Source organism: Electrophorus electricus, chromosome 2 (genome assembly GCF_041902795.1).
Source record: "Electrophorus electricus isolate QZ-2024a chromosome 2, ASM4190279v1, whole genome shotgun sequence".
Lineage (NCBI taxonomy): Eukaryota > Metazoa > Chordata > Actinopteri > Gymnotiformes > Gymnotidae > Electrophorus > Electrophorus electricus.
Window position 1 is genome coordinate 27,009,235 of NC_137498.1, and position 133,761 is coordinate 27,142,995.

The 133,761-nt window shown below is 39.8% G+C and overlaps 9 protein-coding genes and 1 long non-coding RNA gene across 29 annotated transcripts in view; 5 read left to right on the top strand and 5 right to left on the bottom strand.

Moving 5' to 3' along the window:
- The window catches only part of celf3a (cugbp, Elav-like family member 3a), a 19,573-nt gene extending 17,709 nt beyond the window's left edge, over positions 1-1,864 (bottom strand). For both annotated transcript variants that reach the window (XR_014117142.1, XM_035528799.2), the window contains exons 1-2: positions 1,719-1,864; positions 994-1,076 (exon numbers count right to left, since the gene is read on the bottom strand). Coding sequence is in view for 1 of the 2 variants with exons in the window: in XM_035528799.2 (XP_035384692.1) it covers positions 994-1,076; positions 1,719-1,863 (228 nt within the window). In the remaining variant the exon portion in view is untranslated. The remainder of the gene's footprint in view (positions 1-993; positions 1,077-1,718) is intronic.
- Positions 1,865-10,818: 8,954 nt separating this feature from the next.
- On the bottom strand, positions 10,819-41,337 carry rprd2a (regulation of nuclear pre-mRNA domain containing 2a). Of its 2 annotated transcripts, none has more exons than XM_081697267.1 (10): positions 40,943-41,337; positions 24,893-25,022; positions 24,506-24,636; positions 17,403-17,455; positions 17,111-17,237; positions 16,779-16,936; positions 16,321-16,645; positions 15,756-15,986; positions 15,361-15,570; positions 10,819-13,908 (listed from the first exon to the last, which is right to left on the bottom strand). In XM_081697267.1, the coding sequence occupies exons 1-10, from the start codon at positions 41,208-41,210 to the stop codon at positions 12,098-12,100; spliced, it is 3,444 nt and encodes a 1,147-aa protein (XP_081553393.1). In that variant the 5' UTR covers positions 41,211-41,337; the 3' UTR covers positions 10,819-12,097. The 2 variants fall into 2 exon arrangements, with proteins under 2 accessions (XP_081553393.1, XP_081553388.1); XM_081697262.1 differs by having other exon boundaries at positions 16,761-16,936; positions 40,943-41,334.
- Positions 41,338-42,272: 935 nt separating this feature from the next.
- Positions 42,273-49,377, bottom strand: ciarta (circadian associated repressor of transcription a). Of its 2 annotated transcripts, XM_027002253.3 has the most exons (7): positions 49,092-49,376; positions 47,796-48,139; positions 47,613-47,688; positions 47,407-47,485; positions 47,157-47,298; positions 44,663-44,960; positions 42,273-43,586 (listed from the first exon to the last, which is right to left on the bottom strand). In XM_027002253.3, exons 2-7 carry the CDS (start codon positions 48,135-48,137, stop codon positions 43,564-43,566), a joined length of 960 nt encoding a protein of 319 aa, XP_026858054.2. In that variant the 5' UTR covers positions 48,138-48,139; positions 49,092-49,376; the 3' UTR covers positions 42,273-43,563. The 2 variants fall into 2 exon arrangements, with proteins under 2 accessions (XP_026858054.2, XP_026858053.2); XM_027002252.3 differs by having other exon boundaries at positions 42,273-44,960; positions 49,092-49,377.
- Positions 49,378-50,652: 1,275 nt separating this feature from the next.
- On the bottom strand, positions 50,653-52,630 carry mrps21 (mitochondrial ribosomal protein S21). The gene is made up of 2 exons (XM_081697298.1): positions 52,493-52,630; positions 50,653-51,359 (listed from the first exon to the last, which is right to left on the bottom strand). Exons 1-2 carry the CDS (start codon positions 52,588-52,590, stop codon positions 51,179-51,181), a joined length of 279 nt encoding a protein of 92 aa, XP_081553424.1. The 5' UTR covers positions 52,591-52,630; the 3' UTR covers positions 50,653-51,178.
- Positions 52,631-55,127: 2,497 nt separating this feature from the next.
- On the top strand, positions 55,128-59,777 carry crabp2b (cellular retinoic acid binding protein 2, b). Its single transcript, XM_081706119.1, has 4 exons — positions 55,128-55,194; positions 57,701-57,879; positions 58,089-58,205; positions 59,727-59,777. Exons 1-4 carry the CDS (start codon positions 55,128-55,130, stop codon positions 59,775-59,777), a joined length of 414 nt encoding a protein of 137 aa, XP_081562245.1.
- A 4,271-nt stretch (positions 59,778-64,048) lies between these two features.
- scamp3 (secretory carrier membrane protein 3) lies at positions 64,049-70,667 on the top strand. 4 transcript variants are annotated; one of them, XM_081697308.1, is made up of 10 exons: positions 64,049-64,581; positions 64,722-64,805; positions 65,350-65,460; positions 65,817-65,940; positions 66,254-66,382; positions 67,168-67,212; positions 67,431-67,590; positions 67,859-67,960; positions 68,076-68,193; positions 68,968-70,667. In XM_081697308.1, exons 1-10 carry the CDS (start codon positions 64,528-64,530, stop codon positions 69,115-69,117), a joined length of 1,077 nt encoding a protein of 358 aa, XP_081553434.1. In that variant the 5' UTR covers positions 64,049-64,527; the 3' UTR covers positions 69,118-70,667. The 4 variants fall into 4 exon arrangements, with proteins under 4 accessions (XP_081553434.1, XP_026858126.2, XP_081553440.1 ...); XM_027002325.3 differs by lacking the exon at positions 67,168-67,212; XM_081697314.1 differs by lacking the exon at positions 66,254-66,382.
- A 316-nt stretch (positions 70,668-70,983) lies between these two features.
- Positions 70,984-75,995, top strand: rnf115b (ring finger protein 115b). 3 transcript variants are annotated; one of them, XR_014117153.1, is made up of 9 exons: positions 70,984-71,161; positions 71,902-71,960; positions 72,095-72,167; positions 72,585-72,799; positions 73,446-73,514; positions 73,633-73,718; positions 73,905-74,052; positions 74,400-74,515; positions 74,810-75,995. XR_014117153.1 is itself a non-coding variant. In XM_027002356.3 (9 exons), exons 1-9 carry the CDS (start codon positions 71,084-71,086, stop codon positions 74,930-74,932), a joined length of 900 nt encoding a protein of 299 aa, XP_026858157.2. In that variant the 5' UTR covers positions 70,997-71,083; the 3' UTR covers positions 74,933-75,995. The 3 variants fall into 3 exon arrangements, 2 of the variants coding, with proteins under 2 accessions (XP_026858157.2, XP_026858158.2); XM_027002356.3 differs by having other exon boundaries at positions 70,997-71,161; positions 73,646-73,718; positions 73,959-74,052; XM_027002357.3 differs by having other exon boundaries at positions 70,998-71,161; positions 72,585-72,712; positions 73,646-73,718; positions 73,959-74,052.
- A 1,945-nt stretch (positions 75,996-77,940) lies between these two features.
- Positions 77,941-111,006, top strand: ash1l (ash1 (absent, small, or homeotic)-like (Drosophila)). Of its 4 annotated transcripts, XM_027002335.3 has the most exons (27): positions 77,941-78,087; positions 79,138-79,233; positions 83,892-84,680; positions 85,556-89,891; positions 92,267-92,987; positions 93,230-93,403; positions 93,545-93,639; positions 94,180-94,253; positions 94,388-94,433; positions 94,675-94,783; positions 96,042-96,248; positions 96,952-97,098; positions 98,835-98,943; positions 99,173-99,325; positions 99,433-99,503; positions 99,620-99,786; positions 99,877-100,029; positions 101,312-101,366; positions 101,761-101,893; positions 102,334-102,627; positions 103,275-103,361; positions 103,657-103,747; positions 103,998-104,136; positions 104,332-104,504; positions 104,854-105,020; positions 107,544-108,030; positions 108,509-111,006. In XM_027002335.3, exons 3-27 carry the CDS (start codon positions 84,102-84,104, stop codon positions 108,598-108,600), a joined length of 8,859 nt encoding a protein of 2,952 aa, XP_026858136.2. In that variant the 5' UTR covers positions 77,941-78,087; positions 79,138-79,233; positions 83,892-84,101; the 3' UTR covers positions 108,601-111,006. The 4 variants fall into 4 exon arrangements, 3 of the variants coding, with proteins under 3 accessions (XP_026858136.2, XP_026858138.2, XP_081553483.1); XR_014117156.1 differs by lacking the exon at positions 108,509-111,006 and having other exon boundaries at positions 104,811-105,020; positions 107,544-107,683; XM_027002337.3 differs by lacking the exon at positions 79,138-79,233.
- Positions 111,007-111,590: 584 nt separating this feature from the next.
- On the top strand, positions 111,591-119,296 carry lrrc71 (leucine rich repeat containing 71). Of its 7 annotated transcripts, none has more exons than XM_081697367.1 (19): positions 111,592-111,643; positions 111,822-111,918; positions 112,116-112,154; positions 112,260-112,400; positions 112,722-112,841; positions 113,458-113,533; positions 113,643-113,717; positions 114,092-114,160; positions 114,332-114,491; positions 114,825-114,908; positions 116,024-116,101; positions 116,334-116,447; positions 116,754-116,841; positions 117,610-117,689; positions 117,875-117,898; positions 118,211-118,322; positions 118,399-118,511; positions 118,802-118,889; positions 119,130-119,281. In XM_081697367.1, exons 1-19 carry the CDS (start codon positions 111,596-111,598, stop codon positions 119,132-119,134), a joined length of 1,611 nt encoding a protein of 536 aa, XP_081553493.1. In that variant the 5' UTR covers positions 111,592-111,595; the 3' UTR covers positions 119,135-119,281. The 7 variants fall into 7 exon arrangements, 6 of the variants coding, with proteins under 6 accessions (XP_081553493.1, XP_026858134.3, XP_081553501.1 ...); XM_081697372.1 differs by having other exon boundaries at positions 111,594-111,643; positions 118,399-118,487; positions 119,130-119,280; XM_027002333.3 differs by having other exon boundaries at positions 118,802-119,282.
- A 4,425-nt stretch (positions 119,297-123,721) lies between these two features.
- LOC113572622 (uncharacterized) lies at positions 123,722-125,330 on the bottom strand. 3 transcript variants are annotated; one of them, XR_014126659.1, is made up of 4 exons: positions 124,689-125,330; positions 124,240-124,348; positions 124,047-124,103; positions 123,722-123,930 (listed from the first exon to the last, which is right to left on the bottom strand). It is a non-coding gene; the product is annotated as an uncharacterized LOC113572622 (long non-coding RNA). The 3 variants fall into 3 exon arrangements; XR_003410139.3 differs by having other exon boundaries at positions 124,240-125,330; XR_014126656.1 differs by having other exon boundaries at positions 124,235-125,330.
- Between the last annotated feature and the right edge of the window lie 8,431 nt (positions 125,331-133,761).

The window sequence follows — 133,761 nt, forward strand, 5'->3', positions numbered from 1 at the left end:
TGCACACACACGCACACACACACACACACACACACACACAAATTAAAAAAGCACCCAAGGCTGCATAAAACATAAACCAGTTTGTATGATCCAAGGAAGGTCGCCTAAATCTAGACCCCATCACCCAGTAGCTGTGCATTCCCTCTGTGCTCGGTGAACTGCTGGCTTTCCATAGTGTACTTGTCTGCAACTCTCCGACAGCCCCATGAGTCACGTCGGGCAAACATCATCAGGCCACGTGCCACACAAGGGTCTCCTGCTGAAGCCCAGACCATGCATCCTGCTTCCTCTGCAGTTCAATCGCAACATTCCAACAACTGCCATGCTTGGACAAACGGGCTTACTTGACTCCATCTGTAGGGGAAGTGCACGGCCTCCCACAGCCTCCTCCCTGTTTGCTGGAACCCAAGGCTGAGAGAGTGCAACCCAGGTAAGGCCTTGTTCCAAATCCAACACACCCTAGACCCTTTAACCCTAGGACCCTCAGCCTTGGCCAGAAAAGCACTGGAGGACATGAACCGAAAAGGTCCCGCTATATTCTTGAAGCCTATTCCGGCTTAGTTAAGTGTAATGATGAAAAGAATTAAACAAGAACATAAGGATGGGAAGTTTGAAGGTTTTCTTGTTTGCAGGTCACCCGTTATTTCCACACACAGAACAGATGGCCCAGCAAGTTAGCTAATCAACAACTTCAGAGAGTGTGCCACGATCAGGATGCCTTCTCAAGGATTACGACCCTCCTACATGCCTAATTAAGACCTGTTAGGTCGGCAAAGTCTTCCACAGCCCCCAGAAGCACAAAGCATATTTTGTTTAGTGTTTGTGAGCTGCGTGCATACAAATTAAGGCCAACCTACACCACTGAAGTTGGCATTCTGAATCTGAACTTTTAAAGTTTGACAGTTATAGTGACCGTTCCATTGTCCAGCCTGTTATGGCTTCATAATCTTCCAGTACTACGTAACATCACACTTACATCTAACACTGACTTACCCCTGGCAATGTTTTCTGCTCATGCAATGCATTTTGGGCCTTCAAGGCAGACTCTCTGGCACAGTACGTCAAGAATGCACATCCTGTTGGGGAGGGAGAAGAACGGTATGAATCGCAGATCAAAACCACTGACTAAAACAGCATGACAAAAAGACCAGAGAGAATACACTTAACAAAAGGAGATTAAGATCAACAAATGCATAGTCATACTGTACAATGTCTTCAGCCCTCTTCCACTGGGCCTTGAGACTGTGGTCAGGTAATTCTATGCGTCAGAAAAATGAAATGAAAGCCTATTCGGCCTACTGTATAGAAGTGCAAAAAGAGGAAACCATGTTTCCACCAAGAATGTTCTCCTCACCGCCTTATTTACATTTGACAATCCTGCATCACAAAAGAATTTTTGGATAAAAGGATCCTTAATGAAGCTGCCAAACTGAAAAACAATCCTTAATCTCATATAACAATAAAGTTACAATACACTCTTTCTAGAACATAGATTAAAGAACAATTCAGCCTCTATTGGGATTTTTTTTAAACAAACAAACAAAAAAACATAACAGCTAGCTAATCCAGAATATTTAAAAAAAGGAAAGATTTTATAACCAAAAAAAATATCTTACACTTCAGAGAATTCATACACTAATAATTCTAGTCTGCTTTTGTTTCTTGTCTCCTTTTGAGTCTGCCCGTTCAATAATGTTGTGTCAATCTTGTGGATTTACCTTTGTGCATCCCTGTGTACTTGTCCTTAATCACAGTCAGTTCATAGATCTTCCCAAATTGCTCGAAAATAGGCTTGAGGTCCTTTTCTTCCAGATTCCTTGGGATCTGGCCGATAAAGAGCTTTATGGCGTCGGGCTCCTTCATTGGGACGGTAGCCTACGGGACGGAGCGACAGTGGCGCCCGGGTTTCAGCACTGTGGAGTCGTTCAGCGGAGGTAAAGCAGTCGGTGTGGCGTAAACGATTTCCAACAGAGACGTCCAGGCAGGTCTGAAGAGCAAAGGATGATATACAACAATGAGGAAACGCGCGACGTGACACAAGCTACAGAACGAGATCGAGATGACGGAACTTTAGCTCGGATCAAGCGGGTGATGCCGATCGTTAAGGGTGATAACCACAGAAGGCTGCAAAAATATCAGTGGGACAAAAAACAAATGTGGGTAAAATATAATTTCCCAACGCTTCTATAAAATATGTACGGTGTGATATTAAATTCGACCTAATATCAATACATTTAAGTTATATAAAAATTTACAATGAAGGTTGACCTCCATGCTTCTTTGTTTAATCTTGTAGAGATGCATATAGGCGTACGTCAACGTTGTTCTTTGTCATGAATGGGAGAGGAGCGTGTGCACATAGCCTTCTTGACTGAACGCAACACGTTTAAAATTAAGTCATAAAATATGTTTCGATATTGTATGCTGTTAAAAGGGTGATAGCATCTTACATGATCCCTCCTTTTTTAGAAAAATCCGAAATTTGCTGTCTTCTCGTTCTTCTCGCGTTCTCTCTCCCTCTTGTTAATCCCGGGAGGATGTTTGTTTATTTAGTTTCTTGCAACCGTGCTGTGTCGTCTCCGCCGTTTTATCGATGTTGTCATAAAAGAGGTTTCTCAATATGTAAACAGATAGTATAGTACCAAATGGCATTTGAACTAAATCTGTGCATCGGTCACCTTTGGTCCGTCTGGGTTGTGTCTTTCACGAATTCAATCTTGAACGAAAATTGCTTTTGATAAGGTCATCCACCCGAACGGGGCGATTTTATTTTTTCAGCTTCTCAGATGATGCCCCTTGGAATTCTATGTTAAAAGCTAAGGAAAATGCATAGAGCTCACCGCAGATTATATCCACGGTCTTGACACACAGTTCGTATACGCCGTTGCTTTGACGTCGTAAACCGGTGTCTCCCCCTGTCCATCTCCAAACCTCCCTGGGGGTGTGGAAAACCGTGATGTCTACTGAAGGGAGCGTCATCATTTCCCCCTCCCCCCCCAAAAGATGACACGCAGGCAGACCAAACAGTGTTTGTGCATCTATTGCACTCCAAGTCTATTTTACAAATTTTACATTTCAAGACATACTTTGCTACTGGTAAACAAAAATAAAGATGTGAATACTAATCAGGCCTTAAAAATTGCTTTAATCACGTCCCAATTACAAATACGTGAAGTATAGACAGTATTTTAAAGAACCATCTGGTAATGAAAATATATCTTAAGTCAACATTTATTAACAAAGAGGTGAATGTATATGGTAAGGAACGGATATACTGGCGATATATTTTGGACGGCTTTATTTTCCCTTCGCACATTCGTTTTCGAGTCTGAAAGTACATTACAGAGAGTGCCTGACATCAAGGACGCTAATCCTCCTTTTGTTCTCGAAGGGCTCTGGCCGCGGTGCTGAAACTGTCCAGAGCGATCGTGTTGTCGGTCGCAAAGATGCCAAGCTAATCCATGCCGCTTTATTATGAAGTAACAGCTCTTAGTTTCTATCTTATACCGCCTACACGACAGAGCAGAAAATAACTAATATTGAGAACTAATACAAGCCATGTAACCTACTTCAAGTGAATGTAAACATCACATGCTTTGTGTATTACAGGAAATATGCGAATGTTAGAAATTAGTAAAAAGCAGGAGAGAGACGTAAATCGTTTTCTTACTGGAGTTTCAAATATGTGATCTTTAAGCCGTTTAGAGGGCATGATTTCGGTACCATCCGTTGCGTACCCCGAAGTCCTGTATCTTCGTATTTCCTCATATCCAAAAGTCCATACGAGGGGCTTATGGGTTGCTCACCTTCCGACTCGAATTTAAAGACACAAACGCTAAACAATGTACGCAATGAAAACTTGTTTTGCCTTTAAGATCGCTGGACAGAGCGGACTAACTGGCAGTTATTCAATGAATAGCAACTGACTAGTGTTATAATAGCCTAAATTGTGCTTCTATGATTTACAGATCTACCGTTCTCTCTTCACAAACCATAAAAACAGATGTAACACGGATAGAAATAAAAGGGGATAAAATGAAAAACCCCTCTTGAAAGCATTTGATACCTGTCTGTATCAGTAACGAGGAAGTGTGAATCAGTAAAGTGATTCATCTTCTACAGGTTTGACATTACATACAGGCGAATATATCATATATCTATCCTAAGTCATGCAATAGATAATGTGCCCAGATCTTCTATTTGTGAATGTGAACATAGACATTTGTAGTGCAGACTGGGGGTTTTACACTGACCAATGTATTGGTGTAGATAAACATAGCTTCGCCTACACTGTCCCCCAGTGCAAACCCACAAAATTTCTCATCCTATAGCAGGACCATTTAATCCCCACACGTGAAGCTAAAGTTACACCAAGGTGACAAGAAATACATTGAAACTGGAGAACTGAAGAACCAAGAAAACCTAAAGTTAATCAACCAATCTGTTCTGCCCATATGGACTTTAAAGCCTAAACAAAAACAAGCATCAGGTCATCAGATATTTTCTGATCTAGGCCACATTCAAACATCAACCAGCTAATTCAAAACAGATCAAATCTCAACATATTAAACCAACAGTGGGTGGGGTCAGGAGAGGGAGGGCAGATCTGATGTGAGCAGACACTGCAGCACTTGGACCCAGCTGTGACACCCAAAATCACCACAGCACCAGCCTCAACTTTAAAACATCACCTGAGTGCTCCAGCACTCAGAGAACAAACACTTTCTTACTGAGAATAATAATAACAGCCATAATATAATAATAATAATAATAATAATAATAATAATACAGAAAGGCTCAAGGAATTAACAAAACGGTTCCCCCTCCCCCTCTATTTCTGTATAGGTTACCTTGAATTTCAAGTAGGTGATTCACTGTCATTTGGTGTCCTCTAAACCACTCCTCTTTCAGGCAGACAGCATCCTTCTTGCCAACAAGGATCGTTCACTTGCACAACTGGGAGTAAAAGGGAAAAGGAAAGATGAATGTGGTAGAGGCGAGTGGGTAGAGGTGGCCAGCACAGACACAGTGCCAGACACAGAAAGAAAGATGTTTGAACAGGAGAGAGATAAAGGGGATAAGCCTGATGTCATTACAGAGAACAGAACTTGAGGCAAAACATGGAAAAAATCAAATGCATAAGGCAGTAAAATTGAATGTAATTTACCAACACGTTATTGATCCTAAGTCTAATTATCTCCTTAAACATATTAAGCCTATTAAACCTATACGATTATCAATAGTGCCTACAGTAGGAATAAATGGCACACGCATGCATGCATGCATGCACGCACGCACGCACGCACACACAGAGAGAGAGAGAGAGAGAGAGAGAGAGAGAGAGAGAGAGAGAGAGAGAGAGAGAGAGAGAGAGAGAGAGAGAGAGAGAATATAATCATTACACGAGTGAAGCAATACTGATTAGGATGGCTCACATATATTTTCTCATTTTTATTTATGTAAATACAAACGTAATAAAGCGCATAAGCATGACATAGCCTGCAATTCTAGTTCATGCGTCTGTACTAAAATGCAAACAACGACGGGCAACGAAGATAGATTTTATTCCTCTCTGATCGCCTTTGCTTTCTGCCATTTGCAAAACACGCATGTCCCTTGCGCGGTTTGCGTGAAGGCGCGGAGGCTTCCTCATTGGACATAGTGGACAAATCAGAATCAATGTCACGAAAATAAGTAAGAGGCGGGAGAATACGAGAATCACGCCGCAAAAAGATCAGAAATCACACAAACACAAAGTCAAAACGTCAGGACATGTAATTCGACGTGCCGCCTCGAAATACATTCTAGTTCAAAATGCTATTCAAATTCAAATAACGCAAAGACATTTTCCTATAGCATACACAAATGTAAATTTTTATTCATTTTATTACGCGTCCGGTACTTTCAAGTTGGCCTAAACAGATCACAAAATTATTCTAAGAATTATGACTGGTAGAAGCGGCGACCTGATACAGCAAAATCAGGTAAATATCTATAATTAAAAAAAAAAAATCAGATGATACTATGCCTACTCGGTTGGTAAGCTAAAATCCTGTTCTGCACTGTGACAAAGTGTTAAGTTGCACTTCACGTGTGATGATGAAGATGTCATGCTGCCATTTGCGTGAGGTTGCCAAATCTAAAGAGTTATTCTTCAACCTTTATGACGTTTATCTAAAATTTGTAAAAGCTTGTATTGTTGATAGATTTGATAGTTAATGTGCTCTTTAAATATTAGCTATGGCTTAAGTGCATATCAACTGCACAGCAAAAGCACTATACTTCAGTAGAGTGACGTGTCTCCTAAAATAAGGTCAACTAAAATCTGATTTTGAAGCCAAGAAAACCTAATTGCATTCAAGTGTTCAAGTCCAGTTTAAAGGCAGTCTTTTTCTCTAATTCTACAGTTTTACACAAAAGTATAATATTTAAGTGGTCAAATTTTCCTTATTTAGGAAAACTGAACCAATCACCTACTACTTGTATTAACACACAACATTATGTCTGAGCAAAGGGTAAAGCCATTTCAACAATAATCTCCTTAGTGTAGGGACTAACATCTCTGTATTGACAGTAAGCACAACCTTTCATCCCCTAAGAAAAGTACTGCAACACGAAACCCTCCGCATAACAATTTCCTCTCCCTCCACATGATCAGAGCTTCCGGTGCCTGCACTTTAATGCCCCGAGGAGAAGCCTGTGTAAGTATTCAACACTTAGTCTCAATGCACCTCCCATTCAGGGTCCACAGTGGCAACTGCCTGGCTCTCTATTTAAATGAATAATTAGTAACAATGGCAAAATGTCTTAATTTGACTTTTTCATTTATAACCATTTACAGATAATGTGTTACAAGTTACAAATGCTACACCTGAGTTTGGGCAAAAACGTCTGTATTTAAAAGAAAATATGTAACGCTAACTCACCATACAGAAGCAGTAGTTTAGTGACATTAAAGATTAATTTAATTAAAAATTGGCACTGAAGACTAGTAGACCAGTCTTAGGATGGGCAATTTCAGCCAGGGGACAAAGGGGACAATTTAACAATATGTTCTTCAATTTAATCAATTTTTAAAGATATCAATACAAATTAAGTTGTCTGCAGATTATAGATTCTATAGCAAATTAATGTAACTGTATTATAAATGTTAAGGCATATACATTCATAAGATGGTCTGTAAATGTCACAGACACCATTATTGTACAAAAATAGTGGCTATCAACTGGAGGAGAAATATAATGCCACAAAGATGTAGGTAGATACCTTCTGACCAATCAGTTAAAAGATTAGAGATGCAGCAGGAGATCTGATTTTATAGTAGTAAAACTTTGCACAGCTGTGTAACTCAAGTCAAAAGATGCTAATGCAACCTAATTAAAGCCACTGGTTTAAAATTAATGAAACTTATACATCTGGGATTTAGAGTCAATTCCTTCCATTCTATTAAGTCATAATTAAGCAATCAATGTTTTAGCCAAGCATGTTATCTCCCTGACTCACTGGCTGGGTAACCTTTCTCTTTTCCTACCCATCATCAAGCATTACTAAAATATGAATACTTGACACTTAAACCTGTCAAATAGATTTAATTCAAGGTTTCCGGGTAGTTCTAATTTGTATGACTTAACAGATGCATGTCTATTAGAAATAACATCAATAGATCCAAGTCAATGCTGTGGTAAAATCAAGTTAATTCAGTAACCACCTTAATAGCTATACAGCTTTTAGTCAGTAAAGAATAGCAGTTTCACTGATGATCTACAGTCAAATACACAATATTTCTATTGCCTTTGAATCATGTCATGCGAATGTATTTTTAGATTTCATAATACAAAGTACTGACCATTTCAAAAGCGACACATTATTGACCTTCGAAGCTTCAATAGGTCAACAAGGAATGTAAAAGCAATAAAATACATTACAGTCAAAATTTGGGTATAAACTGATATGTTATTTCAGTGTTTTCATTCCTTAGTTAACAAGACCTGACAGCTAGCCAAGTATCTTTTGGCTATTTTTACACAACTCTGACCTCGCTCACTAAAGTTTTGTTCTCATCAAAGAACAAAAACAGATTTAATATATATAAGTGGCTATAATGATAATTGGCCAAATCTGCATAGTCCGGGCATGACAGGTGGTGGATCCAGTTATGGTTAACTTTCACAATTTGTTGCTTATAGGAGCTGTTTTAAAAGCCATGCCAAATAATTTCATTTATTAAAATGACTGTATCAAGCTTATCCTGACCAGAACTATTCCACTAAATTGGAGGAAAAATCATCAACTTAATTTAGCCTGTATAATTTTGTTTGTGCAATGTTTTAACTATGTATCTTTTCTCCTAAATAACTTTTAAAAGCAATCAGGCTAACACCTATGAAAATAGCACCAGATCATACTTGCAGGAGAATGCCAATACTTCAACCCTGCTATATTATCACTCCGATACAAGAGTTAGCAAGAAAATTGCTTGTCTGGGTCACTGCTAAATTTTTACTAAGAATCTAAGAGTAACTGAAATCTTTCCCCATCCTCAATCACAACATGGTATGTGTTTTTAACATGCAAATACAAGATGAAACACCTCACTAGCTACCTCACGGGTCATTCCTTCAGAAATTAAATCGAACTCTACATCTCATATCATATCTGAACAGTTCAGTGGCTTTAGAGGTAGAACAAGAACACTTGGCATTTTCTTAGTTGTGACTTTATGACTCTTCTGTCACCGCAATGACACAGATATAGTTGCTAGAAAGTTTTTTAATCCACAAAATTTTTTTTTTTTTTTTTGCATAAATGGCTTCTCATATGATCTGATCATTTGCCATAATAAAGACTATATTTTACCTCATCATATCTTTAAAGAACAAATTATCACAGTAATTAATTTTAAAAATTCAAAGTCATAGGATAATGACCTCTTTAAAAAGTTCAACTGATATTTGGTGCATAAATTCACATGTTTTGACCTCTTGTGACGTAAACATGCAAGTTTCTTTTTATGACGTTTTTTTACATTTTTACGTGTTTACAACGTAAACATGCAACGGTTTCTTCCTTATAAAAAAAAAAAAAAAAGATTCCTTATAAATGTAATATTGTCCAATCAAGACATTTCAGAGGACCTTAGGCGAAAAGTTGATAATCATCCAATACCACATCAACTGTGAAGCATGGTGGAGGAAGAATAGTGGTCTAGCCATCTGGCAATCACCGAAGAGCCAATTAATTACAAATGTACCAATTAAGCTGTACTAGGAAATGTAAAAATGTTCAAGATTTTGTCTATTTCGTTCACAGATCGCATTACTTTAGGAATCATTAATACAAAAAACTCAGGTAATTCTAGAGGCTTCACTTTTATCACAACTATACAGGAATTGAGAAATGTATTTTTCATAAAAGCAGTTTATAGATTTGTTGCATATTCAAGACTGAATATGAATATTTATGAAAATGGCCTGATACAGGGAAGATTTCAGCTTCTGCTGTTTTTAACTGTGCAATGTACTCTTGTCCATTTAAACAAGAATGCCTTATTTACATTCCATTTCACACTTTCAACTGCATTTTGCTTTTCAGCAGTCCTGTTCTTTTTAACAATTTAAGTTATATATTACTCAACATTTTATTTTTCTTGACAATAGCACTGTTAATCAGAAACCTTGGAGAAATCTGAAGCTGGGAGACTACAAGAGAGAAACTGGCCATGGTCTCACTGGATGAGGTTTTCAGTTCCTCTCCTTGTCAATACAGATTAACATTAGCCAATGGAGTGCATGTTAGATCTAAAATACAAAAATTAACTTGTAGCAGTCTCATCTAAACACTTTTGCAACAACGAACCGAGCAATTATTATTTTTTTAATTAAAGACTGCCTGCAAGTCTGATGAAGCTCTCAATTAAAGCAGCATATATGGGAACCGGCTACAGCTAGTGAGAAAACTGAAAAAAGCAGGGGGATGAAAAACACTTTCATAAACTAATTTTATATACCAGAATCGTTTATCATTTGTGTAAGCAGACATTACTTAGATCTCTGTACACAGACAAATACACAGTGGAAACTGCCTACTACTGTTCTTCTTCTGTCTTCTCAATCACTTTCTCATTTGACTAATTGCCAAACTGTATCCACTGACTTTAAAAAGTGCTCTACACATATGCCTAAAAATTTTCAGCATCCAAACCACTTTCAGTTGTATTTGAACATTCTATGTCCATTGATGCAGGTGGAGTGTAATTAACAAATTATGACTGTGTCCTGTGGGAAGTGAGAGGAGTAGTCATTTTATCTAATTTCTAATATATAGTGTTTTAAGTTTATTTTTAATCATTAACTGGTTGAGTTTGATAAAGGTTAATGATTTGACTCCGAAACTAACATAACTGAATTTGAAATGTAGAAATTGTAGTTGTTTCTGAAAATCTTTACAAAATGTCTGATTACTACATCCTTTGACCTAAATATCGACACCTACAAAAAACTGGTATTAGAATTCTGAAGCCAGCTCAAGAAATTCAACTAAGTATCCCCAGCTCAAAAAATATCTACAAGTGTGAATGCCTACTTGTGTTAAGTCTAAAAGTAAACAAAAATACACACCTCACAGACTTTGCACCTTTTACTCCAATATTAAGATATAGGCGAGTTTTTTTTCCCCACAATATGCATTTAACACTTTATTAAATGCATCTTCTAATTTCCAGGCAAGCTAATGTAATTGACTGGGATTTTTCAGTAAGAAAAACAGCTTAACTTATTCAGGTGACTTCAAAAAGTTTTTGGACAAAAGAAGCAGTAAATATATAATGTAGGTCATGTTTATTTTTAGCTAGTTAAAGACATTCAGATGCATACTTTCCATACTTCAATTCAAGTGTTTTGAAAACCAAAAAAAAATAGTTCCTGATGCAGCTAAGATGAAAACACTCAGAGACACCATGGTTGAGAAACAGTGCACTCTCCCATGGAGTTTTTCCAAACACTTTATTTAAGTCAGTACAATAAAGAATCTCCAGGAACTAGTAAATAACGCTATGTTGATTCTGGCCCCATTACAAAATAACTTCTTTTCTTCAGCAGCTTCAGTCATTTCAGACAAATACCTGCTAGTGACCCTCTTTACACCTGTCCTGCCCACCCCACCTTCATGAAATGAGTCTCCTTTTGCCATATCGCATCTCCTGAATCTCCATGAAAGATGGTCACAGAGGTTGGCCAGCTGTTAGGAACACACTAAAACTGCATGGGCAATATATCCCTAAAATTCAGATGCCTTAGTCTCAACCCCCCCACCCCCAAGAAATTATGGATTAGGTATCAATCTCTTACCTAAGTAGACAGCAACAGTCTACTGAGTGCAGGTGTACATGCTGTTTCAGTCTATGTACAAAGTTTTGTACATGAAGACTAAAACAAATTTTAACAGAAACACATGACTAAGTACTTGGTCTATAGAAATGTACTGTTGTTAACTGAACCTATGAAAACATTCACCTTAATGCCAGAGGTAAGGTTCACGCAAAAAGATATACTTGTTCACTTGCAAACAGACAAGAAGACAGACACGCACGCGCACGCACACTCACACTCTAAAGGTATGGATGGATTAACAGAATAAAATCCTTCTGCATATTGCCTTATAACTGTAAATCAATGCCACAAAATACAATCAAATAAAAGGATAACCACCTCATTTTCTCTTTATCTTGCAGTTTCATGGCTCCTCCGCTTGCTTGATCCATCTCGTCACCAGCATTCCGAGCGATTCTCTCCAGTCCTCCTGCACTCATGTTCATTTCTTCTTGCTGATTCACCCCTCATTACATGATGACTCCTCCTCACAGCCCATATAGTTTGACACTCCTTCAAATCAAATCCCCATCTGAATTCAGAGCACAGATCAAGCTGTCCAAGACCAGTGCATGTATGTGTTTCTGTCATATGTAACAATCTGTCCACCCATGTGAATTAGTGCTGTTGTCTATTGTGGCCTAGTGAATGACTCCAACATAAGATTCACATCATAGGGTTGTTAGAATTCTAGCAGGTGGACATGTATATTTCAACAGTTCATCAGTAGCTCAGTAACGTGGTGGCAAGAAAGGTCTTTTAGGGGGGAAATATGGACCCCCAGGGCAAGGAGCTACTCCAAAAGGAGGGCCATGTCGCTTTCCTCTAAGATATGGTGGTTCACTGGGACATGGCATATGTGGTAGAAGAGGACGATGGAGAGGTCTCTGGGGCAGGTAGTGACCAGGGCATGGAGCACGATAGTGAGGTGGACGAGGGGGCCTGTGCTCAAGATGAAGAGGCAGTCCATGTTCTGTGTGGTGTGGTGGTAAACCTCGGTCTTCTGCATAATACATTTGTGAGGGAGTAGAGCGGGGGTGATCAACATCGTAAAGAGGGGGTGAAGGGCTCTGAGCAGTGGGGTCATAATGTGTGTCAAAGTATGGATCCTCAGATGGAGATCCTGAAGGACTAAGAGGCTCGTGGTACCCCCTTAGTGTAGAGGGAGGGCTCAGGCTGTGGTGAGACATATTAGGATAGTTTGAATGGTGAACAGGGATTCTGGGACGGTGGTTGTAGTCCACAGGGCCATTCGGCGGGACAAGAAGTGGCACAGAATCACGAAGCCGAGGTCCCAAGACTTTCTGAAGGGGATGGAAAAACTCCTTGGCCTGTGTCTGATGGGAAATGCGTTCATCAAAATCATCAAAACCAACAGGATTTACTGGAATACATGCTTGACCCTCACTGCTATCTTGTATGTTGTTAACGGAATCCGGCATCTTAGTACGATCTTTGGCTCCATCCACCACTTGAGGTAGAAAGTCTTGAGGAGGAGGTGGGAGCTGTGGGATTGGAGGGAGTGGGCTGCTGAAGAAATTAGGAGGACTGAAATCTTGTACAGATTCGTTAGAGCCATACTGTTCACCTCTATATGATTCAGAGTTGGACATCACATTCTGGTCTTGAACATCTCCATATGTTTTCCCATACCAACCATCATCTGCCAGGTTAGCATTGTCTACTGCATTACTAGTACTGGGATATGCGGTCACCCCTTCACTTATTGAAGTATTTCTCTCCATGGTTGCAGAGTTTTCAGTTGACAATGTATTATTGGCTGATGATGGTGGCAGACAGTTTTCCTGCTGATGTCCCATCTCTGATTCTACAAAAAGTGGGACAGAACTTTGGAAGTCTTGCTTTACTGCAAAATCCCTTTGGTAGAGCTTGCCTCCATTTTGTGATCCAGGAACAAAGTGTGAACCATGCATGGTGTTCTCTTGCCATGAATCATTCGCATAACTGGCCATACATAATCCACTCACTTCTGGGGGTGCAGAAGTGTCTGCTAAAGATGAAGTTGTTGATGCAGTTTGGCGAGGCCCTCCCTGATACAAAAGCAGTTGTGCTACAGGACTATCCATGACTTCATCTTGCGTGGGTGTAGCACCAGACTCATCCCTCACTGGAGTTCCTCCAAGGTTTTCTGTGCTTGCTGTGGGACTATCAATGGTCTTAGGCCACGAAAGAACAGATGGAAAACCCATATTCAGCCCTCTCATTCCTGGATTTCCCTGAAGGAAATTATCAATTTTGGAGTCCAGACTACTGGTGATAGAGGTGATGGGCTCTCCTACTTCTTTCTTTGTTTCCTTCTGAGTGCCCTTGGTCTGAACAATGTTGGGTGATTGAGTACAGCGGAGAGGGACAGAGCTCTGAGAGGAGGAGCCTCCCGCTTGTGAATGAACTGATGTCGGTGCAGCGGTCTTGGAAGTGGCATGTGTATGCGCTATGAGAACGGTGCCTGCGGGTGGGCCCATATCTGAGCCAGAAGCAGCGGAAGCCATTCCAGTCTGAGTGTTTAGTAAGGAAGACAGTCCTGAGAGAGAGAGAGAGAGAGAGAGAGAGAGAGAGAGAGAGAGAGAGAGAGAGAGACACGGACAAAGAAAAAGAAAATAGGCTATAAGCAGAGTTGGAGTCAGCAAGTTTGTAAAAAGGTTACTGGATGCATAAAAACCTTTTTCCTCCTTTTATCTCCTACCTCCTTTTTCCTGTCAATCCATCTTTTCTGAAATTACACCATTAGCCTATCGCCCCATTTTATCTTCAGTAGGTACTTTTTATATCTACTTTAAATTTTAACTGTTTCATTATTCAGTTATCTCCATGTATCCATAATCCATTAATCTCCAAAATCTGTGCTTTCAAGATAGAGCATCTACCAGTTAAAGAGTACTGCCAATTACCTGTCCTGCTTTACATGCTAATCTTACAAGCAGACAGTACAGAATAAACACATAACCTTGTGACTGGCTCATACTCTTTGAAAGCAGAGCATCTCACATCAGAGAATTCAAAGACTGCTATCCAGAATTTGGAACTGTTACAACATTTTGAGCCAACAAATTGCTAGTTTATTTCTTGGTAGTATGAACATGTCTTCTACTCACACAATAGCTCTAAAGTGAAAAGCCATTATATAGGGTTGCATGTGTGAAATGTGAATCAAATTTTTCATGTAAGGCCAAGTGAAATACTAAACAATTTCAGCCTGGAATCATTGCCATCAGGGAAAATCTTTGCACACTGCTAACGCCAAACACGAAACATCTGCACATTACCAATGCTGTCACCAAAAATGGACATATTCCAATAAAAAAGATAAATTTACAGAATATTTTTGATATAGTAAAGAAGCCCAATCTTAATAGACGTTTGGTAGTGTAATAAAAGTTTTATATTCTTTACTGAGTGTCCCATTTGATACAATAGAATTCACTTGGAACCAACAAATACCCATTTCAGACATCAATATCTATAAAATGAACGTACAACTGGATTCATCCTATATAAATTGAACTCATCTGTCTTCGGTGAGGTCATATACTGAAGGCAGAAAATCCATTTTTGCTCATGGCTGAATGGATCAACAAGATGTTCTAGGAACATTATAGGTAAGCTCGTTGCAGGAGCAGAGATGCAGACACACAATATTTACCATTTTGCAACACTCCGCCGCCAGTGAAAATCTTTTAGCATACATCAGCAATTAACAGTAAAAAAAAGGTATTGAATTCCTTGGAAACATGCATTTCCAAAGACTGAGGGACTTCAAACTCCCACTGAACACTGTGGTGTTGCAAAGAAGAAAAGTTGCACTTTGTTCTACTTAAAGCAAATTGCATTTTTGGCATTTATCCTAACACGAGTTTAATTTGAGCATGAAACAATCTCTAGTACCTGTCTATTTAAGAATAGTACACCTACTACACCTAATCTTAATCCACAATTTCTGTTTGGTACATTGAACACTTTCCTCTCCCTCTCTCACCCTGAAGGCCGATTCCTTGAGCCTGGGTTTTGGACAGCGCACTTATCAGGCTACTAGGGCTGATGTCCACTCTGGAGACGATGCTAGAAAGTGGGCTGGCTGCAGGCACAGCTGCAGAGCTGGAGGTGGTGCAGTCAGTTTTCAGAGAGGAATTTGATGGTGAGGGTGTGCTTGAGGTACTGGTAGATGAGCAGGTTGCTGAGCTTACTCCTATCATAAGGAGGGGGAAAAAGAGAAATGTCTGTTTGGCTACAAGTACACCTGAAAATTATAACTCAAATATTTCACCTCTGTCATGCTAAGGTGGCTTTATCAATGTTCAAATGTTTCCATTTCCCAAATCTGTGCTGTATAAACACATGTAGGAATTTTAGGATGCATCTCTATTGTCTTACCTGAGCTTTTCATTACATTTGTGAGTGTGCTAAGGATGGAACTGATTTTGCCTAGATCCACACTAGCGAGGTTAATAGGAAGTGACCCAGTTGTTGGGGTCTCTTTTGCTGCTGGGGTTGTGATTTGCTTGAGAGGTACAGCCTGACTGGCCTGAGAGGGTTCTGGGTCAGGCAAATCAGCGGTCTGATTGGACACATCCACAGAATCAGCCTGCTCCAATTGCTCCTCCACTATGGGATGAAAACAAAAGAGGGAAAAATTGTGTATAAAAAGGAAAGCCTAAGCAATATTTACACTTCACTAATTTTCCCACCTCTCACTTTTTACAGTTAAGTCTTTACTTCTGTGATAACTATCAAAGGGAATTTTTACAATTTCTAAGTAAATATTTTAATCCCGTCCCCTTGGCTGCTCCAGGCAGTTGCCTGTAGTGTCGTGCATGCCAGGTTTTGGGAAGAATTAGATGCATCATTTGTTTCAAAATAAAGCAGTTTTGAAGTGAGCTTCCGCTAAGCTTTGCCAAAGTTTCTGCTAATATCTTGAAGCTGACAAAGAAGTTGTTACCTATGATGGCTGGCCCCTCAGTCTCCTCTACATCTGAGAGTTCCATATCCTCTACATCACGGTTGTCTTTGTCCCCAGGGGAGGAGAGTGGACTAGGAGCATCACATAAGGCAATCAGATCCTCCTCCATGGCCTGGCCATCTAGCTCTGGATCAGGAGTACCAATTCTGTGCAGACCATGGAAGGGTGACTCAGAACCCGTGGGTGAAGGGGCATCTTCAGAAGGGGAGGGGACTGGCGAGTCATTGGGGTCTGGTAAAGAGGCCTTGAGTGCATCCAGCTTGCGCTTGAGATGCAATACTCGGTTGGCAAAAGTCTGATAGGCCTGTGGAAACACAGAGGTTCAGTCACCTATAATGCAATGCTTGTTTTTGATCCGTTATAATCAAATCTGAGCCGTCTATGATAGAGCGGGGAACACAAATTTTGCTATGACATACTTTGGTAACAATCTTGACCTCTTTATACTGCATTTCATAGAAGATGTCTGCATTCTCCAGAGCTTCCAACAGAGAAGGTCCTTTCTTGACCTGTCCATCCAGAAAGGTCACAAAGTCTTGCAGCTTTGTGCTACCATCCTCAAAATCTCTGGAAAACCGTTTGCCCCCGGCCTTATCTGAACAAGATGATGACAAAAAAAAGTTCAATACCTCATAAAGTAAAAAAAATGATAACACTGCCAACTACTGTGAATATATTGTAGACAATGTACTGTTAAAACCAAAAAGGTAGCAAGAAAAATATTTACAGTAAAACATTATTATAGTCAATGTGTTTGTGCAATAATGACCTTTGAGTTTCTTGAGAGCCTCTGTGCTGCATACATCCACTCTCATAGCAGCCAGCTGCTTCTCTCGCAACTCAATCTCATCCATGGAGTTCCTGTATTTATTTAGATGCTCGCTGAATGCTGAGGGCTGCCCAAAACAGATTCAGAGAGAGGTAATTAGACAGTGGGCTACAATAGCTGTCTGAGTCTAAAATAATCTTTTAGAACCTCATGGCCAGGTGTCATTAGAATTATTACTTAAAATCATATATATTTAGGTAGCCTGCTTAAAATATAAACCATAGCCACTCACCACAAACTCAGCAACTATTTTGGATCTTAGTGTCTCATTTTGGTTGGCAGAAACTGAAATTGCAGGAAATACATGTTAAATGAATCTCTCTATTTTATGAAATAATTTGACATTTCATCAGTTTTATCAATTCATCTTTTTTTACACCACTTTTTTACACCACCTACAATGTACTGATACAGTCTAGCACACAACCAGGTAGACAGCCTGGTACATTTAAGAACATTGGCTAAAAAATTTTTTCATTAAGGTATGAAAAGATAATCTTTCAACATCTAACAATTGTCTGTGCACTGGTCAACTTTAAAACTCAGATTTTTCATTCATGTTCAATTACATCACACACTAGTTAACTGAACATTTCTTTTGGTTATGAAGAGTATTCAAATGAGGGTCACAGACACAATTCTCAGCTTCAAACTTCAGGCATTTTACAAGCCACAAAGATAGTCATGTTTTGGCTACTGTTTCCCTTTGCATAAGCTAGCTAGCAAGCTATCCCAAATACTAACAGCAGCAGTAACACCAGTGTACACAGCCTAATGCAAGGTGATAATTACATTGTGGTGTGGTGTGGTGTGGTGTGTGTGTGTGTGTGTGTGTGTGTGTGTGTGTGTGTGTGTGTGTGTCTCACAGGCCTACAATTGGAGATGCTCATTGACACCTAAATGTTAAATATGATATGAATCATTTTAATTAGTATGCAGACTGAAAGAAAACCCATGCAAACAGTGTAGCTGACTGGAATCTTCTTGCTATACAATGTATATTAAATGTTTTTTTCTTTGTTTAAACATTAATGTATTTGCAGACATACACAGCTAGATATTATTTAGTGTTATGACGGTTTATCTATGGAAAGTGTTATTGATTGCTGTGTCTTGCTTGATAATTGCAGAGACTTGTCTGACTTGCTTAAACAAGGGCACATATTTGACTTGATTCCTTGACACATTACTTGACACTTGACTCTTGGCTTGAAGATAAATGAATTCAGACTCATTTATGAACTGCATATATATGATTTACCCCCACACCTGATAACACCTATTAATTGTTATTCACAGTTAAAACAAGCTGTTAATATCGGAACATGCTATGACATCATTATTGCATAAGATAAATGGGGCTTAGTTAATGAGTCTCTCAAATTCCAGGGGTTTTAGTATAGCATCAAATATGGTGTGTCATTAAATAAGCATAGCAAATGGAGGTCAACAGTTATGTGTAGACTAGCCACAAAACCACACTGCTTGCATTAGTTTATCTTGCATAATGGTATGGCAGAATTGGGACTACTTTGACAACTGTAGTTAAACCAAGATAAGGTTTAATAATAAAACTGACTGAATCTTGCGTTCTTGTGCCCTTAAATGGATTTCACAAATAGAAAATTCAATGAGTTTATAATAAAGGACTTTTACTGAATTATCACTCACTGTTAACTGAAATGTGAATTCATGAAACATCATCTCAGAGTAGCAGAGCGATCAAACTGCGCTCAACCAAAACCAAATGGCCCCGGTAACATCATGGAAGTACTCTGCAATGTACAGGCTAATGCAATTGCTAATGTTGACTACTCTATGACTTTTATGTTCAAATCACATGAAAAAGCAGAAAACAATGCAGTTTTCCGTTGCCCTGCTGTATTTTAAGACAGACTAAGAATTTTGAATAAGAAGCAGGAGAATAAACCAATTTCAACTAGCTCTGTGCATAGATACCTTTTCTGGCCAAAAGGAATAACATCTTGTAATTGTTATCAAATTAAATGTTTTAAGCAGAGGCCAAGTGAAGAGAGACTTAGTACAAGTCTCTTTCTGATCATTTAGTGTCTTGTATGTGGAGTGTGTAGCAGGTAGAACATCAATTTACCTCTGAATTTCACAAGAAGAATGATGAGGTTAAAATTATGATGTGGAATTCCAGTTGTATTCAGCAATGAGAAAATAATAAAGACAAAATGTAGTGCAAATCTCAGCAGTCAGTAAGCAAAGCAACTGTACTGAGCAGTGAGTGAGTGTGTGTGTGGGGGGTACAGTAGAGCTAAGAACCAAGCAGATGATGACCAAGCCATCCAATATGGCACTAAGAAAGATAATCTATGGCAGTGAAAGGAAAAATAAATTAAAAATGTTGTTTTTTGTTTACAATTTTATTTATATTTTTCTGTCATATCCATGCATTATATCTAAAATATCTGAAAAATATATCATGTATAATAATCTCACACAATCTAAATTTCACGCAAAGAACTGAACCACAGTAGTTTTTAATGAATAGATCAGATCAGTACCAATATCGGGTGACATTCAAATGCAAGTTATCAGTATCGGATCAGTACAGAAAAACTGGCATGGTACAATCTCTAGCATATACTTTATTCCTTCTGTTTTTGCAAGAATTTTTTTTTTTAACTTTCTTTTTTTCTAGCTTTCTTCTTCAGTGAGCTTGAGAGCATTTAATGGATTTTAGTCCCCATTTCTATTTTTAGTTCCTTTTTTCTTTGTCATGCTCTATACCAACTTAGTCTACATTATATTATTCTCATCACACAATGCTGAAATGAGTGTGTGAGAGCTTACCCACTATAGATAGATTATATATATATATATATATATATATATATATATATATATATATATATATAAAAACAAGCAAATGTTTTTAGCTGCGCTTATGTCAAAGCTAGGGCTGTTTATCTTTACTGCCTATAAAAAAAAAAATAATATGCCTTTACTGAGACTGTCAATTTATTTTGTGCTCTGCGTGCATCCTTACCAATCTTTAGCATTCAAGTACATCACACACATCCAGGTTTCGTCAATATGATTTAATAAATGGGCATCCCCATTGGATATGCTCTAAATTTGGGCAAAAATCCCAAAATGACCTACGTTTTTTTTCTCTTATCTATATTTACGCCTTTATTTTCATAATACATAATGATGTATAACCAAAATGTCATGGAATTGTGTCTACTTGCTGTCTAAACTTATATGGTCAATCATTAGAAGTTTCATCCCCACTTAATATCGTATGGATTTGCTGGCTGGTTCTACTTTTTTTTGTCAGTTGTTAAATGACAGCAACTGTCACATAATGGCGAAAATCCATCGCCAACGCATCTATTTCCTGGCTCCGATTTCTAGCACATCACGTTTCTCAGGAGTCTACAACAGCATACACTGTTAGGCGAGTTGTATTTTCAAGGATTCAATTGATTATTGAACAACTACAGTGCTCTCAGTAAATCCAAAATGTTAATAAACCTTAAACCTGAATATTTATGAAAGTAAAAGTGAAGTTTTGGCTTTCTTAGGAGAATATCTATGTAATTATTGGATAACTTTTGATGTGTGGAATTATTATGCAGAACAGAAATTTCACATCTCACTTGTTTATTTTCATCTATTAAAGTGATAACAATAAATATTTTCAAAATGTACAACTAATCATATCTGACATTTAAAAAAAATAAATAAATCCGTGACCAATATAGCCACCCTTTTTTTCAATAACAGTTATAATTCATTGAGTCTGTCAACTTTTTGTGCAGCAGCAACCACAGCCTCCCAGACACTGTTCAGAGAGCTGTACTATTTACCTTCAGGGTGTTGATCTCCTTAGGCCACACCCTCCCTCATTACAAAAATACACATCACTTGATATGCTAAAATCCAATAAGCATTCAAGTTTATACAGCTTGGAGTTGGAAAATATGCATAAAAATTATATGGTCAGAATACTCTCTTGCCTAATAATTGTGCACACAGTGTAGAACAGTATGACACTGCCTTAGTAACTGTTTGGCATTACAATGGAAAAGAGGCTTATTATTAGACGGTTTGTTAGGTTAGCCCCTATTTACGAAAGGCAGTAATGCCTTTAAAATTCTACTTTGTCTATATTGTGCAACTGTAACCAATACTGTAAGATATACTATATTTACAAGCTGTTACATAGAACACACTGCAAATTTTCCTGCAACGCAACACTTCAAAAGGACAAACACGACATAGCCTTCCATGAATGAGACATTAAGTCGTTGTGCCACTCAGAAGCCAATAGACTGTGTTTTAAATAAACTAAAGCTGATGATTTTCCTAACACCCAAAATGTACATTTTATGAAAACAGGTCAGGGTTTGAAAACGACAAACACTACTTTTGAACATTCGAAGCATCTCATTTTGCATGCATGCAATTCACTCACTAAGGATGTAAAAATGCACTGATTATTCCGGCGAGCAGCATCAGAATTTAAAATAACTGCAGCCATGGCTCTATATTAACAACATCCGAACACACCAGGGCCAATAAAAACGGTACAGAGGACAACACTTGCATGATCTGATCAATGTATTAACAGTTTTGACTAACAATATTCACTGAGATGTTGGCTGCATCTATTCTGCTTACTTACGTGGGCATATTTAATAAATTGCAAGAAAAATCCCACAAGTGCACTCAAGAAATAACAAAGGCCTACCTAAGCATTCACTCACTTGAGTAATTAGTGCAGGAACTAGCCCATTTCTAAAGAATGACTGAAGCTGCTTGCTAAGATGGTTATTGCAGTTTTTTCCATTCCTTTTAAAAAAAAAATTCTGGCTGGCATTTGATGCCCTCCAAATATGTTTAAATATAATGGGGGTTTTTTTAGTAGCTTTACTTTATCTTTGCTTTTGATTTGAAAGAATTGATCTGTTTCACTCTATATTTTATCCCTAATGTTTATAACAGAAGCAAGGTAAGATTAACATTGTAAATTAGCAACTAGAAAATGCTTCTTAGCAATCCCTTTCTTTAATTCTCTGCTAGCTATAATAACATTGTCATTTGCAGACATGGCTCTGAATGTACCTGACTTGGACAATCTAATATCATCTCCAGACAACATACATTATGCAACTGATAAGTTCTTAAGTTTTCCAACATGCGGTTTGTAAAAGTCCTTCAGTGAAATAGTCTAATGGATGATTGTAAACCTAATAACAAGAATATTTCTCTGTCATTCTTTTCCAGAGTTACAATGGTGCTTAGTTGTCTCCCTGGAAGAAAGCCTTATACTAGTATAGAAGGCCTACCAGGCTCAAAAACAGCTTTCCAAATATACTGAATTTGCAAAGCAGCAGTCCTGGGTCCAGGAAAAAAAAAACTAATGTGAAAACACCTTAAGGATGCCATTAACCTAGAGCCTTGTCACAAGAGAAAATATTTTTAATGTAGAGAAATAAAGGACTAAGAAATTCAAGTGCCTTAAAGTGGCTATGGATCAGTCAAGTGGTTCTGGAAGAGATGGATCTACATTTGAAGACAGCAACAAGGGACTCGCATGCACAGAAAGATAGTAGGAGTTCATCGCACCATCTAAAACTGAGAAGAAGCTTGTGACATGTCTTTCCCATCTCTTGAGGGGTGATGGTTTTAGTTGTGCTTTACTAGAGGCACTCAAGATATGGCAGAGGGTACAACGAGTGCTTCCAGGTAGGAGGCACGATTTTTGGTTTTGTAGACAAGTGTCAGGGATGTAAATCTGCTGTGGAAAGCCAATGGAGGGGACAACACTGGAGTGATGTTTGTGAACTTAAGAAGCTTGAACATGAGTCATGTAGCTGCATTCTGGCTCATCTGCAAGGTCTTAATGGCTTGTGTAAGAAGGCCTGCCAAGAAAACATTTGCTCAACAATTTTCTTTTGAAGAAGATATTGAATTAAACCTGTTTGGCCAAATTCTAAAATGCAAAAATGAACAAAAATGTCTACTGCGAGGAAAAAAATGTTATTAAAATTCCAATTCAAATCAAACAATTAATCTGCCATTATGCTCAGACCATGATGGAATTAATGACAATAACAGAACGAACTCAGCTCTCCCAAACCACTGCCATCATAAAGACATGAAACAAGCCAATATAAAGGTTGTCATGGTTTTCAGATATTGCAGCACACTGTGCACCTGATATTAGCAGTTGACCTATGAGCACAAAAAAGTGTCCAATGAGGTGCTAAATGGACACTAGATTGCACCAGTAACATTGCTGGGCAATCAAACTTTAATAATGTAGCTCACCACAGAAAGAATGGGTCTCCTGTAAAGTAAGTGGTGCTGAAGCACCGTATCAGTCAAATGCTGAGTTTCAAATATTAAGCTAAAGCTATACACTGGGGGTACCCTTCTATTACAATTACCAATTCTAAAGTAAAATTTTGTATAATTGTCTTAATACAAGTATTTCATGGGAAGCTAGGTTAAAAGTGGCAATGTGCAATATATAGTCTGATATGATGTGAGGAATACAAAGTTAAAGTTTGAGACTGATAACTATGACTATGTCTAATCATTTGTTTAATGATTATCTTTGCACTTTAGTTAGAATGTACCTGTGATAAAGTATTAGGGCTGTTTACCAAAGGATGCTAATTATGTAGAATTAAAGTGGAAAATAAATCCATATTAAATGTGAAAATTGCTTATGACACTGTATGTCCTTGTTAATTACCAGCTGGCCCTCATCCATACTTGAAGAATCTGTGTCTGCCATATATGGAGGCAAAAACCTCTGACTGGATTCAAATGACTTGGGTGGGGTTGTGTGTTTGGGATTATTTTCTTCCTTGTTTTACATATACCTCATGATGGGTTTTCACCAAACAGAAAAATTAGATCTGTGAGAGATCCGTACATTCTTATTGTTGCTATAGTTAGTTTTTTTAATGTCAATTTTGAGTTTCAGAAATGTTTTTTCAAATATGAAACTGTGAAACAATTTGGGGATCCATCATTAATTTAGCCTGCTGCACATCTGGGTTAAAAGTACTTACTGCAATTCAAATCTTACTGGTGTAAATCTGATCATATTGAATTTTTAATCATTACTCATGTATTATAAAGCATTGATGATTAAACAGTAATAACTGATCAAATTATTACATGAATGCATTATTTTTACAACAGATTCCAAGGACAAAGTATGCATTATGTGACATACAGTATCTAACTTTAAATACAAATTAGTCTAAATTTCAGATCAAATTTAGTACAGCTGATAAGACACATGTAACTGATCAGAGGTCAACACAGGAAAAAGACTCTAACCTGGTAGTTCATCTCTCTGGACCAGACCACTCCTAAGCAGGTTAATAAACTCCTCAGAATAAACATTCCTCTCCTCCCAAATGGTCAGGATCCGATCCACAGACTTGCGCACTTTAGAGTCTTTCACAGTACTGCAGAGATATAGGAAAAGGCAATTTATAACAATATCTACTAATTAAGCTTCTATACACATGGAGAGTAAAACACAGACAGAGCTAGAAAGAGAGAACCAGAGGAATACTTTAGAGGAAGTCTAATAAATGAGAAACCTAGACCTAAAATATTAGTCTGGACATCATGGAATGTAGGACCATTGTGGTATAGTATCAGATACATAACCAAACAATTTTTTTTACAATTTTTGACATGGGACAAAATGTCTCTTACTTGATAAGTTTAATAGCCTCTGGCAAAACTTCAGTGAAGGTAGTACGGTAGACAATTGCATTTTTCCTCTTGCAATTCTGAATGACATCATTAGCCAGGTAGAAGAGATTGAGTCTGTGAGATGCATCCGCTGAAAACAGAAAAATACTGTTAAGAAAACCTGCATAATTTACATATACATATGACATAAAAATCTTTGCTTGTACGTCAGCCCTGATCAAGTTGTAGGTCATTTTTTTTTAGCAGTACTGGCTAATGCTGCATGATTATTCCTGTTTTTATTATCACAATGAGTTTGTCATAAACACCTTATAAAAGGTATAACACACCACGATAACACACCAAAAGTTGTGAATAACCGTTACACTCAAATTGTATTACCTGCACACAGAAATAGAGTGACAATTTTAAGCAAATTATTGTTCTGTTATTTGCTATTACATTCTATTGCCATGTCATTTTTTAACCATTCCCTATATGCAAGCTGTCTAATCTATGGTTAGTTAAAAGGCAAAGAATGCTGGGTACATGCAAAGGAAACAAAGAAACTTCAGTACACGTGACCTACTCTCCACAAGGAGTGAAAAATATTTGTTTAGTAGAAGAGTGTCAGTGGCACCATTTTGAATTCATACCAAACATAAAAAACTTGTTTAGATATTAAATACTGTTACATAACATAACATAATTAAAAGACAAGTACAACACCAGTACCCTACCCACTAAATTGAAACTATAGGGGAACTATAAATTAATCAATATTAAAAATTTTTAACATAGTTGTTTTTTCAAAAAAATGGATTTGCTACACTTACAGCATTTAGCAGATGCTTTTATCCAAAGCAACTTACAATTATGCCTGAGCACAACTTGAGCAATTAAAGATTAAAGGACTTGTTCAGAAACCCAACAGTGGCAACTTGGCAGTGGCGGGGCTTGAACCAGCAACCTTCTGATTAGAACAAGTGAAGTACCTTAACCACTGAGCTACCACTGCCCTAGCTTTTTTTTGGTAGCCAAATCCCCCAACATTTCATATCGATATAATGACACTTCACAATATAGCACATTTCCTGTAAATTTAAAAAAAAAAAAGGTTTATATAAAATGACCTCATAGGAACACTTATTACATCATGATACGTTGGCACAGCCCTATGTTGAGTTAGTTTTGAGTGGGATTTAAACTGTTTATAATAGTGACAGTTTAACTTTTGTAAGGGGAGTACACAACTAGCTAAATGTAAACCTGAAGCATTTACTTGCAATTAGTTACCTACACTATGTTCACAGTTATTAGGCAAGAGAGTATTCTGACCACATCATTTTTATGCATATTTTCCAACTCCAAGCTGTACAAACTTGAATGCTTATTGAATTTTAGCATATCAAGTGATGTGTATTTTTGTAATGAGGGAGGGTGTGGCCTAAGGAGATCAACACCCTGAAGGTAAATAGTACAGCTCTCTGAACAGTGTCTGGGAGGCTGTGGTTGCTGCTGCACAAAAAGTTGACATACTCAATGAACAGAAGGCTTATGACGGTTATTTTTGTAATGATGGAGGGTGTGGCCTAAGGAGATCAACACCCTCTACCAAGGTGTGCATAATTATTAGGCAGCTTCTTTTCCTCAGGCAAAATGGGCCCAAAGAGATTTAACTGACTCTGGAAAGTCATAAATTGTAAAAAAAAAAAAAAAAAAAAGTCTTTCAAACGAATGCAGCACTCTTAAAATTGCTAAGATATTGGGGCATGATCACAGAATCATCAAATGTTTTGTTGCAAATAGTCAAGAGGGTCACAAGAAACATGTTGAACACAAATTAACTACAAGATTTGAGAAGAATCAAATGTGAAGTGACCTACAGAACCCATTATCCTGTCACATAGTGCTGTCATATTCCAGAACTGCAACCTACTTGGAGTGCCCATTTGTACATGGTGTTCAGTACTCAGCGATATGGCCATGGTAAGGAAGGCCAAAACCCGACCACCAGTGAACAACATAAGATGAAAAGTCAAGAGTGGGCCAAGAAATATCTGAAGACAGATTGTTCAAAGGCTTTATGGACTGATGAGACGAGTGATTCAAAATCAACTCCCAAACATAGAACCAGTTTTTAGAAGACAATTTCTTCAAGCAGTGGTACAGGAAAAAGTCTGCATCTTTCAAGAAGACCATGATTTTTATGCAGGACAAATGCTCCATCGCATGCATCGAACTACTCCACTGCATGGCTAGCCAGTAAAGGCTTTAAAGATTAAAAAAAAAATAATAACATGGTCCCCTTCCTCACCTGACCTAAACCCTATTGAGAAATTGTGGGCCCTTCTTATATGGGAGATTTTTGGTGAAGGAAAACCGTACAGCTCTCTGAAAAGTGTCAGGGAGGCTGTAGTTGCTGCTGCACAAAAAGTTGATCGTTAACAGAAAAGAAACAGACTCCATGAATTGAAGGCATATGGCTGTTATTGAAAAGAAGGGTGGCTATACTGGTCACTGATTTTTTGTTGTTGTTGTTGTTTTAAATGTCAGAAATGTTTATTTGTACACTGAGTTGTTTATTTTCACATTAACAGATGAAAATAAATACGTGATATAGGAAAATGTCCATTTTTCATTTAGTTGCATAATAATTCTGCATACCAATAGTTGTCCAATAATTATGCAGGCATAGATATTTTCCTAAGAAAGCCAAAACCTCACTTTTACTTTTGTAAATATTTAGGTTTGAGGTTTAAAATTTTATTGACTGAGCACTGTAGTTGTTCAATAATAAAATGAGTCCTCAAAAATACAATTTGCCTAATAATTGTGCACAAAGTATAGGTAGTTCGCCAACTGTCTAACTGCTAACATGCTTTCCACTAAAATTTAGCTCAGGTAAAACTGCATGTTAGTAGAACACATAGCAGTTACCTAGCTAGCTAGTTCATTAGCTAGCCAGTTCCCTCATTTTGTCTTAGATGATCAGACTCCTCCTCCTGTTAGAAATTACCCCGTTTGGGTCTCGCTCACTCTCCTCAATTGTAATGTTTGTCAACCAGCCAACCAATCATTCCCTCTCTGTACCCTCCGTAAACCAAGCCTAACATGCCTCTTCACCTGAATTCTAATCACCTGGTTCTTGTTATCTGCACATCAGCATGGCTACTTAAGCAGCATCCATTCACGAGCTCTTCACTTAACATTGCACCGTCCATGTGCTCTCACGCCACCGCTTTGTACCTCTGTAAACTTCCAAGTGTTGTTGTAGCCGCTTGTATTAACCTATGACTAGATAGTTAACTGTGTATTTGGTATTTATTACTGGTTTCATTGTTCCATTTTATTGTCATGTTGTCCTACTCGTGCTCTCCTTCCACTTATTAAACCTACTAAAGTGTAAACGACTCATTTGTCTTTCATTCAGCATAACATCAGTGTTTGTGTGGCCTTGTGTGGCCTTAATGCAAAGTGTCAACCAAATGATCAAAAATATTGCTGTATAAAAATACTGTGACAACAAAATAAGTGATATAAAGCACTGAAGGTTTCTGTTGTCACACAATATAGATTGCACAGCTTTAACAAGATGTCCAATATTAAGTGGGATCCTGACCAGCTAACTGACAGTCTGGTAATGGGAACTGCACTGTCTCAGACCGCACGTCCCTACAGCGGACTGAGAGAGCAGCTAAGAAAATTATCAGGGTCTCTACTCACCAACACCTCTTATCACAAGCTCTGCAGTCACAAGGCCACCAGCATTGTAGACAATGTATCCCACCCCTTTCATGGTCTTCTCACCATCCTGCCATCCAATCAAAGATCAGTATCCATACCACCACCACCAGACTCCAGGACAACTACTTCCCAGATGCACTCAGACCAATTAACACACTGCTGCTCCCCTATCCTTCACCAAAAAGACCAAAGGATCAAACCACATCCCAGCATACACTATTCTGGCACACAATTGCATATCTGCTTTTTAAACCAGAAGATCATCTTGTGAACTGTTAAGCCCCAAGAGGCAGACACTTAACCTCCATCCTCCTTTTGCTGTTGGGGATAACTTGAAAATGGACTGAACACAAGCAGTCACTCAGAAAACACAGATCTCCAGTCCGATAACGGATTTATGTTAATGTGTAGTTTGTACTTCTCTCAACGTTTTAGTACCGGTGAGCAATTTGGTAGTTCCCAATATGTTAAATTGCCCAGACATAATGTCAGTGTCAATCTCTTCATTATGCCTTAATGAGGCATTTCACTTGATCTTCCATAATTTACAGAAGGGGACACAACCAACAAATTCAGATGACTTGGAAACCCTGGTAGCTGTTCACAGAAAGTTGGTCATGCTTGAAATAAGGCTTTTCCAATAGCCAGTCGGAAAATAAGCAATGATAACTGTCTTTCTTATTAAGTTCAAGTTTCAAGTTTGGTTTGTCACATACATAGTCACCGCTTGTAGTAGATGGTCTGCAGGTCAGGAAGTTCCGTATGAGTGATGCGCTCTGCTGAACGCACTACCCTTTGGAGTGCTTGTCTGTCCTGCTTGGTGCTGTTCCCAAACCAGACTGTGATGTTCCCCGTGAGGATGCTCTCAATAGTGCAGGTGTAGAAGTTCCGCAGTACCTCGGAGGGCAGTCTGAAGTCTCTTAGGCGTCTGAGGTGGTAAAGATGCTGACGAGCCTTCTTTGCCAGGGTGTTGGTATGGTGGGACCAGGACAGGTCCTGTGAGATGTGAACACCAAGGTACCTTAAACTATCTACTCTCTCCACCGTGGTTTCACTGATCCTCACAGGTTGGTAGTGCCGCTACTGCTTCTTGCTGCAATCCACGATCAGCTCCTTTGTCTTACTGACATTTAGGAGGAGATTATTTTCCTGGCACCAGTTTTCCAGGTGTTTAATCTCCTCCAGGTAGGCCCTCTCATCATTGTGCGAGATCAGGCCCATGAGAACAGTGTTGTCAGCAAACTTGACAATGATGGTGGAGCTGGAAGTGGCTGTGCAGTCGTAGGTGTACAGTGAGTAGAGCAGGGGGCTTAGGACACAACCCCGAGGAGCTCCAGTGGTGAGGGTGAGGGTGGATGAGGCACAGTTGCCCACCCGTACTGATTGTGGTCTGTCTGTTAGGAAGTTGGAGATCCAGTCGCACAGGGATGTATGCAGTCCTAGATCCTACAACTTAGTAGTGAGTAGGGAGGAGATGATAGTGTTAAATGCTGAACTGTAGTCGACAAACAGCATTTTAACATAATTACCCCTCCCTTTGTCCAGGTGGGTCAGTGTGGTGTGGAGCAGATGTGCAATTGCATCATCAGTGGAGCGGTTGTGGCGGTATGCAAACTGCAGTGGGTCCATGGAGGCTGGCAGTGAAGATGTGATGAAATCTCTTACTAGCTTTTCAAAGCACTTCATCACAACTGATGTGAGGGCAACAGGGCGGTAGTCATTGAGGCCGGAGGGTCGAGGTTTCTTTGGGATGGGGACGATGGTGGATCGCTTGAAGCTGGACGGGACGATACCGAACGTCAGGGAGAGATTGAAGATGTGGGTGAATACCGGTGCTAGCTGGTCTGCACAGGCTTTAAGGACTCTCCCGCAGATACAGTCAGGTCCCACCGCCTTCCTGGTATTCACCCTTTTAAACACTCTCCTCACGTCACTCTCCGTGATGATGAGAGGGCGCTGTTCTATGGTGGGCTCTGCGCATGCACCACTGGCTGCGCCGATAGTACCATTACCATTAGCACTAGCGCTGTTAGCATTGGCGCTGTTAGCATTAGCGCTGCTAGATGTAGCCTCGAAGCGAGTGAAGAATGTATTCAGCTCGTTCGCCAGAGACTCATCCGCACTCATCAGTCTGGAGGGTGGGCTCCTGTAGTCCGTGATCGTCCGTAGTCCCTGCCACAGGGATCTAGAGCCACTCTGCTGGAACTGTGTCTCTAGTTTCCTCCCGTAGTGCCGCTTCGCCTCCCTCACCGCCCTGTGCACTCCGTATGCTGCAGACTTGTACTCGTCCATGTTCCCGCTGATGATCCCTGTATTGTAGGCAGCAGGGCGAGAGTTCAGAGCCTCACAGATGGTTTTGGCCACCCAGGGCTTCTGGTTGGGAAACTTCTTGATGGTGATTCTTGGAATCGTGTCGTCCACCAGTTTCCCAATAAACCCTACTACTGTCTCCGTAAACTCGTTGACATCATCAGTACTGTGCCGGAACATGTCCCAGTCTGCGTCATCCAGAGCGTCCTGCAGAGCGGCCACCGATTGGTCTGTCCAGCGCGCGACCTCTCTGAACTGGAGCTTCCCGTTTCAGCCTTTGTTTATATTTTGGTAGGAGGAAGATGACGGCGTGGTCCGACTTACCAAACGGTGGATGAGCTAGTGCCTTGTAGCTGTCCTTGTATGGGGTGTAGCAGTGGTCGAGTGTCCTATTTCCCCTGGTGGGGAAGGTTACGTGCTGGTAAAGGTTGGGCACTGCACGCTTGAGGTTAGCGCTGTTGAAATCCCCAATCGCGATAAGTGCAGCGTCCCAGTGCTGTGCCTGAAACTGTGTGAGAGCCTCATGAAGTTCACACAGTGCAGTGTCCATGTTGGCCTGAGCTGGGATGTACACAGTGTTGATGATGACCGAAGTGAACTCCCAAGGAAGGTAGAAAGGACGAAACTTGAGGGCGAGCAGCTCCAGGTTGGATGAGCAGTAGCAGGCGAGAGTAAAAACACTGGCATTGTTGCACCAGCTGTTGTTTACCATCACACACACTCCACCGCCTCTCGACTTCCCCGAATCTGCCGTCCTGTCCATACGGTGAACCGAAGAACCGAAGAACTCGGCCGGCTGGATGGCGTGGTTTGGTACCGCTGGGTTCAGCCACGACTCGGTGAAGCAGAGGAGGTTGCAGTCCCGAATGTCCCTCTGGTACTTTATCCTGGCCCGGAGGTCGTTGAGCTTGTTGTCCAGAGACTGGACATTGGCTAGCAGGATGCTGGGTAAGGGAGCTTGGTGTGCCCGAGCCCTCAGCCTGTTCCTGACACCGGCTCGCTTCCCTCGAGGCCTTTTCCTTGCGTCGCATCCTTTGTTCTTCCTCAGGATCTCCGTTGGCCATCTTGGGTCCAGGGTTAGAGACGGCTTGAGGTGAGACGGCTTGAAGTGAGTTATTATTATTACTAACAGATTTTAAGCAAAACTCTAGAATTACTTTTAATAAGATACCCTGGACTTCACAAACCTTTTTCAATCCCATGAATATACACTATATTGCCAAAAGTATTCACTCACCCATCCAAATCAATGAATTCAGGTGTTCCAATTACTTTCAAGGTCACAGGTGTATAAAACCAAGTACCTAGGCATGCAGACTGCTTCTACAAACATTCATGAAAGAATGGGTCACTCTCAGGAGCTCAGTGAATTTCAACGTGGTACCATAAAAAAATGCCACCTGTGCAGTAAGTCCAGTCATGACATTTCCTCGCTACTAAATATTCCACAGTCAAATGTCAGTGGTATTATAAAAAAGTGGAAGTGATGGAAACGTCAGCAACTCAACCACGAAATGGTAGGCCAAATAAAATGACAGAGCGGGGTCAATGGATGCTGAGGCGCATAGTGTGCAGAGATCTCCAACATTGACTGCTGAGTCAATCGTTATAGATCTCCAAACTTTAGCTGGCCTTCAGGTTAGCTCAAGAACAGTGCGAACTTCATAGAGAGCTTCATAGAATGGGTTTCCATGGCCAAGCAGCTGCGTCCAAGCCTTACATCACCAAGCACAATGTAGTGTCAAAGGCAGTGGTGTAAAGCACGCCGCCACTGGACTCTACAGCAGTGGAGATGTTATTTGGAGAGACGAATTACGCTTCTCCATCTGGCAATCCAATGGACGAGTCTGGGTTTGGTGGTTGCCAGGAGAATGGTGCTTGTCTGACTGCATTGTGCCAAGTGTAAAGTTTGGTGGAGGGGGAATATGGTGTGGGGTTGTTTTTCAGGAGTTGGGCTCTGCCCCTCAGTTCCAGTGAAAGGAACTGTTAATGCTTCAGCATACCAAGAGATTTTGGACAATTTCATGCTCCCAACTTTGTGGGAACAGTTTGGGGATGGCCCCATGCTGTTCCAACATGACTGCGCACCAGTGTACACTGCAAGGTCCATAAAGACATGGATGATCTAGTTTGGTGTGGAAGAACTTGACTGGCCTGCACAGAGTCCTGACCTCAACCCGAAAGAACACCTTTGGGATTCATTATAGCAGAGACTGTCAGCCAGGCCTTCTCGTCCACCATTGGTGTCGGACCTCACAAATGTGCTTCTGGAAGAATGGTCAAAAATTCCCATAAGCACTCCTAAACTTTGTGGAAAACCTTCCGAGAAGAGTTGAAGCTGCTATAGCTGCAAAGAGAGAGCCGACATCTTATTAAACCTTAAGGATTTAGATTGGGATGTCACAAGTCCATATGCGTGCAAAGGCAGACGAGTGAATACTTTTGGCAATATAATGCATCTTGCTCTAAAAGGTTCATTTTACTTCAGTATTCACTAAAGCTGAACTTAGCTGGAACAACAAAACTTTGATTCACTTCAGACCAGTGCAAAACAAAGCAGAGAAGTGCATAAACATGGAAACAGTATAAAAATGTTTTTATACTGATAATGTAATATCTACCATAGACATTTCAGTCCAATACCTCAAAATGTCACTAGTAATGATGCTATCAGTATCCAGTTTGTAAAAAGAAAGGACACAAATTGGTAGCGTCCTTCCTTTTTAAATCAAGCTTGTAGTAAAATTATTTTATTGACCAAGTAGCTTGGAGAAACCCTACATTTTATTTTCTGAACATATTCAATCTGATTGGTTGAGAATAAAACTTACTGAAACAGGTTGCTGGCTGCTAACAATATGAGCTGCTTATGAGAAACGATTTTTGATTGATTGTAATTACTAAAAGAGATAACATCAGTGTAGTCTACTTATAACAATTTACTTTCTAATGTAGTAAGGTACATTAGTACATATTAACTTGGCTATCTTAGTTGCCTATGTAATGAAGTAGCTTGTACAACATTAACCAACACATATTTAAGCCAATGATTATCACTTATTAACAAGAAGCTGTATGGAGCTCTGCCTCTCTATCAGGATGAATGGCCAAGAGGAGTCCAGGTACAAAACTATTTTTGTGAAGGAAAAAGTCATCTAATAAGAGCAAATAAGACCAATCTTTTTATAATGCTTAAAAAGATTTACTTAAGATTTACTTAAAATGGAGAAAAAAAAAGGTAAAAGCCAAAAGGGTAGAAATACTCATAAAAATCAACTTGGACTCGCCCAAACCTCCACCAGTGTCTCGTTCTCTCTGTTTCAGCCATCTGCTCATGCAGAGATGAAAGCCTTTATTCAACACCTTCCCCTTATCATCAGTGATACTCTTTCTAAACTAGCTTATCTTTATATAACCTTCAAAATGCCCACTCCCAACAGTTCCCAACAGTTCCCAACAGACTCCCTGCTAAAAGTATTAGTAATTTCATACAAACATTTTATTCTGCATATACATAGTGGTATAGAAAAATAACCCCTTATTCATCTTTGTATTTTACTTTTAATTTACAATGGTTGCTATTCATCATGTAAACAGTGTCTAAAGAAACCAACCATGCAGTCTTTATGTGGTTCCAAATCAGCCATCTATGTTCTTCCATGGTATAACATATTATTAAGTCTAGATGCTGCCTTAATAAAGCTTGTTTTAGTTTAGCTTGTTCTTGCTTAAGACAGAGACAGATGAAGCTTGTAACACACATCAATGGCATTTACGTTTTGTGTTACAGATTTACAATTACATTTTCAGAAAAGATTTTACACAAACGCATATCATTGAATAGTTATTTGCTAAGTTAGTCATCTTAATATAGTAACTACAGAACAGCGTATGTAGTTTTGTATTTTTGCTGAACACTATTTGTAGAACCATCTTTCAGTAATAAACCATATTATAAATTAACGTTCCATGTGCAGCTCTAATTCTCAATTCAAGGAGTGTCAAAACCACCACCAAAAACGAAACCACAGCACTGGCAAAAAATCTGAAAAGAAAAGAAAAAAAAGACATACAGCATTTTTCATGCATAGAGCAGGGCTATGGTGGCATACTAACAAAAAGCAGGCCATCTAAATGCATCGGTATACCAAAGAAACTCCAAGCCCTCACACATTAGTTACTATACAAGTTACATTTTTGACAGCATTTATAAACAGTGTTGCTACTGTTCCTATTAGGTAGAGTTAGCCCGAATTTTCAATGAGTAGTGACACCAGTTCTTGCAGCAACTGATTTTGTACCTAGAGGTCCCTAATAGATTTGTCAAAAATACATTTTCCAATAAACTGAAAATGTATTACTGAACTGCTAATGGACTTATAATGTAGACAAATAAAGTGCTGCCCAATTTTTGCACATGTATGCACTCTATCTACCTAATGCAGCAGAAAGGTAATCAGAAATAGTCTTTTTTTTTTTTCTTTATGAAGTGGCCAAATGTGTACGAAATGCCAGGATTAGAAGGCAGTGCATTCTGGACTGTTTAAATTGTTGCATAAAGGAAGATCAGACAACAAGGACAATTTTACTTTTTCATGTACACCTGTGTGCACAGGAATGCATAAGCAAGCAAAAAACAGTAGCACAAAGGAAAATTATTTAAAACTCAGGAGTACAGTTGAAAATATTGTCTTTACTAAGTTTTCACTGTAGGTGGTTATAGCCATTTGGCCATAATAAAAGTAAAGACATGCATGTCAGAGAATTGAGGAGCAATGAATATATTTAAAAGATAGTATTTGTTACAAAGAATTAAGATACAGTATGTGGATACATTGCCAGTAATAAGTTACATTCAGATCTATACGATTGTCACTCAAGTTGTCCTTAAAGCTATTTTTTAAAGTGGAATACTGGTAAATAAACATCCAAGGTTTTTCTTTTCACTGTGTTTTGTATTTCGAACTGATCTGACACAGCTCCAAATGTCAAATATGGGGCTCTGTTGGCCCATGCTGTGAATGGAAAGATGTGGATCCAATTGTTTCAAATGTTTTCAACATTTTAAGATGAAAAATACATATTTTTCTAAGTCGAAAGGGTACCATTGGAGGTACGGCTATCAGAAAAGCTAATTTAACATCTAGTACTACCTGTACTTTCCACTGCAGGAAAAACAAAAAAAAACAAAAAAAAAACTTAGATTACTTACTTCTTTTAGATTTGGTTTCTTACACATTTTCTTGCATAAACACTTTATTGCAGTAGTTTTTACATATATATATATATATATATATATATTCCAATAAAAACTGCCTGAATAAACAGATTACATCTTGTAGAGTGCCTAAGATATTTTTGCAGTACTACACTGGTTAATTTAATATGAAATTTAGCAAATGTGGCTTTGGCATTCTAATCATCATTTGCTGAAAGCTTGTAATTAAATCAAAACAGAATATATACTGAACGTCAAATAAAATCAGGATTGATATGCAGCCCTAACATATACATTATTTACACACTTTAATAGAAACACAACACAATGCAGCTACAGCAGTCCAGCTGTTGACATTCCAAGCTCGTTAGCCATCTTCCAACTCCATCAGCAGTCAGTTTCTGACAACAGGAATGGTTATTTTTAACTGCAGACAAATCAGTCCTGCAGTGACAACTGATGACTACAAGGACACATTGGCTCTTCTGCAGAAACTCTTTCAGTATGTTAACTTCAAAACACACAGAGGCCTAAATCTGTAAACTCACTGAATGGAGGGGAACAGAATCACTCAACATTGGAGCTTGGAGTGATTTAACAAGGGAACAAGGTTTATTTGCTAAAAATCAACTTTAAACAATTTTCTTGGGTGTCCTAAACTTTCTTTTGTTGGCACCTGACTGGATGTCAGTAGATCATGCTTTAAAGTGAATGTCACCATTCATCTCTTACTGGCAAGGAGACATCTGTCCCCATAGTAGCCAACAAATTTGTCTCCACTTTCCTGTTATTGTTGACATCACATGAACCACTCCCATAGCTCATCAGAATACACCAATGTCCATGCTAAGAAATGCTCCAGTATCCAGGTGGGCCTGTCGAGACATGGGGTTAGGCACCCCTGCCCAAATAACTACCTTGCTGCAAAGTATAATTAAAATTCATCTCAAATATAGGCTTTGATTACCTGGATAAGGTATATTAGATTAGGGCTGAAACAAAAATCTGCAGGAAGAAGACCTCCAAAAGCAGGGCTAGGCAGGTATAGTGTAGGACTTGCATGCAAGTCAAAGAGATATTACCACATCCCCTGCACAGTAAGGGTGACTAAGTGTTTCTATGGAATTAAGTTATAACATGCTGTTATTTTGGAATGTTTACTAAATTATTCCAGCAAGGGCAGAACCAGTTATTCCATCCTTAACAAAGCATAAACTGGGAGGTTTTTGTACCCACCAAAAGCTATATGTATTGCAGCCATTAAATGCAGCCATTATTCTGTTAACCTATGAAAAAAAGCTCTTATTTAAAGGTATACCAGACAATACACTTCAGAGACACATTTGCCAATTAGCCGTTGATGTGGTGTGCACTGCTTTTATTCATTTTCCCACCAAAGTACTGCAGTGAGTATTCTTTTAGTCACCATGTGACATGCCACACTTGCCACATGTATGCACTAACAAATAATCATTTAAAAAAACAGTAACAAAACAGCAGGTAGTATTTTGTGAAATATACACACTGAATCTGTGAGAAGCAAAACAAACAATGGAACAACAAAATAAAATGTTCAGAAAAGATCCTCTGCAAGTTTAAACTCTGCTTTGATGGGTGATGCATGAGGGCAGAGAACTCAGAACTGTGATGTTTCAGTTAGGGCACAACAAGGTTAATTCATTGTTATATGTTCATCTATGTTCTCTTCACCACATAAACATAAACAGAAATAAAACCAACCCAAAATCATATAGATTCCTTGGGATGAAGAAATGCTGGCTTCCGAAATACAAAGACAACTATTGCTGTTTCCAGGTTGGAGAGGAAGTAGCTATTTAGCAGAAAATGCTAGCAATAGAACAAGCAGAACACCACAACAGGTGAAAATCCTTAGGTTACCATGCCATTGTAGAAATGAAAAAAAAAAAACTGGACAGCTAGTTTTAATGCCTGCAGAGTAGTGAACTTTTAAAAGTTCTCAAAGGCACAAGTGTTGTTAGTTATGTGAAAACTTTGCAAAACTGATTTGATAAAATCAGTTCTCAAATATATGCATTTGTGTGAACCACCCATCTTGGCATATATTCAAAGTTGTGGAGCACATAAAAGAACATAACACTTCAAAAGTACCTACAAATAAATATAATTGTGTTAAAGCTGCTGTAGCTACAGAAGATACTGTTTTCACCAATGAGTCATACTGCAAATCATACTGCAATCACACTTCATGAAAATGTAACTGCAATCCAATACAATGCACATAGTAGTCTATACCTGGAGCCTATCACTGTGCATAACTGCTGACAACCACTGAAGGTATTTCTGAAAATCATTTTTGAAAATATTCTGAAAATCAATGGTTGGAAAAAAACATTCAAACCTTATTGTAAAGTCTATCATGTTAAACAATGTTGAAAACACTGGAGTGAATACCAATAATATTTTTGCTAAAATATAAAAATTTAAAAACCACAAATCACATCAGCATGCCAATGAGGCTTATCCAACTGTAGATGAGCATCATCAGCATGTGACCAACTTGTATGCATAATGTCACCCCTGGTACCCAGTCTTATTGGAACAGAAACGCTAAATAATAGATGGTCTACCACCTTTTAAATAATTATTTGAAAATATGCTTCCTAAATATTTTGGTTTTTAGACTAGCCCTCTAAACACTATTTACAAGTTAGAAAAGTGTCAAATTACCACAGTCCAAATTTCACTAAGTATTCTAAACAGCATGTAAGCCTAAAGAATGCTGTTTAAAAACCACAATGAGCTACAGCAAAACAACCAAAAAAAAGCAAAAGAGAAAAAATTCATAGCAGGGTGCAAATCTTTAACAAAATAAAACAAAGAGCTTTGCTAAAAATTAATACTTGAATAATAAATCATTTTTACACTTTTTTAAAGTGGGCCCACTGCCAAAGGTACCTAAAGGGTCTAACATATGTACTCTCACTAGCTCTTTATCACACTTTGATGCATACATAACTATTTTAATAAACTGAAAAGGTCCAAGTATCATGCCATTACATTAACTGGCACACTGGTGGTATGCACTGCACCTTTATCAAAAGTACAAAGAATGCTACAGCAAGGTGCTCACAAAACAAAGGTCTGATAAATATATGCAAGCTGCTCTGAATAAGAGTATCTGCCAAATGTAAATGTAAAAGCATGGACATTTCTTGACAAATTAATTTCAAATATAACACATGCAAATATAAGTGTTTGAAATGGTAACCAAAAACCTGATTTGGAGAAAGACAAGCTTTCAGGTATGGGGAACTCATTTTGACAGAGCTTAAAGCTTAAGCTTAAGCTTAGACATCTGTACAAGGTACATGACAACCCCGGCCCCATAGCAAAAGTGAAAGTAGTATGTACCTTACAAGTATTAATTAAAAACGCCAGGACTTATATAGTATACTAACGCTACAGATTTAAATGATTTTCTTTGCTATATGTTGATCTATGGGCGTTGGGGCCATTCTGTTAACATTTATTGTTTAAAGCTTAATAGGGACCGAAGAGGCTCCTGGTGTGTTCCTGACAAGTCTATAAGCAGTTTTTCGAAAATTCGAGTCTTCGAATTTTCAGAGTCGGGCGTATTAAAATAGTGGTGTTGCTTTTTGGTCAAATCCCTAGCTTTGCTGTTGCGTCCATGCTTTCTGATGTTCAGTTAATGTCAAAAGGAAGCTAAATGCACCTAATATTTAGCACCCTGCGGATATTTTCGATGAAAACACACTAAAAAGCAAATATTTGTCAGCTAACCCCAGCTAGAAAGATGGGATGCCAACCTAGGTTAGCTAACTAAGTCACTCACCTATAGCCAGCTATCCAAGTTATCTATAACTTATTGCCGTACTCTCCTCCAGCCTTTTGACAGGCTATCCAATGATGCGGCAACCCACAATGCTAGCTAACCGCTAGCTAGGGTAGCTAGCCTACCTACCTTAAGATATTCATCATAGATATCAGCATATCTGTGCTAGTTTGCTAGCCAGACAACTTTGATTCACTTAATGCAGGGTAAACATGAGCCAACTATGTAAGGCCCTAAACACTTACATAGTTGGCTCATGTTTACCCTGCATTAAGTGAATCAAAGTTGTACGTTGGTTAGCTGGATAAGACGCCTAGATACCTACCTAGCTAAATTGGCATTACTGTATTCATACTGTTCAGTAATAGCACTTACCTAATTAATCAGTTACAGTAACAACGATTAATATAAAATTAACTGAACGACTAGATTAGCTAGTTTGTTAACGTAGTTAGAATATTAAACTAGTTAGCTGAAATGAGAGCGGCAAGTGTACTTACCTAGCTAGCGGTTAGCCAATTAGCCAAGTGCCTTATGTATCCAGTCCACTTAACCTAATTATTTTATATAGCTAACTAGCTAGTTAGCTAACAAACAAGCTAAGACCAGGCAGAAAATGCACTAGCATATTTTAGAGGCGCTAGGTCGACAAATGGAACAGGATCTAGCTAGCTAGCTAGCTATCGATAGCTACAACTCTTATTATATAAGATAGCTTTGTCAAAAGTTTACATAAGCGGTGGCAAAACTCTCAATTCTGTAGTTATGGACGGGTTTGTTATGTGGCTCGTTTTAACATATTCACAAAGCTACGATAGCCAGCAAAATGAGTCAGTCATTATCTAGACTTTGCTAGCTGGCTCGGTAACTAGCTAGCACGTTTTGGTTGCTGACTTCTAGAACCACCACAGCGTTAGCTAGCTAGCCAACAAGCAGGTTAGCTATGATAAATACTACTTACATTTTCGCAACCACTTCATCCAGTACCGAACGATTACACTATGATATTTCTTATTCTCGATGCACCAAGTTGATAATCCTTGAATTGACTCCGTTGTATTTGTTACTCCTTGAAAACGACGATCTAATGTTGACTCCAAAACAGCGGATGAACCACAACTGTGGCCGCTTACGGCTTCCCTTCCAGCCGCCATTTTCCAGGCCCTCTCTCGTGTCACTGTCTCTTGCGCGTGTTCAGCTGACCTAGACACATCTTTGGACCAACGCATAAGCTAATGAGTTGTGTATAAAAACATAACTTTTTTATTGCTTTTATATTTGTGTATATATTCATTATACATACACAAATATATATATGGCAGTGGTGTGGCTTGAACTGGCACCCTTCCAATTACAAGTCAAGTACCTTAATCACTGACTTACACACACGTATGTATGTGTGTACACACGCGTGTGTGTGTATCTCTCTCTCTCTCTCTCTCTCTCTCTCTCTCTCTCTCTCTCTCTCTCTCTCTCTCTCTCTCTCTCCTTGTAATTCAAAGGGTGCAGGCTCAAGCCCCACCACTGCCAAGTTGCCACTGTTGGGCCCTTGAGCAAGGCCCTTAACCCTCAAGTTGTACTCACTCATAATTGTAAGCTGCTTTGGATAAAATCATCAGGTAAATATATATATATATATATTTTTATATATATATATATATATATATATATATATATATATATATATTTTATATATATATAGTGTGTATATGTATATATAAAGTCACTAACATCAAGAAAAGGAAACTCCTCACAATACACAGGACCCTTAAACTCCTGTGCCTCTAGGAGATGACCAGAGGTTGAAGGAAAAACACCATCAAAAATCACATTAATATGTATAAGCAAAAAACACATTGCTCATTCCATTGTGGACTTAGGCCCAATTCCATTTCATCCCTTGTCCTTAACTCTACTCCTTCACTTTGAGTGTTTATGCCTAGGAGTGGGGTGTCCTAATTATTTTTGGGATAATGGGGTGGAGAGAAGGGTTAGGGCTACATGGCTTTCCAAAATAGGTTTTTCAGAAGCACACTCCAAAAGTAGCATTATGAGAAATATCTCACTAGCAAGATAGCTGTGCAAGAAACCACAAATGTTTGCATTTTCTCCAAAAATAAAGATATAAAAATTATGATAACCATTGTACTAATTTAGTATGTTGTTGCAATGTGTAATGGTCAATTTTTCATAACAAGCACTAAAAATATGAGTTTGCTGAACTTTACTACTTCTCTAATATCAATGCAGACTGGCAGGGTTGCCAACAGAACACCACTAGTAGCTGGTAATGAAGCAGTGTCCTTTTTTATTTGGTGACCGACTGAAACATAAAATTGAAGTTGTGAACAACAACTACAGACAACCAAAAAGGATACCCATAGCCCATGCAAGAGAGATCACCACAGCTGAGGACTGCATATTAAGCTGTCAACAATTACTGATGATACATTAGGTGCTTGAAGGATTGTCCCATTTCATATGGGAACATTTGAACCATTACCATTTGTAACTCCAAGGAGCAAGTAGACACTCGAAAATAAGGGGTGGGATAAAAATAAGAAATGCAATTGGGCAGTACTCTGATCATATTCTAAAGATCATCCAAGTCTCACATTTTGAATTAACATTTTCTTATACATTGGCACAAGCTCTCATTCCAGGGTGGTAAATAGGTCACGTGCATGGTGCGTTGCTTTGACCACTGAATGTTGTGCATGGTTTTCATCAACCTGTTACCAAATATGCTATCTAAAGCATCTATAGTTTACAGAATCAATTACCCTGTAATTGGGTCAGTTCACATTTCATACATAAAGGTCTGACATTAATAAGCATGACTAAACAGTTTCAGCACATATAAAAAAAGAAGAAAAATGTTTAGATGGGTATCAATTTTCAATAAAAATTTAAATCCATCATAAATTGAAGTCTCAATAGCTTCATAAACAAATTTAAAGAGAACATTTAATTTTCTGAAAATATTTCATTTTCAGTAAAACTACATTCAAAACATAATTTGATGCAACAAAGCAAATAGCTGGCAGGGGAAGATGCACCAAGGTTTAAGATTAAAAAGATTTTAATTATGTAAATTATTACAACATTAATATGTGAAAGTACATCACGACAGTACTGTACTATAGTTAAGATGGCTGCAAACACACTTCCCATTACACACATGAGGGAATCCCCTCTTCTGCAGTCATTCACACACAATGAGGCAAGTCTTATATTTTCATGTCACATTCTCCTTCTCTTAATATTGCTGTGCTTATCACTGTCTATGTCCTTGTATTAGTCTAAAGGCAGACAGTTACTTCATGAAAATATTGCCATGCTTTCTATTGATAGTAATATACCTTAAATGATACATATCCAATTGTAACACTTTATCCTCAACATTTGATCCTGAGTGGGCACAATCAACACAAGAAATCTAGAGACGGACTTCACGTTTGTAAACGAAACATAGAATTCTGGTCAATAAATGTAGAATTTGTATTGACCTCTATTAAAATTCAAAAACTCTTATGAAGCCATGCTCCTTAGACAGAGTAATTCACAATACTTGCACTCATGTCAGGCTTGCTTGCAAATCCATCCTATATAAAGATAGGAAGGAAAGGTTTAGTTTAAGATGTTGTACATGCTAATAGCCAATGTATTGTGCATCAGTTAAGTAACACCATATAGGTTTTGTAAAAACAAACAAACAAAAATAGAATTGTTTCCAGTACAATGGTTTGAAATGTATTAACTACAAAAGCACAACTAATCTTTTTAACTAAATGGAATAAATAGTGCAAAAGGTTTTACATAGCAATTATATGACAGATGTGCATGTCATATTTGGCAATGATACAATTTGTCCACAATTTGTTTTTCATATTAAATTTCACAGCCACCTGTTTCACCCTTAAACTGATTGGTTAGGTTCTTTGCCACTGAATAAAATACACAAGAGAGTTATGGTGGTGAGTTTTCATGAACTCAATTGATATACTGGTTCTTGGGGATCTTAGGTGTCATTTTAAGGCTACATCAGTAAGCCTAGTGTCTTCAAGTAAAATATTTTTTTTAATTCCAGCTTTTAAATCACTTTGAGGTTTTGTTCTTTTTGCATCCATAGTGGTAGTTTACAGGTATAGAAGCTACAGGTGGTTAAGGTTTTTGTCATCTTACTGTGCTGTAATGACTCTGGGTAGTATACCAAAAATTATTCTGTATATAGGTATAGCCTAGCTGTAGATGTAGTTTATATTGGTTTAGGCATCTAACTGCAGTATAACTAAGTATTGTAGAAGCAGGTATGCTTTAGTGACTCTTTTTGCTGCTCAACATGCTGAAGTACATTTGTTAAGATAACAGCTATTTCAATTGCAAATGTGAATTCCTCATTGGAGAGTTGCAAGATGTCTAGAGAGAACAGAATTTTCATAGAAACACCTTATTCTCCATTGTATATGGTATATTGTAGAATGATCTGCTTAATGCTATATGTTTAGCTTCTCTGTTGTATGAGTGTTTATATTGCCTTTCTTTCTTGTCTCCTCCATTCACATACTGACTTGTGTTCATAGATGAGTGTTACCAAACCCTTTCTGTCTAGTCTAGTATGGGTCTGAAGTAAGGGTGGTAGAAGAGACCGAACAGTCCTGTGTGTCTAAGCAGCACCCACCTGTGGAGGGAGGTGGTAGTACAAGTGAGGGGACACTCCCTCTAGCTGCCTGAGTCTCACTCAGGGATAGGTTGTTGCTGCCCATTTCAAGGTTGCAGATACCTTGTGATTCTGGTATCACTGGTCCTTCATTTCTAAGAAGGGCATCTTTACCCTCTGCAATAGGTGCTGTTGCATGACTGGGAAGCCCTGAGATCATTTGACTGGGATGCCATCCTTGATCTTCATCTTGAGTGCATTTGCAACTTGAATAGGTAAGACTTTGCAGCTCTGGGTCTGACGAATTTAATCGCCGTTTCTGAAAGAGTGGCAGAAAACTGCAGAGATTAATTTAACATGGAAAAGTGCAACTGCTCCAAAAGACAGCAAGTATTTTTTCTCTCATTTCTGTCAAAAAACATCATCCTATAAATGGAAACAGTCGCTTGCATTTCAACAAAAATTTGTACATCATATTAGCAACAATTATAGTGTTCTGTAACTATGCTACATCTTACGTTAAAGTGAATGCACATAGATGTCATAATGAGTATATATTTGGAATATACACCAATTTTCACAAAGCTTATAATGATGAATTTTCCACACAAAATAAGAATATGTAAAACAACCTGTAGGCTTTCTTGTTTTTGTAACTAAGGAAATTATAAGGTGATTTCAAAAGACAATTTGATTAGCCTGCAGAAAACTGAATCTGTTAGTGTAAGCTGGTGACCTCATAAAAATGGAAAATTTAATTTTCCTCAAACAAACTGAAAGGATCCCTAATCCATATAATCCATATAATCACTAATAACACTATGTCCAGCACCCAAAGAAGTCACTGCAGACTGCACTTTGCATTATTACTGAAGATCAGTATTTTAAAAAATCAGCTTCCTTATCACAGCACGATAGAATGATCTAATTAATGAAAACAGTTTGTAAAGTGGAAGGTCTCACAAGGTTCTTGTCATTCAGAAATGGCAGATACTGGATTTCACCTTAGGAAACAGTCTTAGAGCCATAGTTATGAGAATAAGAGACTTCTGTGCCCAAATATCAGACTTTCTCTGAGACCACTCTAAGCAAATCCTGACTAGTTTAGCCTACTTTAGTCTTCTTGTTTACACCACTTTATAAAAAAGTGTTTTTAATACATTTACTGAAGTAAAACTTTAGAATCTCTACAAAGATGTTGGGCTTCATAATAACCATTTTCTGTGATCTACCCTATACATGGGTATATACTTATTTAGTTTCTCTCTGCCTGTCTCCAAATGGAGCAAGATATGTGTAGCAAGTTCATTGCTTGCATGTTGTAATTCCTACTATAACATTTCCAAATGAATTGCATAATTTACCTCTGAATAATCTGTCTCATGAGAATAAAATTACAATAATTTTGCTTTGTTTTATGCTCTGGTCCACTATCTGACAGTTTACCTTCATGTATACAAATTGGCTTTTTTTCCATGTAAAATCCATTTAGCTTTGGTAGCTACAAATAACAGAGAAAATTGTCAGGCTCTGTCCCCTAGTGATTTTGACTAATATCTTAAATATATTTCACATTAAAGTGCTCACTTTAGGTCCATATCACTAATGTAAAGACAATATGAACAGAGTACATATTATAATAATACAAATAATAATAATAACAAAAAAAATGTTTTTCTTTCATTTATTTCACTTCTCATGTGAAATTCTTAATTAGTTCAGGTTGGGTATTTAGCAGGACTGAATTGGGTAACCAGGTAAATGAAGAAACCTTTCCCATTTCTAGCATACACTGTCTTAGGTTTAACACAGAGTAATAGCCTGGGGTTATACCTGTCTTTTCAGTGTGACCTGGATCATCCAGTCATGACACAATGCATGAGCTGTCAGGTTAGAATGCTCTCAGGATAGAGCCTAGCCACATCATGATCTGACCTGAAGATCTGCACATTAAAATTGTCTGGCTTGAATTGCTATCAGATCCCCTGTACTTCACCACACTGATGTGTCTGACCACCATCCCACACACATTTACACACAAAGATTATATTGTAGGCTGCTGTGTAGAACTGGTATCCAATAGCACTGTGGGCTACTCATATTAAACTAGAAGGGTGTTACTGAATTAATACTTCTTTAAGGAGAATGCAAGTACAAGCCTATCAGCACCAAAGGAAAAATAAATCACTCACAAGCAGCATATAAGAATATCAAAGATATTAAAAACAAAAGTGTGTCTGTTTCATCAATTGAATGGTCATTTTTCTTAATTACACTGTCGCTTGCAAAAAAATTAATCTGTCCACATATCTGACCATAAACCAAAGTGTCATGTGTGGATACATTAATGTGACATGAGCAGAGATCCACATTGAAAAGCCCTGTCTAACAGAGGTCATAAGTGCTATGTTGAGGTGGCCTGTTATAGTCAAGAGTGGAAACTCGTGTGAAGTCATTTTAAAATATTTAGTTTTTTTAATGAAACAACAGACTAAGTTACAAAAAAAAGTTTTACCTTTACAGGTAGCTGATGCTGATGTGGTGGAGGGCTGGAGGTGGAGTTTTGGGACAGAGAGGTGGGGGCACAGGGAGCCACTTGAGGAAACCAAATCTTTAACATTATCTCTACCTGCAGAAGTGTATGCATGTACTTCTCTCTGTAACGGTTAAGATACAAATGCAAAATGAAGGGACAACCATGTTTAAGGTCTACTTTATTTAGACGAGTCTTTTCCAAAAGATTCTTTAACACTAAAATGACATACCCCATGGGAGGTTTTTGCAGAATTCCCACAATTCTTTGCAACCTATCCATGGCAATACTTTGCTGGAATGTACTCAGACCTGTTGGTCCGACATGTGTCATCTTAGTAACAAGATAGATTATATATTCCGAGGATGAAAAGCACATTTAAAAGATTGTTTTGTTATTTAAATCCTCTGATGAATACATATACATATATATGCTTACCTCTATCATACCTCCCTGTTTTTAATCCATTCAGCAGTTCCAGCAGTGGTCTGACATAACCATGTAGTTCCATGCACTGAAAGGGTGAAACATATTACTAACATTATAAGCTCCTGTTAAAACACATATCAAAACCCAATGGCTTTCTAATAAACAAAATCAGGGTGAATTTTCATCACTCACTTTGTGAGAAAAGACTCCTTTTTTGGGATCTCTAGCAGCTGATACAGAAGTCAGACCAGCACATTTTGGGGGTTTGTGGTCGTGCCCTGTTTGGTCATTCTCATGTTCAGAACTATGATGTTCTACATAGTCCAAACATGCCTCAGGACTCTCTGGGGCCTGCCTGCCCAGGGTGAAGGGCGAACAGCTAGGCTTGCCTGAACCAGTCTCCCCTTCTCCCTCTAAAAAGGCTCCTGAGGAGGACTTGTCTTCTGTCCTGTCACTCTCACTGAACATGAAGTAGGCAGGTGAAGACAGGGAGTCATGTGGCAGCCGTTTGGACGAGCTGCCAAGTGAAAGCATCTCTGAAGACACAGTAACACAGAAGAGTTGGGTTAGGTTTCTAAAGCCTTATGGTTTAGAAAACAGAGAGAGAACACAAAGGAGTCCAAGACAGGTTTCTCAAAATGAAATCTGAGAAAATGTTCCATTTATACATAATTAGACCATGTAAATTCTTGTTTCAATTGTACAATTTACATTCATGTACTGAGTGATAGGTGGTATCACCGCTGAGACAAATCATGTAGCTATTGCTTAGCATTTATGGACAACCTGAGGAAACGGCACAAAATAGAGTAAAAATGAGAGAAAGAAACGAGACTGAAAGAAGCAAAACATATTCAGATTGCACTGACAGAATTCAAGTTCAAACATAAAACAGTCAGTTTTATTTATTTGTTTTTACTACAGCTTAAAGCGACACTTAAAGCTAAACTACATTCCCAGTCTCCTGTACAGTCTTTGGACAGTACCAGGCTTCTTTTTTTGTTCTTGTTGTTGTTTGTGACAAACATCTCTGTATTGACATTTGTTTCATCCCTGAATTTAGCCTTGTCTTTTTTTGTCTCGTCTTTCACTAGTTTCACAGTATTTCAGGTCACAAAAGACCTTGCTTTCAGCTTTACCCAAGTATTATTGGAACGAGAAATAGCCTAAGCAGAAAAAAAAAAAAGTAAAGCTCTAGACTTAGTGTTAACGGTGAGAAAACACATTTTCTTGCTATAGGAAATCAGGGTGACCTAGGCTTGTGACTGTGGCTTTTGGTCAGCACCTGGCATCACGATGGTGATGGTTTAGGTTTGCTATCCTAGATACAACCAGTTTGATGGCGTTAAAGGGTTCAAAAACTACAATACACTGTGTCGTATAATATGTAGCTGCGAAGAGAGAGAGCCATTGTAACTAATTGCCAAGCTAAGAAAAACATAATTTCACATCGATTTAATAAATTGTGTCGTTAAAATATTTTCTCACCTTGTAGTGTGTTCTGGGTCTGGGACAACGAAGCAAGCAAGGAAAGACTATGACAGAAACTACTGTTGTTCCCTCATTCCCGTTTCATTAAACGTGCATCAGTATTGTAATTTGTTGAAGCCAAGACGTTTAGTACTTTGCTCAAAAAATCCATGTAGCCATTTCTTCGACGTCATTTTTAGTTTTCTAGCTAGCGTTCTTTTCGCCCGAATTCACTTTACAGTGACGAGACAACATGTGAAACGCCACACGTGCTTGACTGTGTGCAGGCCACAACTAAACAGCAATTGGCTGTACGGTCCACACAGACTTACTCGTTGGAAAATTCTTACAACCAGTCAGCAACTAACTCATTCATGATTGGGCAGTGTCGTCTGTTTGGAAGCGCCCGTCCTCCCACGTGAGCAAACACGGCTACTACGATGGGTGCGAGTTCACTTTCAGTGTTGTCTGTTATTGCGCTGTACTTGGATGACAGCTTGTGGCATGTGAGCCATAGCTAAACATTTGGTCTTAATACACCGAGGGCGTGACTTTTCTCCATGTTTATTTTTAAAGTAAAAGGACGTTGTGTTCAAATACTGCGATGTAATTCCGTTGAGGGACTGTTGATTGTTCAGTAAATACAATTAGTATATATTTATCCACTAGATATAAATCTCCACCTTCGATGTTTTATCAATTTATAGCTCAGAAATGTTAGGATAAAAGAGAATCCATAAAATGACTTTCTGTCTCACATCTGCTGGGTTTCAGCTATCTCTACCTAGATAACGTCAAGACAGTTTGTACACAGCTGATTGAAACCAAACAACGGTTGTAGTTTTGCCATTCGTCCAGTCTCACTGACCCTTTAGTTGTTTTTGACAATATACTCATCTGAAATGAAGCATCAGTGATGTGTCAACCTCCACACACAAGTATCTTTTAACCAGCTCTGGCAACAGACTCCCACAGGGCATGATTTCAAGCTCACAAAAATGTGGCAGTAGCTCAGCAGATAAGGTACTGGATTTATAATCAGAAGATTGCTTGTTCAAGTCCCACCATTAATTGCTGATACCACTGTTGGTATCAACCCTCAATTGCTTGAGTTATACTTGGTCACAATTGTAAGTTACAGAAGATAAAAGTGTCATGTTTAGCAGCAGGGAAAGGAAATTATAAGGTTCTGTTCTTTATCAGGTCTCAAAATCCAATAGCCGACCAGCATGTAGGTGCATAAAACATCTTGCAATCTTTAATTAGGCTATGGTGTAGAATTCTGAGAGGTTACTTTTGCATGATTTCTAACTATGAAACCAAGTATCTGACAAAACACTCTAAACCCTTTTCATTTAGTGCTGTAATGTTATTTTCAGCCTGTTCTCACGGTGCTTACCATTGGTGGGACCAAGCCACCTGTAATCATAGTTTACATAGAACTCCAGCTGACAAACTGGTCTTGCAGCATCATCTTGTTTACTAGATTCAAGCCTTACGTATTCTGATATTCTTTACTCTCACACCAAGCTCTTGACAGCCATTCAAAGACTTTACCTTGTAAATCAGGACATTAATCTTTATGCAACTGTTTACCTCTGGCATCTTTACTGAACCAAATCATTTCACAAACAGTAGTTATATGCCTTTTCAAGACTATCATGGATGATGCAATGTGTGACCAAGGCAAGATCAGCACTCTATGAAAAGGTTAAGATCAATTTACATGGTGCAAAAAACAATGACAAAAGAAAAATTAATTGTTCTAATACAAATATCTTTGCATGGTAAGATTATGGAGATATTTAATAGTGATATATATTGAGACCATGTCATGATTTTCATAATTGTATGTGGCCAATTGCACTTAGTGTGAAAGTCTGAAAAGATGACATTCCAAACAATAACAAAATAAGCATAAAATACTACAAAATTGCTCAAATATTGATTGACAGGGACAGAATTCCAGTATCTGAATGTTGCCCAATATATTTTTTATATACCAGTCCACAGATCTCCTCTCTTCACCCCCACCCCCCACCCCCACCCACAACAGTACATAGTTGGTTTCTTATTTTTAGATCTTCAGTCATGTTTCATGTTGACTAACACCCAAGCCATGGGTCTTGTCTATTCGTCCTGGACACGAAGGAAATCTTGCGGGCCATCTCCATTTGGTAGATCCTCTTGCAGTTCTCATAATTCTCTCTCTGTCTGCGTCTGCAGGGCTTCTCATAGTAGCGTTTCCTTTTCACCGTCTCAATGATGCCATCCAATGTTAACACCCTGCAGAAAGATCCAATGTTAACACCCTGCAGAAAGACAAAGACAGAGGAAGAAAGGCATTATCTGCAACACATTTCTTGGACCTCAAATGAATGAGCCCCTTGGGAAAAGTTGTGCCATTTTTTTCTCCCTAATCTGTGGCGCATCACTATCAAGGGCTTGGAACCAGAAGAACCTCAAATTTATAAGCATATGCATATATAAAGCCTGCATGTCTTTCTTGAAGTAGAAATTACCCTGCCCTTTTTTATTTTAAACCTAAATTTAGCCCCATAAGTTGATAGACTTAATATCAGGAGGATGAGCTTAAATAATACCACTTGGAGCATGCCAGCCCTGCAAGTTAGTTGGTTAAAATAAGAAACATGAGTCTGTACTATTCCAAACTGCCTGATACACAATGCTGGTGGAAAAGAAAACACACTGCAACAATGACCCAACCTATGAGTTTTGCCATTACCGCCGTCACCCTCCGCTAGCCCATTAGGGGTCTGGACCCATTTTAATAGCAGCCTGATGACAATGTACTGTTAGACAATTGTTAACTAAATGAAATATTGCAAAATACTGGAACTAAAACTGGAGTTAAGGTAACTAGTTACAATGGTAATGGATTCTGATTAAACACCAGATTACCTATAGTGTTTCACCAAAATGAAAATGTATTATGACATGATATAAAACACATTACCAACTTGATCAGGATCTAGCTAATTAATGTAAATGGGGGGGGGGGGGGGGTACGATAAACTCTATGAAACTTATCGTAAGCTTGGATTAATGTTAGGTGATAACTAACTAGCACACCCGCTCTGTGAAGAAAAGAAAACGCTGTGCAACACCCATTAGCTAAGACTAATAAGCTAGCTAAACAGCTGGCTATAAAGGCTACCCTGATTTAAACACTTATAAGGCTCCTTGTTCGAACAACTGGTTATCTTACGAGATCGGTTTGCTTAGCTACTGTTTGGCTTGGTTACATGCTTGCTAGATAGCTAACCAGCTAGCTCATGACATTGAAAATTTGTTCTTCCAACGGCTGGACAGTATTAAGTATAGTCAGATCGAATTTGGCGTTTGTCAAATGCCTCCACGATTAGCTACATAATTAAAATGCTGATGAGTAAAAATACCTATTGAGAACTTTATAAGCAGCATCAACGTTTCCATCCTTAACCATCACTGTTCGCGCAACGAAACGAAGGTGGTTCGCCATTTCCCTCGTGTTCATGCAAACTTCGACCGGGTGGAAATATAACTTTCCGACAAGCACATTCAGTTCCTATTCATGTGACGTCAACGCCAAATAAAGCCTTGTTGGCGGGAAATGGACAAAGACGCGAGTTTACTGTTTATCAGAAAAATAGTGGCTTACGCCAATAAAAAAAAAAACGCTTGAGTATTTCTTTAACAATAAAGCATAGACCAAAATCAGCAAAGTTTCTCAGTACATGATACATAAGACCTATTTTATTTTAATGTTAGTAATCTCTTCTTCAGTGTATATTTCTTGAATATATTTAGTATTTGTGAACAAAATCTATTTAATTAGGTATCTCTGTGTCTCCTCCTCTCACTAGCTTCTCCAAGAGGAGAATGAAACAATGAGTTCAATGCTGGGTGACACTTGGACAGTAGGTGTAAGTAAGTGGTACTGACTTGGCCACTTCAAACAAAGAACTACTGATGTTCACTTGGAAAAGCATTCAAACAGAATGTAAGAAAACAGACTGGACCCTTGCCACAAATTCCATTTTGACTAAAAACATGCCAACCCGAGATCCTGCTTCCATTTTCTTCTCCTTGCCTTTTCTCCCCTGTGTTGCTGTCCTTGTTTGTCTGTGGTCATTTCCCAAGCACATCTTCTTTTCTAGACATGTAGAAATAGAACTGATGAAATGTGCTTGGGGTGGGGAGCATCAGGGAGAGTGAGCAGAAAGGGGGTGGGGTCTTGGTAATTACCTCTGAAGGTTTGAAGCAGGGAGATCTGAAGTCTCTGCCAGCACCAACCCCTAACTGCCACCTCACTTTCCTTTGTGCACTCAAGCTATCCATTTACCTTTCATCTCTGCCTGCCATTCTCAGCTGGTTCCTAATTATTAAACACACACCTCAATTTTCAGGTGACCCTTTGATGGCTGCTTACTCTTTTTTTGCTTACACTTTCATTTGCTTTCATTTCTGCCCCCTCCCCCCTGAGGAATGTGAAACCATGTGGCTGGAATTGAATTGAGTGAAACGAATGAATGAACATGAGTAAAGGGAGAGGGAACATTTTGAAGAAAAGGGAACGTTATAAATTAATTCAGAAAGGAGTAAGAAATAATGAATTGAAATTACACAGATTTTACCGGTAGCTTTAGGAATTTCAAATTGTATTTCAAAGCATTATTGACTTGATGAATAATAAATGTACTCATGAACTAAGAGTTTATTAAGACTTATTATATTTTACAAGCACTACATTTGGAGTTAATTTAAAATCATTCATCATTCATTAGTAGCTTTGTTTGCACATTTATGAGGTACTCTGGTCATTTTCATTCACAGTTTTTTTTTTCACTCATCTAACATCTGTGATACATTTGCATCACTTTGTTTACCATTGTCATTAATAACATTATTACATACAAAACTAGTTTCATGTATTTTCAGTTATTTTCAATAAGTTAAGCTCCATGTTTTAGTTAAATGAAAGACTTTATTAAAACAATCTAAATTTCATGACTCTAATCTAGACTAATGTGCACACTCACATTATGTATGATGGAATGCAGTGAAAACCAGTTACCTCAAACCTAATCCTTTGCCAATGGTGAGGTCAATAATAAATAATACTACTACTAATAATAATAAATTTAATTTATATAGCACCTTTCATGGACTCAAGGTCGCTTTACAATAACAATAAAGATGGAGAGAGAGAAAAAAAACAATAATTGGTGCATACAGTTTTGTTAGGCCGGAAGCTAGACTTTGGCATTTCAAGTGACTTGCCATAGACATGTGAGACATTTGAATACCTGACCAAAATGCACATATGTGAAGGCTAATATAACTTTCAGACAAATTTTGCATGTTGCAACTCTTCAATATGAAATATGCACTGGGAGCCACAAACAGCCTATATTGCATTTTGCCAAAGTTCCATCTTGCACACTGAAGTTTATTCAGGGCTCATAAAAGTATTACCACTCTGACAATGTGGTTTGTTTTCCATTACATGCTGAGTTCTCAAAAGCAAGAGACAGGAGAGTAATTTGTCCTGGCTCACATCAATATCTAAAATGTGTCTTTGTTCAGACATTAAGCAAGCTACAATGTGCATGCAGATCTAAGTGAAACTTACGGTTCTATAGACTAATACATACATTTCTGCACTGATAGCTGTTTTAAATTAAAGTCTGAAAACCATCCGAAACATTTTACATTTAGATAGAAATGGACATGTATCCATATCACCTGCTACAGTTAGAATAGACTGGGGGGGGGGGGGGGGGGACTTAATGAACAACACATAGAAGGGATGTAAAGCTGTAGTAGACTTGACTAAGGATCACTTAAATATCATCAAGCAATGACATTAAGTGTTTGTATTTGTGTGTGTGTGTGTGTGTGTGTGTGTGTGTGTGTGTGTGTGTGTGTGCTTTGTTTTGTTTTTGGTTGTATAACAGGATAATAACAGGATAATTTGGCTAATTTTCTTCATTCATTGTTGTTCTACCCTGTAACTTAACTAATTGCTGGTAGTGTCATGGGCCACATAGCATGCGCATACGGACCGCCCCGCGACGCAGACACCGCATGCAGCCAAGAGTATTGGAGTATATATGCAGTATAGCGGTATTGGAGTTTTCCAAGCGCAAAAAGTCTGTTAGAGAGAGTGTGTGAGAAAGAGGAAGAGTTCTCCAGAGGCGATGTATGGGAATCTTTAAAGGGGGGGGATCTAAAACTCTAACGACAAATCATCAAATACAAAACTATTATTTGGGTTTATTTCCCAATTATTAGAAAGAAGCAAACCATGGAGTCTAAAATAGTTGACTTTTCTTTCATTTGCCTGCTCACGGACATTGAATTTCATTGCATAGTTTTCTTTCATAGCTGAAAATTGATTTTATTGTATAGTCTAGTTTTCCTTACAGAGGAAAGTCAGTTAATCTTTTGTGAGCACTTTTAGGACAGTGAGCACCGTTTAGGACAGTTGTCTTGTAGCGACACGGTTCTGTAAATTCCCCACTGTATTTACAGAATCATGTAACATGTCCCATGGGTCTTCGTCTTAAGGGATAATTAAATAAGCAAGCAAGCATAAAAACAAGAAAAAAATAAAAGGTGGATGTAAACCCCCTCTAATTCTAAACATCACGGAATTCAGTAAATTCGCGGGCACGGGTCAAAGCTTGGCCACCGACATGAAGCGACAAATTGATTTTACATGGATAAACAGAAGAATTCGCTCGTAATCTGGGAAATTGAGTTCCTGACTAAACACAGCGTCTCTCAGCTATTTGGAGTTTTGCTGAAACCTTGCCGTTTATCCTAAGTGAAAAAAACAACAACTCTGTAATGAAACCCCTGACTAAATATTTACGAATCATTCAGTATTTCCTTGACCTCGTTATCCTATTTTCTCAATTTACTAATACCCAGTTGCCATAATTATTTGGCTAAATCCAGAACCCAGGGAAAAAGTGGTGGTATGGCTGTTGTTTATAATAACACTAGTAATGTTTCTGTCTGTACCTTTCATGAGGTATCCTCATTTGAAAATTTGGGGTTGAAACTAATTGTTTCCTTACTCTTACTGTTTTTGTTAATCTACCAACCCCCCAGAACATTCTCGGACCTTCTGTCAGAAATCAGTGAAATTCTCACGTTGGCCAGTTCTATGTGTTCAGCTATGTTTGTGCTAGGGGACTTTAATATTCATGTGGACACTAATTGTTCATTTTCTGTTGAGTTCTTATCTGTGCTTGACTATTTTTCTCTGACACATGTTGATTTTCCTACCCACTCCCACTGTCACACATTAGATCTAATCTGCTCCTCTGGTTAAGATATTACTTCTGTTACTGGATCGCTAGTTGGTATCTCTGATCATAAACTTATTGAAGCCACTGCTAGCATCTTAGTCACATTGCCCATGCACTACATGTCCATTGACCTTGAGACTTTCTCTGCTCATCTCCGCTCCTCTTTCTTAAATATACAGGCTCTATTTGAACCTTTCCAGTCTGGTTTCCATCCTATGCACAGCACTGAGACAGCCCTTTTACATGTTCTCAAAAATCCTCTTCTCTCTACTGATTCTGTTGACTTGGGTATTCTCCTCCTTTTAGATTTTAGTGCTGCCTTTGACACAGTTAACCATAACATACTCATCACCTGTCTCCCAGCCATTTCCATTACTAATACAGTTCTTGAATCGTTAACCTCCTTTATTTGTAATAGATCACATTTTGTTGTTTTAGGTAAACCTAAATCGCACACTCATACCATCACTCAAGGCGTTCCCCAAAGATCAGTTCTTGGCCCGCTCCTGTTAATAATCTATATGCTACCCTTTGGTCAGATTATCTGACGGCATGGTCTCCATTTCCACTGTTATACTGATGACACTCAGATTTATCTTAACACCAAGCCTAACACTACCCTAGTGTTTTAATTTCTTATATCCAAGAACTCAAGCATTGGATGAACATAAACTTCTTAAAACTAAATACTAACAAAACAGAAGTTCTACTTATTGGCTCAAAATCCAAAATCTCAAAATTTTCCAATTTTGAATTAAATTCCATTCAAAGCTCTCCATGGTCTTGCACCTCCCTACCTAACTGAACTGGTATGCTCATACTGCCCCACCCATACACTTCGGTCTTCTGATGCCAGTCTCCTTTCCATCCATCCTTTCCAACTTTAGCTAGATCTCTGTAGGGGGAAGATCCTTTAGTGCTATAGCCCCAAAATTATGGAACATTCTACCTCAATGTCTGTGTCTGCTCTTCACTTTACTCTTTCAAATCAATGTGTTGAATGTGTCAATTATTGGTTTTTTTTTCTCTCTCCATCTTTATTGTTATTGTAAAGCGACCTTGAGTCCACGAGAGGTACTATATAAATTAAATTTATTATTATTAGTAGTAGTAGTAGTATTTATTATTGACCTGACCATTGGCAAGGGATTAGGTTTGAGGTAACTGGTTTTCACAGCATTCCATCATACATAGTGTGAGTATGCTCATTAGTCTAGATTAGAGTCATGAAATTTAGATTGTTTTAATCTGTGGATTAATGTTCTTTTCCTTTACGTGTACTTTTCCTTTATCTGTGTTCTGTAGGTGTAAATGTCTTTTTAAGGAAAATTGCAGTGGCAGCAGCCTCAAGACCCTTGGTTGAGATCACACAGCAGGGAGAGACTCTCTCTATCCAGACCTCCACAAGTGTCCACACCACTCATATTTCCTTCACTGTAGGTCAGTCCTTCAATGAGGCCACTGTGGATGGGCGACCTTGCATGGTAAAAGGACCTCATTTTGCATTCATCTGTCCTTTATGCAACAAACAAATAAAAACCACATATAATTTGAAATATTTTATTATATATGTAATCCCACCCACATTTTGCATTGCTCTACCTGTTTATCATTTCTGTAAGAAAAGCAATATTTTTAAACTGGAGATTTATTCAGCAGGTGAAACATCTACTTTATTGATCCTTTTCTTCAGAGTTTTCCCAAATGGGAGACAGACCGAAAAATCACCTGTGAGCAAACACTGCAAAAAGGGGAGGGGCCTCCAACATGTTGGACACGGGAGCTGACCAGTGATGGAGAGCTCATTCTGGTAAGGCAGTGCACTGAGCTTTGTACTTCTAAATCCACGTACCCGAAGGTACATACTTTACTAATCATGATTTTGGACCAGGCCCAGTCAAACTAACAACGGCTAGAATAGTTTTGAGAATATAGTTTTCATTTAAATTGAAAATGAAAGGTGGCAAGAACATTCTTGAATGTCAAGGGCATCACTCACTTCTTTGGGTGGACTGCTTTGGCTTTGTATCACAAGGGAATCAAATTTGATGAGATCACTTAGGTCTTTTGCTCTGGCATGCTTGTGTAGGCGTTTTTCATTCATTTTTGCATTTTCATGTACATAGAGATATATTCAAAAACCCAGATGATGTGGACAAATATCTCTTTGAAAACACATCCATATATAAGGTATCTGTCTAGACTCCACAGGGAACCATAAGTAAAAACTTGCCCCTCTTTATTTCTTGCCAGTTTTACAGTTGGCCTCATTAGCATGAGCATTAGACTAGTAGCTGCTATGGTTGGTTGAAGTTACAAGGATGAATGTGTCATGTGAAGCACTGTAGTACAGCTCAGCTCCATAATCTGTTCAGACTAAGGTCATATATACCACATTTAAAAGATATTGTGAACAAACAAACAACAACAACAGAAAAGGATTTGGGCAGTAAATTGGATTTGGGCCACTTTTATCTGCAGTGTCAACAATATTCTTAGTGTCCAAGATTCCTGATACAGGTTTCAGAGACCTTTAAAAAGACATTGCATTGTGGTGGGCTTTAATGGGTTACATCATCAACATTCTGATGTTTTTAAGGTTATCTATCAAATTTTGCCTGCAAGGCTGGATTCAAACAGGACTTGTAATAACTGTGTTGTATGATCAAATAGCTCTGGGGACAAAACTGACAAATGTGATGTAAGAACCAACCCTGCATATAACGGACTTACAAATCCCGGAAGCCTACCCAGTTCTCCAGCACCAAATTGGATCTTCCCATTCATGCTCTGGGAAGATCCAGCCTCACGCTGTAAAACTCAGTTAGTTGTGTTTTCTCCAGCAGTTTATTGCTTCACACATCTGAGTTGTGCTTACTTCATTGAAGTTACCAGTGTGTACTTATTAGAACCACATTCACAAATAATAGAGAGTGGAATGAGCTTTGGCAACCAGTTGCCTCAAACATGACTAGACAATTTGATAGGTTTAATTAGGATCACAATATGTCACTGCTGTGAAATCACTGGGTGGCAGGGAAGGCCTTTTAGTGCATACCAATCATTTTCTTCTTAAGAAACAAATAACTGCAGAGATGCGACCAGATGGGGGCACATTCCATCACACATGCAGCTGAATTGCCATTGGTGGTTCCACAGTGAACTCCTGAATCCAATCACGATGAATGAACTCAGGACAGCTGGCCAAACAAACAAACAAACAAAGCGAGCAAGCAAGTACATGTAGGACCACACTCAAGATGGTACTGTGATGCACTGCGTAATTTGACTGACTGTACTGGTGAATTCTTGCTGTTCTTTTTTTTTTCAGACCATGAGGGCAGGAGATATTGTTTGTGTCCGTGTGTATGAGCGGGAGTGACGAGACCTGTAACACATGTGGTCACACCTCAGCCTTTACTTCATTGTTTCATTTATACTATGCACCAAAGTGTCAGTGTCTCAGTATAATAGCACATACCTGCTACTTAGCTATTTTGTGTATGTGTGTTTGTGTGTGTGTGTGTGTGTATGTGTGTGTGTGTGTGTGTGTGTGTGTGTGTGTGTGTGTGTGTGTGTGTGTGTGTGTGAAAGAGTTGACAAAGTGTGTACGTGTGTGCATGTGTATACGTGTCTGCTAGCTTCTCTGTCTGCGTGTCTCGATATATACTCGATATATAAGACTTAAGGGTCAATAAAACATGTTATTTTTAATAAACATTTATACATTCATTCGTAGTGAAGTTCACTTTCTGTGAAGCTGCTGGTCATACAGTCACAACTGTGCATTGAATCATGTCTGACTCTTGAAATGACATACAGATGTTTCGGCATGCAAAGTTACTGCTTATACAACCAAATATCAGTTCCTTTCCATGCCCTCCAAATCATTACTTCTATCCCCTGCATGCCTGCAAAGTTCAATTGTGCCAGATCCACTACTAGAACACATGTCAGGGTCCAGTGTAAGTCTACAGTATAACCAGCTGCTGTACCATTTGTTTGTATTTAAATTTCCACCTTCTCAGGGGCTTAGATCATCGACAGTCCCCAGTACACATTTGCTGACTCTAATTCTCTGACCATTCTTCAGTTAGGACTGTGCACAATAAATACAGATTTCATGATCACACCCCAGTTTTTCCTCAAAGGCCTTGGCAGCAAAGGCTGGGAGGGGCTAATGGGAAAGAAGGAACTAACAAAAGACAAATTACAACAGAAAAGAAAAGACAGCAAAATAATTATTTGTGTTCCCTTTGCTCATCATCCCATCTGTGCCTGGTTGCAGCCTATGAAGTCAGAGAAGGCTTCTCATTCCTCCTCACCCAATTTCTGTGTGTAGCTTTAACATTTCACATCTGGCTGTTTGATGGATCTTGACTGCTTCACCCTTGCCCTGCCATTCCTTTATTTGGAATGCCTTTTATTTGTTTGCCTCCTTCTGACATACAGAATGATTAATTATTGCCTGGTGCAATTTTGAAATGATTCATCAGAGTCACAGGGGTTATAGCACTTTCTTCCTGCCATACTGCCTCATTCCCTCTCTGCTCTTTTTCTTTCAGAAATACATTCACACACACACACACACACACACACATTCAGATAAAATCTCACACATGCGCTCACGTCCACATCCCAAGTTCAGATTTCCCTGTATTTTTTCAGCCTGCAGCCATGATGGTTTTTCCATGTTTCCAGAGAGCAAAGCACACAAAAAATCCTTCTGAGGTTTGGTTCAAGGGTAAGGTTCCTGTGTGTGTGTGTGTGTGTGTGTGTGTGTGTGTGTGTGTGTGTGTATACACACATTTACACACAAAAAGTATTGGGTCCTCTTTATACTTTTCCATTCTCAAAGGCAAACAAGCCCTGTAAGTGTGTGTTCATATGTGTGCTCTCAGTCCATCATCAGGTTTATTCACTCCTTAAGCCTGTTTTCCTGTGCCTATTGGGATATTTCAGCAAAGCCTAACAATGCCGTCAGCAGCAGAACACAAGATTCACACTGTATTCCTTTGATCTGACATGGTTTACACACCATCCAGGTAACAAATGGGGACTATTGTATGATACATTTGCCTGTCATCTGGGTTAATTTACTGAATTTGGATTTAAATAAAAGGAAAAAAAATACTAACAAACTTCATATGGTTTGAAATGCTAGGAATATAACAGTTGCCTTGTTAATCAGAGTTGCATTAGACTAACACTGGTAAGAGGTCACTGACTCCTCCCTACAAGAGGGTATTGTGGTCCATTTTAAAAGGGGCCCCACCTCGATAATTTTACCAGCTACTAAACCACCACAACTAGAAAGAACAAATGAAACCCACAAAACCAGCAGGGCTACTGGAGCTTCTTCCATCCCTGTCTGTTGCCATGGTGACTCACCAGCACCAGGCTTGATGTCAGATCATTCCTGAGGCAGTGATGTCACAGGGGACGTACATCATCTGATTGGCCATGGAATGTCGTGTTTTTTTTTTTCTGCAGCTGGAATTGAAGTGGGGGTGGGATGGGTTTGGGGTTGTTGCCTCCTAAAGTGTCCAGAAACCAAAACAGTGATAAACAAATGCAAACATGTAATAAGTACTGTCCTGACAAGCCTAAATGACTTACAGGAAGATGGGGAGTCCTTTCTTCCAGGAAAAGTGTGTTAAAAAAAGATTCAAAAGATTTGTGATCCAAAGTCATTTGGTACACTGCTGGCCTGGAGTAAGGGATGTGTGTGTGTGTGTGTGTGTGTGTGTGTGTGTGTGTGTGTGTGTGTGTGTGTGTGTGTGTGTGTGTGTGTGTGTGTGTGTGTGTGTGACAAATCCTTAGTCATATGACAAATCCTTAGTCACCATGTGACCCCATTTGTCTGCAGAGTTGTAGTGCTTCAGTAATTAAAGAAAATAATGAAAGCTGGAAAGCAAGAGGGGTAGAGAGGGGGAAAGGGAAGTGAGAAAGGGCAACAGATGAGAGAGATAGGGAGGAAATTGAAGGAGAGCATGATGGTAAAGGAGTCATCTGATACTCAGTATGCTAAAGAATGGCTATATTCCTATAAAATTCATAAAGGACTTGGGAGTAACAGAAGTGCAACTGAAATAATAACCAGACACTATTTTAAAGCACAAGTAAAACTAAAGGTCAGCTAGTGTCTGACACAAATCATTCATAAAAATAATTTCTACTCCTGTGGCCCAATACCTGAGAATGCAATCAGGAGGAAAGGTAAGTTAGTCTTCGGTTCACTGGTTTACTATGGTCATAGTAGGCAATGAAAGAGATATAGAGATGAGCTTAATTTTCATATAAATAGACTGTACTGGTGTCCAATGTTTATAGGTCACATTATGAGTCAAATTATAAACTGGAGTTAAAAGGGGGGGGAAAATGAATAAATACATTGAAAAAAACAATTAAAACAATTGCAAAGTTTCAAAGTTCAGGTCAAATTTGATTACATAGTGCTTTTTACAACAACCATTATCACAAAGCAATTTTACAGATGTCCAGGTCCAAGCCATCAGTCAGCAAGCCAGAATAACTGTGTTAAGAAAAAATCCCTAAGAGCATGAGGAAGAAACCTCGAGAGTAGCTATTAATTAGTTATTAATTAATGCATGTGTTTACTGCTGATGGGTGCACTAGACTATAAGACTTGATTATAGCAGTGGTGTAGGATTTATTTCAACTTGGGGGGATTGCTCACACCACCCAACCTAACACATTATCAACAATAATGTGGCATGTCTGCTCTGCCCCTCCCTATTGATAATATCACAGCTAATTGTATTACCTTAGCAAGGTCAAACTGATTTCTAAACTAACAAGTTAATGTCATAGTACAAGTTAACAGAAGAATTTGTTATGTGTAGACAGTCAAGATTCCAGCTCTGCAAAGTTAAAGACAGAATAAAAACTTTCTGAATGTGATTATTTATTATTGTTTATTTATTCTTTATTATAATTATTTATTATTTATATATATAATATATATATATTATTTATTATTTATTATTGTTGCCCTGTTTCATTATCTGTCTGTCTGACTCCTCTCAGGCATTGGTTGTTCAGTTAATAAATAGGTTGCTTTTATTACATATTGGAAAAGTCTTAATTCTGCATTATTTTGCTACTCCTATAATTAAATAGACACTTAAAATTGTAATTACAATATTAAAAGTACGTTGATGACGTGGTTATACTACATACAGTGATAGCCTTCAATCAGTAATTGATTTGATAACAATCCGAATTATATATCTTTATTATTTAAAAAATATTCAATGATTCAACTGAGATTATAAAATAACTTCATGATATAGTTTAAGATAAATACCGCGCTGAGAATCACTCGAATGCGCAGTTTGCCATGGAGCGAGGTAATATAGCGCCGCCCTGTGATCAAAGAAGCGTACTTTGTCATATATTTTTCCACAGGTATTTTTTTCTAAAGTCTAACAACATGCAAGATAATAATCGTAATACATTTTTATGCTTTAACATAGGTTATTGCCATACATTCGTTCACGACTGAAAAACGGTAAAACTGGTCTCCTCTAACAATAATTGCAATATGCTGCTTGGTTAGTGAGGCCGGGAACTCGAGGCGACACGCGCCCCCTTCTTGCTCCTCACTGCTCACGTGCCCTGTCGCCGCAGTCACGTGACTCTACTTCCTGGATTATTCTTTCGTGGTGCGATAAAAAAAAATCATTAGATTAAAATTCGAGCAGATGTGTGGCAGATTAATACGACAGAGGGAAATCACCGTCAAGTCAAACAGAAGGACCCAAATCCATCACAAAGAAGCATCAAAGCAGCTAAGCTTTAATCATTCTTTTGTAAACAAGATTCTTCCCAAACAGACCACTCTAGTTTGATGCAACGTTAGCTAGCTATTCAGCTCATTTTAGCGTTCAAGGGTGTCTTTGGCAAACAAAACACTAGATTATGGTAATAAAACAGGCATGTTTAAACTGTAGTAGCGCCAGTGCCTGCCAATTCAACAGACAATTGTGTTTTTAACAGCGTAGGTAGCAGTAGAAACTGAACAGGTTGTTGGATAGCTAGCGATTCCAGCGGTCTCTGTTACTCAACGATAAAAGGTAGTTAGCTAGCTAACGGTAAAGAAATCCGATATGTCGAAATACACTAGTTTTCCGGAGCCGAATGACGATCACAATCCATTTCAGGTTATTTATTAATTTATTTGTTTATTTATTTTTTACAGGTGTTATGAATCAGGTTTTCAAACGCGACTTGTTAATTATGTACAGAAGTGCGCTGTGCTGGGATGTTTAAAAAGATTCCGTTACCGTTATCCTGTTCCTAGGATCCTTCAGTGACTCAACATAGTAGCAACACAGACTATCCTACGCTGGACCTCTACAATCCATTTGACAACAGAGCGACCGGGGTAAAGAGAAAATGTTTGACAGCAGAAATACAATACAGAAAGTCTGATGTGTTCCTTGAGAAAGAGTCTAGACATATTTATTCTTATATCCTTTCATCCCATCATGAGGCAGCTGTTTGGAGAAAACATGACCATGGCATAGATGACATTCAAGATTGCAGTTTCGGATGGTTGCAACAGCTGCCCTTCCACTATAATATTGTACACAGATAGAAGTGGCATGAATTAATCTTTTCAATCATGGTGACCAGGTTTCATTAAGGCATACAGTTAGCTTGTTTAAGTGTGTTTAATAAGGAAAATTCTGCATCCCACAGACAGGGACGTGTTGCTAATTATGAAACAATAATTTCATAAATACAGCTATCTTGACTAGGACATTTAGTGGTATTCTGCTTGCATGTTGCATGTTTACATGTTCATGCTGTTTATCACTATGATGAGTAACCAAAAATATATTCCACATTGAACATTCTGTTATTGACATTACTGACACTCATGATGATTTCTTGCTCTTATTTATTTATTTTTGCCGATGCTGTAGCCTCCACCTCCTTATGAGGCCACCTCTCCATCTGCCCCACCTCCAACTCAAATCCCACCCAGCAGGACCACTCCCACAGAACCTAAAAACTACGGCTCCTACAGCACACAGGTGTCTTTTGCTACTTTACAGACGTCAGAATATTTGGTGTCATACATTTGAAATAGCATCTAGAGGCTTCTGTGTATTACTGAATAAGAAACAATAATTGGGTTCATTGTTTCGGATGGACCAAATAACTCATATGATGCGACTCCCCTGTGGTTCTTGAGGAAATAATAATAATAATAGTAATAATCATAATAATAATTTAACAGAGGCTTCCTGGACATGATCAGGCTTCTTATTGTTCTGGCAAAAACTTCCTGCCATATGCATATTACCAGATATAAAGGAAAGAATGATGGTCTGTTTGGTGGCATGATTCTGAACACCCTGTAAGTTGTTAACTGCCCCTCTCTTTGAAGCAATCTGCAGTGAATTCTACCACAGAAGACCTCCTTCGGAAGCAGGAGGAGCTGGAGCGGAAAGCCAGGGAGCTGGAGAGGAGGGAGCGAGAGCTGGACTCCCACGCCCGCGGCACAGGGACCGGTGAGCAAGGGGTGCAGTGTTTGGGGGGGTGGGTGCATGCAGTGAAGATACAGCTCTGTTCTATTAGTGGTGCGAGCTGACCAAAAGAATAGTACCATGAAGTAAAACTGGATCAATGCCCTGAGTAGCTACCAAGAAAAGAGAAGGTAGACAGATGAGGATGTTGAAAAATCTATTTGAATAGACAGGTGACCTGAGGCAGGGATTGACCGTGTTTAATGGGGTGGTGGTGATGTGAGGTTGGGTGGGAATTAATGGAGTGGTGCTGGATGTGCCTGGTGACTAAGAGAGAGCTCCCATGTCTTCTCTTTAGGCCGTCAGAACAACTGGCCTCCTTTACCATCTTTCTGTCCAGTGGGACCCTGTTTCTATCAGGATATTAATGTGGAGATAAGCCAGGGCTTCCAGCGAACAGTCACCATCATGTACTACTTCTGGATGTGTAAGTTGCTGGAGGGATGTATGCTTGTCGTGTCCTTTCTTGAATATGGGTCTCATTTGTTAGCTCCACATGACTTTTGAGTGCTAGCCTGGAATTCGTGAATCAGTTAGTGCAAACTGGACCATAAGGAGGCCTGTTGGGGTACTCTTTCACAATTACAACCTGTAGAAGAGCCTAAAATGTGGTGTAGTTTAGGTTTCGAAATAAAACAAAAGCTGCCCAATTGATCTCATGTTAGCTACTAAGAGGTGGGCTTCTGTCCCATGTTTTGGTGATGCGTGAACAAAACCTAAAAAGGACCACAGCTTGCAATAGCATAGTTAAGCCACTAGAGGTCAAAAATCACTTGTTAGATTTATTCCTTACAAATATGGCTAGTTCTTCACAGAAAGAAATGTAGCTATATGTGTGAGCCATATTTTGACTGAGGGTCTTTTCTGACTTTGACAGTATATTTCTTTGTAGATGAGGGTATTTGTTAGATAAACAGTGTCTGAAGTTTACATTTCAAATCTTTTATTCTTTATCATCAAATTCTTGTGTAACTGTGTAAACACCTTTCCAATAGGGTTAGATGTTGGTACAATTCCAATATGTATGATTTATAGAGTCCATATAAGCCTTATATTTGAAACATATTGTGAAAGTGTTGATGAATAAGGGTTAAATAACTTTTTTTTTCATGTAAACTGATGAGGGTACTTATAAAAATCTCTTCACACATCATTGCTGAAACTAATCTTTGATGAATGACAACTCTTCTCCCACTTCTAAAATACCCTCAGTGCATCAAAATATGAAATGCCGAAACTCTACAGGATTCTGTGCAAGTATGCAATCTTGCTCTTAAAACTAATAGATGTGAGCTATTCCTCAATTTTTGTAAGCTATAAATGCATATTCTCCTCTTTCCTCCTTGTTCATTGGTTTTGACTTTCCCCTGCCAGCATCCTCTTGTTCTCTCGCTCTCACTCTCTCTCGCTCTGTCTCTCTGTCCCCCATCTTTTTCCGGATCACTTCTTCTTGCTTTTGTTTCCATCCTTTAAAGACACAGCTTGTGCTCTGATCTTCAACCTGATCTCTTGCCTGTCCCTGTTCTGTGTGGACACCACTGGTGGAGTGGGCTTGGGCTTGGCCATCCTCTGGTTTCTGCTCTTCACCCCTTGCTCGTTTGTCTGCTGGTACAGGCCCGTGTACAAAGCCTTCAGGTATGTTCCACCTGGCCCGCCTATGCTGGTTGCTTTCTTTTTTGTAAATACAGGCATCATCACCTCATGAATTTTGAAGTAAATTGATCCGACTAGTTGCTTTAATGTGGAAGTGCTACTTTAACCTTCAGCAGACTGTACTTTAACAAGAATTGCAGCAGCAGTTGATTTAAAGCTTAGCTACTACAGTAAGCTATAGAGCAAATGGATATTGGGCTATTTTCCCCAACAATTATTTTAATAAATGGGTCTCTCTCTATCTCAACAGGAGTGATAGCTCCTTCAACTTTTTTTTGTTCTTCTTCATCTTCTTTGTCCAAGTGGTGGTCTATGTAATCATGACCATTGGCATCCCTGGCTGGGGCTTCAGGTAAGGGAAATGACCTTTGTCGCTGCTGGTGTCCATTTAGAACTGTTGCCATTGTTCCTGCCTAACTGCCTCTACCAATGCCCCCCTCCCCATGTTACTCTTGCTGCCTCTCCAGTGGTTGGATCGTGGCGCTTGGTGCGCTGAATAGGAATATGGCAGTTGGAGTGATCATGCTGCTGAATGCCGTGGCCTTCACTGCCCAGGCCGCTATGGGAGTTGTCATGCTCAAGAAGGTAAACACGAGCTTTCTGTTCCACATGAGTAAGCAACTGTTACCCAGATAGCTGTTTCCGCAAATTGGTTTTGGAGGAACATCTTTAAATAACAAGAACAACCACAAAACCCATTTGGATTAAGTGGGGTTTTGTTACGATTGCCCATAATCTTGGTTCCTCAGGTAGAACCAATTGTGAATCTTGGTGTATGCTTTGATAGGACAGCATGAGTACAAGATGTGCACAAGCTTTCTGCCTCACAAAATGTGCAAACTAAGTCCTCAATAACACTTCCGTGATACTGTTTTTCTCTTGAATTAATGAGCAAGAAAACTCGGAAGACCACAAGTAGTACCTTGATCTTATGGCAAGGTCCAAAATGGCATTCGGTCTCTGGAAATCTCTGGTGTGATGTTTCTGCATAGAGCCAAATACCACCATGGTTTGGTCTATGTGAGGTGCTTACCCTGATGACTGCATGTAGTTTGAGAATGTGCTGGAAGGAAGTCCTACTGTCATTTGTGGTGTTTGGCTGCTAAACACTAATGCACAGCGTGTACACCTCCAACATCAGTCAACAGAGAAAGCAGCCGTCAGGCCTGAAGTTAGTTGCACGTCACTTAATCTTACCACATGTAAAAGAGCCTGATAGTATGCCCATTTCATTTCCCGGTCTGCTGTGATTTGAGGGTGCTGAGATTCGAGGGCTCCATTTGCATAGCACTTTCCTTGTGGTTGAGCCTGGGTATGCAGTATTTCCAGCATGTAATCTATCTACTTCTATTCCTTCAGGTCCACTCTTTGTACAGGCAGACCGGAGCCAGCTTCCAGAAGGCCCAGGCGGAATTCGCTACTGGCGTGCTTTCCAATCAGGCAGTGCGCCAGGCAACTGTGAGTGCCTCTGCCTCGGCCGCACAGGGGGCCTTCATCGGAGCCCAGTAGAGTGAAGGACTAAGGGCAGTGGGGATGGGGGGGAGGGAGAGGATGGAGGGCCAAAAAATAGGAACTAGGGATCGTCCTATACTTGCAGGCCGACTTTGTTCCAAATGACACCTACTAACTTGTGCTAGGTATTTCTTGATTGTGTGTAAGGTGTAGATACCGTAGATCAAGGTGAAATGTAATAACATGATGTTGCCCATTTATTGGCTTGCTAACTGGTCAGCCGTACTGCTGAACCTCAGACCTGCTAGTCACTCATTTTACCAAATTAGTCTATATAAATACCTAGCTGAAGGAACAGGAATTGCCTGTGTAATTTCCTGTCATGTGCTGAATAAGGAAAGGGAGGAAATCAGTGAATTATGGATGGCCATTACTAACCGTTGGGCAGGTGTTGTGAATAATGCTACTTTTGTGGTAGGATTATTAACCTGTTTGAGAAATGAAAGTGAAAAGGTTAAGAAGCATCAGGAAAGAAACAGAGAGAATCATAATTATGCTTCTTGTTTGTAATAAGAGTCAGGAGGTGTGACAGTATTGAGTTTAAATAGTGAAGAGTTCACACCAGAAGTGACTACTTGCAACACAGATCTAAAGTAGCCTGTACACTGTAGCATACATTCTTTAAATTGCAAGTAAATACACATAAATGTACATTAAAAGACAGTTTAACTGTTATGTAAATAGACAATACACAATGAAATCATTTTAAAAGGTGTATTCTATAAGATTTAAACACAAATGTCTTAGAAATTAGGCATATTGCTCTGTAACCTGACAGGACTTGTCAGTCATTTTTGAGAGGACAGCCTGAGGTAACCATCACTGTTTTAGTTGTTAAAATGAACATTAGAAAGATGTTATTTTGGATCTTGGCTTCATATTTTACCCAATGCAGCTTTACCAGTTTGGTACTAAAACATATATGTTCCAGTAGCTCCATTTCTACTTAAGACTGTTGCCATTCTGCCTGCCTCTTGCTGATGATCAGTAACAGAAAATTACAGACATCTGATTGCCACATATTGTATAAACTTTTGATTGGCACGTGTTGTATATATTTCTGACCAGACTAGAGACCCCTTATGTTTCTGGTGGTGGGTTTACTTTTTTCCCATGTAGGACATGGTTTACTGTGGTGCCACATTTGTAACTGCTAATTTTGATGCATTTTGTATTCTAACCTGAATGCCAAACAAAATGTTCCTTGACTCTTCTTTACTGTATTGAAAATATGGAGGGGGCATAAATCGCCAGAGCAAAGCAAATTACCAACAGTCTAGCTCTCATTGTTCTGTTACCTGTTTTGAATGTATATATTTTGCCTTTATAGACATATTCTGTCGTAATTCTTCATATTTATCAAGGAATGCCAATTTAAGATTTTGCATAATGCCAAAAGTATGTCTACAACCTCTCCACCCCCCACCCCAAAAGCCCGCATCCAAACAAACAAAAAAACGTGTGTGCGTGTGTTTTGGTATTGGTGCTGTAGGCTATTATGTTTGTCATCGCAGTTTAATTGTTTTAATAAAATTAATGTATGTGAATCTAAGAATGGAATTTTTCTTAGAACAAGTTATGAAAATGAATTAATGTTAAAAGGTGTGTCAGAAAAAATAATAACAAACCTCATTCAACAGGAATTATGTTAAAACAAAGAGAATGGATTGTGAGAAAATTGTAAATTTACCGCCACAAGAAATGGTGGCCTATGGCACAGTTTTGGCCAATTCTGCTTTGTGCTTGATGATAAAACTACATCAAGCAAAAAAAAAAAAAAAAAAAAAAGTGCTGCAGCTGGAGTGTTGACATATGCTCGAAACTGCACATAAACTTTAGAATTAGCTGAATTCGCCAGCATCCAGAACACGAGGAGGACTGACTTGACCCCGCTGCCAGTCGTCTGTGCTTGTTCCGTGATCTGGCGAGGCAGCGTCAGAATTTTTTGCGCTGTTCCACGGAGATGGCGGAAGCCATCGCGGCTCCGCGACACCGATATTTCTGTCATTACTGTAAAGGAGAGGTGGATCCCAAACTCCCGGTGAGTTTAAATTGCACATTCGTTTTAACTTCCTCTGCAATGGGGTATATTGACGTCGGAGTGTATTGGACGTTTAAGGCAGCAAAGCACCAAAACATTATAGAAGTGACATTACGACAAACTTGTTCTAAACGCATTCCTGCCTTTGCAGTTCGCGTTCACGTTTAAAGGTGATATTTAAAAAGGTTGTGGTTGTCGTTTTCCCTAATGTGAAAGAAACGTCTATGAAAATGGTCACCAGGCATTCGTGATCTAAATTTGGTAGTTACATCAGTGCCATATTTAGCATTTATAGGGAGGTGGCTTGTTCTACAACTGTAGAAGCGATGAAGTTGTACCTTGTAAGCAGTACAACAGGACTTGCTGAAAATTGATTGACAGGACCATTACCCCGGCTGTTAGGCTGGTTTTGACAGCCGTGAAAGCGAGTAGTATAATCTTTCTGAGGAACGCCCAACCCCCAAACAAGGAGTGGGTACGCCTGTCTTTAACCAGGTTGTGCGCTCCCTGTCAGCGCAAGCGTAAAATTAGTAACGCATTCCGCTCGTGCATTCGCTTCCAAGCTTTATGATTTCGTACTGAATTATCTTTTAACAACATATCTACATATGTTTAGTATATCCTTTGAAATATAATCACTAGCAAAATGTAAAGAATACTACTCAGTTTCACCATATAGAAGTGGTTTTAAAAGTTTAATAAATGGCGACGCGTAAAGCAGTTGCTGACCATCCACACAGGAGTATGTATGCCCGAGATGTGATTCTGGCTTCATCGAGGAGGTGGCTGAAGGCTCCAGGTGAGGGCTGTTCATTTGTGTCATAACTGTATGACAGTGGTTTTTCTATGGCACTCAGTAGGTGACATATGCTCATAGCTGTGATGTAGCTCTTTGTAGTCCTATAGTTTAATTACAAATAACATGTTCTCTAGCCTTCTACAGAGTGGGGTTGTTGCTAGCAATGGAGTAATGGGCAATGATGACATGGCCTCACAGTTTACTGAGGTAAATCTTTCTGTCTAGCTGTTATCCCCCTTGAAAATGTCCTCTTTAAATACCAATTTACTGTTCCTGACAGAAGATCAAAGACATATCAATATTGATGTTTAGTGGACTCACTGCTGAATTACATGTGGTTGACTGGCTGAATGCTGCTCTCTCCTAATCCAATAAGTTTAGAATTTAGATTTAAGGAATTCCTCAGGTAAAATTCTAAACAGAAACTATTAAGACCAAATTAGCAATATACTATGACCATCACTCATAAGAGATTAAACTAGCTCACACTAACAAAAATTTCTCTGATTGTGCTATACTATTTAAAAAAAACACATTATTAAAGTTCTGTGCTCTTACATTCCTAGCCTGTGAACATCTTACCTTGCTTTATCCTTCACTTAAACTTGCCTCATTTGTCATCAGCTCTGGCAGCTACTCTTCATGGAACGTTCTGCCCTCCTCTCTGAACCTGTCGTGTCAGGGCCCGAAGCCCTACATGGCACCTCCGCTGCACAGGCAGTGGCTCCTGGACCTTCACCAGTGGTGACGAGGCATGTAGCCACACCAGAGGAGTCTTTAGGAGCTTTGGCTCCTGCCCGAAGGCCCTTTCTACCAGACCATGGACCAGCGGTAGAGGGGTGGGTAGAGAGACATAGAGAAGAAGAAGAAGAAGAAGAAGAAGAAAAAGAAGAAGGAGAGAGAGAGAGAGAGAGAGAGAGAGAAAGAATCTGAGAAAGAGTCAGATCTGATTGTGTCATAACATTGATGATGAATAGTTATCATTGAATTGAGCCCACAGTTAACAAGTTGGAAGAATGCAGGAATAAATTAAATACTAGTAATTTTACTGCACTGTGTTTCTGTTCAGTGTCAGTCTGAAACAGAGCTGTTTCTGTTCGGGTGATTTCAGGTATAACTTAATCACCTCTTGCAGCCAATCCCAAAGGCAGCCATATTTGTGTAGTTGCTTTTAAGATTAAATAAGCACATTTTATGCTGCACTGAGAGGATCTGATAGCACAGAAAACATACTAAAGTCATTTGGGGAGGATATCCAGAGCTTTGTCTGTTTTTTGCTTTGTTCAATTGCACAGATTATATCAATTACCAATCTCCTATACTGCCTGCAATTATTTATTCTGTCCTTTATTGTGGGAATTTACCAGAAACCCACAAGATTATTTGCACTCTTTACTTCAGAGTTGCTCCTGCTATAGCCTGTAACCAAACAAAACACTAATCTGCATTAAGAGCTCATTATGTTTTTGGTTTTTTTAAATTAAGGATTGTCCAGCAGTTCTTGGCTGGCCTGTTTGCAAACTCGGGTAACAGGGGCTCTCCACCATCATCATGGTAGGTGGAACTGGTTTTGTACCACATTTTTTGTCTTTGTCATGACTTTTTGCTGCTATATATGATGTTAATATATGTGGGAGCATCTATAGTTCTGACAGAGATAAACATCTATTAGTCTTGTTTGTCAGGTCAGGAATGTTACACTCAAATCCAGGAGATTATGCCTGGGGACAGGGAGGTTTCGACGCTGTCATTTCACAGGTGGGCTTGCATCGGTGATGACCATGCTACATAAAGAGATGATAAACTCTCTTTTCAGTTTCAATTTCCAACACTTCTCAGCTTTTCCAGATTTCCATTTAGCCCTTTAAACACTGTTATTATTTGTATGAGTCTCACAGTTTTACAACTAAAAGGTTTGTCTCTCTTATTTCCCTCTTGACAAAGAGAGTGGGCATTATTTAATTTCCTCCCCTGCTCAGCCATCCCTCTGTCCTGCAGTTGCTGGGTCAGTTGGAGCATACTGGGCCACCGCCTGCCGAGAAAGAGATGATCTCATCCCTGCCTGTCATCCACGTCTCCTCAGAACAGGCTGGTAAGTTCCCATAATCTCCTGAGTCATTATCCACACCGCCATCCTTCAAGTCTTGCTGTGTTTAAAAAAAAAAAAGAAAAATCCCACCCACATATTTCTAGACAGCTTACCAGAAGGGATTTTCCATCTTCTTCTTCTGAATTTGGACAGTCTCCCAAATGCCTGTAACTCTCTACAGCCAGTCACTCTGAACTGGGGTGGAGGTGTACAGAAGTGCATTTTGGATGCCACATTTAAATTTAAAGGTCTCTTCAAATACAAATGTTCTTCAGTGGCTCTATCATGCATGCTTGTCCTGTGTCTGTCTCTAACTCCCACCCCTTTGCACTATCTCGTATCTCTCCCAGCGGGTCGTCTGGAATGCCCTGTGTGTAGAGAGGAGTACGCGGTAGGGGAGCTGGTCCGGCAGCTGCCCTGTCTGCACTGCTTTCACAGTGACTGCATTGTGCCTTGGTTACAACTGGTGAGAGTCTATCAATCTGACATCACAGGAGTGCAACAACTTCAAGACTTATTATATCTGTAAAGATATGAAGGATGTTTAAGCTCTGGCTGACAAAGTTGTTATTCATAGTCTTTGAAATGATTATGCTGTTTCTTGAATATTCTAGGCCCATATTTATCAAACTTGTATCAAGTTGGTCTTAAGTAGATCTGAATTCTCAGAGTGTGGCAAATAAGGCAGGAACAGAAACATGCATCTGCGATTGATGCTTTGGGGACAAGATTGGTGACCACGTTGTCTGTTTGTCCATAGCATGATACCTGCCCTGTCTGTCGGAAGAGTCTAACTGGTGTAGACCACAGCCTCCTGCACCAGACTGCAACTCAGGAGCCCAACACGGTCACCACAGAAACCTACAGGCCACAGAACCTATGAGGATATCAGCCTGCTGTCTCTCTACACCAACCCATCCACCCAAGAAAGAGACATTAGCATAAAATTCAGGGTACCTTCCTGAGTTCCACCATGTGTCCACCCGGAACTCATTCCTACACATTGAGACTGTCTTCAGTACATTTGTTTCTCATGTTCATTCAGCACACCATTTTGAAACTCTCTGGTCATAGCGTTTTTAAGGGTTCAATAATCCCTGAATGTTACCAATGCCATTGATAGCAATAGTGCACACAAGATCATGTCTTCACTCTTGGGAGAAATTGCTTTTATATTTATTCGTGCCCTTTTTGTTTTATGTCTCTCTCACTGAAATCTGCACAAGAACATAAATTAATTCTGTACCTGCAAATATGACAGTGACAATGTGACAATAATGCTTTAAATGTGAACAGCTGGCCTTTCGGGAGACATCAAACTCTTGTTACATAAAACATGAAGGAAATTGTGGTCAAGAGTTAAAGAAATGCAGTGTATGAACTTTTTGAAATATGTATCTCGGGAAGTAAATCTGACTCTTAAGTTCTTACAGTGCTGACATTACATTTTTTTTTTTCATTATTGTTTTTTCACTTTGCATTCATTAATGTATGATGAAAATGTGTAGTTTAAGTGACTGGTCCTCGAAGAAATGCCATTACTGATCAGTATGGCTTTGATCGATCTTGTCTTGAAACTGATCTTGTGTGGTCTTGTGCAGTTTAGTTGAACAGCAAAAGTGAACCGGCCACTGGCCAAATGACAGCTTACCTTGTTATATACCTTTCTGAGGGAGCATACAATACTCCACACTTCGTTTTCTCATTCGGGGCTTCTTAAATTTCTGCTCCAATTCTCTAGTCTAATTAATACTGAATGTAACAGTGCTGGCTCTTAGGACATCTCTTAGGACAGGACACTTGATAACACACCTCCACATCTCCTGGGCTGAAGTAAATAAGGATGTCCTAATATCCACATGATTACTTACTATACCTAATTAGAAGTTCTCTTGTGTACCCTCTGATACCTCATACCAAAATAAATATAAAATGCAGATCCAGAAGAGTGTGCATATGTGTCTCGTAGGCCTGCACATAGACCTTTTGTGTACATAATTCTATTTACATTGACATCTTGAGAGGTGTATAGTTTGAATGTTGTAACAAGACCCCATTTATGAGTCTAAATAGGTTATAAATAAATTAGGTAAGATTCAGATTAGGTGTGCACTTCTGGCATGCTAAATGTTCTATACTAAAAAAAGGGCAAATGGGAAAATAACATCTGTTACAGAACCTTTGTAGGAGTAACAGCTATTGAATTTTATATGAAATCTTAAGAAATGTTAAAGAAGGGGTTTTGTGTTCTTTTTTTCCATGTTTACAGTCTGTGGAAATAATCAGAGCAAGAATGAGCCAAACTGGTCCATTAGAGTTTAGGAAATCCAAAGTGTATTTCCCAAGGATAAAAAACAAATACTAAGTACTAGTAAAAAGTGCCATTGTTTGGCAATGCTATAAATGACTCCTCAGAAAACCTCCCAGATGCATTGTATGAAGAGGCATGCTTACTGGCATCACAGGTTTGGCTACTGGAGCACAAAGGCAGCATGGTTCTGGTATCCAAAGCAGCTCTAGGAGGAGCTTTGTGAGGTTTTTGATATGAAGTGTTTGACTCCAAATTACATCACTGGGAGTCAAACTGACACACCACAGAAAGCTCTTAAGTGCCAGGGAGTAAAATTCAATAAGTCAGTGATCAAAGAATTTGTGATTCCCCCCCCCCCCCCCCCCCCCCCACACACACACACATTCCTAATAAAAAGCACGTGTACTCTGAAATACTTTGTGTGTAGTGAGTCCATATGGGACAATAACATGCTCTAAAACTGAATGTCACAAAGTGACTTCCTTAGTTTATGAAGTGCTGGGATGCTTTAAATTCCTGTGATCATATGGTTAATCTGATGCTTCAGTATGCATACTGTTGTCCTTACACCATCATAACAAACTCAAATGACCTTTTATGCATAATTAATAACTAATTTAAACATTAAACATGTAATTTTGAAAGATAAAGAATTATTTAATGTTTTTATAAAAAGGAATAATGTTTATCAATCCTGAAAGATCTCAAAATTAACATAGGCCTATTGATAAATTGACTTCAGATATCAAATCAAATCAAATTTACTTATATAGCACTTTTTACAACACATGTTGTCACAAAGCAGCTTTACAAATGTCCAAGTCCAAGCACCCAGTGTTGCTGGACAGTGGCAAGGAAAAACTCCCTAGAGCATGAGGAAGAAACCTTGAGAGGAACCAAGACTCAAAGGGGGAGCCCATCCTCCTCTGGCCTTAGCTTTTCAAACCTCTACGAAAAATGTAATTGAAATATTTCGTTCATTAAGCCCCAAAATGGCCCAAGACCTTTTCTCATCATCCTAACAACTCAGTTTGGACGTTGATAATATCGAAAATAACATGAATTGAGCAATCCTAAATTGTCCTATAGCTCCACTGTCCCGCTTCCTTCGCGTGGGCCAATGGACTAACTTGAGTTTGTGAGAGGATGGAAAAAGACCAAATAAAAAGAAGAGGTCTACACAGCCCTTTTATTTTTATTGTAACGATTGGATTCCATCAATTTAAGAGGCAGTTACTCAACCCGCCTCTTTGCTGTAATTCCCCCGGGAGTCTAGATATTTCACTCTGGGTAAAGTGCCACGAGCGCAAGAAAACGCGGTCCTTGTACCCCATATCATTTAGAGGCTATCGTCATGCTTCCACCGTTGTATCACGTGGAAGAGATACAAATATAAAATGCCAACATTTTAAACAATCAATCCACCATTTAAAACGATGTTCTGTTTAAGGCTATGTAAAATAAATTTAAAAAATAGGAGGAAATCGGGAGAAAGTGGAACCACTACACGGCATCTGCCCTCCTCCCTCCCACATCTCGGTCCCCCTCCTCTCTGTCCTCCCTCCCCTCCCGCCTCTGACTGAGAATGCCCGTGTTGTACTGACAGAAACGATACGGGCTTAGCAGACATGGAGGCCCGATTGACGACAGAGGCCCATTCAGACACCTTTAAACTCGACTAGCGCAGTCCCGGAGAGGGAATCCGGCGACATTTTGGAATATTACGGGTAACGACCACTGTACTGACAAGGAGGGAGAAGGCGAAGAAATTGAGGGAGAGATCCATTTCGGGTTTCTGTTGATTCAACGCAGCCGCCATTTTGTTGACAGTTCTTGTTTTTTAATAACCTGTACAGGGCTTTATGCGAATAGCACTTGATGTGAATTTTTCTTCCGATCATGCTTCGCTATATGTTAGCATTTTATTATTGTCGTTTTATTGGCCTCCCAGATAAGAATTAATACTTTGCTCAGCTAGTTAGTCACAACACAGTGGGTGCCTCGTTAGCTGTCCTAGCTAGCTACGTTCGTGAAGATTGCTCGCAGTTTGCTAGCTATGACTGTGTGGCTAACCTTGCTATCAGCAATGTGCCAGTGACAGTACAGATTATCCAATTTCGTTCCGGTGCTTTTGTAGCATATATTAGATGTATTTAATGAGTGTTATTCTAAACATATGACCAGTAACAACTTAGTTCTTTTATCTGTGGATTTCAGCCACGCAGGTAGAAAGCCACTTTACCCTTGCAAGCAAATCCTGAAAAATGATGGCTAGCTTACCCATAACGAAGTAGTAACTAGCTAGATACAAAGTAGCACTAGGTATGCTCACTACCATGCTACAGTATTATATAAACATTATTTTAGCACAATGAATGAATTTTGTCTGACGCAGGATAGCTAGAGTATGCAGGCGCTATTACCAATCAGTTGCTATGTTTTCGTTGGGGGCAATTTAATGTAGCTATTTACTGAAGTAGCTTTAGGCTCTGTCAAAAGTCGCTATTTTGGATAACACTGGGTATCTATCGTACATATTCCTCTGGTAGGACGTAGGTTGGGGTCACTGTTGTGATCCTGCAGATTAGCTTTGGAGCTATGTTGCTACCTTGGCTGTAATCGTAAAGCATGGCAAATGCACCTCATGGAAATAAAATAACGGTAGATACAGACGTTTGCAGGCTCAGTAATGGTTTATATTATACATAGTTGTTGCGCTCTATGTTTTCCTTCGCAGCTTTGATTTTCTTTCTTTTTTCTTTTGTCGGGACATCAAGTTTCAATATAAATTTACAGAGGGAACCATGTTGGTACGCACGAAGAGTGGATTTTGGTCCAAATAATGTGATCGCCGTTTGACACCGTTAATCACGGTGAGTTAAAAAACAAACAAACAAAAAAACCTTTCTTAAAACACATTTTAAATCGCTGCAGCAGGTGAAGCGACTTTTGTGTCGTCTTCGCCCATTTGATCTTGGAGATGTCTATTAAAGCTCAATAAGTATTGTATGTTTCTGTTCCTTTTATGGCTTCATCTGCACTTGCCAAAACGATTAAAGTCTGTAGGCAGTCCCCCGTGCAACTATGAAGGTGTATCGTAATTACACACCTTGCTGTTTTTATTCTTAAAGTCAGGATCCAAGACTTGAACACGTAGGATATGTTGGAGTTCTGGCTGGCAGCTTTTTTACGTTAACGATAGATAATAAAAGCAATACTAAAGGTTCTCTAGGAACAGGTGTTTTGTGTGTATGTGTTAGTTTCACTTCAGAGATGTTTAGGATTCAGTTTTAAAGTTACTGCTAGGAACTGCTACTGTGGAGGTCTCGGAAGCGCGTATAGCTATGCCCGTTTGCGTAGTGATTTATAGCGGTGTATTTAGTCATTTTAAACTGTTTAGTTTGACGAGATGAAAATTATTTAAGCTCTAAACTGATGTCTAAAACAATTATCTGATTTTTGAACTGTCACTATACGAGAGAGTTGCGTTAGAATCACGTTTTCATGCCGTTGGATTTTGTAGAACAAGAAATCCTCAGTTAACCTCAGTTGTAGTGTGGTTCACTGCACGTGCAAATTGCGTGATCGCTTTGTTGGGTAATGTGCATGGGAGTAAAACATTGTTTCACTGACTGGACGCTTAACAACACGGTAGATGATAGGACAGAATCTGTCTGAAACCTTTAAGTCACCTTTGGCCTCTGACCCAGAGCGGGGCTATTTGCTGTCAAGGAAACGGCATTCAACACCCTGCACCTTCCGATTCCCACAATCTATATTAGCGCCTAAACGTCCTCTTAAAAATTGATTAAAATACGTTTCTGGTTGGAGGTGGAATTAACTATATTGATTACCATGCCTCATTATTGTTCAAAAGACTGAGTTTACTTTGCAATATGTTCCAGAAAATGCATTTATCAGCCTTGTTTAATAGTAGTAGTATATGCGTTGTTTTTTAAAAATAGATATACACTTAATTAAATACATCTATTGTAATATTATATAACCTGCAAATCACTGAGTAATGAAAACAAATGATAGGAGTTTCATTGATTTCTGTCATCCTTTTTTGTTGCTTTTTGGCATGTAGTCTGCTAAGCAATTAAGATCATAACAAGAATAATATCAGTTTCAGCATCTTTCCACAATGTGTGAAAAATATATGTGTGTGTGTGTGTGGCTGGGAGGTGCCGTAGAGGAGGGAAAGTGGCACCAAGTTGTGAACAGTGTGCCCACTGCAGTGCACCTTTTCTTCAGTCATTTTCTCAGGGCCATCTGGTCACCTCTGGCCTCACAGTATGTTGATGGATTCCTGAATCTGTGACCTCCCATGTGTGTCAACCCAGCAGTGTGTTCCTTACCTTGTTTTGGTACTTAGTAGAAACAGTTGGAAGCAGTCAGTGGCAGAAGGGAGGCTGCCAAATTAAGTGTGTTTATCGCTTCAGTTGGACTATGAGTGCAAGGCTGTTTTCAGAAATCGGTAGGGAAGAGAGGGACTTGGACACGGAAAACCAGGTTCCACTGAAAATGAAAGTAAACACAGGAAGGAAGTTACTTTATGGTTTTCTTTTGTTATAATTGTGGTTATATGTATAAAACCACAGGTATCAGACTTTGTGTAAAGAAGAAGTGGCAAACTGTTGATGACTGAGAATACTTTTGATATGCAAAGGTGTGTTGTGCTACTCAAACAGCGTTTTTAAACTTGTTAAAATATTTTTAAAAAGGCAAACACCTTATTCATATGGTGTCTACGTGTTCTTAACCATTTTACATTACATGCTTTTACTCCTTTAAAACAAAAGGAGTATGCAAAAGTGACTTATCACTGTGACAAACAATTTTATAAAGTCCTAGAACACTTAGGAAATAGGAGAATGATTGTCATTGAGGGTGGGACAGACAGAGGAAGGAGAAGAAGGGAGGGCACACTGGAGAAAATGTGTTTTTGATTAGCAGGAACATAGCGACTCTACTTTGACTGCTATACAGTGTGCTTTCCAAGTGAGTACAAGTCAGAGAGCATAAGTGAGTGAGAGGAAACAGAGAGCGACAGGGAGGGAGGGAAAGTAGTATAAGGAGGTGACATGGTGAAGGAGAAAGAGAGCTAACATGATTTGGGAAGGTGGTATGTGAAATGGGGATCACTGACAGAAAAAGGAGGTTGGGTTTTAGAGATCCTGAGTGAGTAATTGTAGTAAACATAGAAACGTGGGTGTGGAGAAACCAAGGCAAGACTCCAAGTTCTGGACCACAGTTTATAGTGGCAGTCATCCTGCAGAAAGCATTTTCTCTGCACAGAATGCAGTCAGCAATGAAATGATGTTTTCCATCAGATTTCATATAAGGCTCCCTACATTCCACATCATTAAACAGGCATGCTCAGAAGCATATAATTTAGATGATCCAAGAACTCTTGATGGACTCTTTGCATAGCTTTTAGTCTCAGTAGGGCATGAAGAAAGACTCTGCATGCTTCTTCTCTCTTCGTCTGCACACTTCTCTTGGTCTCTCCTTTTGTTTTGATTGGCTGTTGCAGAGGGCTGAAGAAGGCAGCCAGATCCTCTGACTCCCAGAGGGTCCTGTGTGCTGAGGTCACAGCTCTGACTTGCCTCTCAATGACTTCACCCATAGAAAGCACCTGCTCGGGGCAAGCCCTGTGCTAAATCACTGTGTGGCTAGATTTGGGGGGTTGGAGCAGGGAACTACTTACACTGGGTTCCATGATTCCTCCGATAAAAATTCCAGGCGTTCATTGGACTTGACTACTGTGATATTCAGAAGTGTGCAAGTGGAATGGTTTGTTAGTAATTTATTTTTTGTTTTAACTAGTTGCTGTTGAGAAAATCGAATATTTTAAGATTATTTATTTGTATAACATTACCTTGTCTAAAATTGGTAATGTGGATGACGAGCATGAATGAAATTTAGAGGAAATGACATAGCATGCCCTTTTCAGCATGCTAACTGGTACCCACCAGCTGTCATTTATTAACAATGATGGCATTTTTGGATTAAGCACTCCTTTAAAAGCTAGTTTAGATAAAGACTATAGGGGAGTTTTGTGAGAAAGGCCAGATGTTCATAGTTATAGAGTCACAAAATTTAAATTTACTATGTGAAACTGACATTGGTGAGATGGGCAACAGACTGCAGACACTAAAAGTTTGTGGTTCATGCTGGCAGACTTTCAGTTCTAATCTTCCGTGTCTCCCTTGTGGACCTTTACCTGATTTGGCTTTGGATTTGAGAAATACTTAGAAATGCATACTAATTGAGTGGTAAAACAATTTTTCCTGAGATTAAACAGGAATGAAAATGTCTGATAAATGTACAGTATTAAAAGAAAATCCTTTTAAAACCATTCTTTTTCATTTAAACTCAAACGACTCTATTGCAGTTATCTTCAAACTGGCTAAGTAGGTTTAAAGTTAGTGAGTGCACAAATGTTGGAGGGATCCAGAAACAAAATATGAGGCAAGAACATGTCATGAATATTTTGTTACATGAAATTAATGTTACATTTACAGCTTTCAGACAGTAGTACATTGTCATTCATGTATTCAAAAACAAATTTTAAATATTAATTTGAAGTATACAAGCAAACAGTAAGGTTAAAGCATGCTGGATAGAAAAGTTAGATAACATTTTGTTTGCTACAGGCCATTTTTAAGATTACTTTAGGACACATGTTGATTTATTGATTTCACAATTTTGTTTCTTAAAGAGTAGGTTGTTTTTCTGTATGTGCACTTTGGTATCAAATGGAGCAATCATTTGACCTAAAAAGTAGAGTTCCACAATAAATATTCTTTTTATCTTTATAACTGTAATGACTTATGTGATGGAAAATGCAAAAGGGCAAAAATACTTGTATGAATATGCTAGCAAATCCCACATCTGAATATTCTGACACTTCTGAAATTATTTCATAGCTAAGAAATTTTCATTAATAACTTAAGTGGTCAGTCAATTGTGCAGTGTTGTGTACACCTTAAAAATGGCATTATGTTTAGGGGATCAAGTTTTCAAAAAACAATCATCTGAAAGATGCACAGTCATGCTGTCATCCACATTTTTTGGGCTTTTATCAAAACAACACATTACCAAGAAAGTAAAATCAGTCCATTGAGCTGCCAATTCTCTGGGTTTGTTGACAAACATTGGAAGATGATGCATAACAAATTGTGAGCTATGATGGGAATGTGTGTGTGCACGCGCGCATATGTGCACGTGTGTGTGTGTGTGTGTCTGTGTGTGAGAGAGAGAGAGAGAGAGTGAGAAAGAGAATATGCCTTAGGAGATAACATGGGTTAATTTAACATGGGTTAACTTAACCTCATTTTCAGAGATTAAGATCTTTCATAATATTTTATTCTATATCTGAAATCATGGTGACCCTTAACATTTAGGACACCAGTAGAGGAATGCCTAATACTATAGCCTTTTAGGTAATGAAAACTAAAAGAAAAAACAAAACCTAGAATAAGCAAGGAAGAACTTCCCTTCTTACCTTTGTGTTTTTTCTCAGTTTGAAGGTGAAGAGGGCTGTGTGAACAGGAAAGGACAACATTGCTGCAATCCAACAAGAATTTTCTCATCTTTTGCTACAGCCCCCTCACCCTTTTCCTCTACCCCTTTTCCTACTACTACTGGACTTCTGCAAACCCCACTACTAAAAACTGTACTGCTCTCAAACACACAGTGTCTTGCTCAACTTTCCCCGTTTCCCAAATTACCAATGGATCAGAGGACCCAGGGGGGGCCCACCACACCGCCCCCTCTCTCTACAAATGCCCAAATACCAGTGGAACGCGAAAAAGAGGGAGTAGGTGGTATGAAAGAGGATGAAGAGGAAATAAGGAAGCGAGAGAAGGAGAGAGATGGGGTGCCAGCTGACCTCTGCAACCCTGACAGTGGTGCCAGTGACCACCAGCAGCAGCAGTCCCCTCAGTTCTCTGTCAAAGAGACCAGCTACTCAGAGGGCAGTGTCAAGCTTAAGATTGGCCTCCAAGCCAAACGAATGAAGAAGCCCCCTAAAATCCTAGAGAACTATGTATGCAGACCTGCCTTCCGAGCCACTGTTAGACATGGAGGCCGTGGAGCGGGGCGTGGCAGTCGTCGAGGAGGACTCCACGATGGCAGTGGCAACACCCCTAGTCCCCCCCATGTTGTGGAAGCAGAGAAGAACCCTTCGGTCAACCAAGGAGCGCCTCAATTGTCAAGCGTTCCAGCTGCTACTGGACCCCCACCTTCTCTTCCTTCATCCATTTCAACCAGTCCTGCCCCACCTGTGAATGGGAGTGCACCAGCTAAAAGGGTCAGTGGGTTCACTCTTTTATTAAGAATAGTGTGGGATTTTAAGGATAGAGAAGGAATCGGGGGGTGGGGGTGTGTGTGTTAGTTTACTGATGATATTTAAAATAAAAATTGCACTAGCTGTCAGCTGCAGGCTTTGTATTACAGAGCCAGATCAACATTTTGGCAAGACTGGGCCGAATTATTCAGTTTTCCTGGTTGATACACATTGACAGCTATTTTTTTTTATCATCTCTTGACATGATCTCAGCATTTCTAACAAGTATTCTTTCTAATAAGTAATTTTTATACCAGCTACCACCTGTTCACTTTGTTCACTTTTACTTGCATTTTAGCTTTTTTCTCCATCCTTTTCTCTGTTTTATACCATATAGCACCTTTTTTCATCTTTTTTTTATCTTATCCTTTCTTCCCACCTTGCATTTTTTGTCTTCTTTTCTCCTCTTTCATTGGTTTCTGTGTCACTTTTTTATTCTCCCTTGAGGTTTTCCTCTTTTCTCTCATCTCTTTCCTGCTGTCAACTTTCTGGGTCTGATAAACCTTTCAGTTCAAAACACTTTTTTTTCCGTTCTGGGAAAAAACAAGCACTAGGTGGCAAAAAACCACATCACTGAACAGAGGCTTTGATGGTGTTTTGGTGGTATTTAGTTAATTCCATTTTGGTTTTAGGTTGGTAGTACAGTGGCATTTACTTAAGTTCACTCTCAGTTAAACTATCTTCTAAGAAAAAAGTGCAGTTTTATGTGAATTTTACTACAGTTTGAAACTACAGCATAATTCCACTTTTTTACACTCCTATTTCACTCCTGTTCAGTAATATGCTATTGTATTACATGTTAATTTTCAGTGTCTCATGTATTTTTTTCCCCACACCAGGGTCCTCTGAAACTGGCCTGTAAGTCAGAAGGAAAGGCAGATGTAAAATCCATTTCATCTTCAGAGAGACCCCTTAACTTGCACCGCCCTCTAACAGACAACAAACTACACTCCTCTGGAAAGAAGAGCTTCATACTCCAATCCATCCCCCCAGTACCTTCACCAACAACCCCTACCCCCACTGCATCAACTCCCCAGGAACCCAAAATTGATGGAATCACAAAACCCGCTCAGTACATTTACAGTGACCAGAGGGAGCAAGAGAAAGGAGTTCAGAATTGGGGTGCACCTACAGTCACTGAGAAACTTGCGCAGCTTATAGCCACCTGCCCACCTACTAAGTGTCCTAAGGCCAAAGTTCGCAAAGTGTCTCCGGCTTCAACACACAGCAGTTCTCCACCCTTGATCTCCAATCTGCAGCGGCCTGAGCGGGCCATGGCCAACAGGAACACATATTCCAGAGCCGTCCACCTCTCTCCTCCCCCACCAGTATCAAGGCCCCCTGGCCGTCCGTATGGCTCAAGGAACAAAGACAGCATCCTGGAGAAATTATCTGGCATCCCTAGGAAAGAGGAAACTGATGGACTCTCAAAGGGGATTATAAGTAGCAACACCACCAACATTCCTGCCGTATCTTACGGCAACAGTCGCTTGACAACTATCACAAATGACAGCAGTGACAGCAGTAATGGAATTAAATCACAGGCTCGTCTTGGGCACTGCCTTCCACATTGCTCCACACCATCCCTTTCTTCCTCTGCTTCCTCCTTAGAAAGGATAGGGAGTGTGAGCAGTCACCAGGTAATGCCTACATCCTTTGGCTCACGAATCAGAGTGAGCCCCTCACAAACAGAGGAGAATCTTGAGAAAGAGAGGGAGTGGGACAAAAACTTTGATAATCCCAGAGATTTAAGCAAAGGGTCATCCCCAGCAGTGTCAGGAAAACAAGACATTAAAGAGAAGGGACCTGTTTTAGTACCTCCAGGTGAGCGGGGAAAGAGCTCAAGCCCAGCTAAGCAAAATCCCATTCAGGAAAGCTGTGCTAATGGAGAGCCCAGCCCAGCTGAATCCACTAAACACACTGCTTCCCCTTCTACCCCTTCTGGTTCTTGCAGCAGCCCGGCAGAGCTTTGTGATGACCCTGAGCCTGCTTCTCCTGCATCACCAGCAGAACATGACTCCAAGCCTCTCAAAAAGCGTCGAGGTCGACGACCTCGCTGGACTAGAGTGGTCAACCGCACACAAAGGCCAATGCAAGATACTTCTCCTAGCCAGCCCAAGTCCACCACACCACTAGGTGCAGGTCTCGCTTCCTCACCACCCATCCGTCGGCCTGTAGGTAGGCCCCCCAATGCTAATCGTGTGCCCCCTGTTGTCTCCCAACTTTTTGGACCCCCGCCTAAGAAAAGGGGCCGTCCTAAGTCCAAGATGCCAAGATTGGATGCACCTGCACGTGGTCGCCCACCTATCAAAGTTATCCCCTCAAAAGTGTATTCCATGCTCAAGTCCAAAGAGGAGCAAGATCCCCCTGTCTTGCACCCAGAGGTTGATCTGAACCCTCCTAAACCCATGCCAAGAAAACGAGGAAGACCGAAACGTTTGCCTCCAACCCTGCCACAGGAGACCCAGCCCCCAACACTAGCTCCAGAGTCAGGGGATTCTTCTGCAGGTGACAAGGGCTTTCGCAACAAGGGCAATGGGCAGCTCATAATGAAGACTCTCATAGGCAAGATCAACAAAATGAAGACAGTAAAGCGGAAGAGGCTCCTCAGCCAGATTCTTCTGGGGTCAGGTCCGGGACCTGAGCAGGATATCACTAAGAGCGCAGGCATGTCAGGGACAGTGGCTGCTGCAACACAGTCTCTCTCAACACTTGCGGCAACCTTTGGTGGTAAACTAGGACCTCAGATCAATGTAAGCAAGAAGGGGACAATATATATGGGTAAAAGAAGAGGACGCAAGCCAAAAGCACCAGCAAATCCTTCACCAGGTGCCCCTACACCACCACCCGAGGTATTTTTGACCCCAAATACATCTTCCCCACACCATTCACACCAGTCTCAGGCCTCACAAATCCAGCAGCACCAGGTGCCCCCCTCTGACATTTTTCCCTCTCCATCACTTTCTCAGTCCAGTGGGGGCCAAAGCCCTATTAGCGACGCTAGCTTCGTGGAGCCGGGTTCAGTACACTTCACATCCCACCCACACTACAGCCACTCCCATCAGGGCCACCACTCATTTCCCTTTACCCCTCCAACTTTTTCAGCGCCTTCCCCTCGTACTCTGGGGGCTTCCACAACTGCGCACTACTCTCAGAAGAAGCCTTCTTGCAGAGGTCATCACCATCACCACCACCATTACCGGCAGCACTTCCATTACCGTAAGCTTTCGCCTCCCAGGCCGCTATTGCCCACATCTCCTGCTCCTCTTGGTGAACTAAAGGAAGCCACACCTTCTCCAGTCAGTGAGTCACACAGTGAGGAGACTGTCCCTAGTGACAGTGGCATTGGAACAGACAACAACAGTACGTCAGATCGTGGTGAGAAGGCTGGAGGTGCCAGTGGTTTAGCCGGGGTGGCAGTCCCACAGGGAATGCCCAGTGGTCTCCTCATGCCTGGAATGATGGGGTCATCAGTGGGCATTGGCGTAGGGCTTAATCCCAGAAGCAGTAGGAGACATTCGTCTTCAGTACTTCTTGATCGCCCCTCGCCCACACCATCCCCACTCGGAGCAATGTCATCACCTGACCCACGCCGGTCACACACTGTGGCTGCACCCTCAGCACTAGTGGGGCACAAAGAAAAGCATAAGCATAAGTGTAAGCGCCGTGGACATGGCTGCCCGGGCTATGACAAGCTGAAAAGGCAGAAGCGCAAACGCAAGAAGAAGTATCTGCAGCTGCGCTCTCGCAGGCAGGATCCTGACTTCCTTGCTGAGCTTGATGAGATCTGCGTGCGGCTCACTGAAATACGAATTTCTCACCGGACACCTGCACTTCGCCTGGGCAGCAGCTTGGGCCTGGGTACAGCTGCAGCTGGCACAAGCCGTGGAACTGGCATGCCCAGCGCCCGTGCAGGCAGTAGCATAGGAGGTGGTAACAATCCCCCACCTCATCATTACCTACATAGAGACCTTCTGCCTACTATCTTCAGGATTAACTTTAGTGGTTACTATTCACCGCACCCAGCCTACCCATGTGATTCTCTGCACTATGTCCGTAAGCCTGATCTCAAGAAAAAACGTGGAAGGCCCCCCAAGCTGCGTGAATCAATGTCAGAGGTGCCTTTTGTTCCTGGGCTAGGGTTCCCACTTTCCAGCGGAGGGTTTTATCACCCTTCTTACAGTGTTCCATACTCCTCCGCCCCTCTCGGACTTGGTTATTATCGGAGCTACGCCCCAGCCAGTGCACTGTACCCTCACCCTCACCACCAGGCTGCCCATTCGGGCCCACCCCACCATGGGCACCATTCCCCTTCCTTCCCTCCACCTCCTCCACCTTCATATGTTCATCACCATCACCCATCCCACTTGCTTCTTAACCCTTCCAAGTTCCACAAAAAGAAGCATAAGCTGCTACGACAAGAGTATCTAGGTGGGACTCGTTCACCAGTACTCTACCCTGCCATGTCCTCCGATCTGTCATTTGGCTGGCACCATAAACACAAGCACAGGCACAAGCATCGTGACCGCTGTGGAGAGGAAGAAGATGATGATGGCGGAGGAGCTGGAGATGGTGGAGGAGGGAGAAGTGGAGGTGAGAGCATGGGAGTAGGAAGAGGGGAGCGAGGAACAAGAGGAGGAAGCATAGAATCGCTCCAACGTTGTGGGTATGGCCGGGATGTCTCAGCTGACTCCAGTGCTAACAAGCAGGTGGCTGCTGCCTCTAGTAACTCTCCCTCTTCCTCCTCCTCATCCTCAGCAGAAAGGTACAAGCGGAAAGAAGCCTCAATGTCCTGTCTGGGGCCATCTCGGTTATCCTTGGGCCGAGGGAGTCGGGGGCATCGACCTGTGGACTCCTGGTTCCGGATGGGTTCCTCTGATGCTGATTACTCTAAGCTTTCTCGTAACCAGAACCTCAGCCAAGGTGCATTCTCTGATGGACATGTGCCAGACCTAATGGGGTGCTCAGATAGTGAGGAGGAAGATCCTACTTCAGCTAATGAAGAGGAAGATTCAGGCTCACACCACACCAACCTGTTTGCTTCTGCCCTCACTCGGACTTCGCTTAGGGGAAATCGAGGCAAGAAAGGTGGCAACTTGGAGAGCTCAAGCCTAACACGATTGGACAGATCATTGAGGAAGGATCTTTCCACTTCTGCTGAGAGAAGAGAATCAGGTATGTTTAATAGGTCAAAGCTAATGTTACCACTAGAGTAATAATGGTTAATGTGTTTCAGGTAATTACCATATAATAAAATAAAACATATACATAGAGAACAATTTACATATAGTACACTAGTAATATATTGTTTCCTGTTGGCTTGTCTTACATTTTTAAAATACCTCGACAACTGACTGAATGTAAATCAGTGCTTGAGCCTTCTAAGGTGACCCAAATTCATCTGACATTGTGAAGGTTACAGAATTAATGCAGTGAAGTGTAGTCACATTCCAAATATAGCAGTTACCTCTGTGTCCTCCAGAATTCTTTGCTGTGATTTGACTGGGCGATGACATTCTTCGCTACACTGCACTCTACACAGTAATAACTAATCTGCTACTGAAGAACAGGTTGTTGCTGGCTCTACTGATTTTAGTGTCACACAGTCAGACAGTGTGGTTGACATCTGTCTGCTTGAAGCTTATGTTTGCTTTCACAAACTAAAAGCAAACAACATGAAATGCCTCCCAAATCACTGATGCTGCATCTTTATTAAAGAACAGGAGGGAAAGAGTAAAGGCTTTGTCGCAGTACCAGCAATGCTGTCCAGGGCTCATTTAGAAACATCAGCATTAGGATTTTTTGTATGTTGAATTTTCTATATATCAAAATTAATGTAGAGCTTTACTCTTTGCATAGACTGGAAAGCACACAAACAGTCACACACACACACCTGCATAAAGGTAATAATACTGAAGTAGATGATATGGGGAGCTTTGGGCAATGATCCAGTGTTTTCATGCTGACTGAGATGTATATACTGTGTTGGATTGTGCATGTGTACACGCTTGTGTGCATATGAGGAAGGTCCCTTATGAGAGAGAGCAGTGCAGTGCAAAGCATGTCAAGATAAACCTCAAGACGTGAGGTCATCCAGTTGTCACTGACTGCACTTCTGAGCTACTGTGGCCAGGAAAACAGTGTTAGAAAGGGAGAAAGCTCTAGAAAAGAGTAGTTTAAAAAGAATATAATTGAGAATGTAAAAAGTGCACCCTCTTTTTAGGATTGTAACAAGAGGGAATGTGTAAGGTTTAAGTATTGTATGGTTGATACAGTAATGAATAGAAAGAGGTTTATTTTAAAGCTTGAGGTGTTTAGAATGCAAGTGTAATATATTAGTAAAAGATGAAGAACTGGAAGATCAGTAAAGGTTGTAAAGTCTGGTTTGGAAGAGAAGTGATTTTAGGAAGTGAATGAGACTGGAGAGAAGCTGTGAAATGACAGAGTGGGAGTGATTGGAGGAGAGATAAAGGATAGGAACAGAGACGATGGAACATAATAGACTTGCTTGGCTGTGTTAAAATGAGAGTGTGAGTTAATTAAGCAGATAATGAAAAGAGGAACATGTACACATATAGACAATGTGTCTTTAGCCTTTCAGGCTTTGGTCAATGAGGGAAAGATGTGCATGTGCTTGAGTGCACGTGAGCGCGCGCGCATGTGTGTGTGTGTGTGTGTGTGTGTGTGTGTGTGTGTGTGTGTGTGTGTGTGCACACGCATGCATGCTCTACATAGCAGGGTTTTTTTTTTTTCTTGCATGGTTGAAAAGTGACAATGTAAACATTTTAAAATATCTGTAGTGTCCCACACATTTAACTGGCAGTGTTCATATTAATCTTTACTGACTAGACATCCCATTCCACTTTGTGATAGTACATTGTCCCTTGTCAAACCATTCAGGATACAACAGTATGAGAAAACATGGCTGGATTTTTTTAAATTGCGATTTTTGGCTGTTTTTGCAAAGGTTGAGCTAACTAAAACATTTTAACCTGCAATTTTATATATGGATGCACATGGATGCGTATGGATGCAAAATCATAATACCCACTCCCTTAAAAGAGCACTGCATAGTGCATAAAAGTGCATAAAAACAAACAAACAAAAACTACAATTCCTTTAATGCCAAGCTAATTTTTTAAAAGTAAAAATGGGATTATTTGGAAACTGTCATAATCATCATCCTTTCACTTCTAATTTTGCTTTAAAACTAGAAGTGCACTATGTTTAGAAGCAAATAATAAGTCTGTTTTTCTCTGATGTCTCAGTGAAGACACTGTTTCATCTGAACTCCTGTGGCTTGCGGTTTTCTCACCGTAATTACTACTCCGTCACACTGTGATGATCTTTTGAGCAGACTCATATGGACTCCAGTTTGTCCAGAAGTGTTACTGTGTCAGATCCAAACAAGCTCATTTTGATACCATATGTATGGCAAGGATAATAAGCACATGCTTCTTGGAGTCATTCAAAATCTGTAACAGCATTTTAGCATCAGCTTGCCTAACTCTATCCTTTTACTCATTCATCTCCTGTTGATTTTCTTTTAGGAAACTCTGGTGTGCAGACACGAGGCAGTCATTCAGGCACACCTGAGTGTTCAGAAGCTCCTCTCCACCGACACCACCACCACCCCCCCCTCTCCATCTCCCACTCTTCCTCCTGCCTCTCCCACTGCAGTCTAGACCAACCCGGGGTCGGAGTGCCACCCCGGCCCTCCAGTCGTCAGGCAAGCCCCTCCACCCGCCTGCCTCAGCCTTCATGCTGCATGGACCCCTCCCCCTCACGCCCGTCCCACCGCTCAGTCCCACCCACTCCCAAGAACAACTTGCACCATGTAAACAAGATCCTTCGGGCCAAGAAGCTGCAGAGGCAGGCACGTACAGGCAACAATGTGGTGAAGAAGAGGGGTCCAGGGCGCCCCCGAAAGCATCCTCTGCCCACGCCTTCCCCATCGCCACCACTTCTGGCCTCTGACCCAGAGAACCACCAGCCTCCTACCTGGCACAGAGTGGGCTGGGATGGAGACACGGTGATCGATGCCATCGAGTCCGTAGTACAGGGCCAAAAGCGGAAGGGCCGGAAACGAAAGCGCTGGGAAAGAGACAGAGATGAAAATGAGGAGGATGAGGAGGAGGTGGAGGAGGAGAGAGAGGAAGAGGAAGAGGAGGAAGAGAGGCCAGTGGCCAGAGAGGAAGAGATGATGGCAAGAGCGCAAGCAACAAAAGGAAGGCCCTGGCTGACGCAGGAGGAGATGCACTGTTTTCAGAGGTGTTTGCTTTGTGTGTGTGTGTGTGTGTGTGTGTGTGTGTGTGTGTGTTTGTTTGTGTGTATGTATGTGTTTTTTATTTATATATATATATATATATATATATATATATATATATATATATATATATATATATATATATATATATATGAGAGACTTGGCTTTTCCTCGTTAGTAATCTCCAGTACCATTTTACTATCAGACCAAAACAAATACAGTGTGGAAACATGTTTTTACCATACAGTGCTGTTGAGGGGAAGTCCGATGGCCACTCCTCCCCTGAGCCCACAGCTCCAGCCCCCATAGAACAAGCTCCACCCACACCAATGACTAGTCAGCGGGAGAAGAGAGCTGCTAGGCCACCTAAAAAGAAGTTCCAGAAGGCGGGGCTTTATTCTGATGTATACAAGACAGATGAGTATGTATAGCACATGAAGGCACTGTTGCCTCCACTCTTTCTATAGCTTTGTAGAACTGTTCTTTAAAGCACGAAACGCCCTGATTTCCTTGCATTTCTTCACAGCCGAACTTTCTCTTCCTCCCTTTGTGTCCATACTAGTCCCCGCAGTCAACTGTTACAGCTAAAGAAGGAGAAGTTGGAGTATACTCCAGGTGAACACGAGTATGGTCTTCTTCCGGCTCCCATCCATGTTGGTAAGTCCCAAGTCACAAGACCTTTGTGCTTTTTTGTATGTTGCTTTCAATGGTGGCCTTCAAATTGCTCATCTGAATAATTAAGTTCTGAGAATATTTCACTGCAAAATAACTTCATGCAGTCTACTCATCATTGATAAATAAGGTTTTGTTCACTGCCCTTTACATCAATTCCTCATTTATATATCTTAATATTCATGAGATATAAAGATGATGAACTTTTTCAGTCAAACCACACTTAAAAGTTATCATCTTTATGTTTCGTGAATATTGAGATATTATTTTCTTATTTTCAATCACCACTGCTTATACCTCACATAGAAAGAGCAACATATATACTGAACTCCACAACATCATTAGTCTAAGCTTGCTCCCTAGTTATTTGCTCATTAGTTACATGACCGTCGGGTTACAAAACAATTGGTTTGCGGATGGGTTGAGTATTTAGTTACGTGGCCTACTGTGTGGTTCCACTGACTGAGTGGTACAACATGTGAGCCCCGCAAGGCCTGCCTGTCATTAACCTCCTGTCCTCTCCAGGGAAGTACTTGAGACAGAAGCGCATTGATTTCCAGTTGCCTTACGATATCCTTTGGCTTTGGAAACACGACCAGGTAGCTGGCTAGAACCACGCACCTTCATTTTACACAGCTAGGCATCACTCTCTTCACAGTTATTAAATGTTCATCTTGCCATCTGCCAGTTATTACAGTGATTTTGTTCAGTAACATTTTACTGTTCATTTCAGCTCTATAAGAGACCGGATGTGCCTCTCTACAAGAAAATTAGATCCAGTAAGGACATTTTTCATTATTCAGTACATATGCACAGAATTTTAAAAAAAGAAACATCATTATCTTGGTCATTTAGGATTTTTTCATTTATTAGGGTTCAGAGATTAGGAGAAATGTTTGATTTTTATATTCTTTATAAAACACAATTTTGACATGAAATTGACTTCTCATTCATATCTAGTTTTTAGGAATTTCTAGCATAATGTTTTAGTATTCTAACCATTTCCACTGACCCTCTTAGATGTATATGTGGATGTGAAGCCTCTCTCAGGCTATGAAGCCACTACTTGCAACTGCAGGCTCCCTGATGACTCCGGTGACAAGGGCTGCTTGGATGACTGCCTGAACAGGTAAGAGCTGTTGATCCTATTTGGTAGGCTCTTATTTAGAACCACATTACAGAGGCTTTTTGCCCTTGACCAACCCCCACCCCCAGGTTAATGAAGTACAGTTAATGAAGCCATCCAGCTACTACTGTAATGTTTAATGGCTGTGCACTGTTGAAAGGTGGATAAAAGGCCCCACAGTGGGAGTGTGATCTTTTTAGGTTAGGCCTTTTGTGGAAGTTGTTGGTGTCCTAAATTCATAAACCTTCTGAAAGCAGAGGGAGTCTTTGGGGGGGGGGGTGCTTTTGGCTTAATGGTGGGTTGTAACTCAGAAATCACAATACTTTGACATTCGTGATTACTTCACCATTATTGATGGACACTGGATTTTTTTGTGGTTCTCTGATTATTTGTATGTTTTAGTTCCTTTGCATTTTTTCAACATTGACAAAAATAAACAGTTTGAAAATGAACAAAAAATTTTTAAAAAATCAAACAATTGATAAAAATGGAAATTGGCACAATGGTATAAGGTGTTAGCAAATATCAGCTTCATGTTACTATTCAATTTATGCAGTTGTATCAAGGACCTAACCAGTATGAAAACACTGTCACCAGTACTGACTGTAAAGAAATAGCATCCTGATAACTGATAATATTAGCAACTATGATTCTGCCAATAAAACACCGTTTTATGTGAAGTGCTCTCTGACTGATCTGTTTGTCAAGCATTCACAAAGGAAGTTATTGGCACCCCTTAGCACAAGACCGTATGTTTGGTTGTTGTTCAAGATAGAATCACATTTCTAAAAGAGTTTTTATTATATAACGTAAAAATGCATTATCATTTCTTTATTAGCAACATTTTTGCCAGTGCAAATAAATCTCTTACCTTCATATAAGTCAGGCCCCCACCAAATACACACACACACACACACAATATCAAACAATATGATGGTCAGTCTATAAATAAGTCTAAATCTCAATTCTTATGAGATTTGCCATTAGGCAGTGACCTTTACTGATACCTGTGGTACCTGTAAGAATCGTTTAATTGTTATAACATATAATCATATTGCCCACACCTATTTCGATATAAAACAAGTCAGTAGTGTGTAGAATATTAAAACAATATGACAGGTCTTTTTTCCTTTTCATGTCTCACCACCCTCTCATCTCCATTACCTCTCTCTGTCTTTCTTGTCCACACTGATGCTGTCCTGACCCCTCATTCATCACCTGCCCTGCCCCACCCCTCTCTCCCGTCTTGCCCTTCTCTCAGGATGATCTTTGCTGAGTGCTCCCCCAGCACTTGCCCATGCGGTGAGCAGTGTGATAACCAGCGCATCCAGAGGCACGAATGGGTCCAGTGTCTGGAGCGCTTCCGTACAGAGGGCAAGGGCTGGGGCATCCGCACCAAGGAGCCGCTCCGCTCCGGCCAGTTCATCATCGAGTACCTGGGAGAGGTAGTCAGTGAGCAGGAGTTCAGGTCAGCCCCGTAACGGCGCACTCCCAAAGCACAAGAGAGTTTCAAATATTCGTGTGCAGGAGGAAGGTACTGAACTATGGCTTACTGACCGGAGAGGAAAATTGGAAGAATTGCAGTTGTTTTCAAGCTCCATCTTACAGGTGTACGTGCAGTTGATCTTACAGGTGTAATTGCAGTTGTCTTATAGGTCCATCTTACTGGTGTATGTTTGGAGTTTGTAGCCTAACTGTTGTTTGTAGTTCATCTGTTGGCTGAATATTTTTGGGTGGTGGACCACTCTCAAACCAGAAGTGACACTGACACATGTGAAAACCCTAGCAGCACTGTACGTTACAAACATGTGCCACCTCAACACCCACAGCCATGCTACTGTCATGTGTCAGTCTTTATGCGGTGGTGAGAACCATCTGTCACTTAAATGTTATTTAGCCAGCAGTGTGATATTGTCTGTAACTGTACATTGACAGATGTAACTAATAAAATAGCCGGTGAGTACATATTAACTGATTCTGAAAGAGTTTGTACAGAGTACAGGTGTTGCTTTCAAAATGTCAATTTGGAAATTAATTACATTACCCTTGAAGCATTTGTAAAGCTTATATTTGTTATTTTCCTTCTTTTTTTAATTTGATTCACACAATTGTGAGAAAAAACACAAGCCTGACATGGTTTGAAATCTGTAACGGAGCCACACTGTCTGCAGGAGCCGGATGATGGAGCAGTACTTCTCTCACAGTGGCCAGTACTGTCTGAACCTGGACAGTGGCATGGTGATCGACAGCTATCGCATGGGCAACGAGGCACGCTTCATCAATCACAGCTGTGAGCCCAACTGCGAGATGCAGAAGTGGTGGGTTCAATAACATGTTTCAGCAATGTGGGGCTCACATTACACAAATTCAGCCCAATTTTAACACGATCTTTTCATAGCCAGTAAAGTACCAGCAACAGGCCTGATTATGAGATTCAGGAGTGAGGAGTAGGTCTTGTAGTGTGACCTAATCGAAGAACAGGAGTGTGGTGTCTGGAACACCCCAAGATAGCCTGATGAGAGATCTAGCATGTCAGAATCTTTTTGTATTTTCTTTTCTAGTCTCACAGTGTCTATGACCAATAGGATGACAGGGTGCTCTCTGGGGAACATAATGTAAATATGGCGAAGAAAAAAGGGTGCTACTTTTGCTGTTGATTTCAGTTATTATATTAAACCATATTTCTATCTACATTTATCAAAGTTTACAATTCCCAATACCCAGACATTGTATGTAGTGTTTTTGGCATGTTGTTCATTACCGCAAGGTCTCTTTAAAGGACAGACAGCCCATTCTGTCCTCTTCGTGACACCCAGAAGCAGGTCCACATTCGTTATTCCTATTTCTTTTCCGAATGCAAAAAGACCAGTATCACATGTAGTGCTTCTGTAGCCATGAATGACAGTTTCTTGATCCTCATAGCCAACGCTCCAGAAACTGATACAAGGATGTGAATGATGATTGTTCGGTGTCAAACTGTTGTCAGTCTCTTGACCAAGATATGTTGACTGACACGGTGACCATAGTGAAAGGCAGAAAAATTGTGCTGTCGGAACCTGGCATCATGCAAACTCAAACAGCAGTGCATAACCAATCACTGCTACCTAGTGCTTAAAATTACAGTACAAGCAGCACTTCTGGTATATGGCAAGTCAAAGGAAACATGAGTCATGTGCAGTGAATCTTATGCTAGAAGTTAAGAGAGCCACTGTTGACTTTAAAAAATACTCACGGCTGCGATGAAAATTTATCAGTGTTCCTTAAACGCTCAGCCAACTCTTAACAGATATTTTTAAGCTGTTTGGTGATGGTTACGTAACGCCTGGTGCTTCAGCTGAATCTCTGAATCAATACATGGACTAAGTGCCTATGACTTCACCACAAAATAAACTTAAGATGTTCATTAGGTTTGTTGAATGATAAAGAATGCCAGTGATTAGGTGATATGTAAACATCCTCAGGAATAGAGCTGTGCATTAGAGATCCATGCCACAAACCTAACATTTGCTGGATACCAAAGGATGGACACACACACACACAGAGAGAAGAGAGAAAGCTTGTAATGGTAGTTCATCCTTCTTGTCATGGAAGAGCGATTATGTGTGGCTGGTAGGAGAGGGTGGAGGACACAGCTGTGCTGCCCACTAGATAATCATACCCACATGCATTCTCTTACACACATATTCTCCCTCTCTCTCACTCTCTCTCTCACAGGTGCACACACATACACAAAGCCAGGTTTCACAATGACTTCAACCTATTATGTCTCACAGGGCCCTAATGTAGAACTGAAAATCTCTTCCACTACTTGTCCTATTAACAGCTAAAAGCAGCCATAGCTTGGGAAATGCTCCACAAGAAATCCTCAGGAATTGCTGTTTATGGCTGAACTGCCTCATTAACTACATTAATTACATTAACTCTCCTTATCATTTCAGTGTTGCTTGCCATATCGGAAGAAAAAAATATCTAATACAGATCACTTCATTAATATGATAAAAAAAAATTAGAATTTGATGCCAGTTTGATACTAACCTGCAATTTCCTTTTCAAGGTCTGTGAACGGAGTGTACAGGATTGGTCTTTTTGCTCTGAAGGACATGGACAGTGGGACTGAGCTCACCTATGACTACAATTTCCACTCCTTTAACACTGAAGAACAGGTGGGTGTGGTAATTTTGGTTCTCTGGAGCTGGAACTTTGGACATCCACGTGCACACCCATGTACGCAGCGGTATTAGTCTGTGTGTCACTGACTGCCTACCTGCCTGTGGCTTGCCATGCTTGTTCATGGATATGACATTTTAAAAGGCTGGTGTACCTGAAAACTGTTTTTCTTTACCTCCTTTCTTCCATTCGCTTTAATGCTACTCTCTTTTTCTCCCTCTACAGCAAGTGTGTAAGTGTGGCTCAGAAGGCTGCCGTGGAATCATAGGAGGCAAGAGCCAACGTATCAATGGCCTACCTGGCAAAGCCGGAGGCGGAGCTCGGAGGCTTGGGAGGCTGAAAGAGAAGCGCAAGTCAAAGCACCAGCTGAAAAAGCGGGTATGTGTGCGTGCTCCTTGCCTGAGAGTGAATGGCCACAGGCAGACATGTAATCCGGTTTTAAAAATTAGCAGTAACATTTGGTTTGCTCTTCTGTCTGGTCTCAGGAGGAAGAGTCCAGTGACAGTAGCAAGTTTTACCAGCACCTTCTAATGAAGCCCATGTCTAACAGAGAGCGGTAGGCTGCCACACACACACCCACACACACACACACACACACACACACACACACTGGCAGATGCTCATACCAAAGACCAGGTTCTGAGCCCACCTCTCGCTGCTCTCTGTCCCCAGGAACTTTGTGCTGAAGCACCGTGTCTTCCTCCTGCGCAACTGGGAAAAAATGCGGGAGAAGCAGGAGCTGCTGAAGAGGGATGGGGAACGGGAGCGTGAGGGCACCAGCCTCTCCCTCTACGCCCGCTGGGGCGGCGTCATCCGCGACGACGGCAACATCAAGTCAGGTGTGTGCATGCCTGTTCCCCCCTAGGGAGGATGCCCCTTGCACCCCCTTGTCTGTCCACTTGCCTCATCACAGCCCTCCTGTCCCTCAGACGTGTTCCTGACGCAGTTCTCCGCACTGCAGACGGCGCGGTCAGTGCGCACGCGCAGGCTGGCCGCTGCCGAGGAGAACACGGAGGTCACACGCACGGCACGCCTTGCACACATCTTCAAAGAGATCTGCGACATGATCACCAGCTACAAGGGTCAGTACTAAGGCACATGTGCGCACAAACACACGCACACACACAAACGCATGCACACATATATATATACACACATACACACAAAATGTGCCGCATGCAAAGCTGTGTCAGGCAGTTTGAGTTAACAACTATAAAACACACTCAAACACTTGGCATACAAATGCTAGTATTCCTGATTCTTGTACATGCTCCCTCTCAACACCTCAGACTAATGTGTTATCTTGCTGTTAACGAGTGACTAATGACAGTCTGCTACAAATTGTCTCTAACGTATGTATGCACACAGACACAGACTCCAGTGGGCTTTTATTTGTGGGTGGGCCTGATGGTGCTGGGTGGGTCTGATGAACAATTTAACCTGCTTCCACCACACATATATTGGCATAGAAACCTTCACCAGCTGAATTAACCTATGAATGAAAATCATGAAGTCTAGCAACCACAGCAAAAGGAACACCAGCACCCCCCACCCCCAGCTGCAAGGCGGCGTATCCACGGCACACGCTGTCTCATTAACAAAGCCCTTCCCCCGATGCTCTGGTTTAAACAGTTTCATCCCCATGCTAAATGTGCAGCGTAAGTGGACAGCACCACATGAGAACTCACAGACTCAACTTTACTCAGACACTGATAAACCCTCCAGAAGGCGTGCCAAAGGACAAACAAGCAAAAAGCTCATTTCGCACAAGTCTGTGCTGCAACATTTTGTTGTTGTTGTTGTTGTTTTTTCTGATCGAGCGATGATGCAGTGCCCATACTCCCTGGTCTGCAACAGACAGGTGCCAGGGCCTGCCTGTCAGACAGAACACTTCTACCAGAGCCCACACAAAAGGTAGAGCACACATAGACGCCAACTTCAGCTCAACAGCCATTCTTGGGTGGGCTGACATTGTGGTACTGTGCTATGTAGGTCTCATAAAATGATGAAATAGGACGTTTGACTTTTGCGCAATATCCCATGGCAACTGCCACCACCGAGTATTGAAATGAATCACCAAACCCCCTGGTGCTGCCTCTCACGTGCACACCTGCTCTGAGAAACACACTAAGTCTTCTCCTCTCCCCCCCTCCCTCTCTCTGTCCCCCTGCTCTTTCTCTCTTTTTCCCTCCCTCCCTCCTGCTCTCCTTCTCCATCACTTTCTCTTCCTCTCTGCCCGTCTCTCTCCCTCCCTTCCTTTCTCTCTTTCTCTCCCTCTCTTCCTCTCTCTGCTTCCCTGTCTCTCTCTCTCTCTCTCTCTCTCTCTCTCTCTCTCTCTCTCTCTCTCTCTCTCATTCTCTGTAGACTCAGCTGGCCAAACCCTGGCTGCTCCCCTGCTTAACCTACCTTCCAGAAAGAGGTAAGAGTCTAGTTGTGATTACTAACTGTTCTTAATCCTCTGTCTAGTCATTGTTACATTTTTGCTGATAGAAAAGCCTTGATGTAGTTGCATAGATACAGACGTTGTATAATTACAAAATGGCATCCTTTTTACAGTACATTAATGGTCATGCATAAATCTGCATGGAAGTACAGTAAGATAGTTGATAACAGGTTGGTTTGAATTGGGTGTGATAACAGCAGTGAAACACTAAATGTAAAAACAGTAGTTCAGATACATCAGCCTGATTTGTCTGGACCCGAGTAAGCCAATCAAAAGTGTCCCTGATGCTTGCAGTGGCGCAATGATTCTCCATAAAGTTACCAGAACAGTGCATTTTTCAGGAGTGCTCACTGCTTGTGTATGTTCATAGGAACACACAGTACTATGAGAAGGTGTCGGATCCTCTGGACCTCAGCACTATCGAGAAGCAGATTCTGACGGGACATTACAAAACGGTGGAGGCATTTGACACGGACATGCTTAAAGTGTTCCGCAACGCCGAGGTCAGTGCAGCCACACAGCCTTCCTCTCACACGGCAAGAGGAGTTCCTCGTAGTAGATGGAAAAATGGTGTTAGATGCATGACGCTGGAGTTCACCACAGCTTCAGAGCTTGCTTTAATCTCTCTCCAAGCTGCCATCAGTAAATAACAATGCAGTCCCAGACTGGGATAGAACATAATGGAATTCAATACCCTTGGGTCCCACTCAGACAGAGAAAAAATATTTGAGTGGCATCATTAACGCCATGCCCAGTAACTTCTAACGAAGTCCCCTCTCTGTTTTGGCTCCCACACTGAGCTGCTGGAGGGTAGTTTTGCTTGCTGTGCACCATTGTATTTTAAAGTTCAAGTCAGTTTAGCTCACGTCAGTAACGTTTGAAGTGTCATGTTTGCCAGAGTGAGTGTGTCTCACACCCTGCCCTTTGCTCTTTGTACTGGCAGAAATACTATGGGCGCAAGTCACCAGTGGGCAGGGACGTTTGCCGCCTGCGTAAGGCCTACTATGGGGCGCGGCACGAGGCAGCCGTGCAGATTGACGAGATCATGGGCGAGACGGCCAGTGAGGCTGACAGCTCCGACTCGCTGGAGCGCGACCATGGCAACCACCATCACCACCACCACCACCAGCAGCAGCAGCATCACAACGGGTCCCACAACAAGGACGATGATGTCATCCGTTGCATCTGCGGCATGTATAAGGACGAGGGCCTGATGATTCAGTGTGAGAAGTGCATGGTGAGATGATTCCCCCCAAAAGAAATGTAGAAATCTGGGCAGCTGAAACACGTTTCTGCTTTTTTAAAAAATTCCGCAGCCTGTAGTCTTTGGTTCTTACCCAGTGCATGGAGGTGAATGTAAGTCTTAAGGGCCTGTTATTTGAATGTTTTCAAATGTTTTGGAAAAAGCAAGCTTCTTGGACACATACGAAAACCCATTTACCATTTTAAAGAAATATTATTTTACGCTTCAACTCGAGGCTCTGTTTTACTGTTGTAAGGGGAATGAACAGATGTTCACCCCCTGCTTTACAGTGTGCGTGCTCTGAGAGGCAGGATTGATTGCCACACCATTTTCACTTCTTTCCTGTGCAGAACCATTTGTCTGAGTTCCCAGTTCACCCATGAAAAGGAAGCTGGTATAATTGGCTAATGACCAATGGTGAAAACTTTCCTGACCTATGAAAAACTCCATTGTAGTGATTTTAAGAAACTGGTCCCAAACATTTGACACGAAGTGCAGCGTTGCATTATAATGACAGATACTGGGAATGTTTTCCAAACCCATGGCCCAATACACTAAAGAACCCTTTAAGTGTGGGGTATCAGGATGGACAACAGCTGGCAAATCTGGTCATCTTTATCCACACTCTGACTCCCTCACAGGTCTGGCAGCACTTCGACTGCATGCGTCTGGAGACAGAAGTGGAGCACTATCTCTGCGAGCAGTGTGATCCTCGTCCAGTGGACAGGGTGGGTAACGTTTACACCCCCCAGCCCCCTCACTGAATGACCATGGGGGCTACTGCATTCTTTTGCCCCGCCCGTAAGCTCTAGCCGCAGTAAAATCCACGCCATTAGCAATTGTGCGTCTGAGTGTTAATTTGGTGTCTGGCACTACTTTCGCTTTCACTTTCTGCTCACTGCTGTGTTGGTCATGCCAATCAAAGTGAATGAGATTATATATTTGTCCACAAGCCTTTAAAAGACATGCTTTTCCAACTGTCCAGCTTCCGGTTGTCACATGACTCTTCTTCATAAACAATAGGAAGTCCCAATGGTGCCTCAGCCTAGTTACGCCCAGTCAGGCTCCACCTACTACATTTGCCTGCTCCGAGATGACCTGCTGCTACACCAGGGTATGTGGAGGTGTTATTACATGCGTGCATGCATGCGTCTTGTTGAAGAGTCTTGATGTTGAGAATCTTGTGAGGGAGCAGAAGCATTCACTTTTGTAGGACCACATTAATGTATTAATGGGGAAAAGGTGTGTTCTGACCATTTGGTCAGTATTATTATTGTGTTTGACACTTCCTCAATTTTCCTCTGCGTGTATGCGTGCATATGTATGCATGTATGTATGTATGTATGTATGTATCTGTTTTACAGGTGACTGTGTGTACCTGATGAGGGACAGCAGGCGTACTCCTGAGGGCCAGCCGGTGCGCCAGTCCTACCGGCTTCTCTCCCACATCAACCGAGAAAAACTGGACATCTTCCGCATCGAGAAACTCTGGAAGAACGAGAAGTAAGCTCGCTTCACCTTCCCACTTCACCTCTCAGGCCAAGCCACCGCTTCATTAGGTTGCTTCACTTCCTGCTGCTAATACAGTACAGCTGCACTGAAAAATCTTTTATCATCAATGCAGCTTGGGGTTCTCTCCCCCGCTTTCTCGCTCTGTCTCACTAATACTCTCTCTCAATCGGTCTCTCTGTCCCTTAGGGGTGAGAGGTTTGCCTTCGGTCATCATTACTTCCGTCCTCACGAGACACACCACTCGCCGTCACGCCGCTTCTACCACAACGAGCTGTTCCGAGTGCCCCTCTATGAGATCATACCACTGGAGGCTGTGGTGGGCACCTGCTGCGTCCTCGATCTCTACACATTCTGCAAGGGTGAGGGTCGCTCTGCTCCATGCATGAGCATACACACACACACACACACACACACACACACACATGGTGTGTCCTAAACTGACCTCACACTAGCACAAAGTTAATTGACTGCCTACACACTCTCTCATACACCCGGGGAGCACTCGTGTAGAAACCTCCCAGTCATGCCTGTTGACCTTGCACACAGCCACTTTATCTCTTGCTCTCTCTCTCTCACACTCTCACACACACACACACACACACACACACACACACACACACACACACACACACACGCACACAAACACACACACACACTCATCTTAGTGTGCCAGCCCCATCTCACTACCACACTCACCACCTTTCCCAGGTCGGCCAAAGGGTGTGAAGGAGGAGGATGTGTACATCTGTGACTATAGGCTGGACAAGTCTGCGCACCTCTTCTACAAAATCCATCGTAACCGATATCCCGTATGCACAAAGCCCTACGCCTTCAACCACTTCCCCAAGAGGCTCACGCCTAAGAGGGACTTCTCGGTGAGTGGAGCAGGTCTGGGATCAGCAGTGTGATGTGCAGAGCTCCTCGAAAGCTTATATTATAATAAGAGTATTAGATGATTATTATAATGAGGAATAATATGTTTGTTGATTTGCTTTTAAATGCTGTCTTCAGAAGTCGACAAAAATATTGCCTTCCCTAATGTCATGTTCAGCTCTAAATTATCCTCAGGCTGACCAGTTCAGTGAACTGATCTGTTTCTCCATAGTCTGTTAAACTAGCTTTTTTTTTTTTTTTTTTTTCTGAACCTCAGATTTAGGGATACACTAATATTTAATTTCTTGGGTTGATTCGATAACCAATAATTAGCACCCTTTTTTGGCTGATACCAATATAAAGAACCAATAATTTTACCTTTACACACTTCTATATAGCTCTGAAGTGTATATTCAAAATGCAGTGGGTGTAAGTCATGTTAAACGCAAAAAATGGATCATTAATTAATTTTACATAGCCATGTCCCAGGTAAATCAGACCTCACGTTTGGAGATGGCACTGATCTGATATCACATATTGGAATCGGGCCAATATTAGCAAAGATTGGATATCAGTGAAGAAATTTTTAAGGAACTTAATGAAATACCATAATAAATCCAGTCTGAAAACGTCACAGCAGCACTGTTAGTTTGAGCAGGTCACATGATAATGGGCAGGTTAGTTTGAACAGGTCACATGATGACATCTGGGCTGGTTTGAGCAGGAAGCATAATAACATCTGAGCTGGTTTGAGCAGCTTATACACTACTGAAGAGTATAACTAGCATTTTCTTCCCATTAATGATTTAAAAACTATTATGTTTAAATGCAAATATCTGTTCACTCACACACGTGATTTCCATTGCTATCATTTACCCCAGGGTAGGGAACATGCTACCTACCTTCCAGTAAGAGCATTTAAACGAGGCAAAATAGCTTTTTACCACTGGTTACTTTTATATTCACAACCAATGGTGATTTGTTTATTAATCCATTAAAAAAAACAAATGATGACGTTTTCAGTTTGACGATGATAAATAAAGGAAATTCAGGATGGGGAAAGGAGAAAGAGAAGCAGAAACCTGACAGTACTGGAGAAGAGAAATAATAACCAAAGTAATAAACTACTCACCTTCTCTAAATTTACAAAGTTAATTACTCTGTGGCTTTACTGCGTTCAAACTGCATGAAAATATGGAACAAAGCACTTTTCTGTTAGCCTGCTGAGTTTTGAGGTAGACTTGAGATTTTGAATTTTGAAGAAGCTGGAGAATAATCAACTAACTGTCCATAGATATTTTTTATTTGGTTAGAAAGAATAACCATCTTTTAAACATTATCAGATTTAAATTTCTCTTTGTTTGAGCAGAGTTAGAGTGAAGCGAGACTCGTACTTGTAGTCACTCTGTTTGATCACTTAGTACCTGGTGTGCATTTGGTGTGTAGGGGGTAGAACAGCGATTTACTGCTGAAATTCACAAGAACAGTTATAAGGTTATTACTAAATTGATGTGGAATCACAGAGAAAATGCAGACGAACTATATTGTAAATTTTAGGAGTGAGTGAGGCAGCCATACTGAGCAGAGACAGTCAGAGAGTGAGTGTGTGAGAGAGTGGCTGGAAAGTCCACAGAAATAAAGCATAACTACAAAACTCCACAATCACCAACATCAGATAGTTTGCTTAATGTCTAAAAAAACCACACATTATTATTCCAAACACAGGTTGCACTTTACAAAAAACACTACCCATGTATGATTATTAGTATATTTCTTAGAACTGTAGTAATATTTAGACAAAGCCTATGTTAAACAAGAAGGCTTAAATTGTTGGATATATGAAAACGATCACACAAATATTTGGCTAAAATTCGAGTTGATGACAATAAATTCTAAATTATCAGCCACAAGACTCTGGTCACGACCATCTGTACAAACATCATTAAAACAAGATTCTGGTCATGCCCATCTATCAAAACCTTGATACCACAAGATTCTGGTCATCCCCATCTATCCAAATCATGTTAACATATGATTCTGGTCACGGCCATTTGTGCAAACCTCATTAACACAAGATTCTGGTCACACCATATGTACAGACTTCATTGGCACAAGATTCTGGTCACACCCAACTGTATACACCTCGTTAACATAAGATTCTGGTCACAACCATCTATACAAACCTCGTTAAAATAAGATTCTGGTCACGCCCATCTATACAAATCACGTTAACATATGATTCTGGTCACGGCCATTTGTGCAAACCTCATTAACACAAGATTCTGGTCACACCCAACTGTACACACCTCGTTAACATAAGATTCTGGTCATGCCCGTCTATACAAACCTCGTTAAAATAAGATTCTGGTCATGCCCGTCTATAGAAACCTTGTTAACACATACTTGTGGTCAGGCCCATTTGTACAAACCTCGTTAACACAAGATTCTGGTCACGCCCATCTATACCAACCTTGTTAACACAAGCACCTAATCTTTCATGTCCACCTATCATTTCTTTCTGACAGCCTCACTATGTGCCAGATAATTACAAGAGGAATGGTGGCCGCTCGGCTTGGAAGAGCGAGCGTTCCAAAGGGGCTGTGGCTTGCGAGGAAGACAATGCACCCAATGGACCATGTGACCAGCTGTCCATTGCCTTCTCAAGAGACGTGGGAGGAGGAGGAACAGGAGGAAGAGACGCAGAAGGAGTCGTGGAGCGAGCCCGTGAGGACTCCTCCTCGGCCCTGGGTCCGCTGGAGCCATCACAGGAGCGAAGAGCCAGAGAGGAGGAGGAGGAAGAGGAAGAGGAGGTGGAAGAGGAGGAGGAGAGGAGGGAAGTGGAGGAGGGCTCGGCTGAGTGTGTCCGAGGCCCAGAGATGTCGGAGCCCCGCTCCTCCTCGTCGCTTTCGTCTTCACCCCTGCACTCTTCTGTCCTGGGCCGGAGGGAGGCGCAGAGAGAGCGACTGAACAAGATACTGCTGGATCTGCTGCACCGGGCACCCAGCAAAAATGGTGAGAGAGAGTGTGGAAGAGAGAGATAGAGTTTAAAAGATTGAAGCAGAGGCAGAGAGAGGTTGTGGAGCAGGGGTGCCCCAGCATAGGAGATCTGCTGCTCTGTACTTCAGTTCCAGTCCTAATCTAACACACCTGATTCAGATCATCAGGGCCTTCAGTAGCAATTATGTATTACAGCCAGATGTGCTAGAGCTACACTCTATAGGACAGTATCCAAGGTCCAGAGTTGGACACGCCTGGTGTAGAATGTAGAATTTAGCTTTTTTCCCCCCTATTTTCCATTACTCTGTTTGTTGTATGTTTTTTGCTCCAACAAGCATGAGTATTAAATTATTTCAGCTACTTACGTTAGTTCAGGTAGTTGAGTTTGTGTTGTGTTGTGTTGGTGTTGTGTAGAGCACTGGGCTTTGGAACACCAAACAGCACTTTCCATGGTCTTTCAGCAGTCTAAAGCTGTCTTCCATCTCTCTCTCAGCTATAGACGTGACTTATCTTCTGGAGGAGGGCTCAGGCCGACGACTACGCAGACGGACTCTCGGACTGAGTGACTTTGTGAGCAGGAAGTGATGTCATTTCCGCTGCCTTGTGGGCAAGCAAATTCTCCTCTTTCTTGCACAGCAAAAAAAAAAAAAAAAGTGATTAAAAAAATTATTAAACAAATGTAAGAGAGACCCAGGAGCAGACATAACAGTGAAAGAGGAATGAAAGTATGATAGAGGAGAGTCGTGGGGTGAAGTCCCTCCCTTTCATACACCTGTTCTCCTGCTTGCACTCTTTGTAGAGGAACTTAAAAAGAGAGACTAGCATAGCTTAAGTGCACAGGCCATGAGGTTTTGCCAGCGATGAATAAATTGTGATATCACCTTGTATGATGCAAAGACTCAAGTGTCAAATAAACATAGGAAAATTGTACTCCAAGCGCTTTAAACTGAAGAAAAAAATATTTAAGCCTTGAAATTCACTTTCATGTATGAACTATGACTGAAGTGTCGTCTAACGGTCTTTCAGTTTTTAAGCGTCTCCAGAGGTCAATGTTTTTCAGGTGGCGCACGGTACTATATATAGTTGGAGGCCTCTGGATTAATAGGGCAGGGGTTGGATTTGGACTCAGATTTAAGAGACTGGTGCCCCTTGGTGGTCAGTAGTGGGAAAGACTGCCACGTAGCCCACATTTACAGAGAACTAAAAGGAAGAGAAAGTGGAGCAACATAGAAGGTGCAGTGTAGCGCACACAGGCACTGCTCGTGGACTGAAGAGAGAGGGAGGAGTGGAGAGAGGGAGGAGTGGAGGAGAAAGAGCATCAGCTAACTGCACTTTTTTTTCTTTCTTTTTTTAAAAACAAACATGGACATCATTTGCTCCCGGAGATGTATGGATGAGACACTAACACTCACCACAGTATTGAAGAATGCTGTGTGGTAAAATCAAAATAAGTATAATTATCTTTTGCTTGTTTGTTTTCTGTCATACTGTAATTACTTTAGGAATGGAGCAGGATGGGTGGGGGAAGGGGTTCCATATTTTGCAAGCTCGGGACTGTTGGATATGAGAAAAAGATTGATAGTTATCTTCTGTTTTTGAAATCAGAGAGAGTGGTGTATGCAGCCCTACCCAGTTTTTGAGTGCTTGATTCACCAGCTGAACAGGTTTTCCAACCAGAGTGGGTGCACTGATGTCAGCTGTAATGCCTTAGATTGCCATGGTCTTGACCTTTGTGTGTGCCTGTGTGTGTGTGTGTTTGTATGTATGGGGGGTGCTGTAAAGATCTGAAAGATTAAAATAAATCAATTAAGGGCTTGAAGGCAGTTAACAAAATTGATAAGATAAAAAGCCTGTGATGTCAAATATTCAATGATAGTTTGATAGGCTGGAGGGACAGGACTTAGACAAATTATTTTTATTTTATCATGTTTCAGGTTGCCATGGATGTTTATAAACCAATTGTGATGAGCTTTTTTGACCACCCCAACCCCACCCCAATCAGCTATTTCAGACAGCGATATCCCTGCCCCTTAGATGGATTGAGAGAAGAGACAGGGAGAGTAAGAGAGGGATAAAAACTGACAGAGAGGTAGATGTATAGTGCCAAGCTATGTATATATACAGACGGGAATATGTGAGAGATGTCTCCAAAAGCAATATCTTGATAATGGATTTTGTGTATTGTATTGTACAGGATTCAACCCTATATGTATTATTATGATTACTATTATTATTATGCCATTTGTATTGATATGATTGTCCTTTTAAGCTTGAGGCTGGAGGAGAAAGTGGCTGACGAACGTTACAGAAATTTCTAAAGTCAATGACAGAAGAAAGCAGCTGAAATCATATAGCCCAAAACCTGAAATAATATAAAATGATGGTCAGATGGACTTTGTGGAAGGAATTCAGGATATCACAGTGACCCCAGACCTGACAACTGTCATTGTAATTATTAATTTTAATGTTATTATAATTATTATTACTTCTGAAGGGGGAAACAGAAAAAAGCTACTCCTTCTTTCTTGCTGCAGAGTGTTGAACACTAAAAAAACAAACCAACATAAAAATGTAAAAATAATATTTTGGAAAATGATGGAAAGAAAAAAGAACCTGTCAGCTGAATATCATATTCTTAATCTCTTTCTTTTTTTCCTTCAAATTGGAAAAAAATGGTTCCGTTTTTTTTGTGATAGCGGTCATAATTATGATGCTTGTATTTCTTGTATTTGTGTGTTTTTGTGTGATTTGTTTAGTTATTTTTAGACAATCACAAAAATAACATGCAAGCATTGTATATGGACAGACTGACAGACATTTTGTGTTGTGTACAGTTTGTCAAAACTTCTTCCACTCTGGTTAAAAGTTTGTAATTATGATTCTAAAGTCATGAAAATGCTGTTGGTTTTTACTTTTTTGTTTTATATTCTATTTGGGTTTTTTTGTTTGTTTGTTTGTTTTTTAATAAAAAGCACTACATTGTTGTGAATATACCTGCCTGTTGCTCATACATTTAGCCAAGAATCATGTGATAGTTCCTTACTAGGTCATAACTATTGATACTGAAGGTATACAGTCAAAGCATATTTTAATTGTATGGATAGTCAATTAATACATCTGCAAATAAAGTGAATTTTAACTATTGAATAGAACATTTATATTGTGTACCATTATTTGAATTATCCATAAACACTGCTCAATAACAACAGGTCAGAAGTGTCTCCGTCAACCAGAATTTCTTTACATGATCTTAAATTCTACTTGAAATGTATATACAGGCCTATAAATACAAAAATTGGTGAACTAGACTTCACTAATTTTCCGATGTAAACTTCTACAGAATGTTGATTTTAGTAAAAATAATATGTTTGAAAAACCATTGAACATCGCAAGTGCATACGAAGTATTCTAAGCCAGTAAAAACCAAAAATAACGCTCTTGGTATCCGTCCTTTTCCTAACGCAGTATGCTGATGACGCCATCGTCTTGTAGCTGCCTCACTGCTTAGGGAAAGTCAGTACTTGGCAGTGGGGGGGCGCCAACACGCAAGAAGAGCGGGACAAAGTCTGTTGCTGTTGCTATGGTAACAGACGCACAGGAACCTCGTTCACTGAGCTTGTACCTACCCAGATAAGTAAAATTAGTTATATACAAATAATCAAAATAACTCGTTATAGCTAGTGACTTTAACAGTTAAACGTCGTGCATCTGAGGCATTGTAAGCTCAAACTAGCTAGGCAGCGTCTTTATGTCTTTTGGTTGTCAAATTTAAGCAAGTATGTATAAAAACTTGTTTCTTATGCATTAGAAATCACAACTGTCAAATAATGAAAAAACGATCGGAAAAGGTCAGTAAGGAAAAAGGAAGTTCTGGATTCGAGGAAGAGATTACAAAGATCGGAGGTTGGTTGAAATAGCTTAAAATAGCTTTTAAAAAGTCTTCGACTCTGGATTTTGGCTAAATCTTTAGGACTCTTTTACGTGTAATATAGTTATTTGACTGTTGATTACAACTGTAACAGGATACTATATTTAGAGCATTATTAAATATATAGCATGAGGCTGTTTTTCCGTATGCCACGTATGTCATTGTTATTTAGGACTGAATTTACAAGACAAAGGCTCAGTCCAAACCACAGGTAAATAGACAGCTTCCTGCTTTTTTTCTAATGGCAACACATTTGACCTTGTCCTGCTTCAGTATCATCATCATATTCAGCCAAGCTTATGCTCACTCTTCAAAGATGACTACCAGTGCTCAGGCATTTTGGAGCTGGATTTCCCAGAGTTGTGTGCCTTAGCTGGTGTGAGTGAAATCCCAACTGTGAAGCTGAGACAGCCAACAGCAGCATCACCATCACCATCTACAGACAGGGGAGCAATGGGTATATACAGCTGCTCCTTAGCTTTTCTTACACTTTCTTATGCCATATTGAGATAAAATTCTGCTTAAAGGATAGGCTAGTTCACGAACCAAGTCACATTTTAATCACTGTTACACTAAAATTAAATGAATTAAAATGATTAAATTTAAAATTAAATTCAGCTTCTCTGAGCTTTTCACTGTCCCTTACAGTGTTCTGTGTATTTTTGTTACATAATTCATTAATATCTTGCTGTTCTCTTTATTATGCAGAAACTAACAAGAATATAGGCTAAGGTGTTAAAAATAATATGTTAAAATAACAATCCACTTATCTATTTAGAGGGTAGTCCAACTCAGATCTCCTCGGGAAGTCCTGTGACAACATGGTGCCGAGAACCATACCTTCAGATAGAGAAGGAGAATGGGGACTCCCGGACTGTAAAAAAAGTCAGGGTGTCTGGTAAGACAGTTAACTCATGTTATGCACTTACACCACAAACAGAGGGTTGTTACCCTGGTTATAGGCCTGTTTAAGAGGCTTGTATTATCATACATGGCATACCACTTACCCAGGGAATAGCACTTACAAAGGTCTGTGCCTGTATTTCATCACTATGAGCGATATGGTAGTGAAGTATTGGAACTCTATGGTGTGTGTTTGTTTGCATTTAACCATCTAAAAGCCATAGCTGCTGTATTTTATCAGAGTACAGAGCCACCCTCATTTGACCATACAAGCACAAGGCCAATATACAAGTCTTATATTCCTATAATCTTTAAAAATCTTTTTAAAAACCATATAAGCAGCTCCTTTTTACATGCCTTGTTATTGGTACACAATTGTCAATAACTAAATCAGATCTGGCCCTTAAACTACACTGATTGCTGCTTTGGCCTGAACACAATGGCTAGCAAATAGATGCGTTCCATGTCAAATTGGCAATTTCAGCATGGTAATTCACAATCTTCAAATGAAACATTTATGAAGACAGCACACTGTCTGCTTGAGGTTAAAGACCTCTTTTATGAGGGAGAGCCTCAAAACATCAAGTTCTATGATTTCCATTCCTGTCTAGGGTGGATGGTGGATGAAGTTATGGCTCGAGTGTTGAGTAAGATCTTGCCATCCCTCAGTAATCTACAGAGTCTAGAGTGAGTTATGCAATATGGGCCAAAGACAAAATCGTTCTACCAGCTGTGCTATTTAATCAACACTCTTGTGGTAAATATGTTATGAATGATGTGCGGATGTGTTTCATAGGATGTGGCGGGCCAGACTAACTGATCGCACTTTGACCTCCCTAAAGAATACCATCACTTTGTGCTCAAACCTCAGGTAACTGAAACAGGGTGATGTATGTGTTCATTCAATGATGTGCTCCTTGCTTCCTGGAAATTTATTTTGGTGTTTTATGGTGTATGTTGCTGCACATACTTGAAAATTACAATATGTATAACAAAACATAATTATCTTTAATAATCACTTATTATTATCTGTTTATAGATAATTTATACAGATGTAAATGGATTATGCATATACAGTCATTAAACTCAGCCTTGTTTTACTGGTTCTGTAGTTCTGAAGATATTAATCGAGAAAGAAAACCTAAAGACCAAATGTCCTTCATTATATTATTAATGCATGTTTTTAAAACTTTATGGGCACAGCTCTTCACTTTAAAATGTGTGATCTTGCTGTGTTTATGCCAGGACAGTCATTTTGGATGGAAACCCAATTCCAGGACAGGCCTACTATATCTTATTGGGAGAGGACAGTTTGTAAGTCATTACATACTGCAGTCTGCTGTAAATAATAAACCCACATCTTAAAAAGTGGTCACATGATTTCATATGAATGAACAAGGGCTTATCTATTTGTGCTGCTCTTCTTTTGAGCCATACAGATCCTTTTTTTTGAAGTATGCAAAAATTGTACTCTGCTGCTCCCAGGGTAACCCACTTATCATTACGCAACAATCGTATAGAAGAGGAGGGAGCACGTCTGATCGGTTCAGCCCTCTCTACGGTACACTCTACCAACAGGAATCTACTTTCACTCAACATGGCCTTCAACTCTATTGGTGATGCAGGCGCCATTCATATTGCACAGGTGCTGAAATCAGCATAATTCACAATACACCATAATGGCTGCATTTCTGTCAGTTTTCCAAAGGTTTACATAAGAACATTACAAATACTGGCTTTTATTTTCCACTGCACAATTTAATGTAAAAGGAGGTTTGATGTTATGGCTTCTATACAATCATAATAGTTAAATCTTTTCTGCTTTTTTATTTTTGTAGTTTTCTTGTACATAAAACAAGTTTTAAAAGTAAACAGAAGTCTGAACATAAATAATAGTTTCTGTCTTCTCCTGCAAACATCCAGTAGTTTGATTACCTGCCTTCTAGTTAACTACTTTGCATTTCTTAATTTTTTTCAGGGCCTACGCCTCAACCGTTCTTTATTGTGCCTCTCTCTCGCCAACAATCACGTAGGAGACTCAGGGGCAGCCCACTTGGCCGAGGTGCACCTTTGAATCTCCTTGCCTCTACAGAAATTGCAGTTTGCATGAATAGTTGTATAGACTCAACAGTTGTTTTACAGGGTATGGGGATGAGATCTACAGCTAGGACATGAGTTTTCAGGGTTCGCTGTGGATGAGAGTGCAAGAGGACTCAGCTTGGGCTCTCAGTGCATCCCCATCGATGCAGTCATGTTAGCCAAATGACAGTGTCTGTTAGTTCACATACACACAGCTGGCGACCTTCTTCCAAGCGTATCCAGCCATCCTATGACATTATATAGGCAGCTACTGAAAAAGATGTGGTCATTGGTTAAACACTTTAAACACAGAGAAACACCTAGTCACCCACCCAGTTTGGTAGCTGTTGGACAGCAGGAAAGATCTGTAACTGGTAGGCCCAAAAAAAGAAAAAAAAAAAAAAAGATTTAAAAAACAGAGGTCACTAAATCTCCCCCCAGATCTCTACCTTCAAGCTGATATCCACAAGGTATTCTGAAGACATTGCTTAATTAGATCAAATTTGTTAGATTACGGTTCACATAAGAAAGGTAGACCTCCATGAGGAGGGTGGGTGACTACTTTGTTGCTGCACTTAACTCTATAAAGCTTTTGCTTTAAAGCCATTATGTGACTGTTTCATAATGCACTTTGCATATAGCTAATTGGTGCACATTGATTTGTTAACTTCAACTGACTCATTAATCTGTTGGAAAACCAGACAAACTCAAAATTTGTCTTGGCCTATGTACAGTTGAGATTACGGTAAAATGCAAATATTGAGAATATTTTTTGCATACCTTTTAAATATCTTGTGGGGAACTATGTCAACACATACAAAGCAAGAAGATTCAGTTCAGTTCATTTTTATTTGTGTCGTTCTTTGTACAACAGACATTAGCACAAAACAGCTTTACAAAAATCTGTCTTTAGAGATAGTCAAAGGCAACAGTGGTTAGGATAAATTCTTTGTGACAGCACCATGAAGTAAAAATTAAAAGGGGGAACCATTCCGCCTTCTTGCTACACCAGGTCATGGGATTTTCAAACTTTAGATAAGTAGATACTGTCTGTTGTTTTCCTTCACTCTCACCAAGTCTCTCTGTCGTGATCTCCAGGTGCTTGGCCCCTTTGCACTGACACATGAAGAAATAGTTGAGAGAAGGAGGCAGTTGATTATGAGGGACCAACTGGTGGTGATCCATATGACTTCTTATACTTCTTTCATTACTTCTTAAACCCAAGTTTACATGCAGTAGCTGTCATTTTCGTGTCAGTTGCATTTCAGTACATGGTCACATTAGCCTGACTAGATGTCTGTCTTCCAGACAACACTTTTCTATTTCTTCCTTCCATTCCAGCTCAATCACTCTTTCTTTCTTTCTTTCTTTCTTTCTTTCTTTCTCTCTTTTGCTATCCTCTTTTTAGCCATCTCAAGGGGTTGGTACAGACTCTACAGGTGAGCATCCTCTCTCCATCCCCAGCAACTCTTCAATAGAGTGCAACACCAGTAAGGTGTCTAAAAGTTCCTCCAAAAAGAAGGTACCTGCTTCCTATTCCAACTTACTGCCTGTCTGCCTGTCTAGTGAGCTCTTAACTCTATTGCCAGACTGTTTGAAGTGGCCATTGTAAGTTATGCCTTAAACAACGGTGATCCTTCTACTGTAAAACTCTTGCTTCCAGTCTGTTTATTTTTTTAAAAAAAGTAATATGTCCTGAAATCTGAATATCCTAAAAATATGTAGAATGGTTTTGTAATACATTATTGTACCTTTAGCTGAGCTAGTGAAGAATGTAATGTACTGCTGATTTGGTGTGTAGCAGTGTCATATTAACTGACCCTTATAGGACGCCCCCAAAAGGGATGAGAAGCCAGCAGCAGGTCAGACAGGGGCCACTGCAGCAAAGAAAGAGGAACACAAGATGACCAAAAAAGGTAGTGGGACACAACACCACCACTGTGAGCTCCACTGCATCTCAGTTGCACCTATCATGGACCTCAGCCAGAGCTGCACCTTGTCTGGAACAGTTTGACTAGACTTTTCCAATCCAGTCTCCAAGAACCTGCACTTATTGTATGCCAGCTTGCAGCACACCTGCACTATGAACACAGTCTTTGGGTCACATCCATTCAGACGTGCTGGGAGCTGGGCTAGGCCAGTATTGGCAAGTCCTCTAAGACTCTGCTTAGAAAAATACTGGGATTGTCAGCTGCCAATTTCATGTACTCATGTACTCTAATAGAAATAACATTATGTTATCATTAAAATCCTGACATTATCATTGGGCAACGGTTTTGATAAATTGCACCAAAGTTTAGAGATTGATCATATCCTATCCTAGAGATCTAGATTTGGTTGTTGACTGGTACACTGACAAGACAGTGGATTGTGTTTTTATTTTACTGGGATTTATTTTGTATGTATAATTTGAGTCTTGCCAGGATCTAGTTAAAAATTAAGATCCTTATTATTGAGATAAGTTAGAAACCAACACTTGGTTTTCTTTGGCTTGCTATATATAACACCAGTTAAAAGTTTGGACACACCTACTCTTTGATTATTTTTTATATTTTCTACATTTTAGAAAGTAGAAAATATACATCCAGTCCGGCCCAAACTTATGACTGGTCTTGTAGTTTGCTTACAGAAACACTAGAAAATATGTTTTCTTTTTCTTTTTAAACATTTGCTCTTATTCACAGCCTCTGACACTAAGATAGCACGTGGCCGAGGAGGGAAGTCAGGTGGGAAGGACAAACATCCATCAGTGACTGAGCAGGAGGTAAGAAATCCTGAGGAGAAAGTTTCAGGAGAAAAAGCAGGAAGTCCTGTCATTTCCTCTGTTACTTCAATTATTTACAAAATATATTTTAAAAAATGTTAATGGGAGACACTGTCTGATTAATGAGGCATGTTGTTAATATTGTCTTCTTAACGCACTATGGATAAACATCTTCCTCCTAATAGGAAAAGAGCAGTTCTGTACAAAAGGTATGTTCCTATCTACATTAACATTTACATAATTTGGCACATCAAGTTACATATTTCTATCTGTCCATGATTTGTTCAGCTGTTGTAAATGGCAACAGTACATGGTTTAGGGAGCATGCCATGAGTTATTGTGAAACATTTAGAGAAGCGAGTGAATACAGTCCTTAGTAAAAAAGGTGCAGGTAACTGTGATCTGTGAGTTTCAGGCAAGGGGTACTGTATTTCTTGAATAAGGGATCGCAGATACATTGTGCTAATGTGAACAGCCCAGGTTGTTTGGCAGATAAAGCCCTGTCTTTATGTTTGGGTAAGTCAGAAGAGGTGGTGGAGACATTGAGCCCTCTGCTAGATCCTGATGTACGGCATGTTGAGGGGAAAGTCATTCATCCAGGCAACACCGCCCTCATCTCTCTCAACCTGTCGGGTCAGTCAAACATAGCTCACGCTTCATATATCTGTGAGGGCTTTGGTATTAATGGACTCCCTTGCTGTTCATGCAGGTAATAAACTCACCAAACAGTCTCTTCACATGTTCTTGTCTTTGGTTGGAGGCCAAGGGGAAGGCGGCCTCCTGCGTCTGTCTCTCAATGTGAGTTTCTTAGAGTTTTTGCAGGTACATTTATATTTGTCTCTTTATTTTTCTGCACCAACCCCCTGAGTTAGCTAAAAAAAAAAAAGAAAAAAGAAGAGAGCGAGAGTGAGTGATTGAGCTAGAATGGAAGGAAGAAATAGAAAAGGGTTGTCTAGAGGTCGGACAAATACTCACGCTAATATGATTGCATTGAATGCTGATTCAATGGCCTGATTAATTAGAGTAATACTATTAGGTGCTGTAGATCTGGTCTTAGTCCTTACGGTCCATTTTCCGAGAGTTAATCTAAACTCTGATCATGTTGATTTCAGAGGAACAACTTCCCCCTAGACTGTGAAGCCTTCCTGAATATACAAGCAATGATGTCACTGAAAGCTCCTCTAATCAAAGCTGGCTCAGGTCAGGTGGATGATGAGGAGGGTCAGGCAGCATAGTAGCATATGAATTCATATCAGCATGTAGAAGTAATATTAACAGTTCTTTTTCATGACTATGTAATATATAAGTAAGGTTATTGAGTTTATTATATTGCTCGTAATCTATTGTCCTTTTATGGCTTCATAGGTATGTTCAGTGCCAGATATATGTTTTAATTAAATCACATGAATTATATTTATTTTTAAGTGTCTTTTTTTGCAGAGTGATCTACAATGTCCTGAACATTAGGTTAACTTTTATTAACTGTGATGGATGTCTCTGTACTAAATAAACATTCTTGCTATGTCAAAGAATTTATGATGTGTTTGTAAGTCTCATATCTATATGGATTGTAAAGAACAAATGAAAATGAAACAATAAAACTTGGACTGTAGTAAAAAAAAATCTGCACAATAGATGTTATTAAAATAAGGATTTCATTCATGAGATATGAGCATGTAATTTTAGATTATAGATGTTGATATTTTTTCTAGTGAATATCCAGATTTCATTTATTATAAAAATGTACAGAGCTCTTAAGAAGTACTAAGAGTAAATTTAGAATTTTTAAAGTTGCTTTGGATTAAAAGTACATACAGTTCACCAGTATATTAAGGCCATAGTACATGGGTATGTTAGGCAATATGTTTGTTGTTGTTTTTATCTGAACATTTCTCAGTAATCCAAGTTCAGGTTTCTGTTGCAACTGGTGAAAAAAATGTAACTGTATTTCACTCTAATTACCATCCCCTTAAACACTTTCTCCAGAACATGTCACACACCCCTAATTCCTTAAACACAAATTTCAGAGTACACTCTCGTGCCATTTTTTAAATGATTAAGGTCACACCTTAAGACAAACACTAAAAACAAAAATAGACAAAATATTATTTTCCATTTTGCAATGCAAAGCCACAGAGAAAAACTGTTGTGACCAAAAAGGTATAAAATTAAAAAGGTTGTTTGGTTTAGTTAAAATTTAGAAGTCCATAGTCCAAGCTCTAAAAACAACAGCTAGCCTCAGGTGACAACAACAAAAACACAGTAGATTATGACTGTATATGGTAAGTGGAGCTAATTATAAGTAAACATATATAATACATACAGTGGTGTGAAAAAGTGTATGCCCCCTTCCTGATATCTTTTTTTTTTTTTTTTTTTGCATTAAAACATAAAAAACATAAAACTGTGGTTTATCACATCTTTGGAAAGCTGAGTTAGATTTCTCTAGCCACACCCAGGCCTGATTACTGCCACGCCTGTTCTCAATCAAGAAATCACTTAAAAAGGACCTGCCTGACAAAGTGAAGTAGACCAAAAGATCATCAAAAGCTAAACATCCTGCTGCAATCCAAAGGAATTCAGGAACAAATGAGATACAAAGTAATTGAGATCTATCAGTCTGGAAAAGGTTATAAAGCCATTTCTAAAGCTTTGCAACTCCAGCAAACCACAGTGAGAGGCATCATCCACAAATGGCAAAAACATGGAACAGTGGTGAACCTTCCCAGGAGTGGCCAGCCAACCAAAATTACCCCAAGAGTGCAGTGACGACTCATTCAAGGGGTCACAAAAGACCTCACAACAACATCCAAAGAACTGCAGGCCTCATTTGCCTCAGTTAAGGTCAGTGTTCATGACTCCACCATAAGAAAGAAACTGGGCAAAAATGGCCTGCACAGCAGAGTTCCAAGATGAAAACCAGTGCTGAGCAAAAAGAACATAAAGGCTCGTTTCAGTTTTGCCAGAAAACATCTTGATGATCCCCAAGACTTTTGGGAAAATACTCTGTGAACTGTCGAGACAAAAGTTGAACTTTTTGGAAGGTGTATGTCCCATTACATCTGGCGTAAAAGTAAGACAGCATTTCAAAAAAGGAACATCATACCAACAGTACAATATGGTGGTAGTAGTGTGATAGTCTGGGGCTGTTTTGCTGCTTCAGGACCTGGAAGACTGGCTGTGGTGCATGGAACCATGAATTCTGCTGTCTACCAAAAAATCCTGAAGGAGAATGTCTGGCCATCTGTTCGTGACCTCAGAAGGATGCGCACTTGGGTTCTGCAGCAGGACGATGTTTCAAAACACACCAGCAATTCCAAAGTCCTGACCTGAATGTGACTGAGATGCTGTGGCATGACCTTAAAAAGGCAGTTCATGCTCGAAAATGCTCCAATGTAGTTGAATTACAACAATTCTGCAAAGAAGAGTGGGCCAATATTCCTCCACAGCACTGTCAAAGATTCATTGCCAGTTATCGCAAATGCTTGTTTGCAATTGTTGCTGCTAAGGATGGCCCAACCAGTTATTAGGTTTAGGGGGCAATCACTTTTTCACACAGGGCCATGGAGGTTTGGATTTTTCCCCCCATTAATAATAAAAACCTTCATTTAAAAACTGCATTTTGTGTTTACTTGTGTTATCTTTGTCTAATATTTAAATTTGTTTGATAATTTGAAGCATTTAAGTGTGACAAACTTGCAAAAAAATATATCAGGAAGGGGGCTAACACTTTTTCACACCACTGTATGGATGTTTTACATTTTTGCATCATCTTAGGAAAAAAATCACTCATGAGTACACTGTCCTAAGAAAGCAACAATAATATAAAATAATTAGAGCATCCCTCAGTATATTATAAAGCAGATGACCAAATCACCTGATAAATATTAATGAATCGGTGAGAAAAAAATGGATTCTTGTGGTCAAAGGTAAATATTTCTTCTTTCTAACAGGATAGAAAAACATCATTGCTGTTCCCAGCTTTTTTTTTTTTATCATAGTAAGACTTACTAGTCCACTTACATGAGCCAGCTATAAAAAACTTAAGACACTGAGGAAAAAATACTGTATCTGACCCATTAAGAGTTAACTATGGAATTGTCTTTGGGCATTAAAGTGTTCTTTATCTCAGGCAAATCACAGAAGTGGATGTACAATTAATTTGCAACAAGGCTGAGCAGAAAGCACTGTAAAGGATCATCAAAACTTGATGCTCACACATCCTACTTTCCCAGGTAAGTTATTAAAAATGCACAACACAAGAGGTTTTTAAATCAATCCTTCAGAACTATCACAATGAAGTATTCAGAACAGAAAGGCAGAAACAAGTAATCAAGCAGCTATCAGTGTAATACATCTTAGACAGCTGACCGATATCTTGAGCCATGACTGATTCTACCTTACTACACTATTACTATAGTAAGTTACTATTACTATATGCTATGCTGTCTGGCTAAGGCAACTATGATAGTAATAGACTTACAGTTTTTTTCCTTTAAAGGTTATCTTTACTTGATCAATCCTGGTATTTGAGGCTAAGAGAAGGAAATATCTAAAACAACTGTATTTGAGGATTACCAACTGACCTTTATTAATTAAAAAAAATATATATAAATGAATAAATGTGTTTTTACACACATTATTAAACTTCCAATGTAAATTATGAAGGTTTTCCCCTTCTCCTATAAGAAAATGAACTGTCCTGAAGCTGCATGAGAGCGATTTTTAATATGTTGTCTTTTTTTGCAAATCTCTATTGTGATATTGTTGAACCCTTACCTTATATGCTTTACATTTCTTTCTCTGATAATGACAATAATGACAAAATGATAAGCAGTTGCACCACTCTGCATTTATGCTCACCTCCACCTTTGACTAACTGACTTGTATGCTGACATGGACACCTGTTAGTTTAATATTTCACCACTGTACATTCATATTTTTTAACTTTTTCTCACATAATATGTGAGGAAAAGAGAGATTAAGGTAATATTTAAGATTAAGTCAACTAAGTCAACTAGACATATGATCAGAATGCTATCTGAAAGTTAAACAGAAAAACCAGCTATGACATACATGCATAATGAACTAGTGTCAGAATATCAGAGTGACCTTAGTGATATCTCTAGTTACATGGACGACAATTAAACATTAAGTTAAAACCTCTAATATAAAGGGTCTTGAATTAAACAGATAATGGAACCTCTAGAGATGGCAACTTAAGTTGGTATCTTTTGAGATGTAATCTAGCATTGACGAAATAAACCACCAATCTTGCTTGATCAGTGACTTTTATTAGTATATATTTTAGTCTGACATTGTTATTAAATCAATATTACAAAGCACAACAACATCTGACTACAATATTTCCACCTCAAAATCTGGTCATTTTACATTTATCTGACACTTTTATCCAAAGCAACTTACAGTTATGACTGTTAGGCCTTCCTCAGGGGCCCAACAGTTGCAATTTGGCAGTGGTGGGGCTTGATCAAGCAACCTTCCAATTACAAATCAAGTACCTTAACCACTGAGCTACCCCTGACCCTGCACATTAGTAAAATGGGGCTTAGAGTAGGACAACCTCATTAGTAAAGTATTACAAATCTGAAATTAATTGGGAGTAATTTGTTTTTACTTGTTTTAATTAATTGAATTAATTGAAGTGTTTAGAAGTTACCTTAAGTAAAAGCAGCAGCTCTTAAATTGCGAATTTGAGTAATACCAACTTTTGATTGATTTTATTTACATGATTATTTTCAGTGAGTGTAGAAAAACTACAGTATGTAATAGACAGTAGCTGTAGAAAGTAACACAATAAGCATTTTAAATAAGCTATACAGCTGTGAGTATAGATGTAAGCATTTTTAAAAGCTTCCCACTTTTTTGATAATCTGCTACATGATGCATCACTGCACAAAGAAACTCTTAAATCATGTAATGTCAACATTTGTCCCCTTTGTAAAAAATATTTTTCACATTGTTCTCATCAACAACTCATGTGTTTCAAACTGAATATCTTACTGACAGAATTCAAAGTCTTCTGTTTATTACTTAGGTAATGTAGGCTACACATCCATACAGAAAAATCCATACATAGCTACATTTCTAGTTATTACTAGTGTAATTGACTTGCTATCTTAATGGCGATATTATACGCTCTGTGCATGTCCTTGATCCTCATAATCCATTGGCTCACTGGACATTACAACATTCGGATCCTCCTGTATTTAAAGACAACCTGGGTAAAAAAAAAGTTTATGGTTGTGTATTTAAATAAGTTACTCAAGTTTATGTAGACTTGAGTTTACAGCCAGACATTTCTGAATAAATGTTATCAGTGGCAATGTTCCTTACCTCGCCTTCTTCCTTATAATCCATTGCCTCACTGGATTGTGTAACGTTCAGATCCTCCTGTATTTAAAGACAACATGAGTAAAATAAGTCAATGGTTATGTATTTAAATAAGTTACTCGAGTTTATGCAGACTTGAGTTTACAGACGGGCATTACCGAATAAATGTTATGAGTGGTAATATTCCTTACCTTACCTTCTTCCTTATATTTCTCCTCACTAGAGTGCACATCACTCCTTTCAGAAATTCAGACATTGTAGCACACATTGTTTCCACCCTGAATTATTTCCAGGGTAAAGTTCTCCTGCAGCGAAACATAAGGAAAAGGACCGGTTAGCTCAATGAATCCACCTGGTAATCCACCTGACGTAGAGTGGACACAGATTCTTTGTTAGGCTACTAGAGCCTAGTAGTGGCAGCTGTTTACGTCGGTGTCTCCTGTCACTTTATATAAGGAAGATGCCATATGCACTGGCACATTGCATTCACAGTGCTCCCCTCTCGTTCTGTCCGTATTTACAAAGGCCAGGCATATTGATTTAAAAGCGGCACTATGAATTCAAAGTACTTCCGCTTTCTATAACGTCTACTCTTTTCCTTGTCCAGCTGTGTAGCTCATTGCATACTGAAGGATTGTGAGTCACCTTCCATATCAGACACAGCCAAGACAAGAAAATCTGCTCTGAGTTACTCCACTTCCCCTTTGACGCTTCCGTTATAAAAAGGGAGCGACACGCCAACGACTACAGTCATCAAAATCAAGACGGCATGCAGCGTATCGCTCACAACTTTGTAGGGTTGCCGGCGACGAAGATAGGTAGGTTGCTAGGGAGTTTAGTTGTTCCTGCGCAAAGGCAAGAAGATGAGGACTTTAGCTGCTTTTCGGATCGGATATTGTTCCCAGTTTTGACCGTGAAGCTGGAGCTGAGCGGATCGGTGGTCCGGGTCTGTCGTGATCGATAGAGTCTGCATTACCGAACGTATGACATGTCCTCTCAACCTCACGTAGGTTAGCCAGTAAGGACCAGCAAGCGAGCCGCCACATCTTACCAAGCTTTTGCTATTTCTCATGTCGGTCATGTTCGCTGTCTTTTTTACTGTGATTGTGACTGAGACTAAAAGTGTTAGTCTTATAAATTTCATTTGTGAAATTTTAATGGGTACATTGGGTAGTACATTGGTACGACTCAAGCGAAGGCAAGTCACAACCACTTCTGTAAAGTTGGATTTGAGATCATAGTCTGAAATTTGTTGGCTTTTCGAATTTCCTTTCAATATTTCGTTGAGAAAACGTCTTAATAAAAATGTAAAATACATTTCCTCATTTGACTCCTTTATCATTTGATAGTTGAAGTCATTGAGCTGACCCCGTTTTGCCTGAGGTGAACAAATCTCAAATAGCTTGCTCATAATTCTTGATTCATTGCAGTAACATCTGTGCTTTTGTAAAGGCTAGATTTATTTTACATGGGTATATCTAAATACATGTTAATTGTCATAAGTTTGATGTTTGTACTGGTATGTTCTTGTACTTCATTAGGTCCACCTGCCTTGTACCTGCACTCTTTGACCTATTTATCAGAAACACCTGCCACAAAAGAGATCAGGAGTGTTTTAATTGGAAAATGCATCTTAGTTTCCACAAATCAGTTGGAATAGGTGTGATAGAACAGGGGTGAAAAAAAAATTTAAAAAAATAATGCAGGCCATGGTGTATTACAGGACCAGAATTAGAAAACAGTGGCTTAGAAAAAGGCTTGGAAATGCTCCCTTCATTATTACCTGGATTGTGCGTGGCAAGATACGGATGAAATATCACTTCATATCTATTCAAGAGAACATGGAAACACTCAATAGTCTTAAGTAATTTTTAAACGTACAACAATGTTAATTACTGTTTTATTTTCAGCATGATGTGGACTACATACAAACTGCTGTATTGAGAAAAAAACCCAAAAACAACAAAACCAACAATAGAACTACTGATTCACTAGAACAAGAAACAGACAACAATGCTGCTTTAAACACAAAGATATATTACTGACAGACATAACGGACTAACAATTCCTTGAGTTAAAAAAGTAAATTGTGTTGATTAATAATTATTCAGTTGTTCATCAACATATAAAGGACAGTCTGAAACAAAATCTCAGCCAGTGTGTGGTGAGGGGCACTGAAGTTAAGTGTCAGTGCCTCAGGCAATATGGGGAGAATGGACCTCCACAACAGTAACCATGCTGTTGACCTGGAGCTTCTGCTTATCATGACAAACTTGCAAAACCAGCTCAAAATCCTCTCTGAATTAAAAAATAAACAAAGGGTCCTTTGGCCACTGGGTCATTTCACTGCAAGACATTACTGAGGGCTTTCTGGCAGTCCTCCTTAGTCATAGACAAAAATCTCAGTTCTGTTACATGCTCATGGAACAGCGTCCAATTTCTGTCAACCCATAGCATAGCAATGGTTAGATATCTTGCAATTGCTGACTCCTGCATCGGAGGCAGAGTATATATTAGAGTTACAATCAGACTTTGATCATCTCAAATCATAAACAAATTAAAATGAGAAAAATATTCAATCAGAATTAGCACCTTAAAAGTCAAAGGTCTAGCTTATACTTTATGACCAGAGTAAAAGTCTTTCCTATTCACCAACAAGGTCAGAGTTAGAGTGGTATGCATACCATAGGAGTTGTTGGAGGAACGTGGAGGGGAGCTGCCAGAGGCACAGTCACAGAACCTGCTGAAGGGGTAACTGCTAAAGAATTGTACATGCAAGCAAACACACATTGTCACTGCTGCTGGGGCAGATTTCTCTATAACTACTCAATTATTTGAGAGTAGAACATATTCCACTGGAGACATTAGAAATGTATCTCCCCCTAAACTGGGTGGTCACTACTGATTCACCATCAGTCCTGTCCATAATTGTTTCTGTCATGCCAATGTTTGTAAAAAGACATATTAAATCTTATCTGTGTAAGCCATGCTGAAATGTAAAGGAACCTTAATGGACACTCAAGTTACTAGTTCAGTAGAATTGGTATTTACTCTAATGAATGAATGTGTCAAAAGGATGATACATTACCATGTGTCAGTACTCCTCTTTGTCCAAAGTTGCCCAGCACTAGACTGAAACTGTAGGAGAAACTGTCCACAAGTAGTGGACAGTTGTGGTGAACTAAATTTCTAATACGAAAAATCTGGGAACTTTGAGTTATCATGTTGTGAAACTGATTTTTCTTTTTTCTATTTTGGCAATCTACCTGGCTGTTAACCTGTTAACAGCCAGTTCTGTCACCAGAGCTATTCTCCTTTGAATATCCTTTGGGTTTTTGTTGCTGGACTGGTGCAGTGTGTCAAAGTGCATAATGTTCAGAGCTTCCTGTAATGGGGTGCCCCATGTTTGGAGGCTTTTTTGGGTTCATTTAACCATGGCATATTAACTTTGACATTTCCTTTCTTGGCAAGAGAAATATTTTCCTTTTTTGGGCTAAGCAACCTTCCCTCATGTGGAGAAAATTGCAATACAGTTGGTCGCCTTAGATTCACATGTGTTGCCAGACTTCTAGCAAAATCATAAATGGTTACATTTGGTAAGTTGTCCCAAAAAAGCACAATGTCCACATAACTGGCCCACCCCACTGAAATTAAAGGAATGTTGAGTATCTGCTTTAAGAAATCTATTTGAATTGCTAAACAACAATACAACTTTGAGAATGTCTGGGGTGCATCAAGTAAGTTCACAAAGATTTTATCGTATGAGCTCCTACTTTTTAATTTTGTCAAGAATTTCAACAACAGTTTTTTTCCAAAACAATATTTCTCTTTAAAAATATACACATATAAATCATCACACTTACCTCATTTTCATTATTCCTCATTACTTCCTGTCCTCTGTTACATCAAAATCTGCCTTTTCAGTTGTGTGGACTGGATAGTCTACCTTCTGCCATTCAGTGTTCAGTACTATACAGGATTTTCTGGTCCATGGTGCCCAAACATCAAATGTTGGTTGGACAACAAAGGGATACTTCTCACCTAATACATAAGACAAAACACAAAACTAAGCCCAGTTGAACATAGGTTGCACATAATTTACTCATTAATACCACTGCAGGTACTTAATGATAAGGCATGCTTTACTTTTGATGAACCCATGAGAAATAAGTCTCTAAAGAAATGGCCTCCCAAAAGTAATTGGATATCAACAGTCCCACTGTAATCTGCTTGATTAGACACTTCACCAACTGTGAAAGGTAATCATAACATTTAAGACCTTAAGCAAAAATTCATTAACATTTTTAGTACTAGTACAAGTGGTAACATCTTGTCTGTTTACCTGGAATACTGAAAATGGCCTATTTATGTAGGTCCATAGTCACTACTGGAGGATGAAAGCCACAATTTATGCATGAATAGTCATATTCATGACTTGTTAATGCTTCAAAAAACAAGTAATCATGAATCAGTCGGTTGTGCGGAGGTAGTTTCTTGCTAGATGAGAGCTCCATTGCCTCAAAGGCATCTGCCTAAGACTAGCGACATTTCACTACTTCCAGCTTTGTTTTAAGAGGTTTACATTTTAGTGCAGGTTCCTGACTATCCACAAGAGATTGTGGCTGGGTGGCAGGTTTTCTTGATGTGCTGGGATAGACTGTGCCAAATATTCTTGATGCACTTTTTCATGTTTAAGCATGTGGTTTGTAAAATCTGTCCTTCTTGAAACTGACAATAGCTAGGATAGCAATGTGTATCATCATGTTGACTAATATATGGTCACTGTTCTGACACATTACAAGCTTTTCTTTAGTGGTTATGCAGATTAAGTATTCATATTTGTATGGGGTTTTACATATACCACTGAAATTCATTTTTAATGGGGTCTGTGATAACTAGTAGTAGTCAATGATTTACATGGGCTGTCTAATTAAAATGCACAAAATGTGCTCACGTCTTCTTTAAAGATTTTGTTAGTACAGACAGCTGAAACTGTAATTTAATAAGCTCACATAGAACCTGCTTTAGTTACCATAGGTTATCTAAACAGGCATTTGACTATAATAAACTGAATGTGTTACTGTAATTAATTAAAAGAGTAACCAAGTTGAATTAACTCAAGTTAATTAATTCATATAGTTACATGCTTGAATCTGTCGACCTCAATTGTTAAGAGTGTTGACTGCAACAGTTGGGAGATGCCGCTGTAGAATGATAAAGTAAAATAAATAAGTATATTGGCAGGTACAAGCTAGGGCAGAAATGTGCAAATAAATGTGAAGTACTACGTGGTCAGACAAGGCTTAGATTTCATATGTAGTGCCACTTCTGAAGCCAGAGCCTCAAGCCTCTATGCTTTTCTCTACAGATAATCATCATCAATAACAACAGTATTATGACCAATCGTTAAGCTCCCTCATCGGCTGAAACAATGTAGATCATCTGATAATCTTACCATGGTTAAGACCGGTTTTTTTTAGCTAAGGACATCTGCTTTTTTATGTTTATCCAAGTTGAGAAATCCTTCATGAGAGTTCGGGCTTCATTCTTTTCACTTGTGTTGCACTTGTGCAACAAGTGAAGAATGCTGCCATCTGCAGGAACACCAGAGCGAGCATCGGATAGCTGCTCCAACGCTTTTTGCTCGCTGTCCAGACTTTCTTCACCTCCCTGCTACGTCTGAGCTTCTGGACGACCTGCTCATTATGAGTTTGACCCATCCCAATTCCCAACTTAAGCGACTGCATTTCAAACTAAATTGTTAGTAAATTTCACGAACTATTAAGAGGTTCCAAGCACTTATAAAGATTAGAATTAATATGACATCACTGGAACACAGTATTATATATGACATCACAAAAAAAAAACCCATAATTTACAGTGGCGGTTAAGCGAACACAGTATTATATATGACATCACAAAAAAAACATAATTTACAGTGGCGGTTAAGTGAACACAGTATTATATATGACATCACAAAAAAAAAACCATAATTTGCAGTGGCGGTTAAGTTCTTTTATATATGACCATTCAGTTTTCCCACTTTTTATACCAAGTTAGTGCGTAGTCATTTCTAGGCATGACGCTATTTTAATAGTCATTACCTGAAAGTCAACGTGTGTTTTGATTCCCCTCCGTAAGCATCGTGCTCTGCTAGGTTATCGCCCTCGCGTCTTTGTTTTGTTTTGCTTTCCCTGGTTCTGTTTTCACCCTTTATGAGTTCTACCTGTTCCTCGTTTTCCTGTATATTTAATCCCTGTGTTTTCTATGTTTTGTGACTAGTCGTTGTATAAGCCATTGTTCTGTTCTCTAGTCGTTTTCATGTTCATACAGTCTGTGTTCTATGTTTCACGTAGTTAGCTGTTTACCTGTAGCACGTTCCATATAGTTTCTCGATGTTATCATGTCCGTTTATCCCTTCGATTTTCGTGCTTTGCTTTACTTTTCGTCATCATTTATTTTCGTTCTGTTTTGTTGATGCTACTCGTAAATCGATCCAGGACTGGTTTTCTGACTTTATGGATTTCTGTTTTCATTGCCCTGTATAAATCTCGCGCATCTCACCATTTGCATTCGCCCCACAATAGCTCAGCGTTACAGTGTGTTTGTCTCATTTAATTTGTGTGATCACTGATTTTCCATATGCTGACAGATGTGTTGTGCAGTGGTAAAGGTACTTTACTTGTAATTTGAAGGTTGCTGGTTCAAGCTCCACTATTGACACTGTTGGGCCCCTGAGCAAGGCCCTTATCCCTTCAACTGCTCATAATTGTAAGTTGCTTTGGATAAAAAGCATCAGCTAAATTACATAAATGTAAATATGTGTCATTTCATATTCCCCAGTGAAAAAGGAAGATATGGATGATCTCTTCAGAATTCCTAAAGATGCAAGGTGAAGAAAATTAATAAGTGTTATAACCCTATTACTGGCACCTTTCAAGAGTTCCAAATCTAGGTCCACAAAAAAAGGTGTAAAAACAAGATGGAGACACACTCAGTATGGGATTTTCAGTAATGTATTGTTGGTTTTCTTGTTATACGGGAACAAAACACATACTAAATACAGCATAAACTAACCCTAAACAGGTGTGTTTCTTCAGGGTGAGCTTTATGCCAATACAACAAGCAAACAAAAAAAAGCTACTAGAGTGCATTCAGTCATTACCTTCCCTAAAACAAAATAAAATAAAATACAATCACTCTTCCCTCAACTCCTTATCACAAAAACAAAAATACAATAAGAAAGCAGAAAGAACATGGCACCCACCCCTATGACTCCAAACAATAAGAAATTTAAAAAAAAACCCTCAACATTTCAGACAATCAAATATCTGCATATGTCTCTCAGTGGTGTTTTTTGACACTGGCTGTAACAACTGAATGCTGCTAATGCAGAAGCATTTCATGTAACTACTGGAGGCCCTGTGCATAAAGCCTCTAAAGATCGAGTACACATCAAAGGCTCTATCTAGGCGCCTAGCTGGACAGCAAGTACTAACTCATAAGGCCCTATTTAAAGAACCAGGGACAGAAAAGAGGACAGTCAACTTCAACACCCAAATCTTAAAAAGAGTCTACCACAGGCAGTAATTGTACCAAAACAGAGCCTTACAGAGCAGCGTCTACCGTGGCACATGAGGGTTCTACTGAGCAAGACACCACGGGCCTATACATTCGTGACACAGATCTTTATCAGGAGGTTAATTATCCCTTTAAGCAATCAGGTCATCCGTTGTTGTGATGATGTCATCACGACAGCTCACTGGTTCTTGATGCGTCCTCGTATGGGTAACCTGAAAAACAAATTCTAACACCACAGCATGAAGAACAACTAAAAAAAAAAAAAAAATCCCAAGTACATAATATATGACATAACAAATGGGTAGAAGTTAATGAAAGCCATATCCCTGGGGAAACAGCTGTCTTGGCTATTGTAAATTTATTTTCAGATTATACCCAAATATTCCTCTATGCAGTCCTAATTGCATTCCAGGTCTTGGCATCAAATTGTTAGAAATTCCACAATGAAGGATCAGGAAACTGTGTTGATCTTTAGAATCTCTGTGTTTATTTTCACACATGGAGAAACTTCAGGTCAGTTTTTACTTAGGCAGAAAGAAGGGTACTAGTGTAACATCAGGCAGTTGGTTAAATAACACAGGAGTGTGATCAAAGGTAAGAAGCAGGAGACAGTAGGAGAAGAGAAGGGAGGGAGAAAGAGAGAGAGAGAGAGAGAGAGAGAGAGAGAGAGAGAAGGAGGGAAGAAGGGAGGGGGATAGAGAGGGAGAGGTAGAGGAGGTCTGAGAGGCCCCAGTCCAGAGCACGTTATCATCTCTTGACCTTGATGCCTGCCTCACATAATATTTACAGAGATATTCCAAAAAGTATAACGGCTCAAAGGTAAAATAAAACAGAATCAGAATCAATCACAAACTAATCTATATGAATTCCTTCAATTTGGATCTGGTGGTTCATCATGTTTAAGCAATCTAGATCTTATACATAAAGTTTTTTTAACATTTTTCTTTTTAAATATTATTTTAGCACAACTATAAACATTGATCTGTCTGTCCTATACCTGATTTTGATGCTGCTGTACTGACAACTTCTGCTGGCATGGTGGCTGCTGTTTTCATGGAAGACAAGGAAACCAATGAAACTGGCAGGCTGACTGTAAACACGGGAGGCTAAACAGATTGAAATGTTGGGTGATGATATAATGGTGAATTCTTTTTTGACGTCTGAGACTTTCGGCAGATTCTAGAGGATGCAAGGAGTTTCCTCATAATGATGGTATAAATGATCAATGTCAGTTTTAGGGATGATAATGGCACTGTCATCTTTCAGGTCAGCATTTATTTTTTGCTCCAGGGTCATGACAGTATAATGATCATGTGGTTCCAATTTGGCACCTTTTATTTGCTGATATCTCACATTCAGAGTCCATACCCAGCCCTCCACACTGAATGCAGGGAGGATTTTTCTTCTTCTTCTGTATCTCAATTTGCTGCTGAAAAGATAAAAAATGCACCTGATAGTGCTCAAGGACCTCTGGGTTGCAGACCTCTTTCAGGAAAATGTATTAAGTATGGAGAGTACTTTACAGTCATCTGTTTCTGTGTATGGACCCCAAATGATGTTTGGACAGAGCTCTCTCAACCATTTCACTGCGAGTTATACTGTGTATGACTATGTATGTGACAAATAAACCAAACTTGAAACTTGAAACTTGAAACATGATTCAGCATCAAGGTGTTTTACCCATTCTTAGACCTTATTTTTAACAAGTTTGCAAAGAGATTGAATAGGATAAAACAAACAACTAATTATATTCATATTACAAAAGGTACTATGGTGTTCTGAAGCTTTAGGATAGAATGTCCTTTGAAAGTATGGGCAAGTATGGGCACTTGACTATAAAATACACAAATGTCAATTCTTTTTCAGTCTGTATGAATTTGTAGTCAGTATGAAAGGAATGACTAACAAATTAATCAGGACCAGTCAAATATCAACATGCATGTTATATTTCTGTATTACTGCATTCATTCCTTCCAGCAAATCATTGGTCTGCGGATGGTATGGTGCACAGAGGCTGTTAGACACTGGAGCATTTCTGTCCTCAGGCACCCATCTCAAGGTCTCTGCTTATCAGATATGACATGCTTGACCCCGAGCTGGTTACCTGAGGTTTTCCACTCCCTCTTCTTGTGTACTT

Bases quoted from the DNA above. Each gene is read 5' to 3' on its own strand.
- ash1l (XM_027002335.3), top strand. From the start codon at position 84,102: ATGGATCAGAGGACCCAGGGGGGGCCCACCACACCGCCCCCTCTCTCT. The intron at 94,254-94,387 runs GTAGCTGGCTAG...TGTTCATTTCAG, and splicing joins GGCTTTGGAAACACGACCAG to CTCTATAAGAGACCGGATGT. The intron at 99,326-99,432 runs GTATGTGTGCGT...GTCTGGTCTCAG, and splicing joins AGCACCAGCTGAAAAAGCGG to GAGGAAGAGTCCAGTGACAG.
- rprd2a (XM_081697262.1), bottom strand. From the start codon at position 41,210: ATGCGTTGGTCCAAAGATGTGTCTAGGTCAGCTGAACACGCGCAAGAG. The intron at 25,023-40,942 runs GTAAGTAGTATT...TTCTGTTTTCAG, and splicing joins GATGAAGTGGTTGCGAAAAT to CGGATGCATCTCACAGACTC. The intron at 13,909-15,360 runs GTGAGAGAGGGA...TCTCTCTCTCAG, and splicing joins TCAAGGAATCGGCCTTCAGG to GACTGTCTTCCTTACTAAAC.
- mrps21 (XM_081697298.1), bottom strand. From the start codon at position 52,590: ATGAACACGAGGGAAATGGCGAACCACCTTCGTTTCGTTGCGCGAACA. The intron at 51,360-52,492 runs GTATTTTTACTC...ATCTTTCTGCAG, and splicing joins GCTTATAAAGTTCTCAATAG to GGTGTTAACATTGGATGGCA.
- rnf115b (XM_027002356.3), top strand. From the start codon at position 71,084: ATGGCGGAAGCCATCGCGGCTCCGCGACACCGATATTTCTGTCATTAC. The intron at 71,162-71,901 runs GTGAGTTTAAAT...CCATCCACACAG, and splicing joins AGGTGGATCCCAAACTCCCG to GAGTATGTATGCCCGAGATG. The intron at 72,800-73,445 runs GTGGGTAGAGAG...TTTTAAATTAAG, and splicing joins CATGGACCAGCGGTAGAGGG to GATTGTCCAGCAGTTCTTGG.
- ciarta (XM_027002252.3), bottom strand. From the start codon at position 48,137: ATGCTTTCACTTGGCAGCTCGTCCAAACGGCTGCCACATGACTCCCTG. The intron at 47,689-47,795 runs GTGAGTGATGAA...TCACCCTTTCAG, and splicing joins AAGGAGTCTTTTCTCACAAA to TGCATGGAACTACATGGTTA. The intron at 47,299-47,406 runs GTATGTCATTTT...TAACCGTTACAG, and splicing joins CTGCAAAAACCTCCCATGGG to AGAGAAGTACATGCATACAC.
- crabp2b (XM_081706119.1), top strand. From the start codon at position 55,128: ATGCGCATACGGACCGCCCCGCGACGCAGACACCGCATGCAGCCAAGA. The intron at 55,195-57,700 runs GTATAGCGGTAT...TGTGTTCTGTAG, and splicing joins AGTATTGGAGTATATATGCA to GTGTAAATGTCTTTTTAAGG. The intron at 58,206-59,726 runs GTAAGGCAGTGC...TTTTTTTTTCAG, and splicing joins GTGATGGAGAGCTCATTCTG to ACCATGAGGGCAGGAGATAT.
- scamp3 (XM_081697308.1), top strand. From the start codon at position 64,528: ATGTCGAAATACACTAGTTTTCCGGAGCCGAATGACGATCACAATCCA. The intron at 66,383-67,167 runs GTAAGTTGCTGG...AAATACCCTCAG, and splicing joins CATGTACTACTTCTGGATGT to TGCATCAAAATATGAAATGC. The intron at 68,194-68,967 runs GTAAACACGAGC...CTATTCCTTCAG, and splicing joins GAGTTGTCATGCTCAAGAAG to GTCCACTCTTTGTACAGGCA.
- lrrc71 (XM_027002333.3), top strand. From the start codon at position 111,596: ATGGTAACAGACGCACAGGAACCTCGTTCACTGAGCTTGTACCTACCC. The intron at 111,644-111,821 runs AGATAAGTAAAA...TTCTTATGCATT, and splicing joins CACTGAGCTTGTACCTACCC to AGAAATCACAACTGTCAAAT. The intron at 114,161-114,331 runs GTAAGTCATTAC...TGCTGCTCCCAG, and splicing joins TTATTGGGAGAGGACAGTTT to GGTAACCCACTTATCATTAC.